This window comes from Melospiza melodia, chromosome 7, assembly GCF_035770615.1.
Source record: "Melospiza melodia melodia isolate bMelMel2 chromosome 7, bMelMel2.pri, whole genome shotgun sequence".
Classification (NCBI taxonomy): Eukaryota; Metazoa; Chordata; class Aves; order Passeriformes; family Passerellidae; genus Melospiza; species Melospiza melodia.
The window spans coordinates 7,711,750-7,855,928 of record NC_086200.1 but is presented as its reverse complement, the minus strand read 5'-3'; positions in this window follow the sequence as shown (position 1 = coordinate 7,855,928).

The following is a 144,179-nucleotide window of genomic DNA, read 5'->3' as shown; positions in this document are numbered from 1 at the left end:
AAATAATTCATATGCCGCTTGCCTATCCATACCTATTAATCAGCGCGCGCTGTTGCAGCTCTCCAGGCTCCGGCGGACACGTATTGGCTTAAGTCACCGTTGTGAACCTCAAGGGTGCTTCAAATTCCGGCACCGTCCTGGCTGCAGGAATCCAAACCCAACTTCCCCGACCGTGGCGTAATCCCTTTTTCTTTTAATCCGAGAAAAAGGGCAGAGATTCGGTTATGCCCGCATTCTCCACCATTTGTTGACGGAAGGGAACCAGGACATCAGTTTGATCATCACAGGCTCGATTTTATTGATCAGTACGGCGGGTTAAATACAGTTAATAAAGAGCTTCATACATATTGCAAAAGTTGAGCTTGGTCAGTTACATATCAGCACCTACGCCTACTTCTACATTCCTATGGTTCTACTTTTGATACTTTCTACATATTCTTAGGATATATTCAGGACTAATCTCAACTCCCTATCCTCATGTTGCAGCAAGGTCACTGCTGACTCTTCCTTTCAGCTTGCTGACTGCTGACTTTTCTCCTTCAGTTTAACCAGTGACATTATATCAGTGTGGCCTTTCTCAGCTAACCAATTATTAATAATGCTCTCCACAGGTGACATTGTGGAACTCTATTGAACCAAGGGTTCATTGTGACACTGCAGGGCTGCATGGAACCAAAGTTCCAGGGTGACACAGAGTGGCCTCCTGTCATCAATGGTCCATTGTGACACAGTGGAACCAAAGAGACCATTGTGACACTGCAAACCCCCAGGGTCCAAAGGTCCTTTGTGACATTGCAAGGCTCATGGAAAAGAAGAGTCACATGACATTGTGGGACCTGAGGAACCACGGAGACCATTGTGACACTGCAAGGGCTGATGGAATCAGTGGCACCATTGTGACACTGTGGGGCCTTCTGGAACCTACTGGCCATTGTGACACTGTGGGACTCCATTGAACCAAGGGTCTATTGTGACACTGCAGGTCTTCTTGTAATCAAGGGACCAATGTGACACTGCTGGACCCCATAGAAACAGGTCAGCATTATGGCACTGTGGGGCCTCATAGATCCAAGGCACCATTGTAACAGTGTGGGACCCCATAAAACCAAAGGAACAAAGAACAGGTCTAGTTGGTTTGGCCTCCCAGGGGCCACCTGACTGGTCCAGCTGACCCTGGCATGTTGAGGATCTCTTCTCATCTGCTGCTGAAGCACAGGGTCTCCATGCTTTCCTTCCTATGGAAAAGAACTCTCCTTCTCCTCCAGGAACCCATGGTCAGATTTGGGATTTCTCCTCCGAATTTCCTTATATCCAGGGATTGTTCCCTTAGGAACATTGCCAGTACAAATCTGGCTGCAGTGGTTTCACAAGGCTCACTTCCCATCAGTCCCCAAAACATTGGGGAAATCTCTGCGCTTTCCTTCCTATGGGAAAGGATTGTCCTGCTTCTCCAGGTGTCCATGGCCGAGATTGTGTTTTCACCTCCAAAATTCCCTAAATCCAAAGACTGCTCCCAGACAAAATCTACCATTGCTGACAAGTCTGGCTGGCCTTGGACCAGTGAGGCTCTCACCAGCCTTCCAAACACTGGGGCTCTGTGCTTTCCTTCCTATGGAAAAGAACTGCCGTTCTCTTTCAGGCGCCCATGGCCAGAACTGGGGTTCCACCTCCAACATTGCCTGTTGTGACAGACTGGAGGAGATTTTTGGCTCAAAACATTTCAAGTGTGAGGGAGGAAGGGGCAGGTCCAGCCTTGCCCTGCCCTGGAACCCCAATCCCCCCAGAGCCTCTATCCCAGCCCAGCAGTGTCTGCCAGTCCCTGGCACAGCACAGGCAATGCTCCACAGCCACCTCTGCAGCCCCAGCCCAGCTCCTGAGGGACCAAATGAGCCCAAGGCCCACCTGGAGGAAGGGCCCAGGAAGACCAAGTGGTATTGAAGACTGACCACAAGGCAAGGACACATCTTGACCCTACCTCTTCTTGGAATTTCCACCTGAACAGTGCTGGAATCCAGGGGTTGGTAACTGTGTGTGTGCTTCTCTGCATCTTTTTGCCTTGCTCTCTTTCTGTGTCTTCTTCTGTTTCTGTGCTCCTGCAAATTTTGATTAATTTGAAATGGAACAGGCTTAGAATTTTTGAAGTTGAATGGCTCAAGTCAATGCTTTGAGAAGTGTTTTATGTTGACTTAATGTCTGTTGTGATTTGAGATGAGAAGAATTTTAAAAAGTAAAACTTTTTCGTGTAAGTGACAATCTGTTAAACCACTAAGATACTGAACACATCTCTGTGAAACACAAATGTTAAAGATGAAAAAGTCCAGGAACATCCTCTTTCTTTTCCAGTCAACAAAGAAGCCCTGGCCCTGGCCCTGGCCCCCATCTCAACCAAACCAAACCAAACCAAACCAAACCAAACCAAACCAAACCAAACCAAACCAAACCAAACCAAACCAAACCAAACCAAACCAAACCAAACCAAACCAAACCAAACCAAACCAAACCAAACCCAACCCAACCCAACCCAACCAAACCAAGCAACCCTACTGTGGGCTGAGCCCCTGCTCCCCTCCCCAGGCTGCCCCTCTCCACATTGGCCCCATTCTAACCAAACCAAATCCCAACAACTACCAAACAGGAAAACAAGAGGCTACAAAACCCCAACCAGAACAAAGCAAGACACAGCTATTGAAATCTTACCAAGTACCCTCCCCCCAACACAACTAAAACAAAAAACCCCTAGAACCTACAACCCATACAAAATAACCTTACAACTAAAAACTTAAACATAAAAAAAGCCAAAAACCAACCATAAAACCAATCCTAACACAACCCAACCACAACTTCCACTACAAGTTACTGGCAGGTCAGGTGTTAGTCCTTTCAGTGCTTCAATCCTCCTTCAAGTAAAAGAAAAAAAAAAAAAACAACAAAATACATGCATATTAAAAAAAAAAAAACAATAAAAAATCATCCAAGTCAGTAATGAAGAAATTAAATCCCAAATAAAAAAGGAGAAAAAAATACCTTAATCATAAAACTAAAATCCTTTTATAAACTATAAAGAAAAACAACTTTTTTTTCTAGTACAAAAAACCATTAAAAAAATTTAATATCAATCAGAAACCTGCATGCTAAAATTAAACAAATGTTAAAATAGCAGTATTTTCATAGTACATTTAAACAGGGGGGAAAACAAAAAAAAAGTTATCCAGTATCCCCAAGAGAAGATCTCTATTTGCAGAGATAAAAATAATTTAAAAAGTAAAAAATAAAAACTTTTACACTTAAAGAACTCATCTTTAAAAAAATACCCCATAAGTCAACATGGCCCATCTATAAGCTGTAAAAAGGCTTGTAGCAAGAAAAACTTCACAATAACAGAGTTCCTCAGACAAATGTTATCCATGTCAGAATTAAGAATCAAAAAAAAAAAAATTTTTTTTCTTCTTGTAAAAAAATCTCAATAACATTTGCAAGAAAAACTTCTCTCCCAAAGTAAATTTAAAAAAGACTATTCTAGAAATAGTAAATACCTAGAAATTTTAAGTTTACTTTACATTGGCAGTAAAAAGAAAACTTTAAAAAGAAAAAACAGTGTTCTAAAGAATTTATTTAAATTTTTACTACTTATTTCTTTTTGAATTTACTTTTAAGAAAAATTTCTTGATAGCCTTTTAAAATGTTAGGCCTACTTTACCTTTCTCCTAATCCTATCTCACAACAAAATAAATACATAAATAACAAACTGACACTAAAACCCATTACATTCATCAGTACATTAATTAAGAAATCTCAAGATTAGAAAAATGTTAAAATAACCAAACCAAAACCACTACAATGTCATAATAAACCATTTGCCAAATCTTCTCTCATTGTCTAAAGTTCTCAGTAAAGGCTGTTTTTTTGTTTTGAGCCCCTGAGAATCACTTGCTGGTATTTCTCCAGTGAGTTTAACTCAGAGGACACAAACAATTGTAATTCCTTTTAAATGTCTCTTTGAGTGAGCTTTTTGGGGGGAGTCAGGGCTTGTGTGTCCTGCTTGGCCCAGCCCAGGCAGGGCTTTCCCAGCCACATTCCACACTCCATTTCCCAGCTGGAGCCGCTGCTGCCTCTGAGTTGTGCTGCCCCAGCCCCAGGGACGCTCTACTTGTCTGCCCATTCCCCCACGGTCTCTGGGCAGGGATGGCCTCAGTGGGGGCTGCTGACATCCTCAGCACCTTGGAGGCTGCTGCTGAATTTGCCTGCTCCAGAGGCTTGTTCAGCCTTCAGCTCTTGAGTGCAGCAATTCAGTGTCCCAGGGCTCAATAACACTCCAACACATTACAAGCCAAGCCTCTGCAAAATAATTTTATTTCAGTTTCCAAATAATTTGTAGTTACGTAGATCCCAGTAGTGTATTCAAAGTGAATACATGATATTTAAAAAGACAGTGAGAAAACATTTTTTAGGTCCTGTTTAGTTTTGTTTTCCTGTTAATTCATTGATATGTGCAATCTCCAATTGACATTGAATCCAAGTACCTCCTCATGCAGTTTGAATGGATATGAAAATCAAGACCCTTCTCGGCTGACAATCAATCAGACTCTGTCCCTACCCCCACCCCACCATTTCCCCCATCCCAGCCCTGGCACTCAGAGCAGCCTTGTGCAAATCTGAGCTCCCTCCAGCCCATGCTGTACCTGCAGCTTTCAGCTCCTTGGCTCCAGCTCCCACCTGCTTTCCTTGGAGAAGGAGCTGCCCGAGACACAGAGGGATGTTCATTTATTGCCAGCCAACAAAGCCAAGGGAAGGCACAGCTCCATCAAATGCAAAAGTCATTACTCTGTGGGATATTGAATCCACTTTCCACAGCAGACAGTCTCAGAGCAATGGAAAACCTTCTGAACCCAGCACAGATCCCAAGGTCCCCCCAAACCCTCCCTGCCCCGATTCTGCCCAGATTCGCTCTTTGCACACACGAGTCACACACTGAAGCCAGGAGCTCCCTCCATGCCCAGAGGGAGGAAAAGAGAGAAAGGGGATGAAGAGCTCTCCTGTGCAGAGCCAAGGTCCACGTGCAGCCCCTGCAGTGGGAACCACAACTCATCAGGTTTGTGTCCTTTGGGCTCAGGGAGTGGTGGCACTCAGAGGCACAGAAAGGTTTCTTGCCAACAAACACACGTTGAACGCAGTCTCACTTCCACAGCCACTGGAGCTGACCGGCTGGCTAGCCGCTCCTGGAGTGACCGGTGGAGACTATGAATCCCACCACTCCCAGGTTCTCGGCAAGAACCCCTGAGTAGTGACTCTGTCTGCGGTGTGGTGATGCAGGCGAGAGCAGGACTGCGAAGAACTGAGGTAATGGAAGGAAGGAGTGGACAAGTGTGTGGATGCCAAGGCGCTTTTTTAGCCCGGGTGGGGCCAGTGACAGTGTCAGGTAAAAACTATTAGGGAGGCACTTAAAAAGGGGATGGGGGCAACAGAAGAGACACGAGGGGCCAATGAGCAAAACCCAGGGGAGCAGCAAGGGACACAACTGAACCAATAGGAAGGGCCCAGGGGAGAGAAAAGGCTGAAGGGAAAAATCATATTCTAGGTGAGGGATGATTGACATAGAAGATTCTCGACATGAGAGGTGACGGTTACAATGATTGACAGGCAACAGGTGGGAGGAACAAACCATTAGGAGGGAGAACATGGAGGGAACAGAGGGTCAAATCAAATTATTAACTTATAAAAAAGAACCAACTTTACAATAAACCCATATAAAACACACACAATGCTACAGTCGAACATTTGAACAGTTTAATATTCCTCACAGCTCTTTCCTCAGCTCTCTGTGATGTACCAGCAGCATCTGAAATGTCCCCCATCCCCAAGGGATTTCTGTACATAACAGTTTTAGGCAAAGACATAGGAAAAATTAAGTGATAGATATAAACACAATTAAGATGTTGACTAACATGATATTTATTTGAACTTCAGAAATATGGGGCAACTCTCTGCACCTAAAAGCATGAAACCAGTCATTTGACAGGCACTTGAAAGACCAGAGAGCATCTGGAGGAGGAAATCAAAAAACAACAAGGTGGACATCGGTCCAGCTGCTCTAGTGAAGGGACATCCTTGGACATGGCCATCTAACCAGGAGAGCTGGAAACACATGAAGGAAGATTGAGAGGAAGTAATACACTGGATATTGGTGACACAAGTCCACAGGAAGATCAGTACTTGTTCTTCTGCCATCATTGCACTTCCAGGAAGTTCCTGTTCCTGGTGGGAAAAATTTGTCATGGCTTAAAAGTACTCAAATGACCCAAGTAACAAAGATCCATTTGTATATTAGGAAACTAACAGGTATTAAAACCTGCGCCACTTTCCAGGCAGACATCAGCTGTGTGCCCATGAACAGGCAGTGCCACTTGTGCCCTGAGGTGCCCAGCTGGAACTGGATCTCTCTGAGAGCACCTGAGGGAGAGCAGAGCACCTTGCAGGCTGCGGGTCCCTGACAGCCACACAGGGCTCCTGGCCCATCAACATCTGCTCTGCTCCAGTCTGAAACAGGGCCCAGCATGGTGCCGGGATCATCAGAGAGCTGAGGTGTGTGCTGGAATTCAATGCCCTCGCCATCCCGCAGCAGCCCTGCATTTCCCTCCTGCAGCCTTGGTCTCCAGCACAGCCATGGAGGCTCTTTGGGCTCTGGACTGTTGCTGCAGCCCCAAGGGCAGCTGAGCTCTGCCTCTGGCACAGTCAGGCCTGGCCAGTGCAGGCCATGCTCAGCAATTGCTTGTGTGTGCCTGGCCTTGCTGTCAGCCTCGGCAGCAGCTGCGTGGCCGCTTTGTGGCCCTGTGCTGGCCCAGCCATGGTGGCCCAGCCCCTGTGCAGGCCCAGCCCAGGCCAGGAGCATTGCGGCTGGAAACGGCCCCTGTGCCGTGGTGCCCACAGCAGCCTTGGGGCTCTGTGCCCCATGGCCTCCCTGCTGGGCAGCCTCTGCCAGCTCCTGCAGAGCCCCTGGCACCTGTGGGGCTGCACAGACAGCCCTGCCCTGGGCTCTGCTGGCCTCTGGGCCAGCAGAGAGGCAGCCAGGGCTGGCCATGGCCGGGAACAGGCCCTGAGCCCCGCAGGAGGATGGAGCTGGGCCACAGCCAAACTCAGCCTAGGCCAAAGCTGGGCTCAGCAGCCAGGCCTGCCAATGCATGGGCACAGAGGCTGGTGCTGACAAATATCCTGGGCCCCCTCCCTGCTCTCTCCATGCCACCAAGGGCACAGAGCAGCCTCCTCTCTGGGCCACTTGCCTGTTTGCAATGCCTTGCACAGGCGCTGGCCCTGCCCCACAAGGCCTGGCCTGAGTCCTGCCCCTGCACGCTCAGCCAGGCTGAGATGGACACTGATGGTTTCTGGGCCAGGCTCTCTGAGCCCAGCCCAGCTCCCTGCAAGCTCTGCCAGCTGCCCTGAGCTCTGGGCAGCATCAAGGGCCTCTCCCCAGCCCAGCCCAGCCGGCTCTGGCCCCACAGCTCTGCTCAGGCCAGGCTGCTCTGGGCACTGCCCCACGGCCTCAGGCCCTGGCAAGGGCACAGCAGCAGCTGCAGCTGCCACAGGACTCAGCCCCAGCCATGGGGGAAGGTGCTTGGCCAAGGCCAAAGGAGGCTCCCTGGCTGCCCTGCTCCCCTCGGGCTGAGGTGCTGAGAGCTCTGCAGCCCCTGCTGCCATCCCATCTGCCCAAGGCAGCACAAGAGCCCCGGCCTTGGGGCCCTCAGGAGCTGCTCCTGCTCCAGGCCCAGGGGCCATGCCAAAGCTGGGGCAGCCACAAAGCTGTGCCCATTTCTTTTCATTGCTGCTCTGATGGGGATTGGTTCTCAGCTTCTTGGCGTTTGATGATGAATTTTCCTACTGCAGAGGCCTCTTCTTTCTTGAGCTCTTCAGTTCAGGAATTCACTGGAAAAGGCTCATAAACATTTTTTCACAATGCCTGAAAAAGAAAAGCCACAGGGAATACTCTAGGTTTTCAATTCTTTCGTGGTTAATTAGACACATTTCTAAAGTGTATTCAAACTGAACATACTGTATTGAAAACAATGAAGAGAGAATTGATTTATCCTGTTAAGTTTTCTTTTCCTGTTTATGGACTGATATCAGCAATGTCCAATTGATATTGACCCCAGCACCTTCTAATGCAGTCTGAAAAAATATTAAAATCAAGAGCTTTAAAGCTGACGATCAGTAACGCTTTGTCCCTACCACTTACCCACCATTTCCCTCATCCAAACCCTGGGAACCCTATGGATCAGGAACAGGTAAGACACCATCCCTCGAAGTGTTTAAGGAAAGACTGGATGTGGCACTCAGTGCCATGGTCTGGGTGACAAGATGATGTTGGGTTCCAGGTTGGACTTGATGCTCTCCAAGGTCTTTTGCAGCCTGGTTTATTCTCTGATGATTGTGACGCTGCAAGGCCCTGGGGAAGCAAGGGGCCATTGTGACACTAAGCAAGGGGCCTGGTAGCACCAAGGGAACAATGGTGACACTGTGTGTGACATGGCAGCACAGAGCCAAGGGGCCACTGTGACACTGTGGGGCTGAATGGAAGCAAGGAGTCCATGGTGACAGACAGTCTGGGTCCTGCTGGAACCACAGAGACCACTGTGATCTGCGGGGCCTTGTGGAACCAAGGGGCCATTGTGCCACTGTGGAACCAAGGAGACCCTTGGGAGAGCGTGGGGACAATGGAATCAAGTGGGCATTGCAGCATTGCAAGGACTCTGGGAACTGAGGGAACAATTGTGACACTGTGGTGCCCCGTGGAACGAAAGCGTCCCTGGTGACACGGCAGGATCTTCTGTCAGTAGGGCTCCATCTCGACACTGCAGCACTAAGGAATTCACTGTGGCACTCTGAGGCCTCATGGAACCAAGAGGCCACTGTGACCCTGCAGGGCCTTGTGGAACCATGCAGAGCTTTGTGACAGAGCAGGACCTGGTGTCATGATGGGGCCATTGTGACACTGCAGGGCCCCATGGAACCAAGGGGCCAGTGCAGCTCCTCAGGGACTCCTGCAATGAAGGAAACATGTTAGACACCTTAGTGGCCCTTGGGACCAAGAGGCCATTGTGAGACTGTGGAACCAAGGAGAGCATTGCTGCACTGCCAGACGTCGTGGAACCAAGGGTCCATTGTGACACTGCAGGGCCTTGGGGGACATGGTGAGATTGTGACACCAAGGGATTCGAGGGAACCAAAAGGAACATTGTGACACTGGGAGGCCTCATGGAATCATGGAGAGCATTGGGACACTCTCGGGCCTCATGGAACCGTGGTGACACCAAGTTGGCTGGGAATGTGGATCTGCTGGAGGGTAGGAGGGCTCTGCGCAGGGGCCTGGACAGGCTGGATCCAGGGCCCAAATCCAACAAGGTGAGGTTTAACAAGTGCAAGTGCTGGGTCCTGCACTTTGGCCACAACAACCCCCGTAGCACTACAGGCTGGGGACAGAGTCGCTGGACAGCAGCCAGGCAGAAAGGGACCTGCAGGGACTGATGGACAGCAGGCTGGACATGAGGCAGCAATGTGCCTAGGTGGGCAAGAAGGCCAATGGCTCCTGGCCTGGTTCAGGAATGGTGTGGCCAGATGAGCAGGGCAGGAATTCTTCCCCTGCACTCAGCACTGCTTGGGCAGCACCTTGAGTGCTGTGTCCAGTTCTGGGCTCCCCAATTTAGGAAGGACATGGAGGGGCTGCAGCATTTCCAGGGAAGGGCAACAAGGTTGTGGAGGGGTCTGGAACACAAGAGCTTTGAGGAGTGGCTGAGGGAGCTGGGGTTGTTTTTCCTGGAGAAGAAGAGGCTCAGGGAAGACAAGCAGTGTCGGGACACAGGTTGGACTTGATGATCTCCAAGGCCTTTTCCAGCCTTGCTGATTCTGGGATTCTCTGAAACCACCCTAAGAGCAGTTGCAGGATGAGCCCTGGGCCTCCTCTTCAGAAGCTCCAGCAGCCCAGGTCCCTCAGCTTCTCCTGCCAGCCCCAAAGCCCATCCTGTCCGTCCTGCAGAGCCTCTGCAGCTCCTCCTCACTGCCCAGAACAGGGAGCCCCAGAGGCAGACCAGCAGCCCAGATGTGCCCCCCTGGCCTGGGGTGCGTCTGGCAAGGGAGCACCAGGAGGCACGACAGGAGCCTGCAGACAATTCCTGCAGCATTTGTAGGATGATCCTGCTGCCCAAGGGACGTTCCCATGGGGCCAAGTAAGGAACTGCAATGGGGAGTGGGGCCAGAGAGGAAAGGGCAAACAGGGAGGGGCAAGAGGAAGAAATGTGGAACAAGAAAGAGGAAATAAAGCAAAGATGAAGCCAAGGAGATGTTTGGGGCTGTTTGGGGGTGGCTGCCAGGCAGCCCTGGTTCTGAGCAACAGCGTCTGCAGTGGGACAGGAAGTTCCCTGCTGATGGGAACAAACTTTCTGGCTGAGTGCAGAGGCCAGGACAAAGCTGAGCAGTTTCCCTGGTGTCCCCCAGCCCTTGCTGGCCCCAGGGGCTGATGGCATTTGTGCTCCCTCAGGTTCATCTCCCTACACCAACAGCATGGGGGTGCTCCCCCTGCTGTGTGCAATGCAAACAGGGGCTGCTGAGCCAGTGCTGCTGTGTCTGTGCCTGCAAGGATGGGGCACCTGTGTGAGCTGGGGGAGAGGCCAGGGCTGCAGAGGAGGGATGTTGTTGGCAGCTCCATGAGGACGCTCTGGGACACTGCCCTGGGCTGTGCAGCACACTGGGGATGGATCAGCCCCTGCTCTGCTGCTCTTTTTCATCTGCCCCAGGGCCCTTGCAGAGCCCCAGCCATGCTGTTTGCCCCCAGCCTGCCCACAGCCAGCCTGGGACTGCTCACGGGGCTTTTCTGTGCTGAGCGTTGGCCTGGGTGTGTTCTTGAGAGAGCCTGGGCAAGGAGCCTGGAGCCCCCAGGCCCTGGCCTGAGGCGTCAGCGCTGCCCCAGCAGTGCCCATGGCCTGTCCCTGCTGCAGACCCAGCACTGCCACCCCCAGGACTGTGCCCGGCCCCGAGAGCACTCAGGCCCTGCAGCAACACCAGGGCCACCAGGGCAGCGGGGCAGGGCCATGGCAGCAGCACTGGCAACACCAAGTGCTGCTGCTGCTGGGCACAGCTGCTGTGCCAGCCCTGATCTGCCCCCAGCTCTGCACACAGACATTGCTGCTGCAGCTCCAGAGAAGGCAACAAAAGGGCATCTCTGCAGAAAACTCTTCTGGGTGATCCTTTAGTTCCTTTAATGCCACCAAGTGCGCAGCCCCTCATTGACAGAGTCTGTGGTCATAAGGAAGGTAGAGAGAATCAAAATGAGAAATGGCTCAAACAATGACATTTCTTTGTGGAAAATATGAACAATGTAAAACAAAGGCATAAAACCTCATCAATGAAACCAGGAATAAGTAATAAAGATTATTTTTATTACAATAAATTTTTAGGAAGTGGCCATCAGTTTAATGTTCCTGGAAGCATCCAGTTGTCAGTCTCCAAACTGCAGCCTTGAGCTCCTGGTTCCTCAGGCTGTAGATGAGGGGGTTCAGGGCTGGAGGCACCACCGAGTACAGAATTGAAACTGCGAGATCAAGGGATGGGGAGGACATGGAGGAGGGCTTCAGGTAGGCAAAAAACCCAGTGCTGACAAACAGGGAGAGCACGGCCAGGTGAGGGAGGCAGGTGGAAAAGGCTTTGTGCCGTCCCTGCTCAGAGGGGATCCTCAGCACGGCCCTGAAGATCTGCACATAGGAGAAAACAATGAACACAAAACAGCCAAATGCTAAAAAGGCACTAATAACAATAAGCCCAAGTTCCCTGAGGTTTAAGTGTGAGCAGGAGAGCTTGAGGATCTGGGGCACCTCACAGAAGAACTGGCCCAGGGCATTGCCATGGCACAGGGGCAGGGAAAATGTATTGGCCGTGTGCATGAGAGCATGGAGAAAGGCACTGGCCCAGGCAGCTGCTGCCATGTGGGCACAAGCTCTGCTGCCCAGGAGGGTCCCGTAGTGCAGGGGTTTGCAGATGGACACGTAGCGGTCGTAGCACATGATGGTCAGGAGATAAATCTCTGTTGTAAGAAAGAAGAAAATCAGAAAGACTTGGGCTGCACATCCTGAGTAGGAGATGGTTCTGGTGTCCCAGAGGGAATTGTGCATGGCTTTGGGGACAGTGGTGCAGATGGAGCCCAGGTCAGTGAGGGCCAGGTTGAGCAGGAAGAAGAACATGGGCGTGTGCAGGGGGTGGCTGCAGGCTACGGCACTGATGATGAGACCGTTGCCCAGGAGGGCAGCCAGGGAGATGCCCAGCAAGAGGCAGAAGTGCAGGAGCTGCAGCTGCCGCGTGTCTGCCAATGCCAGCAGGAGGAAGTGGCTGATGGAGCTGCTGTTGGACATTTGCTGCATCTGGGCATGGGGCCCTGTTCATCGAGGAAAGGACAGTGAAGTGTTAGACCTGTAACCGAAAACATTTCCCATACACCCTCCTCTGTAACACACAGACATGGTACATGGTCTTCAGTTTTTTTGGGTTTTGAGGTTTTCTTTATAAAGTCCCCTCGTATCTCAACTGTTGCTGCTGGATATCAGAAACCCACAGAATTTTTCTTGCCCTCTGGTAGAATTTAGTGAGTTCCCTGAGGCAAGATGATGAGTGGTGACTGACGGGAGTTGGTTTTTCCCTTCATTCGGTTTGGAGTTTCTCTGGGCTTTCTCTTTTCTCAAATGTAGGATGTTCACCCTCCCATGTTTTCCTTAGAAAGCCCCAGGTACTGAGAGCAGATGGATCCACCACAGCCCACCTCTACATCTGTAGCCAAAGACTCACTTTGCTCATTTCACCAACCCAGCAACATTTTCACTGTCAGAGCACCTCTGCCTTTCCCCATCAATCTTATAACTCAGAGATGCTCTAGGATAGGTTTTCACCCAGGATTGAATCTCCCGGCTTGGACTGAAATCTCAGGGAGACTCCCAAGTGTCCTTATGATGGCATTGGATGAAGGGAGATGCAGGTCCTTCCCTGGCTGCACTGACAGCATTGCTCAGAGCCGGGCCTTTGGGGCAGCGTCACCCTGAGCCAACTGTGCCCCCTGCCAGAGCCCCCAGGGCTGAGCAGCTGCTCCCAGCCCTGTGCTCTGCAGAGGGAACTGGGCCTGGGGCTGCAGAGCTGCCCCACAGTTCTGCTGCAGCTCTGCCTGCACAAGAGGGGCTGCACGCCTTGGAGCCCCGGCCCTGAGGGCAGAGGCTGGGCTGAGGGCACAGGAGGGAGGGGGCTTGTTCAGAGGGAGGGGCTGCACTGGAGGGGATCCTGTGGGCATCTCTAAACTCTCCCTGCCACAGCATCTCTGGGCTTTCTTTTGCCTCCCTCATTGCCTGATCGTCTCTCTGCCTCCTGCAGATTTTCCTCCTGCAGGTGTTTCCCAGTGCCTGACCTCTCCATGCCAGCACTCACAGACCCCAAATATCTGTGCCCTCTCCTTGGCCGTACAGAACCCTGCCTGTTTGCAGGGCACTGCCTGGGCAGGTTCTGTTTGCAGCTTGGAGAAAGGATAGCTCAGACTGAGCCTGATGACTCCATCAAAGGTGATGCTGGTGCTGTCCACGGGCACAGTGGCTGAAAGCACATTAGGGATCTCCTGTGAACCTATTGATCACTAAAAGTAACACTTCAGATGTTTCTGACACTTTTCAAAATTAATAATAATAATTCATAAGCAAGCCTTAATATTTATCTTCTCTTGGCTGCCATTCTCCAATAATAGGAAACTGAATACATACTTAGTTATTGTAAATGTCCTCCTTTTTATAAAATTCATTATTTTGGAAATATTCTATGACTGATGAGAACCCCTCAGCATATCAGACCTTAATGAGCATTTCACCTCCGCTGCACCAGACATACTCAGAGTTGTACTCACAGCGTCTGTAGGCGTTGGGATATTCCAGCTTTAGGAGATCATTCCAGGAGCTGCAGCTGCATTGTCCTGCAGCCAGAGGTTCCTGTGCCAAGGGCTGGCAGTGACTGTGCCCGAGGCATTTCTCAGCACCTTCCCAGCCCTGACTGATTGAAGCTCTCTGTGCCTCTGTGCTGTGCCCCGGGTGGCTGCAGGCAGTGCCCCAGCCCTGCTGGGCTGGCAGAAGAGCTGTTCATCAAAAGAAATGTGCTTTTGAAGCTCTTCTTGGTTAGCAGGAGCTGCCTCTGTGCCAGGAACCCAGCCTAGCTCAGCAGCACAGACACAGCACAACGGCCTTTAATGAGCCTCTGGGGCTTTGTGCTATGGCCCTGAATATCAGTCCCTGAGAGGAAGCTGAAGAAACTTCTCCAGAACTCCAAGTCAGAATCCAACTCCAAAGTTTCTTGGACTTTTAATGGGTCCCACTGAGGAGCACAACTGAGAAAGTGTCCCCAGGCCCCAGGCAGAGCAGAGATCTGCAGGCAGTGATGACAGGTGGGGACAAAGAGAAGCCAAGTCTTGGTGCCCTGGGGCACAGCAGGGTCTGTGCCACTAAGGGCTGTGAGGAGACACCTTGTCCTGAGGCCCTGGGGCCTCCTGGCACAGCCCCAGCCAGGCTGGGCACTGTCAGCCCCTTGTCCTGCCCTCAGCATCCCCCCCTAACCCACATCCCAGTGGCCTCAAGGATCTGCTGGAAGGAGTCCCTGGGGAACCTTGCTCAGGAATGGCCCTGGGGGCTCCTTCATTCTCCCAGGGACTGCGGTTTTTCAAAGGACTTTGGGTTTGGCTTTGGCCTTGGAGTCTCTGAGAGGTTTGTGCAATCATGGCCTCCAATTATCTGCTTTAATTAGTCCCTGGAGAGGCTTTGTCAGTAACAACACTCAGTAGGGCTCATTACTACTTCAAGGTACTTCAGTTATTTTAAGGTACTTCGTATTTCCCTTTTGATAGAGACTCTGTGAGAAGTTTGTGCAATCATTGCCCGAATTATCTGCTTTAATGAATCCCTGGAGAACTTTGTACTGACACTCAGTAGGGCTCATTAACACCATGAGCTACTCAAGGTTTTCAAGGTACTTTATGGATTTAAGAATACTTTTAGGTACTTTTAAGGATTTTCCTTCCCACACTGAGTCTCTGAGAGGATTTTATGCCATCCCAGCCTCCAATTCTCTCCTCCAAGGAGTCAATGAGGATCCTGTTGGGTGTCTTCCCCCTTCTGTTTTACAACAAAGATGGAACTGAAAGAATTTTGTAAGATTTTCTAAAAGCATCCAAACAAACATGGAAATATTAACAATACAACAACAACCAGTAAGGGAATTCATAGTCCTGTTTTAGCTCAACATCATCCAACCCTTTAGTCCCTTAGATTGGAAGAGTTTATTGAACCAGTCTTTGTTTTCCACTTGAAGCTTCTTGAAACCTTCCTTCAGTACGTGAATGTTCTTGTGGATTGACTTTCTGTGGCTGGAGAGGTTCATGCAACACATGCCCTCAGAGTCTACACAGCCATGCCCATGTACCCAGAGTAAAAACTCTATCGCTGTTCTGCAAGGTGGCATGTCTGATGGTCTCTATATCTGGGAGCAGGCCACTCAATGTGAGGGAGGTAGCATTGGTTTGCTTACTTAACAGGCACCCAAGATGGTCTAATTTTCCTAAAGCTTTAGCTGCAGGCACTCAGGGTAGTACAAATTGGGGGTGCTACCATCCGATACCTGGATTAAAGCTTGCCAAGCCATCTCTTTGATATCATCTGATACTTCTCTGGGCATACCTGCTGCTTGATCATCTGGTAGGCTATGTTGTCCTTCTCCAGCTGTGTTGCCTTCAAGGCGTGGCGACCTGGTTTTAAGTCCGGCATGGTGGCCCAAAGCCCAGGGTCACTCGGTCCATATGCTCCTGACACCAATGTGGTGGACAGCAAATGGCGTTTATTGAGGGGTCACAAGGGTTTTTATAGCTTGGGCAGTCAGTGTCATTTCCTTCTGCTCACGTCCAGCTGGGTGCGGCCAGGTACGGAGCAAGGGTCTGACTTCAGGGTGGGGTGTGTCCTATCTAACCGTACAGCCCGAATTCTTCTGCACGCTTGTCCCTGACTCTCCACATTTCCCCCCCCACCCCCCCATGATTAGTAAAAATCGTATAAAGTTATTAAATATAGAGGCTACAAAATGTGTTAGTAGAATTAGTGTAAATTTGCAAGTGTGTTAGTAACTGGCACACCTTAAAGTAATTGTCAGTGCTCGAGAAACAAAATGTTAGCCGTTTCTAAATGCCTTTTAATGAATAGCACCAGTTTGTTTAATATGCAAGACCCGAAGATTAGGGTTAGTAAGATTATAGTGAGTGGGCCTAGTAGGGTAGAAATCAGGGTGGTGAGCCATGGGGACCAGTTGAACCACGACTCGAACCGGCCCTGTTGAGCTTCTCTATCCACTTTTCTTAGGTTTAGCCGATTTCTCAGTTCGGCCATGGAGTCTTCAACGACTCCCGTGTGGTCCGCATAAAAGCAGCATTCCTCTTTCAAGGCGGCACACAGGCCCCCTTGCTGCATGAACAGGAGGTCCAGTCCTCGCCGGTTCTGCAAGACCACTTCTGAGAGTGAGGAGACTGACTTCTCTAGAAAGGAAATGGATTTCTCAATCCTTTGCAGGTCCTCATCGATGGTCATTTGCAGCTGGGACAGTCCTTGGTGTTGGGTCGCTAGGGCTGAGACACCCGTGGCCATTCCGGCTGCTCCTAGGCCGAGTAGCATTGCGATAGTTATACCTGTTATTATTTCTCTTTTGTGGAGCCAGCTGGGTTCCTCAAAAAGGTGGTACACTTCTTCGTCTGAGTGGTACAGGACCCTAGGAACAATTAGAACTTGGACACAAAAGTCGTTAGAGTCACTGAATTTGGGAAGGAACACACAGGGACTCACTCCAGATCGCTGGCAAACCCACATCCCAGATGCGGATGGGACTACCCACTTATTGTTTTTCCTGTCAGGCTGGACAACTTTGGTGAAGATGTTGCCTTACCTCCTAGCTAGGGTTGCATTGCCAAAGCATCTGCCCTGGCCCGTAACCTGACTTAGGGTAATGCCTCTCTGGGGGGTGTCCCATCTGCATTGGTGTGGATTGATTGACCTGAAATCTGGGGTTCCCTGTCGGCTGTAACAGTTTCTTTGATGGCCCCCTCACCTGAAAGATGGCGTAGGACCCACCTGAAAGGCCGGTGAGGGTAATATTTTGAGTCTGCCTGTCCTCCGCCTACTAACCCTAGAAACAAGATCACACAGAGATACCGTTACTGCTTTGATTTTGATGGTGCGTGCTTCTCAGGGGATGTCTGGTCGCTCGATGGCCTCTCTCTCTTTCCCGGTAGTGGGGCGGGGCATATGGGTTGCGGGGGCGTCCAAAGATCCAGTCCTGCAAACAAAGTCTCACAATTCTCATGAGTTTCTCTTTGAAGGTTTGGTTTAATAGATTTGAGCGGACACCATTTAACGTCCACATCCTTTTTAACGGCCGCATACCCCCGTCCTGTGAGCACTAGTCTCCAGCCCTGTTCCCACTCCCCTAGTTTGTTTTTGATCACAACCCGTGGGCCTTTCTCTAGTGCTCAAGTGGCCCAGTGTCTCTGGGGCTGGACTGTTTGTTTCATCCCCCCTAGGGAATTGATTTACCGCTAGCAGCGCGGTTGCTAGTATGCGCACCTGGTCACTCGGGGGAATGGCACTGGTGAAGCCTTCTGTCTTTGCTAGTACTTCCAGCTTAGTTTTCAGAGTCTGGTTTGCTCTTTCGACGATGGCTTGTCCGGTGCTGTTGTATGGGATGCCATGTACCAAGGCAATGTTCCATTTTGAGACGAATGCTTGGACCGTCTTTGAGACGAAGTTTGTGCCGTTGTCTGTTTTGATTTGTTTTGGAACTCCAAGCCATGACATGGCTGTTAGCCAATGTTGGATGGTCGCTTTGGAATCAGTCTTGAGATGCTGTGTGGCCACAATCATGCCGCTGTACCTATCTACAGTAACTGCAAGCCACGCTCGGGGTTTCAACAGCTGGCATTGTGTAAAGTCTGTTTGCCATATTTCTGAGGCTTTGAGGCCTCTGGGGTTGACGCCACTCGACCACAGTGGCAACTTCTGGCAGTGAGGGCACTTGGCGATGACGTGCTTTGCGTCCGTGGTAGAAATCCCGCACCTTTTCTCAAGTGCGTTAGCTTCGATGTGAAGGGATTCGTGCAACTGACGAGCTTCTTTCAGTGTCCATACACCCTTTGCGGCGGCGGCAGCCTTGTCATTGCCTATTTTGTAGAATCCTTTGATTAGGTCATGGCTGTTGACGTGGATGACTTATATGGTGCCTTTCCGTGAATAGAGTGCTTCCTCCAGCATCGTTGCCACTGTAGACACTGACACACCTGGTCCGGACATGGCTAGGCAGAGCTTGGCCACAAATATGGAGTCAGTCACAATGTTAAGGTGTTCTTCTGGGAACAGTCCGCACGCTAGCACTATGGCTGCTGCTTCAAGCTGTTGGACTGAAAGCGTGGGGTCGGTTGCCTTGACACATTGCCGCTGTTCTCCTGACTGCCATACTGCCGCTGCGGTGCAGGTCTGCTCCCATTACCAAAGCTAGCTGCTTTATACAGTTGTCCTCCCATTCCTGTTTAAAAACAATCATCCCTGCCCCATCGAAAATCATCCTGCAAGTCTGCTTAATATCAAAAGGTAGCATGTCATCCCCTCCAAAAAACGCTGTCAATGAGTGTGGAAACCATGGCAGAATTGATTCCCCTGTCTGCAATCACTTTAATAATTGCCTGTACGTCTTTCGGGTTTACCAGGGAATAGGTCCCTTGGTTTCCGCCTGCTCCCCCCACCCAGACCGGGAACACCATTGTCACCGACAGAGCCCATTCTGCACACGCTATTTTTGTTTTCCACCAGTCTGTAAGCGGGGTTCGGTCTTTCTCTGATAACCCCTTCACCCATGTGGGAGCGCTGCGGCTAGTGACCTTATATGCCGCTGCTCTCTTTCTGTTAAAACTAGAATCCGAGTCGGTACCCCCCGATCCCCTCTCGAGCTCGGAACTCGAGTCCGAGTCCGAGCCGGAAGTCGACTGGCCGGACGTTTCCGGGCTGCTCTGCCGTTTTCTCGGGCTCCGACCCCGCCCCTTCTTGCGGGGGTCTGGCCGTTCCCTCCCCCTGGGGTCCCACCACCTCCTGCTGGGGGAGGTCCTTGCCCTAAAAGCACCTAACGTGAACTGAGCGCTCTGATTGGTCTTACGCTCCTCTGCGAGGGCCGCCCCTTCTCCCTGCTCGCCCACGCATGCGTTGTTAAGCAGGCTGTCTGCATTTCCGCCCTCCGCGTCTTCCTTTCCGCCCTGAACACGTGGTTCGGTGCCATTTTCAAACGCATGGGGTGGGGGGGCTTTTTTATCGATCCTTACGGGGTCCAACAGTCTGGACTCTTCTCGCGCCTCCTCCATGAGCCCCTGCCAAAATGCCCGCGCGTGTCCCCCCCCCTCTGATGGTAAGTCGGTCTGCTCGGGGGAATCCGGCGTTCACGGTTCCGCGCCGCCGATCTGATCAAAATCCTCCGCGGTCTGCGTTGCCACACCTACCCCCAGCTGCGGCATGGCTAATAAAAAAGTTTGCGCAGCTTTCCAGGTTTCTTGCTCTTGTTGAGCTTTTTGCAGAGCCTGGATAACTCTGCCCCACGATTTTAGGGCTTTCCCTGAGCCTGAGGACATGGTTTCCTCGGCCAGAGCCTTTGTACAATTATCCCAAGCCTCTGGATGGAGGATGTCTATTGGGCTTTCTGTGGCCCCAAGCTTAATCAGTCTCGGTAATGCAAGACATAGATCTTTAAGCTGACACTCAATACCCCATTGCGCATGCATCTGGCTTACGACCTTCGCTATGGCTTCCATGGCCCACACGGGTCCAGGGGCGTCCCCCCCACTGCAGACGGTCCCGGCGCTGCAGCCGCTGTCTCTCGTCCAGGCGAATCCCATTACCCGAGCTGCCTCCCAGGTTGCGGCACCAGTTGTTGCCTTCTGATATAAAGCAAAGCGACCTGGTTTCAAGGAGCAGCACGGTGACCCAAACTCACCAGGGTTGCTCGGGCCAAAGAGCATGCAGATACCAATATGGTAGATGTTCAAGGGGCTTCTCTACGTCAGAGGGGTTCTGCAGTACTATCGATGGTTAGTAAGGAGTGGAAAGTTACCAGCATTACTATCGTTAGGGGGGCTACATTCCTAGTTACATTCCTAGGGTGATCTCTTATCTCAGGGGATTAGGGGAAAAGGAATCCTGCCGCTGTCTCTCACATCGCGTGATCTTCCGATCGCCTGTCCCTATCTACCACACTGTTCCCAATGGATTTATTCTCCACTGTTCCCTCCATGTGCCGTCCTGCTCCCGTCCCAGCGGTAGATTATAAAAGAGCCCTGAGTTAACCAAAGACTTTGAGACTCTCCCCGACGTGACCAGACGGATCTATTGGCCAGACCACGAGGATTTCATCTCTCTGTTGGCAGCTATTCCCCCTCTCCTTTTCTCTGTCTCTCTATCCTTTATCTCCTTTCTAATCCTTGTGTTGCATCTGCTGTGGGCACTCAATAAATGGTGCATTTGTTTTGGTAATACTGAAAGTCCCCTGCTGTGTGTCTTTGCACCCTGAGATCAGTGAAATGAACCATCGTGACCCCCCTTGTACCAGGGGATGGTGGCACGGCCTGATGGGGTTGCTGCCCACAGCATGTGAACGTGATCTTCTTGGTGGCGACTGCGCTGGTTCATCTGCTCTTGCTTTCCGGTCTCCCTATCCCAGAATTACCTGTGCCACCTGCCTTTCTTATATTGTGGTTCTCTGTAGTTCCCTAAATAGTCAGCCCTTCTTAAGTTCACTCTTGGAATAGGGGATCATCACCTCCCCATCATAGCGAGTGCATTCGAATGCACTTGAATGCATTTTGCCTGCATTCAAAATATGGTCCCTGTTTTTAATTTACTGTGGGATCTCTGTTTGTATTTTCTACCACTGTTGAGGCTGGGATTGAAGGTACTTGAGATGATATTTGGTGTTCAGATTCACGTGGTTTTTGTTTCTTATCAGTGACACAGCCTCACAACCATGGGTTCTGCAGCCTTTCATCTAAGGAAAAAAATGGCTCACTGTCTCTTGTTACAAGGCCTGCATGGTGCCAAGGAGACCATGGTGATACTGGGGATCCAAGGAGACCGTGGTGACACCTTGGACACTCATGGAACCATGGACATTGTGACACAGGAGGGATTCATGGAACCAAGGAGTCAATTGGGACTCTACCAAACCTCATGGAACCAAGGGCACATTGTGACCCTGAAGAACGTCAGGGAACCAAGAGTCTCTTGTGACACAGGGGTTACTCATGAAACCATGGAGACCATTTTGAAACTTCAAGGCCTGATGGAACCAAAGGGTCCTTCTGGCACTTCTGAGCCTTGGAGGCAAAGGGACCACAGTGACACAGTGGGGCTCTGTGGAACCAAGGGGCTGTGGTGACATTGTGGAGTGTCACTGAACCAACTGCCCATGGTGGCACTGCAGGGCCTGATGGAATCATGGACACCATTGTGACACTACAGGGTGTCATGGAAGCAAGGGGCCATAGTCACACTCTGGGGCCTCTTGGGATCCAAGGGCACTTGGGATACCATCGAAATTATGGCAACTGTGGCACCATGAAACCAAGGAGACCATTGTGACCCTACAGACCCCATGGACCTAAGGATTCATGGAACAGTGCAGGACACATGGAACCGAGGGGCCATTGTGAAATTGTGGAACCAAAAGAGCCCATTGTGACACTGTGGGCCCCTGTGGATCCAAAGGTCCATTTTGACATTGCAGGGCCCCATGGAATCCTGGAGACCACTGTGAAACTTTGGGGCCTTGTTGAATTAAGTGTCCCTGCAGGGCCTGATGGAACCAATGAGACCCCATAGAGCCAAGGGTCCATTGTGACCCTGTGGTACCAACGTGTCGTGGGTTGACCCAGGCATCCATGTGGGCTGCTCACTCACTCCCCTCTGCAGCTGGACAAAGAAAATTTAATAAAGGGTTTGTGGGTTGAGATAAGGACTGGGTGAGATCACTCATCAAATTCTGTCCTGGAAAAATCGGCTTAGCTTAGAGATGTGAAATTCATTTATTACTAACGAAGTCAGAGCAGGAAAAGGGGAAATAAAATAAGCTCCTCACCTCTCTCCAGCTCTGCCTCCTACCCCAGCAGTGCAGGGAGACAGGGAACGGGGGTTATGGTCAGTTCATCACCCATGGCTTCTGCCCCTGCTCAGGGAGAGGAGTGGCTCCCCTGCTGCACCGTGGGTCCCTCCCAAGGGAGACAGTTCTGCAGGAGGTTCTCCCATGTGAGTCCATTTCAGGGGCAGCAGCCCTCTGCAAACTGCTGCAGTGTGAGTCCATGCCAGGGACAACAGTCCTTCCCAAACTGCTGCAGCATGGGTCACTCTTCCAGGGGGTGCATTCCTCCAGGGACAGGCTGCTCCAGCCTGGGAGCAGGGCCCCTCTCTCCATGGCTCTCCTGCAGGGTGCCTGGGTCTCCAGTGCCTGGAGCACCTCCTGCCCCTCCTTCTGCACTGACCTGGATGCCTGCAGAGTTGTTCTTCTCACAGGTTCTCCCTCTGCTCTCCTCTGACTGGAATTAAAACTGCGCCACAATCTCTATTTTGATTTCTTTTTAAATCTGTTATCACAGATGCATTGCCACCATTTGTAACTGGCCCAGCCTTTGCCAGCAGCAACTCCATCTTTGAAGCCATCAGGAATTGGCTGTGCCAGAAACGGTGGAAGCTTCCAGCAGCTTCTCACAGGACCCATCCCTGTGCCCCCTGTGAAATACAAAGCTGTGTTTCGTGTCAGGTACATACAGGCAAAATGGTATTTGTGATTGTAATATGGGTGGAAACCGACCATGGGACAGTTATAAAGACAAATTCTAATAATTACTGAGGAAAATAAAGCATGGAAGAAGGCCTTTGAGCCTATCTTTTGTTCGTAATTACCCTTTATAAGTCTTAAGTTGATTTAGGAGCGTTTGAATTAAAGTGTTAAGGATGTTGCTTTTTGACAGGAACTTTCTGCTTGTAGCTAAGGCTTTAAGAGTTTTACAATAATAACCTTTTGAAGTATAATTTTAGAATATTGCTTGTAGTAAGGGTCTTTGAAACTATAGCTTTAGAATATATGAAAGGAAACATGCTTATCTCACATCTTAACAAAACAGTGAAAAGCAGCTTGAGAAAGGAAGATGAACATCAACTCAAGGAATAATAGTTTCGACCAAAGGTACCTGGACATCACTGTTTTGAGATTTATAGTCTCTGCAATTGATAGGTGGGCCCACATCTGGAGAGCTGGACCTCACCATTTGGGAGATTTGTTCCTTCTTTCAGAAATCGAACCACCACCATCTGCGGATACTCCTTTCTGGGATACATCCTGAGAAAAAATACATCACAATAGGTATAGAATTGTGACATAAAAATGGGGAATAGAAACTACTGAGAAAGCTGAGTACGCTGAGTACCCCTATAAATACCTGTTTGCCTCAACTATCGGTGTGTAGTTGGAGGGAAAACATCCCCCACTGTACCCAGCGCTGTATCGCTCTTACTTTACCATATTAATTAATTAATTAATTAATTGCTGCTTGAATATTGGCCTAGTCAAGCTTCTCATAACACCCCTGTGGTGGGAGCTGGGAGAGAAGAAGGGGACGCTGGCCTGTCCCTCAGGGGAGGCGTGGCTCATTTGCTCACTGCCCGTGCCTCCTAGCTGAAAACTTTCAAACTCAGTGTTTTTCTGGGACACAACATTTTTCACAGGCTGATCCACATTTGGTCAGGGGCTTCTCGCTGGGATTTGGGGTGCCTGACTCCCCTCATGTGCACCAGTGGCGTGGGGGATGTGGCTCCCAGAGGTGCTGCCTCTGTCCAAAAGCCCGGAGGGGATGGGGGTGGTGCTGAGGAGCAGAAAGTGGGAACACTGGAATTTGAATCACGGGGTGGGGTGGGGGTGTTGGAGAGCGAGCACTGCTGACTTTTTCTGGGGAAAGAAGACCTGCAGATCTGGGATGGAGATCCCTGGGAAAGCTTCTCCTACCCAGCTGCCGGCGTGCACTGGTGGTTCTGCGGGGAGAGGGGAAAAAGCGTTCGGTCACTCCTGCTGCCGAAGCACTGGCAGCACGGTGAGGGTGGGCTGTGAGAACAAAGACCCTGCCCTGCAGGCCAGGTCTGGGCTGTTTGGCCTGCCCACCGCCAGGTTTTGAGGCTGTGATCCCACTACCCGGGCCCGGGGCACCGTTCTGTGGGTCAGGTCTGGGGTCCTTGGTCCGCCCACTCGGACTGGGGCCAGGGACTCTGTCCCACCCAGTGGTGCAGGTCCAAAAAACCCTCTCCTGCTGCTACTGCTGATCTTTCTGGGGAAAAATAAAAAAAAAAAAAAAGGTGAACAGAGCTACCAGCTCAAAGTACTGGAAAGCCACGAGTCAGAGTCAGCCCAAGTGATTCAATTAAGGACCCTGGCCAGAGCATTCCAGAAATTTTCTCAATATTGTTTGATAATTATCAATGGATTTTTTAAAATAGTTATTAGTGATTTTTCTTTAGCAGTTCTTTGTTTCAGGATTCTGCAAGACTGTTTCAGGACCAAAAGGGATCATTCAAGGATGTCAAAGATCAACATCTGCAATGACTGGGACTGTACTGGGATACTATGGGGATCATACTGGGAGCAGCTGAGCCCATGCTGGGGCAGACTGCGATCACACTGAGGGAGACTGGGATCATACTGGGATCATACTGGGATGGAGTTGAAGCCTGCAGGGGGCAATTGAGACCATATTGGGGACAGATGGGATATACTGGGAGTGACTGGGATCATTCTGAGGGTGACCAGGAGCAGCTCTGAGCAACTGGGATCATGCAAGGAGCAACTGGGAGGAACTGGTAGAGACTGGGTGCGTGCTGGGGTGATTGGAAGCCACTGGGTTTATACTGGGATGAACTGGGGTCATGCTGGAGGTGACTGGGATCATACTGGCAGTGAGTGCCACTAAACTGAGGCTGACTGGGAGTGGTTGTGAGCAAATGGGATCATGCTGGAAGGAACTGGGAGTGACTGGGAATGTGCTGGAAGGAACCGGAGTACACTGGGAGAGACTGGGAGTGACTGGAACAAAAGTGAGGCTGAAAGGGAACAACTGGAACCATGTAGGGCACAACTGGTTCATACTGGCAGGGACTGGGAGCACACTGGGATCATCCCTGGATCCTACTGGGAGGGACTGGACTAATACTGGAAGCGTCTGAGAGTGACTGGGAACACACCCTGCACATCATCCCCCATACTGGGGTTGACTGGGAGCAACTGGGAGCACGCTGGCAGCAAATGGCATCATACCGGGACTGACTGGGTTGATCTAGCTGGAGGCAACTGGGACCATACTGGGAGAGATTGAAAGTTACTGGGATTATACCAGGACCATACTGGGAGTGCTGGCATGCGACAAGGATCATACTGGAGCTTCCTAGGCTCCTATTGGTATTGAAAGGGAGCAACTGGGATCACACTTTGGGCCACTGAGAGCAACTGAGAGAAACTGGGGTCATGCTGCAAGCAAACTGGAGGAACTGGGAATTACTGGATGCATGATGGAGGCAACTGGGATATGCTGGGCATGACAGAGAACATACTGGGATAACAAGCACCTTACTGGGATCACTGTGAGTGTCTGGGAAGAACCATGGACATGCTGAGGGAAATTGGGATGTACTGGGAGTGTTTGTAATCATACTGGGAATGACTGGGAACAAGAGGGACCATGCTAGGGAGAGCTGGGACCATGGTAGAGGCAACTGGGAGTGAGTGAGAGTGACTGGGTCTACACTGGGGGCAACTGGGCATGACTGGGATCATGTTGGCAGGGACTGTGTCACATGGGGAGTGACTGGGACTATAGAAGGGACAACAGGGTTCAACTGGGATCACACTGGGAGGAACAGGGAGCAACTGGAACCATGCTGGGGGCAACTGGGATCATACTGGATCATACTTGGAGCAACTGGGACTGCACTGAGGGTGACTGGGAGTGGCTGTGAGCAACTGGGATCAGGCTGGAAGCAACTGAGGACAACTGGGACTAACTGGGAACCTGCTGGGAGTAATTGGAATATGCTGGGAGCGATTGAAACCACAGTGGGGGTAAATGGGAGCAACTGGAACCCCGCTGGATGATAATGGGAGCAGCTGTGCCCATGCTGGGGTCATACTGGAACTGGTTGGCATCATACTGGGATTGATAGGAATAGTACTGGGAGTATCTGAGAGTGACTGGGATCCTACTGGAACCAGACTGGGAGTTACTGGAAAGGTGCTGGCTCTGACTGGAACCATGCTGGAGGTGACTGGGAGCAACAGGGCCCACACTGGGAGTGACAGGGAGTCACTCTGAGCATGACTGGAATCATACTGGGAGGATCTGGGAGTGACTGGGATCATACTGGGGGTGGTTGTAACCATACTGGGAGTGACTGGGTGCAACTGGGATCATCCTGGGAGCCACTGGGATTACAGCAGATGAGAATGGATCCTGACTGGGGGTTACTGGGAGCTACTGGGCCCATGCTGGGAGGAAAATGTGGACACATTGGGAGCAACTGGGATCAACTGGAGGATACTGCAACCATGCTAAGGGGACTAAGGACACAACTGGGGTAACTGGGACCACACTTTGGGCAACTGCCAGAAATTGGGATCATGCTAGAGGCAAGTGGGAGTAAGTGGGAAAGACTGGGATCATTTTCAGGAAACCAGAACCTCACTGGGGCAACTCGGATATGCTGGGAGTGTCTGTGACCATACTGGGGGCACTGGAACCACACTGCAAACAGCTGGGACCATGCTGGGGCCAACTGGAAGTGAGTGGGACCATGCTGAGAGGGACTGGGACTATTCTAGGGACAACTGGGATCATACTGGGAGGAACTGGGAACAACTGGAACTATTCTGGCAGCAGCTGGGGTCATACTGGGATCACAGTGGGAGCAGCTGGGTCCATGCTGGCTGAGACTGGGATCACACTGTGGGTGACTGGAATCATACTGGGATTGACTGGGAGGGGCTGTGGGCAACTGGAATCAGGCTGAAGGCAACTGGGAGGAAGTGGGAGTGACTGGGAGCATGCTGGGGGCAACTGGGATATACTGGGAGAGACTGGGAGGCATGAGGATCATACTGGACACTACTGGGGTCCTGCTGGCATTGACAGGGAGCAACTGGGATCCCACTGGGGGCCACTGGCATCATACTGGGAGTGACTGGGATCCTACTGGGACTATAGTGGGTGTCAATAGACCCTGACTGGGGTTACTGGGACCTACCAGGCCCATGTTGGGAGCTGCCTGCGCACACATGGGGAGGAACTGGGAACAACTGGGAATGACAGGATGCATGCTGCTGACAACTGGGATTTCCTGGCAGTGACTGGGATAAAACTGGGGGCAGCTGAACCACACTGAGGTAACTGGGAGTGCCTGGCAATGAGAACGAGTATGTTCAGGGCAACTGGGATATGCTGGGAATGCCTGAGACCATGCAGGTGGTGACTGGAACCACACTAGGAGCCACTGGGAATGTGCTGGGGGAACTGGGACCATGCTGGGGGCAACTGGGGGCAAGTGTGAGTGACTGGGGCCCTGCTGGGAGAGACTGGCATCATACTGGGAGGTACTGGGACTATACTATGGGCAACTGGTGGAACTGGGAACACACTGGATGAAAGTGGGAGCAACTGGGAGCAACTGGGACCATGTTGGGGACAAATTGCATAAAGGGGAATGACTGTGGATGCCTGGGCTCATACTGGGAAGAGGAGGGATCCTGCCAGGAGTGAGGGGAAGTGACCAGGATCATCCTGGGAGTGACAAGAAACTGGAAGGACACAGGGGCAGCAACTGGGCTCATGCTGGGAGCAGGGCTCCTGGACATGATAGATGCAGGGGCCAAACCCAACAAGGTGAGGTTTAACAACTCCAAGTGCCAGGTCCTGCACTTTGGCCACAACAACCCCTGCAGCACTACAGGCTGGGGACAGAGTGGCTGGACAGCAGCCAGGCAGAAAGGGACCTGCAGGGACTGATGGACAGCAGGCTGGACATGAGGCAGCAGAGTGCCCAGGTGGGCAAGAATGCCAATGGCTCCTGGCCTGGATCAGGAATGGTGTGGCCAGCAGGAGCAGGGCAGGGATTCTTCCCCTGCACTCAGCACTGCTTGGGCAGCACCTCAAGTGCTCTTTGCAGTTCGGGGGCCCCCAATTTAGGAAGGGCATGGAGGGGCTGGAGCGTGTCCAGAGAAGGATAACAGGGCTGGGGAGAGGTCTGGAACACAACTCCTGTGAGGAGTAGCTGAGGGAGGTGTGGTTGTTTATCCTGGAGAAGAGGAGGATCAGAGGACACAAGGCAGTGTCAGGGCACAGCGTGGACTTGATGATCTCCAAGGACTTATCCAACCTTGATGATTCTGGGATTCTCTGAAAGCACCCTTGGAGCAGTTGCAGGAGGAGCCCTGGGCCTCCTCTTCAGAAGCTCCAGCAGCCCAGGTCCCTCAGCTTCTCCTGGCAGCCCCAAAGCCCATCCTGTCAGTCCTGCAGAGCCTCTGCAGCTCCTCCTCACTGCCCAGAACAGGGAGCCCCAGAGGCAGACACAGCAGCCCAGATGTGCCCCCCTGGCCTGGGGTGCCGCTGGCAAGGGAGCAGCACCAGGCACTGCAGGAGCCTGCAGACAATTCCTGCAGCACTTGTAGGATGATCCTGCTCCCCAAGGGATGTTCCCATGGTCCCAAGTAAGGAACTGCAATGGGGAGTAGGGCCAGAGAGGAAAGGGCAAACAGGGATTGGCTGTTTGCAGGGCAGGGAACAAGGCTGAGTAATAGGAAGAGATTTGTAGTAGGAAGAGTAAAGAAAGCAAAGGTGAAGCCAAGGAAATGCTGAGTGCAGTTTGGGGGTGGCTGCCAGGCAGCCCTGGCTCTGAGCAACAGCGTCTGCAGTGGCACAGGAAACTCCCAGCTGATGGGAACAAACTTTCTGGCTGACTGCAGAGGCCAGGACAAAGCTGAGTGGTTTCCCTGGTGTCCCCCAGCCCTTACTGGCCCCAGGGGCTGATAGCATTTGTGCTCCCTCAGGTTCATGTCCCCACACCAACAGCATGGGGGTGCTCCCCTGCTGTGTGCAATGCAAACAGGGGCTGCTGAGCCAGTGCTGCCGTGTCTGTGCCTGCAAGGATGGGGCACCTGTGTGAGCGGGGGGAGAGGCCAGGGCTGCAGAGGGGGGATGTTGTTGGCAGCTCCATGAGGACGCTCTGGGACGCTGCCCTGGGTTTTGCAGCACACTGGAGATGGATCAACCCCTGCTCTGCTGCTCCTTCCCGTCTCCCCCAGGGCCCTTGCAGAGCCCCAGCCATGCTGTTTGCCCCCAGCCTGCCCACGGCCAGCCCGGGGCTGCTCACGGGGGTTTTCTATGCTGAGCATTGGCCTGGGTGTGTTCTTGAGAGAGCCTGGGCAAGGAGCCTGGAGGCCCCAGGCTCTGGGCTGAGGCGTCAGCGCTGGCCCAGCAGTGCCCATGGCCTGTCCCTGCTGCAGCCCCGGCACTGCCACCCCCAGGGCTGTGCCCGGCCCCGAGAACACTCAGGCCCTGCAGCAACACCAGGGCCACCAGGGCAGCGGGGCAGGGCCACGGCAGCAGCACTGGCAACACCAAGTGCTGCTGCTGCTGGGCACAGCTGCTGTGCCAGCACTGATCTGCCCCCATCTCTGCACACAGACATTGCTGCTGCAGCTCCTGCAAAGGCAACAAACTGGCATCTCTGCAGAAAACTCTGCTGGGAGATCCTTTAGTTCATTTAAAGCCACCAACAGTGCAGCCCCTCATTGACACAGTCTGTGGCCACAGGGAAAGTGGAGAAAAACAAAATGAGAAATGGCACAAGGAATGGCTTTACTTTGTTGACAATATTAAATGAAAATATTAAAACAAAGGTAACAAATCTCCAAAATGAAACCAACAAGAAGTATCAAAAATGAGTTTTATTAAAAGTGATTTGCAGAAATTGACCAACAGTTAAATATTTCTGAAAGCATCCAGTCATCAGTGTCCACACTGCAGCCTTCAGCTCCTGGTTCCTCAGGCTGTAGATGAGTGGGTTCAGGGCAGGAGGCATCACTGAGTACAGAACTGACAGGGCCAGATCCAGGGATGGGGAGGACATGGAGGGGGGCTTCAGGTAAGCAAATGCTGAAGTGCTGACAAAGAGGGAAACAACAGCCAAGTGAGGGAGGCAGGTGGAAAAAGCTTTGTACTGTCCCTGCTTCGAGGGGATCCTCAGCACAGCCCTGAAGATCTGCACATAGGAGAAAACAATGAACACAAAACAACCAAATACCAAACAGACACTAAATGCAATGAGCCCAAGTTCCCTGAGGTAGGATTTGGAGCAGGAAATCTTGAGGATCTGTGGGATTTCACAGAAGAACTGGCCCAGGGCATTGCCATGGCACAGGGGCAGAGAAAATGAATTGGCTGTGTGTATCAGTGAATAGAGGAAGGCACTGGCCCAGGCAGCTGCTGCCATGTGGGCACAAGCTCTGCTGCCCAGGAGGGTCCCGTAGTGCAGGGGTTTACAGATGGACACGTAGCGGTCATAGCACATGATGGTCAGAAGGGAAAGCTCTGCTGAGATGAAGAACACAAAGAAAAAGACCTGTGCAGCACACCCTGAGTAGGAGATGTTCCTGGTGTCCCAGAGGGAATTGTGCATGGCTTTGGGGACAGTGGTGCAGATGGAGGCCAGGTCGCTGAGGGCCAGGTTGAGCAGGAAGAAGAACATGGGCGTGTGCAGGTGGTGGCCGCAGGCTACGGCGCTGATGATGAGGCCATTGCCCAGGAGGGCAGCCAGGGAGATGCCCAGCAAGAGGCAGAAGTGCAGGAGCTGCAGCTGCCGTGTGTCTGCCAATGCCAGCAGGAGGAAGTGACTGATGGAGCCGCTGTTGGACATTTTCTGTGTCTTGGCATGGGGATCTGTAAGAAAAGTAATCATGGAATACTTGGGTTTGGAGAGGACTTTAAATATCCCAGCACAGCCTGTGGGCACTTTTCCTCCACTGCCTGCCCAGGGCTTTTCTGCCTGGAGCTGTCCCTGCCAGCAGCTGCTTCCCTGTGCCCAGGGCTGGGCCCTGCCAGTGCTGCCAGAGCCAAGCCCAGCCCTGGGGGCTCAGCTCTGCCCTGCAGAACCCTCCCAGCTCAGGCACTGCCCAGGGGCAGCTCTGGCTCTGCAGACTCTGATGGCAAAGTCAGAGGAACCCTGAGGAGGCTGAAAAAGCAAAACTGATGCAGCTTCTAGGGGGCCCTGTGCAGGTTTCTGTCACTGCCTGGCTTAGTAAGATCTGAGAAAAAGCTATTTTCTTTTTCTCAACCTTAACTGAGAGATTAATATCAATGTGCAATTTTTCATCCTGGCAACAGAAAGCAGTAGATTAAAAAAGCAAGATTTTCCAATTTATGCAGCCCCAGCCTTTCTGTGCTCCCTGTATAACCTACTTGGAAATATTCTGCAGTTAAATGTCATGCTGGGAGCAGTCCTGAACTATGCAGCATCCTCAACAGACAAAGAAAACACTTCCAAGCCTGACCAGCTGTCTCCTCCCACCCAGACCTTGTCCCCCCATGCTGGGAGCAGCTGCCAGGGCTGACTGAGAGCTGTCCCTGGCAGGCAGCAGAGTCCCTGCCCCAGCACAGCGCCCTGGGCTGCAGGACCCTGCTCTGCAGGACAGCCCTGGGCACCCCTGGCTGCTCTGTACAAGAGACAATCAGAGAATGTACTCACAGATTCTGTAGGCATTGGGATGTTCCAGCTTTAGGAGATCACTCCAGGAGCTGCATCTGCATTGTCCTGCAGCCCGAGGTTCCTGTGCCAAGGGCTGGCAGTGATTCTGCCCCAGGCACTTCTCAGCACCTTCCCAGCCCTGACTAATTGAAGCTCTCTGTGCCTTTGTGCTGTGCCCAGGCTGGCTGCAGGCAGTGCCCCAGCCCTGCTGGGCTGGAGAAAAGCTGCTCATCAAGAGAAATGTGCTTTTGAAGCTCTTCTTGGTTACCAGGAGCTGCCTCTGTGCCAGGAGCCCAGCCCAGCTCAGCAGCACAGACACAGCACAAGAACTTTAATGAGCCTCTGGGGCTTTGTGCTCAGGCCCTGAACATCATTCCCTGAGAGGGAGTTGAAAAAACCTCTCCAGAACGCCAAGTCAGAATCCAACTTCAAAGTTTCTTGGACTTTTAATGGGTCCCACTGAGGGACACAACTGAGAAAGTGTCTCCAGGCCCCAAGCAGAGCAGAGAACTGCAGGCAGTGATGACAGGTGGGGACAAAGAGAAGGCAAGTCTTGGTGCCCTGGGGAACAGCAGTGTCTGTGCCACTAAGGGCTGTGAGGAGACACCTTGTGCTGAGGCCCTGGGGCCTCCTGGCATAGCCTCAGCTAGGCTGGCCACTGTCAATGCCTTGTCCTGCCCTCAGCATCCCCCCCTAACCAAAATCCCAGTGGCCTCAAGGATCTGCTGGAAGGAGTCTTTGGGGAGCCTTGCTCAGCAATGGCCCTGGGGAATCCTTAATGCTCCCTGTAGGGACTGCAGATTGGGTTTGGGTTTGGCTTTTGCCTTGGAGTCTCTGAGAGGTTTGTGCAATGATGGCCTCCAATTATCTGCTGTAATTAGTCCCTGGAGAGGCTTTGTCAGTAACAACACTCAGTGGGGCTCATTAGTACTTCAGCTTACTTCAGTTATTTTAAGGTACTTGCTGTTTCCCTTTTGATACTGACTCTGTCAGAGGTTTTTGCAATCATGGCCCCAATACCTGTTTTAACGAGTCCCAGGAGAGCTTTGTACTGACACGCAGTGGGGCTCATTAATGGTTAAGGTTTTTAATGTACTTTATGGATTTAAGAATACTTTTAGGTAATTTTAAGGATTTTCTTGCCCACACTGAGTCTCTGAGAGGTTTTTGTGCCATCCGGACCTCCAGTTCTCTCCTCCAAGGAGTCCATGAGGAGCCTGTGTTGAGTATCTTCCCGCTTTCTGATTTACAACCAAGATGGAACTGAAAGAATTTTGTAAGACTTTCTAAAAGCATCCAAACAAACATGAGACGTTTAACAATACAACAGCAGCTAAGAAAATTAAATGTCCTGTTTTAGATAGACATCATCCAACCCTTTAGTCCCTTGGATTGGAAGAGTTCATTGACCCAGTCTTTGTTTTCCACTTGAAGCTTCTTGAACTCTTCATTCAGTACTTGAATGCTCTTGTGGATTAACTCGCTGTGGCTGGAGAGGTTCATGCAACACATGCCCTCAGAGTCTACACAGCCATGCCCATTTGCCCAGAATAAAAATTCTATCGCTGTTCTACAAGGTAGCATGTCTGATCGTCTCTATGTCTGAGAGCAGGCCACTCAATGTGAGGGAGTAGCATTGGTTTGCTTACTTAACAGGCACCCAAGATGGTCTGATTGTCCTAAAGCTTTAGCTGCAGCCACCCAAGGTAGTCCAAATTGGGGATACCTGCTACTTGATCATCTAGTCGGCTTTGCTGTCCTCCTCCAGCTAGATGGTTGATGGTCAATTCCACCCTTGCCTCATTATTAGCATAGTCTGCTATTAATTGATTTAGTAAACACTTCCATCCCCCTTCCCACAGGTTGTATTCTGTAGGAGACAACAACATGGTCATAATACATTTTAAATCATAGGGAGTTTTGATGTGCTGTAAACATGGCCCTCATTAGGCCATTAAAACAAAGTAAGTCCTTCCTATGGTCTTTAGTTGCCCTACACAGATCCTTGATTTCCCTGTAAACCAATGGCTGATACCTGGGATTATGCCCCCTTCTTTCATAGAGGGGGCAATGAGGGGTTTCGAGACAATTTGCCAGTGTCCTTCCTTAACTGCTTCCTTCCGAATCCTTTCCTAGGAACCTTCTAGGGTTGAGGGGGAAGGTGGCTCTGGGGAGTCCAAACTGTCTTCTGGAGAGGAAGAATAACTTGGAGGAGAAACATTTGGATTAGAAATAGTGTGACAGTTGGGCTTAGTATCTGTGACCATGGGGTTATATTATTGCTGGAGGGTGAGGCAAAGGGCACTGCCATTTTGTCAGGTGTTGGGGAGGAAGGGTCTTGATTTACGATGGCAGACTTCCGGGGTAGAGTTCTGGAGGCATGGCCCAGGGTGAAAGTGGAATGACTGAAAGTAGGGACATGACCCACAGTTGTGGTGATGGAGTCTGGAGGTTTGTTTAGGGCGGAAGAGAAGGTTGTGGTAGCAGGAAGTGGAGGACACAAGATGGAGGGAGGATGATCCGGCTCCCAAGTCACATTCAGGCTCCTTTTATCTTGAGTCTCCAGGGCATGATATTCCAAGACCACGAGGCCATTGCCATATTTGACCATTGTAGAAGGTCTGAGAAAGGCATGTTGGCGGGGATGTCCTGAGTCAGGAGCGACCAACGGATTGAGTTTTTGAGACATTGCTTGCTGGTGAAGGGTCTCAAAGATGGTATGGAAGATGGGGAGCATATGGGCTGCAATGGGCTTCCTTTTGATAGAAAGGTTGTACAGTTTAAGTCCCACTGAGTCCTAAAATTCAGTGGTATGGATTTCATCAGCAGAGGCATCTGGGAAATTTTTAATGATCCACCTCATGATTGATTTTAATTTGTTCTTTAAAAATATTTTGTCACGATCTGTTAGAATTAACTTAAAGACACCATATATGCTCCTTTCTACTTTGGACATCTAGCTGCCCATTTTTCTCCTTCTCCACCTTAGGGGCAAGAGCCACCAGAGTAGACCAAATAAATAATGGGACTTGGGTGCATATTGTAAAAACACAGTGGCAAAATGGGCAATAAATGTCTTGCATTTCCCGAAACCCACCTGAAATCCTATGCGGGTGAAACCGTTTTTGCCCCTGCCGATCCTGGGCCGAGGTCCCTCGAAGCAACAATGAATCCGCCAGGCCTGCACAATCCAAAATCCCGGGGAGCACTGACCTATCCATCAGCTAACCCCAGCTGACGTGACTGACACAGGGAGGCCTGAATGTCATGGTGCCTGTTTGGGTGCCAAATGTCACAGTGAGGGTGGCTGCGCCAAACCTCTCTGAGTCCCTGACTTCAGCAGGGTGAGGGTGGCAAAAATGAAAAGGAGTGGATTCGATGGAGTTTCCCAAAAAGAACTTTAATTACAGGGTGAAAAATAATAAACATGGAGAAGTTGAGCAGGGTACGAGGGGCAGTATCCTAAAACCTGAGACAAAGACGAAGTCACAACATAGACACTTGGGGCTAGAAAACTAGAATAATAACCATAGAGAAGAAACAAGTAACCAATAAACCAATACAGGAGTAGAACTTGGAGAACTTAGCATAACAACAATAAAGGCTTATGGGAAAAGTCTCAAGCTCACCCTAAGTAAATGGAATGACTCCTAGAACTTGAAATTCACGTCCAATTCTTCCAGGGTAAAATCTGTCAGACTCTGAGTTACAGCTGGGCTAACTCCCAAACTGCTGCTTTGTACTGGCCCCTTGGGACCCTGCGGCCAAACAGAGCCACAATGCTGTCCTTGTTTCCACAAGGCTCTGCAGTGTCACAATGGCCCCTTCATTTCACAAGGCTCTCAAATGTCACATTGGTCTCCATAGGAAGGAAACCACAGAGCCCCAATGTTTCAGGAGCTGATGAACGGAAGCCATCAGCAGCCAAGGCAAGCCTGACCTGTCTGTCCTGGGAGGTTTGCTTGGAGCAACCCTTGGATATTTGAAATTACGAATGCGGAGTCCTAATTTAGAACATTTGTGCCTGGAAAAGAGGGAATTTTTTTTCCATACAAAGAAAAGCAGGGAGCCCTTTCCAGTGTTTGGAAAATAGATGATTGCTGCCACTCAGGAGTCAATGACCAGCCAGAATTGTCTGTCCTGGCAACTTTAGTCTGGCAGCAATCCTTGAATACACAGATATATGGAGGTGGAATAGGAATTTTGGCCATGGATGCCTGGAAAAAATGGACAGTTCTTTTCCATAAAAAGAAAAGCCCAGAGCCCCAATGTTTCAGGGGCAGATGGGAATGGCCTTCACCATTCCAATGTCAGCCAGACCTGTCAGATGACCCCTGGGAAGTCAAGGCAGCCGGGCCTATTTCATGTTCCCTTGGTTCCACAGGGCCCTGCAGTGTCACAATGGCTCCTTGCTTCCATGGTGCCCTCAGGTGTCATAACGGTCACTTGATTACACAAGTCCTTAAGGATCTTAATGGTCTCCATGGTTCCACAAGGCCCCACAGTGCCATAATGGTCTATTGGTTCCATGAAGTCCCACTTTGTCCAATGGCCCCTTGGTTCCATTGGGGCCCAGTAGTGCAACAATGATTCCCTTGGTTCCACAACTTCCCATAGTGTCACAATGGCCCCTTCCTTCCATGAGACCCTGCAGGGTCACAATGGTCTCCCTGATTCCATGGGGCCTTGCAATGCCACAATGCTCTCCATGAATCCAAAGTGCCCTGCAGGATCACAATGGCCCTTTGTCTCCAAAAGGCCCTGAAATGCAGCAATGGCCTCTTGGTTCCACAAAGCTCTGCTGCTTCACACTGGCCCCTTGGGACTGTGAGGCCTAACTGGGTCACATGTTCTTGGTTCGAAGAGAACAGAAAGATGTTCTTGGTTCCATGAGGACCCAGAGTTTCACAGTGGCCCCTGGGATCCATGGTACCCTGCGGGGTCACAATGTTCCTCTTGGTTCCACAAGTCCCTAAATGTCACCATGGCCCATTGGTTCCACAATGCTCCACAGTGTCACAATGGTCTCCATAGGAAGGAAACAAGTGAGCCCCAGTGGTGCAGGTGCAGTCACCAGAGAAGCAGTCACCAGAGGTCAAGTTTAGCCCAACTTGTGTCATCTTGGTTGTTTAACATTTTCTAAGCCTTCTGATGTTGACATTCTTGTAGTGAACTTTCTCACACACTTTCTGTAAATAACTCATTGTTTCGCATTCCTATTATGGAGGAGGAGAGAGTTGAAGGGCTGTTGGTTTGATCAGTGTCATTGGAGAGGTGGCACTGTCACTCTCCAATACGCTGTCACTTTTGGAAAACTATAAATGTTGGAGTCAGAATATAAACTTCACATTTTTTCTTCACCTTGAGAACAGCCATGTGTGCTTCTGTTCTTTCCTGTCCTCTAGTGACATCAGGTGACTGCCAAGTGTACTGCAGCCTAGGCTGAGACAGAGTCCGGATTGCCAGTGAGGTTTTCTTGTCATCCCTCTTTGGTGCTTTGCCTGCTGTTCTTGGGGTAATGGCAACTGCTGTGGGTTTCAAGGAGGATTCCCTCATTTTGGATCTCTGGAGGGGGGGTCCTGGAGTGGAAACAGGTTTCTATTTCCTGGAATGATTTTGACCGATTGCTTCTGTGGGCCCGAGAGCGAGGGCGCTTTTCGGACTCTGCAAAGCCGTTCTCCAAGGAGGAGTGGTCACTTGTGGGGGTACACCTCATGGAGGCCCTCTTTGATGATTGCACCGTAGACGTGGGATCACTGCTGGTGCAGTGGAAAAAGTGTGAGGATCTTTGGCGGGGGTCTGGTCCCTCGGAGTTCCCAGTGGAGCCCTTCTGTCTCGGACACGGACGAGGGGAAGTTTGAGTTTCTGTGCGATGTGGAGCTCTCTCCTCACCCTGGGACGGTGTGCTGGGGGATGGGTCCAACACAGGGGATGGCGATGGTTCCCCTGGGGTGGATTTGGCTGTGCCAGGCTCCCTTGAGCCACTCTGCAGTGATGCGGCTCCACAGGCTGCACCTCTGTCGGCACCCCTCCCCTCCTCCATGTCGGGGACAGGGCCCCACGCCAGTCTCGTCGTGTCGCAGGCATCTTTTCATTAAAATCCTTTCATTAGGAGTTTTCCTCCCGAAGCTGAGACCTTTCAGCAACAAAGTGTAAGCAATGGTTATCTGCTGCTGTGCAATGCAACAGGTGCATCCGTGATTAGTCTCCTGTGGATGTTTGGATTTACTGACCACTTACGGCAGAGCTGCTCTTGCTCTCTGATGAGACACAGATCTTTGTTAGTCATTCCTTTCGATTCTATTCTTAGCTTAGCCTTCTGATAAACCTTTTCCTTTATATTACATTTAATACAGTTAAAATGTAGTATATATATATAATAAAATAATAAATCAAACCTTCTGATCATGGAGTCAACATTCTTGTCTCTCTCTCATCCTGAAAACCCTTGTGACCACCATCACATCGTCCCAGTCCACACTGGGTTTGCAGGCCGTGCTGGTACCTGTGCCTGCCAAGGCGGCCTCTGCCAGGGCTGTGGCACAACAGGGCGCTGAGGTATTTACCTTTAGTGTGAATGCCGACACGGCAGGCAGGAGGCCGGTGGGTGCCTGGGGCCGTGGCGCTTCCTCACAGAATTTGTGGACACTTTCCTCGTGCCAAGTGACCGCGCGTCCGAGGAACCCCGAATGTTTCTGGCAAGAAGCCAAAATCAAGTCCGATGAGATGTCTGAGCCTGCCTCCTCACGGCATCTGCAGGGTCATGGAGGGGGCTCCTCTGGCTGCAAGGGGTGCAGGGGCAAGTGGTGTTGACCTGGCTCCCAGTCAATCATCTCCTCTTGTCCCTGTGGGGCTGAAGGACTGGGACACAGCAGGTGCTGTGGCTTTGTCGGAAGGTCCCCAGGCTTTCCCTATGCTCAGGGGTGTTACTCATAACACCCATGAACCGCTTTTGTATAAGCTGGAGAGGGAAGTCCATGATGTGGTTGCTCAGCATGGTTTGAAGTCTGCTGAGGTTATGCAGACTCTCGGGAGGGTTGTTATGGATGTGCTGACACCTCATTACCTCTGTCGTGTAGCACATTCACTTTTTGACTTTGTGCAGTTTGACGTTTTTGAGACCAAGTGGGCTCGCTTGGTGGCCCAAGCGGTGGTGCTGAATCCTGTCCTGGCGCCGCAGAACCCCAGGCGTGTGGATGTCACTGACATGCTGCTGGGCACAGGGCTTTATGAAAATGCTCAGGGGCACGTTGGCTTCGATCCCCTTGTGCTTGACCAGTGCCCCACACTGGGCACAGCAGCGATTGTTCAGACCCTGGAAATGGCTGCTCCGAGGCAGCCGTTTGCGACCATTGTCCAGGGGGATGATGAGCCTCTCATGGCATTTGCGGCAAGGCTGACTGCGTCTGTGGAGAGACAGGTTTCTGATCCTGTGGCAAAGAGGATTGTGATTGCAAACCATGTGAGGTGTAATTGGAATGATGCTTGTAGGAGGGTTATAGTGGCTCTGCCTGGTTTTCCTACTGTCTCTCAGATGGCGGAGGCCTGTGCAGACGTCATCCCCTCGGGTCAGAAGTTGGCTGCCGTGGCTGCCACTGTGCAGCCAGTCTGGGCAGCACCGCAGGGCGGGCAGCCACAGCAGGGGGCTGCGCAGGCTGGCAAGAAGCAGGGGAAGAAAGCACAGAAGTTCAGATTTCCTATGTTCTTATGTGGTTGGTGTGGTAGGTCGAGTCACATGTCCAATATCTGCAAGGGGACTGTTCACGTTAATGGCCAGGCTTTACCAGGCTCGGCAAATGTGAAGCAGAGCGCGCAGCAGGCACGTGCCCAGACACAAGCTTCTCTCCAGACCCCGAAGATGATGGAGGTCTCCTTTGCCGGCTTGTAGCCAGCACCCATGGATCAGCAGGTCTGGATGTCTGCACCACAGCAACAGTTGTCTTAGAATCTTGTAAAATACACAAGGTTCCCCTGGATTCCTTTGATCCCTTGGGTGGGGGCATGAGTGCTCTCCTGATGGGGAGATCTGGTGCCACCCTTCAGGGCATCATTGTGCCCCTGGGGCTCATTGATGCAGATTTCACAGGGCAGATTTGTGCCATGGTCTCCACACCCACCCCCTCCCGTCACGATCCCGAAAGGGATGCGACTTGCTCAACTTGTGCCTTTTAGGTCCTCTGTTGGCAGGACAGCTCACCGGTTGCGTGTAGATGGTGGGTTTGGATACACTGGGCTGCCTCAAGTTCGCTGGACTGCTGTCCTGACCAAGGACCGTCCCGAGATGCTGTGTACCCTGTCTGTTCCTGGTGCGACGCCATCAGAAATCCACCTCTGCCGGCTTCTCGACAGCGGTGCTGACGTCATGGTTCTCTTCCTTTGCTGCCTGGCCTCCAGAGTGGCCCCTGGATCCGGTGGGGACGTCTGTCGCGGGTCTGGGAGGGACAGCGCAATGCTACGTGAGCCTGCGGCCCATGCTGGTGGCGAACCCAGAGGGACAGACAGCCTGGGTTAGGCCTCATGTTACTTCAACTCCTCCCAACCTCTGGGGGAGGGATCTTCTTCTGTCTGGGGGTGTCATAGGAAGGGGAGCAGGACACCAGGTGGTTCATCACTGGTCCAGTTTATTGAAGAAAGCATCAAGCACTTATACAGCAAATAATAAGCTTATGAATATTCTGTAAGCCAAGCAATCTATTGGTTAAACTATACCATGAACTCTTCCTCATTCCTTAGGAGTTACATCTCTCTTTTCTCAAGTCTCTTTTACTATTTGTTATCCTACTACAGCTAGGCCCAAGGACACACTATCTCACAGGTGCAGGACTTGGAATTAGCCACAGCTTTGTAATTTTCCAATCTCTAGCAGCTAAATTCCCAACATCTCCCCTGTTTTTATTTTTTTAGAAAAGCAAAATTCTATGGGCTAACTGTGTCACACTCTTTGCAACACAAAAATAGGCAATTCTAACAACTAAACAATATTCTCAGCTAGCAAGGTTTCTCCCTTACAAGGGATCTAAGCCAGGGAAACAAACAGAAAAGGCTACCACTATTTATAAGATATGCTATAGAACAGATACAAAAAGGATTCTATGTGCTACAAGGCTCAAACCAAACTCAGGTGTGCTAATACAACCTACAAAAATAATCTAAAGGAGTAACATGTGCGCAGGTTTTACCTGCATTGATTGTCTCGTAAGTTTGCTTTCTATTCTCAAACAGCAGATATAGTTCAAACAGGAACAGCTTTACTCACAAATGCTTCTGATTGTCTCTTTTAACTAAAGTTTCTCTGATGTTAACACAAGAACACTTTCCACACAAGTCATAAAATAAACGTCTATCATAAAAGCATAAATCTATCTAACATGACTTAATAGTACCTAGAATTAAAATACTTAAAACATTTAAACTTAACAAAACTAAACCTTAACAATATTTAACATTTAGCGGCACTTAATAGATAATTTAATTTAACTACTTAGTAACAAATAAAACTTACTATAGAAAGAGAATATAGCATTTACTATAACTTACTTACAGGCCTGATTCTAAAATACTAAATTAAACAAGTTTCTTCACGTATTTGCTGCAGCATTTTTATACTTAAATGCACTTAATCATAAGAAGTTTTTTTCAAGGTATACCTGTGGAGAAATTCTTTGGAATTCAGTGCTTGCTTTTACCTTTATCACATCTAAACAAAGCTTAAAAAATACAAAAGCACACTCATTACATCTTACTTCTACAACCACTTTAACACATTTTTAACATTTTTAAATTTTTCAAAATATAATTTCAGAGTTTGATGTTCCACCGATTAAAGTCTGTGATTCTGATGTTTAAAGTCTCTGTTAATACAGGTGATTTTAAGACAGCATAACGAATGCTGAGCCAATTCGGCCCAAATTTGACTCCTGCATTCACTTCGCTGATTTGTCTTTCACAGTCTGTGCTAGGAAAAACAAAAGGGTTTTTCTAACTTAGGTGAGAAACGCTGGCGCAATGGTCCTTGGTGTCGTTTGTTTATTATCACTGGTCTCTTAAATGTAGTAGGAATCTTTCTTTTGTTGACAAGAGACAGATTCATTACGGCTGTTAGATCTCAAACTGTAGCTTTTGCCCGCTGCGGGGCGGAGGGAGAAGGGCTCCCACTTGAAAAAGTGCTCCAGTCCCGCGGCGCGTGTGTCGGAGTGGGCGAAGCCCCCTGCGCTGGGCTCTTTGTTTACTCGCCGGCAGGCTGACTCCGCTGCAGCCTCCGCTAATTGGGTCATTCCCCCCGCGCCTGCCGCCGCTACCGCCGCTGCGCCCATGCCGAGTTCGGAGCGGCACAGCCCTGCAGCCGCCCTGAGCCGCAGCTGCTGCTTTGCAATCAGAAACCTGCTGAAGTGTATTGTATATCACCCGCCATGGCTTGCTCGGTTTCTTTGCTGACTTATCATCTTCTAACACTGCTTCCCATAGTATATCCCCAAATTTTCTCCATTCTGAGAGTTCATAGACCGTATGTGGGTTAAGGAAAATTTCTTCAGCGTATCCGTAGGCTAATAACAAATCTATCCCCTTTACCCCTCGCCATTCTACATACCCGGCGAATAACTTATATACTGCTTGCCTTTTCATACATCTTTCGTGAGCGCTCTTGCAGCTTTCCAGGCTCCGGCAGCACATAAATGGCTTGAGTCACCGATGTGAACCCCAAGGGTGCTTCAAAATTCTGGCACCATCCTGGCTGCAAACAGGACCCAGCTCCAACTTCCTCGACCGTGGCGTGTTCTCCCCCTTTTTCTTTTAGTTGAGACGAGGGGTCAGTGTTCGGGGTCAACCATTTGTCACAGGAAGGAGACCAGGACACCAGATAGTTCATCACAGGTCCAGTTTATTGAAGAAAGTATCAAACACTTATACAGCAAATAATAAGCTTATGAATATTCTGTAAGCCAAGCAATCTATTGGTTAAACTATACCATGAACTCTTCCTCATTCCTTAGGGGTTACATCTCTCTTTTCTCATGTCTCTTTCACTATTTGTTATCCTACTACAGCTAGGCCCAAGGACACGCTATCTCACAGGTGCAGGACTTGGAATTAGCCACAGCTTTGTAATTTTCCAATCTCTAGCAGCTAAATTCCCAACACACCCAAAAATTACCCCCAAAAAATCCGAACTTCACCCCAAAATTTACCCCAAAATTATCTCCAAAAATCCCAAATTTACCCCAAAATTCACCCCAAAAATCCCAAATTCACCTCCCAGCACTGACCCTGCTGTAAGTGACCCAAAACCCCCAAAATTCACCCCAAAAACCCCCAAATTCACCCAAAAATGTCCCAAATTCACCCCCATAAAACCCCAAAATTTACCCAAAAATTCACCCCAAAAATGTCATAAAACATCCCAAAATTCACCCCAAAATATCTTAAAATTCACCCCAAAATTTACCCCAAAATATCCCAAATACACCCCAAAATATCCGAAAATTCACCCCAAAATTTACCCCAAAATATCCCAAATTCACCCCAAAATATCTGAAAATTCACCCCAAAATTTACCCCAAAATATCCCAAATTCACCCCAAAATATCTGAAAATTCACCCCAAAATTTACCCCAAAATATCCCAAATTCACCCCAAATTCACCCCCTGATGCTGAACCTGCAGGGAGTGACCCAAAAATGTCCCCAAATGACCCCCAAAGCCCCAAGATTTACCCCAAAAGTCCCAGAAATTCCCCCAAAATCCCAAATTGAACTCCTGGCACTGACCCTGCTGTGAGTGAACCCAAAAAATCCCAAAATTCCCCCAAAAATCCCAAATGTCCCAAAATGTCCCAAACTCACCCGAATTCCTCCAAATGACCCCGAAATGCCCCCAAGTTTCCCCAAAATTGACCCCAAAATGTCCCCAATGGACCCCAAAATATCCCAAAATTGCCCCTCAAATGTCTTCAATTGTCCCCAAAATGTCCCCAAATGTCCCCAAATTTTCCCCGTCATTGACCCCAAAACTGGTCCCAAAATGTCCCCAAATGTCCCCAAAGTGTCCCCAAATGTCCCCAAATTTGCCCCAAAGTTTCACTCCCGAATGCCCAAAATTGTCCCCAAAATTGTCCCCAAAATGTCCCAAAATTGTCCCAAATTGTCGCTAAATTGTCCCCAAAATTGTCCTTAAAATGTCCCCAAAATGTCCCAAAATTTTCCCCAAAATATCCCCAAAATTGTCCCAAATTTTCCCTAAAATGTCCCAAACTTGTCCCCAAAATTGTCCCCAAATTTACCCCAAATTCTGCTCCAAAATTGTCCCTAAAATGTCCCCAAATATCCTGAAAATGTCCCCAAATCCCCCAAATTTCCCCCAAATTTTACCCCAAAATGTCCCAAAATTGTCCCCAAAATGTCCCCAAATGTCCCCGGATTGTCCTCAAATCCCCCAAATTACCCCAATTTGTCCCCAAAATTGTCCCTAAAATGTCCCAAAATTGTCCCCAAATTTTCCTCAAATTCCCCCAATTTGTCCCCAAAATGTCCCCAAATTTTCCCCATCATTGACCCCAAAATTGGTCCTGAAATGTCCCCAAATGTCCCCAAAGTGTCCGAAATTGTCCCCAAATTTGCCCCAAAGTTTCACTCCCGAATGTCCCAAAATTTGCCTCAAATTGACCCCAAAATGTCCCAAAATTGTCCCAAAATGTCCCAAAATTGTCCCAAATTTACCCTATAATGTCCCAAAATTGTCCCTAAAATGTCCCAAAAATGTCCCAAAATTGTCCCCAAAATGTCCCAAAATTGTCCCAAAAATTCCCAAAATTGTTCCCAAAATGTCCCAAAATTGTCCCTAAAATGTCCCCAAAATTGTCCCAAATTGTCCCTAAAATGTCCCAAACTGTCCCCAAATCTTCCCCAAATTGTCCCCAAAATGTCCCAAAATTGTCCCTAAAATGTCCCCAAATTTTCCCCGTCATTGACCCCAAAATTGGTCCTGAAATGTCCCCAAAATGTCCCAAAATTGTCCCAAAATTGTCCCCAAAATGTCCCAAAATTGTCCCAAGCTGTCCCCAAATTGTCCCTAAAGTGTCCCAAGATGTCCCAAAATGTCCCCAAATTTTCCCCAAATTGTCCCAAAATGTCCCAAAATGCCCCAAAATTGTCCCTAAAATGTCCCAAACTGTCCCCAAATTTTCCCCAAAATAACCAAGAATTGTCCCTAAAATGCCCCAAATCCTGCTCCAAAATTGTCCCCAAAATGTCCCCAAATATCCTGAAAATGTCCCCAAATTGTCCCCAAAATTGTCCCTAAAATTTGGTGGCCATTTGGGGACATTTGGGGACACTTTGGGGACATTGGGGACATTGGGGGGACATTGGGGACATTGGGGGGGGGTTGGTGCCACTTTGGTGCCACTTGGTGCCATTTTTGTCCCTTTAGTGCCACTCAGCGCCACTTGGTGTTACTTGGTGCCACCTGGTGCCACTTTTTGTCACTTTGGTGCCCCTCTGGTGCCATTCAGTGCCCCTCTTTTCTAATTTGCTGCAATTTGGTGCCACCTGGTGCCATCTGGTGCCATTTTTTGTCTCTTTGGTGCCATCTGGTTCCATTTGATGTCCCTTTAGTGCCACTCTGGTGCCACTTGGTGCCACCTGGTGCCAATTTGATGCCACTTGGTGCCACTGTAATGCCACTTGGTGCCACCTGGTGCCACTTTTTGTCACTTTTATGCCACTTGGTGCCACTTAGTGCCAATTCGGTGCCATTTGGTGCCATTTTTTGCCACTCTGATGCCATTTGGTGCCACTTTGATGCCACCTGGCACCCCCCGGGTGACACTTTGGTGACATTTGGTGCCACTTGATGTCCCTTTAGTGCCACTCTGTGCCATTCAGTGCCACCTGGTGCCACCTGGGTGCCATCTGATGTCCCTTTGATGCCGCTGATGCCACTTTGGTGCCACTTTAATGCCACTTTTTGTCACTTTGGTGCCACTCAGTGCCACTCTGGTGCCATTTGGTGCCACCTGGTGCCACTTGACGCCCGTTCAGTGCCACTTTCGGCCACTTCGGTGCCACTTTGGTGCCACTTTTTGCTGATTTGATGCCAATCGGTGCCACTTTTTGTGACTTTTTGCCACTTTGGTGCCACCTGGCGCCCCCTGGTGCCATTTCGTGCCACTTTGGCGCCATTTCGGTGCCATTTGATGCCACTCAGTGCTGCTCTAATGCTACTTTGGTGCCACCTGCTGCCACTTGATGTCCCTTTAGTGCCACTTTTGGCCACTTTGGTGCCACTCGGTGCCACTCTGGTGCCATTCAGTGCCACCCGGTGCCACCTGGGTGCCATTTGATGTCACTTTGGTGCCACTTGGTGCCACTTTTTGTCACTCTGGTGCCACTCAGTGCCACTTTAATGCCCTACAGTGACACCTGGTGCCACTCTGGTGCCATCTGCTGCCATTTTTTGTCACTTTGGTGCCACTTTGGTGCCACCTGGTGCCATTTTTTGTCACTTTGATGCCATTTCGTGCCATTTTGGTGCCACCTGGTGCCATTTGATGTCTCTTTAGTGCCACTTTGGTGCCACTTTTTGTCACTTTGGCGCCATCTGGCGCCACTCTGGTGCCACTTGGTGCCATTTGGTGCCACTCTGGTGCCATTTTTTGTCACTTAGTGCCACTTTGGTGCCATTTGGTGCCATTTCGGTGCCATTTGGTGCCATTTCGCCCCCGTTTGGTGCCCCTCCCCCAGCTGGGCGTGGCCCTGGCGAGGCCCCGCCCCCCGCGGCTCCAGTGCGCAGGCGCAGGGACTGGGAGGGACTGGGACAAACTGGGACAAACTGGGAGAGACTGGGGGGAAAAATCCGGGGATTTTTGGAAAAAAAAAAAGGGAATTTCAGGGTTAAAAGTGGTGATTTTTTCAGGGTTAAAAATGGCGATTTTTTTTTTTTAGGGTTAATAACGTGGATTTAGGGGTTAAAAACGGGACTGGTTTGGACTGGGAGGCACTGGAAGGGACTGGGTTATACTGGTTTGTACTGGAGGGGGGGGAACTCCAGGGATTGGAGGGTAAAAATGGGGATTGAAGGGTTAAAATTGGGATTTTAGGGGGAAAATGGGACTGGGAGGGACTGGGTTGTACTGGTTTGTACTGGGGGGGATTGGGAGGGACGGGAGGGAGAAAATCCGGGGATTTTAGGGTTAAAAATGGTGATTTTAGGGTTAAAATGGGGATTTTAGGGTTAAAATGGGGATTTTGGGGTTAATAATTGGGGCCTTAGAGGGGAAAGTGGGACTGGGTTATACTGGTTTATACTGGGAGGGACTGGGACAAACTGGGAGGGACTAAAGGGAAAAAAATCCGGGGATTTTAAGGTTAAAATTTGGGGATTTTACGGGGAAAAAATGGGGATTTTCGGGTTAAAAATGGGGATTTTATAGGGGAAAATGGGACTGGGTTATACTGGTTTGTACTGGGAGGGACTGGGGGAAAAAATACGGGGATTTAAGGGTTAAAAAATGGGGATTTAGGGGTTAATAATGGAGATTTAAGGGTTAAAAATTGGGGTTTTAGAGGGGAAAACGGGACTGGGTTATACTGGGAGGGACTGGGACAAACTGGGAGGGACTGGGAGGGAAAAAATCGAGGGATTTTGGGGTTAAAAACTGGGCATTTTAGGGTTAAAAATGGGGATTTTACAGGGGAAAAATGGGGATTGAAGGGTTAAAAATGGGGATTTTATAGGGGAAAATAGGACTGGGTTATACTGGTTTGTACTGGGAGGGACTGGGGGGAAAATTCCGGGGATTTTAGGGTTACTAAATGGAGATTTAAGGGTTAAAAATTGAGACTTCAGAGGGGAAATGGGAGGAAAAAATGTGGGACAAATGGGGAAAAAATAGGAAAAAAACAGGGGAAAATGGGAGGAAAAATAGGAAAAAAAACAGGAAAAAATGTGGGAAAAATGGGGGGAAATGGGGAAAAAATAGGAAAAAACCAGGGAAAAGTGGGGAAAAAACAGGAAAGAAAACAGGGAAAAATGTGGGGAAAATGGGGAAAAAGAGGAAAAACCCAGGGAAAAAATGGAGGGAAATTGGAAAAAATGGTGAAGAAATGGAAAGAACTGCAGAAAAATGGGGAAATTGGGGGAAAACAGGGAAAAATGGGGGAAACCAGGGAAAATCGGGGGGAAATGGAAAAATTGGGGAAATGGGAAGAAATAGGGAAAAATGAGAAAAAAAATTAGGGGAAAGAATGGGGGAAAAAGGGAGGGGAAAAGAGGGAAAAATAGGAAAAAATGGTGAAAATGGAAAAATAGTGAAAAAATGGGGAAAACTGGGTGGAAAGTGGTGAAAATATTGGGGGGAAATGGTGAAAAATGGGTTAAAAATGGTGAATATTTGGTGGAAAATGGTGAAAAATGGGCGGGAAATGGTGAAAATGGGTGAAAAATGGATTAAAATGGGTTAAAATGGTGAAAATTGGGTGAAAAATGGTGAAAAATGGGTGAAAATGGGTTAAAATGGTGAAAAATGGGTGAGGGACATCAAGATGGAGCCCGAGGACACCGAGGGTGACAATGCCACCCCAGGAACGGCCTTGGGGACACCGAGGGTGACAATGCCCCCCCAGGAACGGCCTTGGGGACACCAGGATGGGCTGAGGGACACCAAAGTGGCCTCGGGGAGAACGATGGCCCCGAGGTCTCCTCAGATGTCCCCAAGGTCTGCAAGGTCCCCAATGTCCTCAGATGTCCCCAAGGTCCCCAAGGTCCTCAGATGTCCCCAAGGTCCCATCACCCCAACATCTCCAATGTCCCCAATGTCCCCAAGGTGCCCTCACCCCAACATCTCCAATGTCCCCAGTGTCCAATCACCCCAACATCTCCAGGGTCCCCAATGTCCCCAATGTCCAAACATCTCCAATGTCCCCCAGGTTTTCCAATGCCCCCAGTGTCCCATCACCCCAACATCTCCAATGTCCCCAACGGCCCCATCACCCCAACATCTCCAAGGTCCCCAAGGTTTCCAATGTCCCCAAGGTCCCCATCACCCCAACATCTCCAATGACCCCAATGTCCCCAACGGCCCCAACACCCTCCATATTCGCAAGGTCCCCAAGGTCTCCAAGGTCCCAAACATCTCCAGTGTCCCCAAGGTCCCCATCATCCCAATGTCCCCAGGGTCCTCAAGGTCCCCATTGCTCCAACATCCCCAATGTCCCCAGTGTCCTCCATACTCCCAAGGTCCTCAAGGTCCCCAACATCTCCAGTGTCCCCAAGGTCTCCAATGTCCTCAGTATCCCCAAGGTCCCATCACCCCAACATCTCCAGTGTCCCCAACGCTCTCCAATGTCCCCAAGGTCCCCAAGGCCCCATCACCCCAGTGCACCTGATGTCCCCAGTGCCCCCAATGTCCCCAAGGTCCCAAAGGTCTCCAACATCTCCGATGTCCCCAAGGTCCCCAAGGTCCCCATTGCCCCAACATCTCCAATGTCCCCAGTGTTTTCCAATGTCTCCAATGTCCCATCACCCCAACATCTCCAGTATGCCCAAGGTCCCCATCACCCCAATGTCCCCAAAGTCTCCAATGTCCCCATCACCCCAACATCTCCAATGTCCCCAACATCTCCATTGTCCCCAAGGTCCCAAAGGTCCCCAAAGTCTCCAATATCCCCATCACCCCAACATCTCCAATGTCCCCAACATCTCCATTGTCCCCAAGGTCCCAAAGGTCCCCAACATCTCCAATGTGCCCAACAACCTCCATATTCCCAAAGTCCCCAACGTCCTCAAGATTCCCAAGGTCTCCAACATCTCCAAGGTCCCCAGTGTCCCCAAGCTCCCCAAGGTCCCCAAGATCCCCATCACCCCAACATCTCCAACATCTCCAAGGTCCCCAAGGTCTCCAAGGTCTCCTCACTCGTGTCCCCTCTCCCCCAGGCTCGTCCCCGGTGTCCTGCCACCCCATCCTGGCGGGTGACGCGATGCTCCTGGTGGTGGCCCAGCTGCCCCGGGTGTTCCTGTGGGGGGCAGGTGGCTTCGCACCGCACGCAGACATCCCGCACAGGGACATCCCACACGGGGACATCCCGCACGGGGACATCCTGCACGTGGACATCCCGCACAGGGACATCCCGCTCGTGGACATCCTGCACATGGACATCCCGCACAGGGACATGTGGTTATGGGGGTCCATCAGGGTTATGGGGCCATGTGGTTATGGGGGTCCATCATGGTTATGAGGTTATGGAGGACCATCAAGGTCATGGGGCCATGTGGTTATGGGGGTCCATCATGGTTATGTGGTTATGGAGGACCATCAAGGTCATGGGGCCATGTGGTTATGGGGGTCCATCATGGTTATGTGGTTATGGGGGTCCATCATGGTTATGTGGTTATGGAGGTCCATCAGGGTCATGGGGCTCCATCAGGGTCATGAGGGTCCATCAAGGTCATGGTGGCTCAGGAGGATCATGGGGTTATGGAGTTCCATCAGGGTCATGGGGTTATGGGGATCCATCAAGGTTATGTGGTTATGGGGGTCAATCAGGGTCATGGGGGTCCATCAAGGTCCTCGGGGTCCATCAAGGTCATGGGGTCATGGAGGTCCATCAAGGCCATGTGGTTATGGGGGTCCATCAGGGTGATGTGGTTATGGAGGTCCATCAAGGTTATGGGGTTATGGAGGTCCATCACGGTCATGTGGTTATGGGTTTCGGTCGTAGGAAGGAGACCAGGACACCAGGTGGTTCATCACTGGTCCAGTTTATTGAAGAAAGCATCAAGCACTTATACAGCAAATAATAAACTCATGAATATTCTGTAAGCCAAGCAATCTATTGGTTAAACTATACCATGAACTCTTCCTCATTCCTTAGGGGTTACATCTCTCTTTTCTCATGTCTCTTTCACTATTTGTTATCCTACTGCAGCCAGGCCCAAGGACACACTATCTCACAGGTGCAGGACTTGGAATTAGCCACGGCTTTGTAATTTTCCAATCTCCAGCCTCCTAAATCTCCCAACACTTCCCCTGTTTTTATTTTTTATGAAAAGCAAAATTCTATGGGCTAACTGTGTCACACTCTTTGCAACACAAAAATAGGCAATTCTAACAACTAAACAGTATTTCAAACAGTATTCTCAGCTAGCAAGGTTTCTCTCTTACAAGTGATCTAAGCCAGGGAAACAAACCAAAAAGGCTGTCACTTTTTTTAGGATATGCTATATAACAGATACAAAAAGAATTCTATGTGCTACAAGGCTCAAACGAAACTCAGGTGTGCTAATACAACCTACAAAAATAAGCTAAAGGAGTAACATGTGCGCAGGTTTCACCCATGTCAATTGTCTGGTACGTTTGCTTTCTATTCTCAAACAGCAGATATACTTCAAACAGGAATGGCTCTACTCACAAATGCTTCTGATTGTCCTTTTTTAACTAGAGTTTCTCTGATGTTCACAACAACACTTTACACACAAGTCATAAAAATAAACGCCTATCGTAAAAGGATAAATCTATCTAACATCACTTAATAGTACCTAGACTTAAAATACTTAAACTTAAAATATTTAAATTTAATAGAATTTAACATTACTTAAACTTATCTTTACTTAAACTTAACAGATTTTTAAATCAACAGAACTTACATGTAAAATCACTTAAATCTAACAAAACTTTAACAAAACTTAACTGACTTTAAATTCTACATAACTTAAACCTAATATAATTTAAACAGAATCTAGATCTACTTAAACTTAATAACACTTAAACTTAACAGGAGATAAACTTAACAAAACTAAACCTTAACAGTATTTAACATTTAATGGCACTTAATAGATAATTCAACTTAAACTACTTAGCAACGGATAATACTTACTATAGAAATAAAATATAGCATTTACTATAACTTACAGGCCTGATTCTAAAATACTAAACTAAAACAAGTTTCTTCATGTATTTGCTGCAGCATTTTTATACTTGAATGCACTTAAACACAAGAAGTTTGTTCAAGGTACACCTGTGGAAAAATGCTTTTAAATTCAGTGCTTGCTTTTATTTTTACCACATCTAAACAAAGCTTAAAATATACAAAAACCACACTCATTACATCTTACTTCTACAACCACTTTTACACATTTTTAACATTTTTAAATTTTTTCAAAATATAATTCCAGAGTTTAATGTTCTACTGACTGAGTTAGTTGGGCTTCTGATATTTAAAGTCTCTGCTTGGAAAAACAAAATGTCCTTTTAACTTAGGTGAAAAACATCTTGACCGTAATCTCCTCGGTGTCCTTTGTTTATTATCACTGGCTTCTTAATTGCAGTAGAAATCCTTCTTTTGTTGACAAGAGTCATATTTATTAAGCTGTTAGGTCTCACACTGAAGCTTTTGTCGGCTGCGGGGCAGAGGGAGAGCGCTCCCGCTGGAAGAAGCGCTCCGGTCCCGCGGCGCTTGTGTCGGAGGGAGCGCCCATGCTGAGTTCAGAGCAGCACAGCCTCGCAGGCGTCCCGAGCCGCAGCTGCTGCTGTGCACTCCGAGACATGCTGAAGTGTATTGTATATCACCCGCCATGGCTTGCTCGGTTTCTTTGCTGACTTATCATCTTCTAACACTGCTTCCCACAGTATATCCCCAGATTTTCTCCATTCTGAAAGTTCATGTGGGTTAAGGAAAGTTTCTTCAGCGTATCCGTAGGCTAATAACAAATCTATCCCCTTTATCCCTCGCCATTCTAGATACGCGGCGGATAACTTATATGCTGCTTGCCTTTTCATACCTCTTTCGTGCGCACTCTTGCAGCTTTCCAGGCTCCGTCAGCACGTAAATGGCTTGAGTCACCGATGTGAACCCCAAGGGTGCTTCAAAATTCTGGCACCATCCTGGCTGCAAACAGGACCCAGCTCCAACTTCCTCGACCGTGGCGTGTTCTCCCCCTTTTTCTTTTAGTTGAGACGAGGGGTCAGTGTTCGGGGTCAACCATTTGTCACAGGAAGGAGACCAGGACACCAGATAGTTCATCACAGGTCCAGTTTATTGAAGAAAGTATCAAACACTTATACAGCAAATAATAAGCTTATGAATATTCTGTAAGCCAAGCAATCTATTGGTTAAACTATACCATGAACTCTTCCTCATTCCTTAGGGGTTACATCTCTCTTTTCTCATGTCTCTTTCACTATTTGTTATCCTACTACAGCTAGGCCCAAGGACACTTTATCTCACAGGTTCAGGACTTGGAATTAGCCACGGTTTTGTATTTTCCATTCTCTAGTCTCCTAAATTTCCCAACAGTATCCGCCAAGTGGAGTTGGAACTCTGGCCAAGTTCTGACTCTACTTAGATGGAATACCAGTCAACCCAGAACTTTTCCTGCGCCAAGGGGTCCAAAGGGTGTTTTGGGGAGAACATGAGTCCAGACATGGGCTCTCCAAAACAGCCTAGTTTTAAAGTCAAACAGATTACAGATTCTGGGAGGACAATTTGGTGCTATGATGACAACACATAAGCTGAGCAAGTCCTGCAAGAATGCCCGAAGTCACAGTTCAATCAGCCCCCTGACAGATCGCCCTGTGTTTTAAATAAGTTCATATTTTTTTTTCGTAGAAAACCAGTTAGAGGTAATTAGATTTTGTGTGCGTTACATTGTTTAACTTTTCATTTGTTAAATATTTACACTCACAAGTTTGTTAAAAGTTGCTACAGTTGTTTGTTTTGTTGCAATTACAAGTTTGTTACTGTCCCATGAGGCAGTTTTAACATTACCATTTCCTATGTTTTTAATAGGTCATGAAGGGGGGGGGGAATGTGGGTTTAATATATCGTGTTATCTGGGAGATCTCGCGATATTATACCTAACCCCTCTCCCTTTACTGTTGCCCTGCCGTTACCCCCGTTATAAATTACCCCTGTTGGCAGTTAATAAACGCCATTTCACTGTCCACCACATTGGTGTCAGCGTGTCTTGGTCCATGTGGCACGGGTGCTGCCAGAGAGCCGTGCTCGACCCGGGACACCACACCATAGCCCCTGTAGTGGCGGCAACGCTCTGTGATGTCACAGCCTGCTCTGTCATGTCACAGCCTTCTCTGTGATGTCACAGCCCATTCTCTAATGTCACACAGATGGTCTCTGATGTCACAGATGGAAACCACACAATGCCCATTGTGTGAGAAGAGGAACTAAAAGTTTACCAGCCTCCTGCCAGCTCAGCCTGCCCCACTGGAACATTGTGGTCCACGACCACCAGGGACCACCAGAGGGACACCAGGACAGAAGAATACATAGGAAAAGGGGAGGGGAAATATGTTAATGATTTTGGGGAAATTATTATCATATTTATGTTTAGTCTGGGAAAATCAATGAATATGTGTGCAATATACAGAATATAAACAGAAACTTTCCTGCACTCAGCCTGCAGGGCTTTGGGAGGAGCTATCCCCCATGCATCCAGCTGAATAAAGAATGCTGCTTCTTAATGCTATACTGGGGTTAAGGAGTTTTCTGTTTTGCTGAATTTTTGGTAACACTCCCACTGCCAAGGAAAGCTCTGTCTGCTACTGCTGTTCACAAACAGAGAAGGGCTGGTGGCAGATGTGGGGCTTTGAGGTTGCCTGGGGCACAGTGACCATGAAATAATCAAGTGTTCAATGTTCTGTGAAAGAACGAGGGACAGGAAAAAAAACTTCTACACTGGAATTAGGAAGGGCAGACTTTGGCCTATTTAGGATGCTGATTTGGGGAGTACTGAATCATGCACTGATTTTTTTTAAGGAAAACATCCGTTAAAAACAAAGGGGTCCAGGAAGGATGGACACATTTCAAGGAAGTAATCTTAAGGGGGAAGGAGCAGCCTGTCCCAGTGTGGCAGAAGATGAGCTGGTGAGGAAAATGACTGGCCTGGCTGTCCATGGAGCTTTTGTGGGAACTCAGGGGCAAAAAGAGAGAGCATCAACTTTGGATGAAAGGTCAGGCAACTTAGGAAATGTTTAAGGATCTTGCTAGGTCATGCAGAAAGAAAAGCTGAGAGGTGAAAGATCAATTAGAGCTTAACCTGGCCACTTCTGTGAAAAATAGTAGAATGTTTCTAGAAATAAATTTTTAGCAAAATATGGGATAAGGAGAACCTCTACTCTTTTTTTTTGACACAGTGTAGAATATAGTAACTAAAGATAAGGAAAGGCTGAGCTGCTTAATACCTTGTATGTCTCAATGTTCAATATTAGGACAGGCTGTCCTCAGGACAAGTGCTCTCCTGAGCTGGTAGGTGGGCACAGGGAGCAGAACAGACCCCTGTACTCCAGGAGGAAGCAGCTGCTGACCTGCTGAGCCAATCAGATGCTCCCAGGTGTATGGGATCGGATGGAATCCATCCTAGGTGGATGAACGAGCTGGTGGATGAGCTCCCCAGGCTGCTCTCCAACATTTACCATCAGTCCTGGCTCAGTGGGGAGGTTCCAGAGCACTGGAGGTGCCAGTGTGAGCCCATCCCCAAGAAGGGCTGGAAGAAGGATCTGGGGAACTCCAGGCCTGTCAGCCTGACCTGGGTGCCCAGCAAGGTTATGGAACAGATCACCTTGAGTGCCATCACAGGGCACCCACAGGATGGCCGAGGGGTCAGAGCCAGCCAGCGTGGATTTAGGGGTGGCAAGTCATGCCTGGCCAACCTGATCTCCTTTTATGACCAGGTGACCCACCTATGGATGCAGGAAAGGCTGTGGATGTTGTGTGCCTGGACTTCAAAGCCTTTAAAACCATGAGCCACAGAATTCCCTGGAAAAGCTGCAGCCCATGGCTTGGACATGTTCACCCCTCCTAGGGTAAAGAGCTGGCTGGAGGCTGGGCCCAGAGAGTGGTGGGGATGGTGCTGCACCCAGCTGGTGTCCAGGCACTGGTGGTGTCCCCCAGGGATCTAGGCTGGGCCCAGAGGGTGGTGGGGATGGTGCTGCACCCAGCTGGTGTCCAGGCACTGGTGGTGTCCCCCAGGGATCTGTGCTGGGCCCAGTCCTGTTTAATATCTTCACTGATGATCTGGGTGAGGGGATCGAGTCCACCATTCACAAATTGCAGATGGCACCAAGCTGGGTGTGAGTGTGGATCTGCTGGAGGGCAGGTAAAGAAGACACAGCCTTAACCTGTACCAGGCGAGGTTCAGGCTGGACAATAGGAAGAAGTTCTTCACAGAAAGGGTGAGTGGGCATTGGAATGGGCTGGCCAGGGGGGGAAGTGGCAGAGTCACTGTCCCTCTCCAGTGGCACTTAGTGCCATGATCTGGGTGACAAGGCAGTATTAGGGTATTGGTTGGGCCTGATGATCCCAAAGGTCTTTTCCAGCCTATTTGATTCTGTCATTTTGTGATAATTGGGACGCGCTGGGGCCATCGTGACACTGAAGGGCCTCATGGAACTAAGAGGACCATGGTGACACCGTGCAGGCCCACAGAACCATGGGTCCACTGTGGTGCTCTGGGGCCAAATGGAGCCAGGGAGTGCATCGTGAATCTCTGGGTCCTCGTGGAACCACAGAGGCCATTGTGACACTGCATGGCCTTGTGTAACCAAGGGGTTTCACCATTTTGACACTGCAAAATCAAGGAGATCATAGGGACACTCCACGGCCTTTCTGACACTGCGGGGGCCCATGGAACCAAGGAGCTCCTGTGAAACTGCAGCACCAACGAGAACATTGTGACAGTGTGTAGCCCCATGGAACCAAGGAGACCATTGTCATAGTTTGGGGCCCCATGGAACCAAGGACACCAATTGCTCTGCATGGTCACATGGATCTAAGGAGACCAGTGTGACAGTGTAGGGCCTGGTGTGACCAAGAGGCCTTTGTGACACTGTGGGGCCCCATGGAACCAAGGACATCTTTGCAGATGTCACCAAACTGGGTGTGAGTGTTGATCTGCTGGAGGGTAGGAGGGCTCTGCACAGTGCCTGGAACAGCTGGATCCAGGGCCCAAATCCAAAAAGGTGAGGTTTAGGAAGACCGAGTGCTGGGTTCTGCACTTTGGCCGCAACAACCCCTGGAGTGCTACAGGCTGGGGACAGAGTGGCTGGACAGCAGCCAGGCAGTAAGGGACCTGCAGGGACTGATGGACAGCAGGCTGGACATGAGGCAGCAGTGTGCCCAGGTGGGCAAGAAGGCCAATGGCTCCTGGCCTGGATCAGGAATGGTGTGGCCAGCAGGATCAGGGCAGGGATTCTTCCCCTGTGCTGGGCACTAGTTGGGCAGCACCTCGAGTGCTGTGTCCAGTTGTGGACCCCCTGGGGTGAGCAATAGGAAGAAATGTGAACCAGGGGGTATAAAGAAAGCAAATGCAAAGCAGAGGAAATGCTCAGGGCAGTTTGGGGGTGGCTGCCAGGCAGCCCTGGCTCTGAGCAACAGCATCTGCAGTGGGACAGGAAACTCCCAGCTGATGGGAACAAACTTTCTGGCTGACTGCAGATGCCAGGACAAAGCTGAGTGGTTTCCCTGGTGTCCCCCAGCCCTTGCTGGCACCAGGGGCTGATGGCATTTGTGCTCCCTCAGGTTCATGTCCCAACAGCAACAGCATGGGGGTGCTCCCCTGCTCTGTGCAATGCAAACAGGGGCTGCTGAGCCAGTGCTGCCGTGTGAGTGCCTGCAAGGATGGGGCACCTGTGTGAGCTGGGGGAGAGGCCAGGGCTTCAGAGGGGGGATGTTGTTGGCAGCTCCATGAGGACACCCTGGGACACTGCCCTGAGCTGTGCAGCGCACTGGGGATGGATCAGCCCCTGCTCTGCTGCTCCTTCCCGTCTGCCCCAGGGCCCTTGCAGAGCCCCAGCCATGCTGTTTGCCCCCAGCCTGCCCACGGCCAGGTGCTCACAGGGCTTTTCTGTGCTGAGCATTGGTCTGAGCATGTTCTTGAGAGAGCCTGGGCAAGGAGCCTGGAGCCCCCAGGCCCTAGGCTAAGGCGTCAGCGCTGCCCCAGCAGTGCCCATGGCCTGTCCCTGCTGCAGCCCCGGCACTGCCATCCCCAGGGCTGTGCCCGGCCCCGAGAGCACTCAGGACCTGCAGCAACACCAGGGCCACCAGGGCAGCGGGGCAGGGCCACGGCAGCAGCACTGGCAACACCAAGTGCTGCTGCTGCTGCTGGGCACAGCTGCTGTGCCAGCACTGATCTGCCCCCAGCTCTGCACACAGACTTGCTGCTGCAGCTCCAGAGAAGGCAACAAAAGGGCATCTCTGCAGAAAACTTGGCTGGGAGATTCTTTAGTTCCTTTAAAGCCACCAAGATTGCAGCTCCTCCTTGACAATGTATGTGGCCACAGGAACGCTTGAGCTACACAAAATGTGAAATGGAACGAACTGTGGCTTTTCTTTTGGAAAATATGAAAAAGCTATAATCAAGGGAAAAAAACACCAGCAAGAAAACCAACAAGAGCTATCTAAGATGACTTTTATTGCAAGTGCTTTACAAAAACTGTCATCTAATTTAGTCTTTCTGAATGCATCCAGCCATCAGTCTCCACACGGCAGCCTTGAGCTCCTGGTTCCTCAGGCTGTAGATGAAGGGGTTCAGGGCTGGAAGCACCACCGAGTACAGAACTGACAGGGCCAGATCCAGGGATGAGGAGGACATGGATGGGGGCTTCAGATAGGCGAGCAATGCTGTGCTTACAAACAGAGAGACAGTGGCCAGGTGAGGGAGGCAGGTGGAAAAGGCTTTGTGCCGTCCCTGCTCAGAGGAGATCCTCAGCACAGCCCTGAAGATCTGCACATAGGAGAAAACAATGAACACAAAACAACCAAATGCTAAAGAGGTACTAACAGCAATGAGTCCCAGCTTTCTTAGGTCGTTGGTGTGTGAGCAGGAGAGTTTGAGGATCGGGGGCACATCACAGAAGAACTGGCCCAGGGCATTGCCATGGCACAGGGGCAGGGAAAATGTATTGGCCGTGTGCATGAGAGCATAGAGAAAGGCACTGGCCCAGGCAGCTGCTGCCATGTGGACACAAGCTCTGCTGCCCAGGAGGGTCCCGTAGTGCAGGGGTTTGCAGATGGACACATAGCAGTCGTAGCACATGATGGTCAGGAGGAAAAGCTCTGCTGAGATGAAGAACAGAAAGAAAAACACCTGTGCAGCACATCCTGAGTAGGAGATGGTGCTGGTGTCCCAGAGGGAATTGTGCATGGCTTTGGGGACAGTGGTGCAAATGGAGCCCAGGTCAGTGTGGGCCAGGTTGAGCAGGAAGAAGAACATGGGCGTGTGCAGGTGGTGGCCGCAGGCTATGGCGCTGATGATGAGGCCGTTGCCCAGGAGGGCAACCAGGGTGATACCCAGCAAGAGGCAGAAGTGCAGGAGCTGCAGCTGCCACGTGTCTGCCAATGCCAGCAGGAAGAATTGTCTGATGGAGCTGCTGTTGGACATTTGCTGATCCTTGGCATGGGGACCTGTTCATGGAGAAAAACACAGTGTAGAGATAGAGGAGACACCCGTAAGCAAAAACAAAGGAATTTCCCATACACTGTCCCCTGTAACTGACACAGACGTCCTTTTGTGTTCAAGAGTTCTGCAGTTTTCTTTTAAAGCTCCCTCCATGTCTGTCCTGGTATTCTTGGATATCATAAACCATAAATCATAAATCATTTTTGCTGCCCCCAGGGAGAATAGAGTGATTTCTCTGAGACAAACTGATGAGTGAAGACTAAGGGAAGGTGGTCTGTCATTCTAAACTGTTCACATTTTCTCAGGGGTCTAAACTTTAGCAGGTGGAGGGTGATCAACTTCCCATGTTTTTTGCCAAAAATGCCTTAGGTACTGCTGAGTGCAGATGGATCCCCCACAGCCCAGCTCCACATTTGTGGCCAAGGGCTCTCTTTGCTCATTTCACCAACCCAACAGCATTTTCAGTGTCACAACACCTCTGCCTTTCCCCACCAATCTTATAACTCAGAGATGCTCCAGGACAGGTTTGCGCCCTGGATTGAAGCTCCCAGCTTGGACGGAAATCTCAGGGACACTTGCAAGTGTCCTTATGATGGCATTGGATGGAGGAAGATGCAGCTCCTTCCCTGGCTGCACTGACAGCATTGCCCAGAGCCGGGCACTGGGGATAGCGTCACCCTGAGCCAGCTGTGCCCCCTGCCAGAGCCCCCAGGGCCGGGCAGCTGCTCCCAGCCCTGTGCTCTGCAGAGGGAACTGGGCCCGGGGCTGCAGAGCTGCCCCACGGCTCTGCTGCAGCTCTGCCTGCACTGGAGGGGCTGCACGCCTTGGAGCCCCAGCCCTGAGAGCAGAGGCTTGGCTGGGGGGACAGGAGGGAGGGGGCTTGTTCAGAGGGAGGGGCTGCACTGGAGGGGATCCTGTGGACATCTCTAAACTCTCCCTGCCACAGCATCTCGGGGTATTGTTTTCTCTCATTGCCTGATCTTCTCTCTGCTTCCTGCAGATTTTCTTCCTGCAGGTGTTTCCCTGTGCCTGATCTCTCCCTGCCAGCACTCACAGACCCCAAATATCTGTGCACTCTCCTTGGCCTGACAGAATCCTGCCTGTTTGCAGGGCACTGGCTGGGGCAGGTTCTATTTGCAGCTTGGAGAAAGGACAGCTCAGACTGAGCCTGATGGCTCCATCAAAGGTGGTGCTGGTGCTGTCCATGGGCAGAGTGGCTGCAAGCACATTAGGGATCTCCTGTGAACCTATTGATCACTAAAAGTAACACTTCAGATGTTTCTGGCGTTTGTCAGAATTAATAGTAATTCATAAGCAAGCTTTAATATTTATCTCCTCTTGGCTACCATTCTCCAATAGTAGGAAACTGAATGCCTACTTAGTTATTGTATAAATCCACATTTTTGTTAAATTCATTATTTTGGAAATATTCTATGACTGATCAGAACCCCTCAGCATGCCAGACCTTAATAAGCATTTCACCTCCCCTGCACCAGAAATGCTCAGAGTTGTACTCACAGAGTCTGTAGGCATTGGGTTGTAGCAGCTTCAGGAGATGGCTCCAGGAGCTGCAGCTGCATTGTCCTGCAGCCAGAGGTTACTGTGCCAAGGGCTGGCAGTGATTCTGCCCCAAGCACTTCTCAGCACATTCCCAGCCCGAACTGATTGAAGCTCTCTGTGCCTCTGTGCTGTGCCCCGAGTGGCTTCAGGCAGTGCCGCAGCCCTGCTGGGCTGGCAGAAGAGCTGCTCATCAAGAGAAATGTGCTTTTGAAGCTCTTCTGGGTTACCAGGAGCTGCCTCTGTGCCAGGAGCCCAGCCCAGCTCAGCAGCACAGACACAGCACAATGACTTTAATGAGCCTCTGGGGCTTTGTGCTCAGGCTCTGAACATCAGTCCCTGAGAGAGAGCTGAAGAAACGTCTCCAGAACTCCAAGTCAGAATCCAACTCCAAAGTTTCTTGGACTTTTAATGGGTCCCACTGAGGGACACGACTGAGAAAGTGTCCCCAGGCCCCAGGCAGAGCAGAGAATTGGAGGCAGTGATGACAGGTGGGGACAAAGAGAAGCAAAGTCTTGGTGCCCTGGGGCACAGCAGGCTCTGTGCCACCAAGGGCTGTGAGGAGACACCTTGTGCTGAGGCCCTGGGGCCTCCTGGCACAGCCTCAGCCAGGCTGGGCACTGTCAGCCCCTTGTCCTGCCTTCAGTATCCCCCCCAGCCCACATCCCAGTGGCCTCAAGGATCTGCTGGAAGGAGTCCCTGGGGAGCTTTGCTCAGGAATGGCCCTGGGGGCTCCTTCATGCTCCCTGCAGGGACTGCAGGTTTTTCAAAGGACTTTGGGTTTGGCTTTTGCCTTGGAGTCTCTGAGAGGTCTGGGCAATCATGGCCTCCAATTCTCTGCTGTAATTAGTCCCTGGAGAGGCTTTGTCAGTAACAACACACAATGGGGCTCATTAATACTTCAGGGTACTTCATTTACTTTAAGGTACTCGGTGTTTCCCTTTTGATACAGACTCTGTGTGAAGTTTGTGCAATCATGGCCCCAATTTTCTGCTTTAACGAGTCCCTTGAGAGCTTTGTACTGACACTCAGTGGGGCCCATTAATGGCTTTAGATACTTAAGGTTTTTAATTTACTTTATGGATTTAAGAATACTTTTAGGGACTTTTAAGGATTTCCTTGCCCACACTGAGTCTCTGAGAAGTTTTTGTGCCATCCTGTCCTCCGATTCTCTTGTCCAAGGAGTCCATGAGGAGCCTGTGTTGGGTATCTTTCCCCTTTCTGTTTTAAAACAAAGATGGAACTGAAAGAATTTTGTAAGACTTTCTAAAAGCATTCAGACAATCAGGGGAAAATTAACAATACAAAAACAACCACTAAGAAAATTAGTAGTCCTGTTTTAGCTAGACATTATCTAACCCTTTAGCCCTTTAGTCCGTTGGACTGGAAAAGTTTATTGAACCAGTCTTTTTTTTCCACTTGAAGCTTCTTGAACTCTTCATTCAGTACTTGAATGCTTTTGTGGATTGACTCGCTGTGGCTGGAGAGTTTCATGCAACACATGCCCTCAGAGTCTACACAGCCATGCCCATGTGCCCAGAGTAAAAACTCTATCGCTGTTCTGGAAGGTGGCATATCTGATGGTCTCTATGTCTGAGAGCAGGCCACTCAGTGTGAGGGAGGTAGCACTGGTTTGCTTACTTAACAGGCACCCAAGATGGTCTGATTGTCCTAAAGCTTTAGCTGCAGCCACCCAAGGATGTCCAAATTGGGGGTACTACAATGCGATACCTGGATTAAAGCTTTCAAAGCCATCTCTTTGATATCATCCAATACTTCTCTGGGGACACCTGCTGCTTGATCATCTGGTCGGCTTTGCTGTCCTTCTCCAGCTAGATGGTTGATTGTCAATTCCGCCCTTGCCTCATTATTAGCATAGTCTGCTATTAATTGATTTAGTAAACACTTCCATACCCCTTCCCACAGGTTGTATTCTGTAGGAGACAACAATATGGTCATAATACATTTTAAATCATAGGGAGTCATGATGTGCTGTAAACATGGCCCTCATTAGGCCATTAAAACAAAGTAAGTCCTTCCTATGGACTTTAGTTGCCCTACACAGATCCTTGATTTCCCCGTAAACCAACGGCTGATACCTGGGATTCTGCCTCCTTCTTTCATAACATACAGGTGCAATGAGGGGTTTCGAGACTCTTTGCCAGTCTTCTTCCTTAACTGCTTCCTTCCGAATCCTTTCCTAGGGACCTTCTGGGGTTGAGGGGAAAGGTGGCTCTGGGGAATCTAAACTGTCTTCTGGAGAGGAAGAATAACTTGTAGGAGAAACATTTGGATTAGAAATAGTGTGACAGTTGGGCTTAGTATCTGTGACCATGGGGTTATATAATTGCTGGAGGGTGAGGCAAAGGGCACTGCCATTTTGTCATGTGTTGGGGAGGAAGGGCCTAGATTTACGATGGCAGACTTTCAGGGAAGAGTTCTGGAGGCATTGCCCAGGGTGAAAGTGGAATGATTGACAGTAGGGACATGACCCACAGTTGTGGGGAAGGAGTCTGGAGGTTTGTTCAGGGCGGAAGAGAAGGTTGTGGTAGCAGGAAGTGGAGGAGCCAAGATGGAGGGAGGATGATCCGGTTCCCAGGCCACATTCAGACTCCTTCCATCTTGAGTCTCCAGGGCATGATATTCCAAGACCGTGTGGCCATTGCCAACTTGGACCATTGTGGAAGGTCTGAGAAAGGCATGTTTGAGGGGAGGTCCTGAGTTAGGAGTTACCAACGTATTGAGTTTTTGAGACATTGCTTGCTGGTGAAGGGTCTCAAAGATGGTATGGAAGATGGGAAGCATGTGGGCTGCAATGGGCTCCCTTTTGATCGAAAGGTTGTACAGTTTAAATCCCACTGAGTCCTAAAATTCAGTGGTATGGATTTTGTCAGCAGAGGCATCTGGAAAATTTTTAATGATCCACCTCATGATTGATTTAATTTGTTCTTTGAAAACATTTTGTCATGATCTGTTAGAATTAACTTAAAGCATCCATATATGCTCCTTTCTACTTTGGACATCTGGCTGCCCATTTTTCTCCTTCTCCACCTTAGGGGCAACAGCCACCAGAGCACACCAAATCAATAATGGGACTTGGGTGCATATTGTAAAAACACAGTGGCAAAATGGGCAATAAGTGTCTTGCATTTCCCCAAACCCACCTGCAATCCTATGCAGGTGAAACAGTTTTTGCCCCTACCGATCCCGGGCCGAGGTCCCTCGAAGCAACAATGAATCCACCAGGCCTGCAAATTCCAAAATCCCGGGGAGCACTGACCTGTCCATCAGCTAACCTCAGCTGACGTGACTGACACAGGGAGGCCTGAATGTCATGGTGCCTGTTCGGGTGCCAAATGTCACAATGAGGATGGCTGCAACAAACCTCTCTGAGTCCCTGACTTCAGCAGGGTGAGGGTGGCAAAAATGAAAAGGAGTGGGTTCGATGGAGTTTCCCAAAAAGAACTTTAATTACAGGGTGAAAAACAATAAACATGGAGAAGTTGAGCACGGTATGAAGGGCAGTATCCTAAAACCTGAGACAAAGAGGAAGACACAACATAGACACTTGGGGGTAGAAAACTAGAACAATAACCATATAGAAGAAACAAGTAACCAATAAACCAATACAGGAGTAGAACTTGGACAACTTAGCATAACAACAATAAAGGCTTATGGGAAAAGTCTCAAGCTCACCCTAAGTAAATGGAAAGATTCCTAGAACTTGAAACTCATGCCCAGATCTTCCAGGGTAAAATCTTTCTGACTCTGAGTTACAGCTGGGCTAACTCCCACACCGCTGCTTTGCACTGGCCCCTTGGGACCATGTGGCCAAACAGAGCCACAATGCTGTCCTTGGTTCCACAAGGCTCTGCAGTGTCACAATGGCCCTTCCTTTCACAAGGCTCTCAAATGTCACATTGGTCTCCATAGTGGAGCCCTAAAGCTGATAGCCTTCCAGAATTAATGGGTTAAAACATGGAATGTGAGGCATGTAAAGCAGGGCCTAGCACTAGAACACACAGAGAAAGCACAGCACTAGGAAAACAGAGCAATAAATTAGATAAGAGGTAGAGCATCATGACAGGGGAAGAGATAAGTATAGGAGAAACTAATGGGCTAAGCAGGTTTAGGGCCAGCAATGTCAAAACGACCCTAAGGGTTTTGCCAAGCCACGGGATCTAAGCCAAGTACACCGGGAATTGACCAGATTAGGAAAGGAGTTCAAAAGTTTAAAAAGGAAGACTCATCGGAAAGACCCCGTCTATGATGAAGGCAACAGGAACGACCACCTGAAAATCCCCCAAAAGAGATGCCTCCACCTACGCTCCGCCCACGCTCCGCCTACACCACGCCCCATATGAATATGCATGATTATGTATCTGATCTGATGTAATCCTATACCCAAAATTGTATATAAGGCTTGCTTTTGCTATGTGAACTCAGAAATCCATTTTGTGATTTCTCCGACGCGTCGTAATAAATACCTCCTGCTTATCTGACCTAGACTGAGTCTCTTAAGCAGTTATTCTCGCCTTTTGGAGCAAAATTCGGCATCATTTCTGGTGACCCAGATGGGACCAGACAGGAGATCCAGGACTTGAGGGGTCCTCCCCGAGCCGGGTCCGGGGTCGGGACCCTCGGGCGCCCCTGACTAACTTTTGTCAGAAGAGACTCCCCCCCGGACCAGTGCTTTCGGTGGACGAAGAGTACCCTGCATCTCCTGCTCCAATTAAGAGGTATTTAAATTCTTTATTGGTTTTGGAATAAAGCGCTTTTATTGGGAAACGGGGGTCACACGTGACCGCCCGAAGGGAAAGCTGGGGGACGCCCCAGTAAAGAATCCCAGCTGGGTTGAAATCCTAGCATTGGTTTGCTAGCATTGGTTAGCTAGCATTGGTTTGCTAGCATTGGTTTGCTAGCATTGGTTTGCTAGCATTGGTTAGCTAGCATTAGTTTGCTAGCATTGGTTTGCTAGCATTGGTTAGCTAGCATTGGTTTGCTAGCATTGGTTTGCTAGCATTGGTTAGCTAGCATTGGTTTGCTAGCATTGGTTTTGCTGGGGTTAAAAATCCCAGCTTCGGTTAAAATTGATTGGGAAAAAAAACACAGGTTAAAGTCCTGCTGGAGGAAGTATTTATTTATCTTGGTATCTTCGATCTGTTTTTACTGTGTGGGAACTGTTTTAGACATTGTGCACTGTGTTATAACACTGTAGATTGCTTTCTGAGAGGTCTGTCAGCCGGAGATCCTTTTGTGTCTGTTCTATGTGCTTGTTGCAAAATCTTACAGGAAATATCTTGTCGCTCTCTCTGTAATCTTTTAGAAAAGACTAAGTTGATAGACGTCCGGCAAGAAATTTGTCACCCCCTGCAATTGTTATACTGTCTACAGTTGTGATTGCATGAGTCTGGCAAACCGGTATCTCGCGGTCAGTAGGCGACCTCTCGTGACCAAACCTGGTAAAACAGTCCGTTCTGATATAGACTATAAGGTAGGAACTATTTCGTAAAGGTGTGGGTATGAGTGAGAGTGCATGAGACGAAGCGTTTGCAGATTGTGTGTATAAAGTGTTAAAATAAATTAGTAATAGTACATACGAGACAACAGAGACTGATCTGGTTAGACAAACACAGGGAATAGCAATGGGAGGCCAACAGAGTAAGGACATAAATATGAAAACCCCCTTAGGATGTATCCTAAAGCACTGGAAGGACTTGGGAGGGATCCCGGGGGGAAACATAAGTAAAAAGGCACTCCTTAAATATTGTACACAGTGGTGGCCACTGTATAAGTTAGATGACAATGAGAAATGGCCGCTGGAGGGAACAACTAATTATAACACTATTTTGCAATTGATGCTTTTCCTCCGCCGACTTAATAAATGGGACGAAGTGATGTATGCTGACATGTTCTTTACCCTAAGAAATAAACCGGAGTGGCAAAAAGAGTGCGGGGTAAACGTAGCACCTCAGGACCCCTTAGTACTAGCCCTGGAAAAAGATAAAGGTTCAAAGCCTAAAGAACATTGCTGTGATGCATGTAGCATTGGGCAACAATGTCTTAAATTAACAAGAAGGGATAGTGGAAAGGAGAGCGAAATAAGCCTATGGGAATACCATCCATTCGCCCCAGGACGGGAAGGGCCTCTTCCCAGGCCAAAGGAGGAACAAGGGGACCCTAGCCCATTAAAGGAGCTGGAACGATGGTGGAAATATAAGTTTGGGCACAGCCCTCAGAAACTAGACAACACTTGGGAGGAGGATAGCCCATTAAAATCGGGGATTGACAAGAGGGAAAGCAGTCCACAGGGACCAGATAGTCCACAGGGGTTGGGGACCTATAGGGATGCTGACAGCCCACCTAGACTAGAAGTGGGAAGGGAAGAAGACAGTCCACACGAAGCAGAGAGTCGAGGGGAGACACGCAGCCTGCCCGAACTAAGTCCATATGGGGATAGTAGCACACCCAGAAATGGGGGTTTTAGGAAATCAGGTACCTGTAGAATAGAAACCAGCACACCGAGGACTGGGGATAAAAGTAACTCAATAGGTGGCGACGTCTCTAAGTTGAAGTATAGTGAGAAGAATGACAATGAAATATGCGAAAGGGAGGCAGAGGGTAACTCACAAAAGCTGAATATAGTAATTCAGATAGAGGATAAGAGAGATGGAAGGGGAATAGAAGATGAGGACAGTAGCCCGGAACAGGATAGGCGCCGGCAAATGCGGGAAGAGAGGCGACAGATACAGAGTGAGAGGCGGTTGGACTGTGTAAACCATGTTAGGGGAGTAGTAGAAAAAGAATTAACAGAAATAGAAGGTGAAGATGAAGAACAGGGAAAGGGAAAGAGAAAGAAGAAGAGAAAGAATAAAGAAGACATTGAGGCACAGGAGGAAGATCCCGGGGAAGGGACCAGTCATTCATATTATACCAGATCTGTGGCACAGAGGGAAGCAAAGCAAAAAGAAGGGAATCATACAATAGCTCCTCTCCGACAACTTATGCCAATGGTAGGAGAAAGGACTAGGGTAAAGGTGCCGTTCTCCACGAGTGATCTGAACAATTGGAGGGACGAGGCAAGGAACTTCAGGAGGAATCCAGAGGGAGTAGCGAAGAGGTTTGAGTTAATGGCGAAGAATTTAGATATTGATTGGGAAGATATAGAGGTGATGCTGTCAGAACTGACAGATACAGAAAGGGAACTCGTATTGGAAACAGAAAAACGACATGCCCAAGTATTGTCAGGGATACTAGAGGATAATTTCCCCAGCAGTAAACCAGAATGGGACCCGGGTAACGAAGAACACTATCGACGACTGGTGCAGTATAGAAATCTGATCGCGATGGGCTTGCGTAATGCGATCCCTAAGGCTATCAATTGGTCGATGCTATATGACATTAGGCAGGGAAAGGATGAGACCCCGTCAGAGTTTTTGGATAGGCTTAGGGCAGCCATGAGACAATACACACCCCTGGACCCAGCAACGGAAGAAGGAAAACAACACCTGTTGGGATTAATGATGGGACAGAGTAACCCAGACATTAGGAAGAAATTGCAAAAACTTGAACATCCAGAAAATAAAAACCTGGAGGCCTTGCTGAATGAGGCATGGAAGGTATATAATAACAGAGAAGTTGAGGAGAAGAAAAGAGAGGACAGGAGGATAGCTCGAGTAGTGGCTGTGGCAGTAGCAGCTCAGAAGACGGGTTACCCGGAACCTGGAGCCAGGGGTAGGGGTAGAGGTTACCCAGTGAGAGGGGGAGGGAGGTTCCAACCCCACCCAGCTAGAATAGGGCCAGATCAATGTGCATACTGCCTACAGACTGGGCACTGGAAACAAGAATGCCCCCAGTTAAAGAAAAGGCTAATGGCACTACTACCACCACACAGCAAGAAAGTGAATGAGGGGGACCGGTGGGCCGTACCCTAGCAGACCCACTGGTTAAAATGGAGCTAGGGGAAGGTAAACAGGAATTGGACTTTTTGATTGATACGGGAGCAACTTTTTTGGTTTTAAATCAACAACTGGTACCTAAAAGTGATGAATTTGTACAAGTTGTGGGAGCAACAGGCCAACCAGAAAAGGCTTACTTTTTGAAACCTATCAAATACAAAATTGGGAAACAAATGGGAATTCACCAGTTCCTGTATTTGCCAAATTCACCAAAGCCTCTATTAGGGAGAGATTTATTGGAAAACTTGGGAGCCACAATAAAATTCAATAAGGACAGATTGGAATTTCAAGTAAAAGAAGAACAACTGATTACAGCCTTAAGCCTAACAATCAGTTGTGTGGAACCTAAATTTGAGAATCACAATTCTGAGCGAATCATGAGCGAGACATACCCATTAGTATGGGCTACTGATGTACCTGGAAAATCAAAACAAGCAGCACCGATTGTTGTGGAACTCAAGAGCGGGGCAAGACCAGTGGTAAGAAAACAATACCCTTTGAGAACAGAAGATAGGAAGGGCATTGAGCCCATAATCAAAAGGTTTCTGGAACTGGGGTTATTGGTAGAATGTGAATCAGATTTTAATACACCAATCCTGCCAGTAAAGAAACCTAATGGAACATATAGGCTAGTCCAGGATCTGAGAGCAGTAAACGAAATAACCAAGACATTACATCCTTTAGTTGCTAATCCATACACGCTTTTAACTAGACTCAAAGATAATTTGGCCTGGTTCACCGTATTAGATTTGAAAGACGCATTCTTCTGCCTTCCCTTAGCTCCCGAGAGTCAAAAGATTTTTGCCTTTGAATGGGAATCTGTAGATAGAGGGAGAAAGACCCAACTTACCTGGATGGTACTCCCCCAAGGATGGACAAATTCTCCTACAATATTTGGGAATCAGTTAGCCAAAGAATTAGAACAGTGGGAAAGGCCGCTGGGAGATGGCACCCTTCTGCAATACGTGGAGGACCTCCTAATAGCAACAGTGACAGAGGAAGAATGCATTGAATGGACTATTTCCTTGTTAAATTTTCTGGGTTTAAGTGGATATCGAGTCTCTCAACAGAAGGCACAGCTGGTGCAGAAAGAAGTGGTGTACCTGGGATACGAAGTCTCCAGAGGACAGCGTTCCCTGGGAGCAGCTAGAAAAGAGGCCATCTGTCAGATGCCTAAACCAGAGACAGTGAGAGATCTGCGCGCCTTTCTGGGGATGACAGGTTGGTGTCGGCTATGGATCTATCAGTACGGGATACTCGCTAAACCACTGTATGATTTGTTGAAAGAAACTAAGGACATTCTAGTTTGGACCCCCGAGGCAGAAGGGCCCTTCAAAAAGTTGAAGCTGGAGCTAATGAAAGCACCGGCCTTAGGTCTTCCAGATGTATCAAAACCATTCTGGCTGTTCTCCCATGAACGACAAGGGATGGCCCTGGGAGTCCTAGCACAGCAGTTGGGACCACACAAGAGAGCTGTGGCCTACTTCTCCAAGCGATTGGATGAAGTAAGTAAAGGATGGCCAGGCTGTCTGAGGGCAGTGGCTGCAGTGATAATTAACATAGAAGAGGCCAGAAAGCTCACGCTGGGCCAAAAGATGACTGTGTTAGTATCTCACACTGTATCGGCCGTGCTGGAACAGAAAGGCAACCACTGGTTGTCGCCTTCCAGATTCTTAAAATACCAGGCCATCCTGGCCGAATCAGATGACGTAACCATTCAAGTAACTAACATTGTGAACCCAGCTTCATTTTTAGAAGGGAGAGCCCCGTCAGAACCCATCGAACACGACTGCCTGGAAACAATTGAAGCCGTCTACTCCAGTCGCCCAGATCTCAAAGAAGAGCCACTCGAAGGTGCGGACAACTGGTTTTCAGATGGCAGTAGCTTCGTGAAGCAAGGAGTAAGAATGGCTGGCTATGCAGTCACTACTACAGAAAGGGTAATCGAGTCAAACCCCTTGCCTGCAGGGACTTCAGCCCAAAAGGCAGAGCTGATAGCTCTGACCCGAGCCCTGGAATTGGAGGAGAACATGCAAATTAATATATGGACAGACTCTAAATATGCCTTCTCCATTGTTCATGCTCATGGGGCCATCTGGAAAGAAAGAGGACTATTGACTACACAAGGAAAAACAGTCAAAAATGCAGAGGAGGTTCTGCGACTGCTAGAGGCGGTCCAACTCCCAGCACAAGTGGCCATAATGCATTGTAAAGGACATCTGAAAGGTAACACTATCCCAGAAATAGGGAACAGGAAGGCAGATACGGAAGCTAAATTGGCTGCCACTAGGACTAGAGAAGTAGAAATAGTAGCCCTAATACCGGGAGAGCTGGATACTGATATCAAGCCAGAATACCAGGAATCAGATCACAGATGGATCCAAAGGAATAAAGGTAAACTGTTAGACAGTGGATGGGGACAATTAGAGACAGGACAATTGATAATACCAGGGAACCTAATGTGGCAGATTGTGAAAACAGAGCATGAAAAGGCCATTGGGGCCTAGATCCACTTTACCAACATTTGCGAGCTAGGATAGCAGGACCAAAATTATTTACTACTGTAAAACACGTTACATCCCAGTGCGAGCGGTGTCTGAAAAATAACCCGAATACGGGAACCAAGGTACACCAAGGAGCCATAAATCGAGGTAAATTTCCAGGTGAAGTATGGCAAATTGATTTTTCTGAACTCCCAAGAAAAGGGGGGTTTCGGTATTTGTTGGTATTAACTGATACATTTTCTGGGTGGCCTGAAGCATTCCCCTATAGGACAAATAAGGAAAGAGAGGTGACTAAAATACTGTTGAATGAAATTATTCCACGGTTTGGGGTACCGAAAAGCATTTCTTCGGATAGAGGTACACATTTTTGTGCAAAAGTGGTGAGAGCAATAAGCAAAGCATTACAAATCAAATGGCAACTACACACACCTTATCGTCCACAGGCCAGTGGGCAAGTGGAAAAGATGAATCATCTCATCAAACAGCAAATTGCCAAAATATGCCAGGAGACTAATTTGCAGTGGTATCAGGCTTTGCCTATTGCTCTGCTCAGACTGAGAGTCAAACCAAGATCAAAAGAAAAGTTAAGTCCATTTGAAATTCTGTATGGTAGACCCTATGCCATGCAAGTTGTAAATGGGGATGCAATAGACCAAATCGGTAATCAGTACATTTATGATTATATAATTACGGTGGGGAAACAGTTCGATAAGAATGCTACTGTGGTGATAGGGCACCAACCTAAACAACCTGATTGTAAGTTGCATCCGTTTAATCCCGGTGATTGGGTGTATGTTAAGAATCTCTTAGGAAAACCCCTACAAGAAAAGTGGGAGGGACCTTTCCAAGTGCTGCTGACTACCTTCACCGCGGTTTGGATCAAGGAACGACCTACGTGGATCCACTATTCACGGGTCAAGAAAGTTCCGGAAAACAAACAAGAGGAGCTTAAACCTGCTCTAGATGTACAGACTTCTGAGCCAGCTGTCTCCGCAGGATCACGTGAGAATCCAACATAAACTAACATTGACTTTGCCAAAACCTTTATCTCTCATAGCAGAATTTAATGCCGAAGCTAGAGCTGCATTGCGTAGCACGCCAATAGAGTGGATAGGGTGGGTTGAAACGTACAGTCAACAAGGACCTGACCCACAGGACCCTATTCACGATCAGCCGTGTTTTGGGTGTGGGAAAAGAAATTGTGTGGGACTAATTGGATTTCTTTGTGGAGGTTGTGATAGAAAATTTTGGAACGTACAAAGTTGTTTACAGGACCTCCAATGCTATGAGTGTAGCTGCGAAGAAGTAAGGGAAAACGACCACTATTTGGCCTTAGAAAAATTCGCCAACAGACCCATTTTAGAGGCTAGGGAATTGTTTGAAGCTCCCGAACAAATTGTATTAGGGTGGTGCTATTGGAAAATACACTGCTGGTTACAATATTTTTTGAAACTTAGTCGTTCTAAGGTTTTATCGACCCGTTGCCATTCCTCTGTCCCTCGACATCCACTAACAAATGACCAAATTGGACCCTTTAAAAAACAAAGAGATTTAGACACTGACCTAGAAAGAGTTATTTTACGGGTAAAACAAATTCACATCAAGCAACGAGAGCGCCAAAAGAAACAAAATTGACAGCCAGACATCATGACCCCGACTCCACCTCAAACCTTTACAACTCTGATCATTGGACTCTCGATAAGTATAACTCTTCCCCAAGATTCTGCCCCAATCGACCCATGGTCTCATGCACACCAGTGTATCCACCCGGAGTTGGGAATGAGCGGACCCTATTTCGAGGTTTATGCCTTACGTAATAATCAGCCATACGCAAGTGAAGTATGGGATCAGCCCTCCATGATAGCATACAAGGGAGACCAAATCCAAATTGGGTGTCGAGAGCTTGACCCAGTAGAGGGAAGAAAAGAAAAAACAAGGCGGCTGGTATTAACAATTCAACCCTCGATGCCAGCCTCTGAACATAACCTAATTACCTTTAGTCTAGTGAAAATGGGCAAGCCCACTGCCTGGACTCAGCAAAAGGGCCCAATTTCATGTCAGTGGAGTGACTTCAGGGAAGATCCACCTGGATCACAACCCCGAAACTCGGTGATTTATAGAGAAGATTCACTTGGGGAGCTACACCCTCAAAACATAACCTATAACCCTCACCCCCTTCTCTACCCTGTGGGAAAGATCGTAGCATCTAGTGGTCCTGAGGAAGGAAAAGCACAGTGTGAGATGGCATTTAGATTGGATCAGTCAATGACGTTCACATGTGAAAGGGAGTTGAAAACACTGATACGGGGTTTTAGCTTCCCCGGGCGTGCTGTCGAATATAGGATAGAATTACTAGGAGACGTGATCCCATTGTATCCAGATCTAGACTTGCCCCAAGAAACCACCCTACCAGTGGAATGTAAAGCGGTACATAACCTAACCTTTATAGGGCCTCAGGTGATAAGAAAATCTAACGAACTAAAATTATTGTTAGACCCCACTTATTCCCTGAAAAAGGTGCAAATGAACATTCACACCGATATTACTTATTTGCAAAAGGATTGCCGACCATTTATACAGCAAAGCCTTAAGGGATGGAATGCATGGCTAGCGACAAGGTCTCATCACAGAAGAACAAGAAGAGATCTAAGTGGGTGGATTGGCACCGGATTTGGCATAGTAAACACAATAGATCAAGAGGTATTAGTAAACAAATTAAGTACCGTCACGTCGAGCTTAGGAAAGCTTAAGATGCCCCTCAGTTCATCCATGCTTACATTAGCTGAAACACAATCGCTAGTGGTGAAATTACTAACCATGGTAGCAAACCATACTGCAGAGGATTTTGTAAAACTAACTGACTACACAGGGGAACTTAGCAGAGACATTGCACTCGCTATCCAATGCTCTCAGACGCAACAATGGGTACAATCAGTAGCGGCAGGAATAATGAGAGAAGGAACGTCAGGTATATTACCTCAAGAAATAAGGGAAACAATATTAAAGGACAATCATACTACACAATTTGAGAAGGACCATCAGGCTTGGTGGCACTTAGTGAACTTCACTTATGAGCCTCAACAAGAACACATTGAAGCTTATGTCCTCACCATTAGTGCGGCTGAGGAAAGAGCTATCTTTCCCATCCTCACTCTAGGGACAATACACCAAGATGTCATTGTCAGGCCAATAAACCATAACGTCTGGGCCAGTTATGATTACACCAAAAATAGGTGGCAATTGGTTAGCACAGAAGCATGTATCCCTAGAGGACAATTAGGCTATGGTTGTGAAAATGCTGTAGTAGAAGCCGAAGATTTATGCTTAGATGCTGAAAATAGTGTATGTACCTTAGAAATGCTTCCGCATGATAGAACACAATCACAAGTTTACTATATAGGAAATGGGTGTGCTTGCGTAAGGACAGCTTGTGACAACGTCACTATAGATAATTGCCAAGAAGAGACTAACAATACTAACTTTTGTGTATGTAACTTTACCAAGATCGTAGGTTGTGATTTTTATTACACTGTCCCAATAACTATCCAACAGCTAATTAACGCAAATTTCAACCTATATCAAGAAATACCGAAATTACAAATAGAGATGGACAAATAGGGATGGACGTCAAGATTCTCAAAGCAATGCTTGCACACCCTGAATAAAGAAATTGGTGCAAAAGGTGAATCAAACAACTAAACGAATGGTATGGCAGATAGAACACAATTCAGAAAGAATAAAGAATGTCCTGACCGAAGTAGAACAAGTAGGCCAGCATCACTGGTGGGACATCTTTACAGGATATTCCCCAACAGCTACACAGGTCTTCCATTACCTGGTGCACCCAATGCTAGTAGTAATTGTAGCTTTGTTATTACTAACTCTTACAAACATTTGTTTGTGGTGGAGACTAAGGAGCATAATGAAAAGGACCCAAATGATTTGGGCAATGGTACGAGCCTATCAGCGTCCTGTGGGACCAGAACTTGACGAAAGAATTCGTAAGTTACAAGAAAAGGGGGGAAATGAAGCCCTAAAGCAGATAGCCTTCCAGAAGTAATGGGTTAAAACATGGAATGTGAGGCATGTAAAGCAGGGCCTAGCACTAGAACACACAGAGAAAGCACAGCACTAGGAAAACAGAGCAATAAATTAGATAAGAGGTAGAGCATCATGACAGGGGAAGAGATAAGTATAGGAGAAACTAATGGGCTAAGCAGGTTTAGGGCCAGCAATGTCAAAACGACCCTAAGGGTTTTGCCAAGCCACGGGATCTAAGCCAAGTACACCGGGAATTGACCAGATTAGGAAAGGAGTTCAAAAGTTTAAAAAGGAAGACTCATCGGAAAGACCCCGTCTATGATGAAGGCAACAGGAACGACCACCTGAAAATCCCCCAAAAGAGATGCCTCCACCTACGCTCCGCCCACGCTCCGCCTACACCACGCCCCATATGAATATGCATGATTATGTATCTGATCTGATGTAATCCTATACCCAAAATTGTATATAAGGCTTGCTTTTGCTATGTGAACTCAGAAATCCATTTTGTGATTTCTCCGACGCGTCGTAATAAATACCTCCTGCTTATCTGACCTAGACTGAGTCTCTTAAGCAGTTATTCTCGCCTTTTGGGGCAAAATTCGGCATCAATAGGAAGGAAACCACAGAGCCCCCGTGTTTCAGGAGCTGATGAACGGAAGCCATCAGAGGCCAAGGTAAGCCAGACCTGTCTGTTCTGTCAGGTTTCCTTGGAGCAACCCTTGGATATTTGAAATTACAAATGCGGAGTCCTAATTTAGCACATTTGTGCCTGGAAAAGAGGGATTTTTTTTTCCATACAAAGAAAAGCAGCGAGCCCTTTCCAGTGTTTGGAAAATAGATGAGTGCTGCCACTCAGGAGTCAATGACCAGCCAGACTTGTCTGTCCTGGCAACTTTAGTCTGGCAGCAATCCTTGAATACACAGATATTTGGAGGTGGAATCGGAATTTTGGCCATGGATGCCTGGAAAAAATGGACAGTTCTTTTCCATAAAAAGAAAAGCCCAGAGTCCCAATGTTTCAGGGGCAGATGGGAATGGCCTTCAGCATTCCAAGGTCAGGCAGACCTGTCAGGTGACCCCTGGGAAGCCAAGGCAGCCGGGCCTATTTCATGTTCCCTTGGTTCCGCAGGGCCCTGCAGTGTCACAATGGCTCCTTGCTTCCATGAGGCCCCCAGGTGTCATAACAGTCACTTGATTACACAAGTCCTTAAGGATCTTAATGGTCTCCATGGTTCCACAAGGCCCCACAGTGCCATAATGGTCTATTGGTTCCATGAAGTCCCGCTGTGTCCAATGGCCCCTTGTTTCCATTGGGGCCCAGTAGTGCAACAATGATTCCCTTGGTTACACAACTTCCCATAGTGTCACAATGGCCCCTTCCTTCCATGAGACCCTGCAGGGTCACAATGGTCTCCCTGATTCCATGGGGCCTTGCAATGCCACAATGTTCTCCATGGATCCACAGTGCCCTGCAGGATCACAATGGCCCTTTGGCTCCAAAAGGTCCTGAAATGTAGCAATGGCCTCTTGGCTCCACAAAGCCCTGCTGCTTCACACTGGCCCCTTGGGACTGTGAGGCCTAACTGGGCCACATGTTCTTGGTTCGAAGAGAACAGAAAAATATTCTTGGTTCCACGAGGCCCCAGAGTTTCACAGTGGCCCCTGGGATCCATGGCACCCTGCGGGGTCACAATGTTCCTCTTGGTTCCACAAGTCCCTAAGTGTCACCATGGCCCATTGGTTCCACAATGCTCTGCAGTTTCAAAATGGTCTCCATAGGAAGGACACAAGTGAGCCCCAGTTGTGCAGGGGCAGTCACCAGAGAAGCAGTCACCAGAGGTCAAGTTTAGCCCAACTTGTTTCATCCTGGTTTTTTAAGATTTTCTAAGCCTTCTGATATTGACATTCTTGTAGTGAACTTTATCACACACTTTCTGTAAGTAACTCATTGTTTCGCATTCCTTTATGGAGGAGGAGAGAGTTGAAGGGCTGTTGGTTTGATCAGTGTCATTGGAGAGGTGGCACTGTCACCCTCCAATCCGCTGTCACTTTTGGAAAACTATAAATGTTGGAGTCAGAAAATAAACTTCACATTTTTTCTTCACCTTGAGAACAGCCATGTGTGCTTCTGTTCTTTCCTGTCCTCTAGTGACATCAGGGGAGTGCCAAAGTGTACTGCAGCCTAGGCTGAGACAGAGTCCGGATTGACGGTGAGGTTTTATTGTCACCCCTCTTTGGTGCTTTGCCTGCTGTTCTTGGGGTAATGGCAACTGCTGTGGGTTTCAAGGAGGATTCCCTCATTTTGGATCTCTGGAGGGGGGGCCCTGGAGTGGAAACAGGTTTCTATTTCCTGGAATGAATTTGAATGATTGCTTCTGTGGGCCCGAGAGCGAGGGCTGTTTTCAGACTCTGCAAAGCCGTTCTCCAAGGATGAGTGGTCTCTTGTGGGGGTCTGCCTCATGGAGGCCCTCTTTGATGATTGCACCATAGACGTGGGATCACTGCTGGTGCAGTGGAAAAAGTGTGAGGATCTTTGGCGGGGGTCTGGTTCTTGTACCCCTTGGAGTTCCCAGTGGAACCTGTCTGTCTCGGACATGGTCAAGGGGAAGTTTGAGTTTCTGTGCAATGTGGAGCTCTCTCCTCACCCTGGGACGGTGTGCTGAGGGACGGGTCCAACCCGGCGGATGGCGATGTTTCCCACGGGGTGGATTTGGCTGTGCCAGGCTCCCTTGTGCTGCTCTGCAGTGATGCGGCTCCACAGGCTGCACCTCTCTCGGCACCCCTCCCCTCCTCCATGTCGGGGACAGGGCCCCACGCTGGTCTCGTCCTGTCACAGGCATCTTTTCATTAAAATCCTTTCATTAGGAGTTTTCCTCCCGAAGCTGAGACCTTTCAGCAACAAATTGTAAACAATGGTTATCTGCTGCTGTGGAATGCAACAGGTGGATCCATGATTAGTCTCCTGTGGATGTTTGGATTTACTGACCACTCACGGCAGAGCTGCTCTTGCTCTCTGATGAGACACAGATCTTTGTTATTCATTCTTTTCGATTCTATTCTTAGCATAGCCTTCCGAGAAACCTTTTCCTTTATATTACATTTTAGTACAGTTAAAATGTAGTATATATATAATAAAATAATAAATCAAACCTTCTGATCATGGAGTCAACAATCTTGTCTCTCTCTCATCCTGAAAACCCTTGTGACCACCATCACATTGTCCCAGTCCACACTGGGTTTGCAGGTCATCCTGGCACCTGTGCCCACCAAGGCGCCCCCTGCCAGGGCTGTGGCACGACAGGGCGCTGAGGTATTTACCTTTAGTGTGAATGCCAACACGGCCAGCGGGAGGCCGGTTGGTGCCCGTGGCCGTGGTGCTTCCTCACTGAATTTGTGGACCTTTTCCTCGTTCCAGGTGACCGTGTGTCCGAGAAACCCCGAATGTTTCTGGCAAGAAGCCAAAACCAAGTCTGATGAGATGTCTGAGCCTGCCTCCTCACAGCATCTGCAGGGTCATGGAGGGGGCTCCTCTGTCTGCAAGGGGTGCAGGGGCGAGTGGTGTTGAGTTGGCTCCCAGTCAATCATCTCCTTTTGTCCCTGTGGGGCTCAAGGACTGGGACACAGCAGGTGCTGTGGCTTTGTCGGAAGGTCCCCAGGCTTTCCCTATGCTCAGGGGTGTTACTCATAACACCCATGAACTGCTTTTGTATAAGCTGGAGAGGGAAGTCCATGATGCGGTCGCTCAGCATGGTTTGGGGTCTGCTGAGGTTATGCAGACTCTCGGGAGGGTTGTTATGCATGTGCTGACACCTCGTGACCTCTGTCGTGTAGCACATTCGCTTTTTGACTCTGTGTAGTTTGATGGTTTTGAGACCAAGTGGGCTCGTTTGGTGGCGCAAGCGGTGCTGCCGAATGCTGCATTGGCGCCACAGGACCCCAGGCGTGTGGATGTCACTGACATGCTGCTGGGCACAGGGCTTTATGAAAATGCTCAGGGGCACATTGGCTTCGATCCCCTTGTGCTTGACCAGTGCCCCACACTGGGCATGGCAGCGATTGTTCAGACCCTGGAAATGGCTGCTCCGAGGCAGCCGTTTGCGACCATTGTCCAAGGGGATGATGAGCCTTTCATGGCATTTGCAGCAAGGCTGACTGCATCTTTGGAGAGGCAGGTTCCTGATCCTGTGGCAAAGAGGATTGTGTTTGCAAACCATGTGAGGTGTAATTGGAATGAAGCTTGTAGGAGGGTCATAGTGGCTCTGCCTGGTTTTCCTACTGTCTCTCAGATGGCGGAGGCCTGTGCGGACATCATCCCCTCGGGTCAGAAGTTTGCTGCCGTGGCTGCCACTGTGCAGCCAGTCTGGGCAGCACCGCAGGGCAGGCGGCCACAGCAGGGGACTGCGCAGGCTGGCAAGAAGCAGGGGAAGAAAGCACAGAAGTTCAGATTTCCCATGTTCTTATGTGGTCGGTGTGGTAGGTCGAATCACATGTCCAATATCTGCAAGGGGACTGTTCACGTTAATGGCCAGGCTTTACCAGGCTCGGCAAATGTGAAGCAGAGCGCGCAGCAGGCACGTGCCCAGACACAAGCTTCTCTCCAGACCCCGAAGATGATGGAGGTCTCCTTTGCCGGCTTGTAGCCAGCACCCATGGATCAGCAGGTCTGGATGTCTGCACCACAGCAACAGTTGTCTTAGAATCTTGTAAAATACACAAGGTTCCCCTGGATTCCTTTGATCCCTTGGGTGGGGCCATGAGTGCTCTCCTGATGGGGAGATCTGGTGCCACCCTTCAGGGCATCATTGTGCCCCTGGGGCTCATTGATGCAGATTTCACAGGGTAGATTTGTGCCATGGTCTCCACACCCACCCCCTCCCGTCACGATCCCGAAAGGGACGCAACTTGCTCAACTTGTGCCTTTTAAGTTCTCTGTTCGCAGAACAGCTGACCGGTTGCATGTAGCTGGTGGGTTTGGATACACTGGGCTGCCTCAAGTTCGCTGGACTGCTGTCCTGACCAAGGACCATCCCGAGATGCTGTGTACCCTGTCTGTTCCTGGTGCGACACCATCGGAAATCCACCTCTGCCGGCTTCTCGACAGCGGTGCTGACGTCATGGTTCTCTCCCTTGCTGCCTGGCCTCCAGAGTGGCCCCTGGATCCGGTGGGGACGTCTGTCACGGGCCTGGGAGGTACAGCGCAATGCTACGTGAGCCTGCGGCCCATGCTGGTGGCGAACCCAGAGGGACAGACAGCCTGGGTTAGGCCTCATGTTACTTCAACTCCTCCCAACCTCTGGGGGAGGGATCTTCTTCTGTCTGGGGGTGTCATAGGAAGGGGAGCAGGACACCAGGTGGTTCATCAATGGTCCAGTTTATTGAAGAAAGCATCAAGCACTTATACAGCAAATAATAAGCTTATGAATATTCTGTAAGCCAAGCAATCTATTGGTTAAACTATACCATGAACTCTTCCTCATTCCTTAGGGGTTGCATCTCTCTTTTCTCAAGTCTCTTTTACTATTTGTTATCCTACTACAGCTAGGCCCAAGGACACACTATCTCACAGGTGCAGGACTTGGAATTAGCCACAGCTTTGAAATTTTCCAATCTCTAGCAGCTAAATTCCCAACATCTCCCCTGTTTTTATTTTTTTAGAAAAGCAAAATTCTATGGGCTAACTGTGTCACACTCTTTGCAACACAAAAATAGGCAATTCTAACAACTAAACAATATTCTCAGCTAGCAAGGTTTCTCCCTTACAAGGGATCTAAGCCAGGGAAACAAACAGAAAAGGCTACCACTATTTATAAGATATGCTATAGAACAGATACAAAAAGGATTCTATGTGCTACAAGGCTCAAACCAAACTCAGGTGTGCTAATACAACCTACAAAAATAAGCTAAAGGAGTAACATGTGCGCAGGTTTCACCTGCATTGATTGTCTCGTAAGTTTGCTTTCTATTCTCAAACAGCAGATATAGTTCAAACAGGAACAGCTTTACTCACAAATGCTTCTGATTGTCTCTTTTAACTAAAGTTTCTCTGATGTTAACACAAGAACACTTTCCACACAAGTCATAAAATAAACGTCTATCATAAAAGCATAAATCTATCTAACATGACTTAATAGTACCTAGAATTAAAATACTTAAAACATTTAAACTTAACAAAACTAAACCTTAACAATATTTAACATTTAGCGGCACTTAATAGATAATTTAACTTAACTACTTAGTAACAAATAAAACTTACTATAGAAAGAGAATATAGCATTTACTATAACTTACTTACAGGCCTGATTCTAAAATACTAAATTAAACAAGTTTCTTCACGTATTTGCTGCAGCATTTTTATACTTAAATGCACTTAATCATAAGAAGTTTTTTTTCAAGGTATACCTGTGGAGAAATTCTTTGGAATTCAGTGCTTGCTTTTACCTTTATCACATCTAAACAAAGCTTAAAAAATACAAAAGCACACTCATTACATCTTACTTCTACAACCACTTTAACACATTTTTAACATTTTTAAATTTTTCAAAATATAATTTCAGAGTTTGATGTTCCACCGATTAAAGTCTGTGATTCTGATGTTTAAAGTCTCTGTTAATACAGGTGATTTTAAGACAGCATAACGAATGCTGAGCCAATTCGGCCCAAATTTGACTCCTGCATTCACTTCGCTGATTTGTCTTTCACAGTCTGTGCTAGGAAAAACAAAAGGGTTTTTCTAACTTAGGTGAGAAACGCTGGCGCAATGGTCCTTGGTGTCGTTTGTTTATTATCAGTGGTCTCTTAATTGTAGTAGGAATCTTTCTTTTGTTGACGAGAGACAGATTCATTACGGCTGTTAGATCTCAAACTGTAGCTTTTGCCCGCTGCGGGGCGGAGGGAGAAGCGCTCCCGCTTGAAAAAGCGCTCCAGTCCCGCGGCGGGTGTGTCGGAGCGGGCGAACCCCCCCCGCGCTGGGCTCTTTGTTTACTCGCCGGCAGGCTGACTCCGCTGCAGCCACCACTGGTCGGGTCGTTCCCCCTGCAGCTGGCGCCGCTACCGCCGCTGCGCCCATGCTGAGTTCGGAGTAGCACAGCCCTGCAGCCGCCCTGAGCCACAGCTGCTGCTTTGCAATCAGAAACCTGCTGAAGTGTATTGTATATCACCCGCCATGGCTTGCTCGGTTTCTTTGCTGACTTATCATCTTCTAACACAGCTTCCCATAGTATATCCCCAAATTTTCTCAATTCTGAGAGTTCATAGACCGTATGCGGGTTAAGGAAAATTCCTTCAGCGTATCCATAGGTTAATAACAAATCTATCCCCTTTACCCCTCGCCATTCTAGATACCCGGTGAATAGCTTATATGCTGCTTGCCTTTTCATACCTCTTTCGTGAGCGCTCTTGCAGCTTTCCAGGCTCCGGCAGCACGAAAATGGCTTGAGTCACCGATGTGAACCCCAAGGGTGCTTCAAAATTCCAGCACCGTCCCGGCTGCAAACAGGACCCAGCTCCAACTTCCTCGACCGTGGGACATTCTTTCCCCCTTTTTCTTTTAGTCGAGACGAGGGGTCAGCGTTAGGGGTCACCATGTGTCGTAGGAAGGAGACCAGGACACCAGGTGGTTCATCACAGGTCCAGTTTATTGAAGAAAGCATCAAACACTTATACAGCAAATAATAAGCTTACGAATATTTTGTAAGCCAAGCAATCTATTGATTAAACTATACCATGAACTCTTCCTCATTCCTTAGGGGTTGCATCTCTCTTTTCTCATGTCTCTTTTACTATTTGTTATCCTACTACAGCTAGGCCCAAGGACACACTATCTCACAGGTGCAGGACTTGGAATTAGCCACGGCTTTGTACTTTTCCAGTCTCCAGCCTCCTAAATTTCCCAACACTTCCCTTGTTTTTATTTTTTATGAAAACCAAAATTCTATGGGCTAACTGTGTCACACTCTTTGCAACAAAAAATAGGAAATTCTAACAACTAAACAGTATTTCAAACAGTATTCTCAGCTAGCAAAGTTTCTCCCTTGCAAGAGATCTAAGCCAGGGAAACAAACCAAAAAGGCTGTCACTTTTTGTAGGATATGCTATATAACAGATACAAAAAGGATTCTATGTGCTACAAGGCTCAAACAGAACTCAGGTGTGCTAATACAACCTACAAAACTATGCCAAAGAGTAACATGTGTGCAGGTTTCACCCATGTCAACTGTCTGGTCAGTTTGCTTTCTATTCTCAAACAGCAGATATACTTCAAACAGGAATGGCTCTACTTACAAATGCTTCTGATTGTCCTTTTTTAACTAGAGTTTTTCTGATGTTCACAACAACACTTTGCACACAAGTCATAAAAATAAACGCCTATCGTAAAAGGATAAATCTATCTAACATCACTTAAACTGAATAGTACCTAGACTTAAAATACTTAAACTTAAAATATTTAAACTTAATAGAACTTAACATTACTTAAACTTATCTTTACTTAAACTTAACAGATTTTTAAATCAACAGAACTTACATGTAAAATCACTTAAATCTAACAAAACTTTAACAAAACTTAACTGACTTTAAATTCTACATAACTTAAACCTAATATAATTTAAACAGAATCTAGATCTACTTAAACTTAATAACACTTAAACTTAACAGGAGATAAACTTAACAAAACTAAACCTTAACAGTATTTAACATTTAATGGCACTTAATAGATAATTTAACTTAAACTACTTAGCAACCGATAATACTTACTATAGAAATAAAATATAGCATTTACTATAACTTACTTACAGGCCTGATGTTAAAATACTAAATTAAACAAGTTTCTTCACATATTTGCTGCAGCATTTTTATACTTGAATGCACTTAGACATAAGAAGTTTGTTCAAGGTATACCTGTGGAAAAATGCTTTTAAATTCAGTGCTTGCTTTTACTTTTATTACATCTAAACAAAGCATGAAAAATACAAAAACCACACTCATTACATCTTACTTCTACAACCACTTTAACACATTTTTAATATTTTTAAATTTTTTCAAAATATAATTTCAGAGTTTAATGTTCTACTGACTGAGTTAGTTGGGCTTCTGATATTTAAAGTCTCTTTCACAGTCTCTGCTAGGAAAAACAAAAAGTCCTTTTAACTTAGGTGAAAAACGTCTTGACCGTAATGGTCTTCGGTGTCCTTTGTTTATTATCACTGGCTTCTTAATTGCAGTAGAAATCTTTCTTTTGTTGACAAGAGTCACATTTATTATGCTGTTAGGTCTCACACTGAAGCTTTTGCCGGCTGCAGGGCGGAGGGAGAGCGCTCCCGCTGGAAGAAGCGCTCCGGTCCCGCGGCGCTTGTGTTGGAGGGGGCGAACCCCCCGCGGCTGCTGCTGCTGCCGCCGCTACAGCGCAGCATTTCAGGCGGCCGCTCGCCACGGCTGCTCCCCATGGCGTAGCGTCCATGCTGAGTTCGGAGCAGCACAGCCTCGCAGGCGTCCCGAGCCGCAGCTGCTGCTGTGCACTCAGAGACATGCTAAAGTGTATTGTGTATCACCCGCCATGGCTTGCTCGGTTTCTTTGCTGACTTATCATCTTCTAACACTGCTTCCCACAGTATATCCCCAGTTTCTCCATTCTGAGAGTTCATGTGGGTTAAGGAAATTTCTTCAGCGAATCCGTAGGCTAATAACAAATCTATCCCCTTTACCCCTCGCCATTCTAGATGCGCGGTGGATAACTTATATGCTGCTTGCCTTTTCATACCTCTTTCGTGAGCGCTCTTGCAGCTTTCCAGGCTTCCGGCAGCACGTATGGCTCAGGTCACCGACGTGAACCCCGAGGGTGCTTCAAAATTCTGAAACCTATGATTTAAAATATATTATGTTGTTGTCATTTACAGAATACACCCTGTGGGAAGAGGGATGGAAGTGTTTATTATGCTAATAGCAATGAGTATGCTAATAATGAGGCAAGGGCGGAATTGACAATCAACCATCTAGCTGGAGAAGGACAACACAGCCTACCAGATGACCAAGTAGCAGGAATCCCCAGAGAAGTATTGGATGATATCAAAGAGATGGCTTTGTAAGCTTTAATCCAGGTATTCGATGGCAGCACCCCCAATTTGGACTACCTTGGGTGCCTGCAGCTAAAGCTTTAGGACACTCAGACCTTCCTGGGTGCCTGTTAAGTAAGCAAACCAATGCTAACTCCCTCACACTGAGTGGCCTGCTCTCAGACATAGAGACCATCAGACATGCCATCCTGCAGAACAGTGATAGAGTTTTAACTCTGGGCACATGGGCATGGCTGTGTAGACTCTGAGGGCATGTGTTGCATGAACCTCTCCAGCTACAGCGAGTCAATCCACAAGAGCATTCAAGTACTGAATGAAGAGTTCAAGAAGCTTCAAGTGGAAAACAAAGACTGGTTCAATAAACTCTTCCAATCTAAGGGATAAAAGGGTTGGATGATGTCTATCTAAAACAGGACATTTAATTTTCCCAGTTGTTGTTGTATTGTTAATTGTCTCATGTTTGTTTAGATGCTTTTAGAAAGTCTTACAAAATTCTTTCAGTTTTGTCATTGTTGTAAAACAGAAAGAGGGAAGATACCCAACAGGCTCCTCATGGACTCTTTGGAGGAGAGAACTGGAGGTCAGGATGGCACAAAAACCTCTCAGACACTCAATTTTGGAAGGAAATTCCTTAAAATTACCTAAAAGCATACTTAAATCCATAAAGTACCTTAAAAACCTTGAGTATCTCAAGCCATTAATGAGCCCCACTGAGTGTCAGTACAAAGGTCCCCAGGGACTCAATAAACCAGATAATTGGGGCCATGATTGTAAAACCTCTGACACAGTGTGTATCAAAAGGGAAACACCAAGTACCTTAAAATAACTGAAGTACCCTGTAGTATTAATGAGCCCCACTGAGTGTTGTTACTGACAAAGCCTCTACAGGGAATAATTACTGCAGATAATTGGAGGCCATGATTGCACAAACCTCTCAGAGACTCCAAGGCAAAAGCCAAACCCAAACTTCTTTAAAAAACCTGCAGTCTCTTGGAGCATGAAGGAGCCCCCAGGGCCATTCCTGAGCAAGGCTCCCCAGGGAGCCTTGGGACTCCTTCAAGCCCATCCTTGAGGCCACTGGGATGTGGGCTAGGGGGGGATGCTGAGGGCAAGACAAGGGGCTGACAGTGCCCAGCCTGGCTGGGGCTGTGCCGGGAGGCCCCAGGGCCTCGGGACAAGGTGTCTCCTCACAGCCCTTGGTGGCACAGATCCTGCTGCTGTGCCCCAGGGCACCAAGACTTTGCTTCTCTTTGTCCCCACCTGTCATCACTGCCTGCAGTTCTCTGCTCTGCCTGGGGCCTGGGGACACTTTCCCAGCTGTGCTCCTCAGTGGGACTCATTAAAAGTCCAAGAAACTTTGGAATTGGATTCTGGCTTGGAGTTCTGGAGAGGTTTCTTCAGCTCCCTCTCAGGGACTGATGTTCAGGGCCTGAGCACAAAGCCCCAGAGGCTCATTAAAGTCCTTGTGCTGTGTGTGTGCTGCTGAGCTGGGCTGGGCTCCTGGCACAGAGGCAGCTCCTGGTAACCAAGAAGAGCTTCAAAAGCACATTTCTCTTGATGAGCAGCTCTTCTACCAGCCCAGGAGGGCTGGGGCACTGCCTGCAGCCACCCCGGGCACAGCACAGAGGCACAGAGAGCTTCAATCAGTCAGGGCTGGGAAGGTGCTGAGAAGTGACTGGGACAGAATCACTGCCAGCCCTTGGCACAGGAACCTCTGGCTGCAGGACAATGCAGTGGCAGCCCCTGGAGCCATCTCCTAAAGCTGGAACATCCCAATGCCTACAGACTCTGTGAGTACATTCTCTGATTGTCTCTTGTGCAGAGCAGCCAGGGGTGCCCAGGGCTGTCCTGCAGAGCAGGGTCCTGCAGCCCAGGGTGCTGTGCTGGGGCAGGGACTCTGCTGCCTGCCAGGGACAGCTCTCAGCCAGCCCTGGCAGATGCTCCCAGCACTGGGGGACAAGATCTGGGTGGGAGGAGACAGCTGGTGCAGCTTGGAAGTGTTCTCCTTGTGTGGTGAGGTTGATGCTCCCAGCCTGACATTTAACTGCAGAACATTTCCAAGTAGACTATACAGGGAGCACAGCAAGGCAAGGGCTGCATAAAAGGGAAAATCCTGCTTTTATATTCTACTACTCTGGGTGGCCATTATAGGAAATTGCCCATAGGTATTCATCTCTCATTTCATGCGGAGAAGAATCAAAATATTTTCACTCAGATCTTAATAAACCAGGCAATGCAGAAATAATCACAGGAGCCCTTAGAGGCAGCATCAGTGTCACTTTTCCAGCCTCCTCAGGGTTGCTGTGATGTTGCCATCAGAGCCTGCAGAGCAGAGCTGTCCCACGCTGTGCTGGGATATTTCAAGTCCTCTCCAAACCCAACTATTCCATGGTTCCTTTTTTTACAGATCCCCATGCCAAGACACAGAAAATGTCCAACAGCAGCTCTATCAGCCACTTCCTCCTGCTGGCATTGGCAGACACGCGGCAGCTGCAGCTCCTGCACTTCTGCCTCTTGCTGGGCATCTCCCTGGCTGCCCTCCTGGGCAACGGCCTCATCATCAGCGCTTTAGCCTGCGGCCACCACCTGCACACGCCCATGTTCTTCTTCCTGCTCAACCTGGCCCTCACTGAGCTGGGCTCCATCTGCACCACTGTCCCCAAAGCCATGCACAATTCCCTCTGGGACACCAGGAACATCTCCTACACTGGATGTGCTGCTCAGCTCTTTTTCTTTGTGTTCTTCATTGGAGCAGAGTTTTATCTGCTGACCGTCATGTGCTATGACCGCTACGTGTCCATCTGCAAACCCCTGCACTACGGGACCCTCCTGGGCAGCAGAGCTTGTGCCCACATGGCAGCAGCTGCCTGGGCCAGTGGCTTTCTCTATTCACTGTTGCACACAGCCAATACATTTTCCCTGCCTCTGTGCCATGGCAATGCCCTGCACCAATTCTTCTGTGAAATCCCACATGTCCTCAAGCTCTCCTGCTCCAAATCCTATCTCAGGGAACTTGGGCTCATTACTGTAAGTTCCTGTTTGGTATTTGGCTGTTTTGTGTTCATTGTTTTCTCCTACGTGCAGATCTTCAGGGCTGTACTGAGGATCCCCTCTGAGCAGGGACGGCACAAAACCTTTTCCACCTGCCTCCCTCACCTTGCCGTGGTCTCCCTGTTCATCAGCACTGGCATATTTGCAAACCTAAAGTCCTCATCCATCTCGTCGCCATCCCTGGATGTGGCCCTGTCATTTCTGTACTCGGTGGTGCCCCCAGCCCTGAACCCCCTCATCTACAGCCTGAGGAACCAGGAGCTCAAAGCTGCAGTGTGGAGACTGATAACTGGATGGTTTCAGGAACATTAAACTGCTAACAAATTTTTGCAAACCATTTGTAATACAATTTATCTTTGATTGTTCTTCTTGGTATCATTTTGAGGGTTATTTCTTTTTGTTTTACTTTTTAAGTATTGTCCACAAATAAACGTCATTTTTTGTGCCATTTCTCCTTTTGTTTCTTTGCACCCTCCCTGTGACCACAGACTCTGTCAATGAGGGGCTGTGCTCTCAGTGGCTTTAAATGAAGTAAAGGATCTGCGAGCAGAGTTTTCTGCAGAGATGCCCTTTTGTTGCCTTCTTTGGAGCTGCAGCAGCAATGTCTGTGTGCAGAGCTGGGGGCAGATCAGTGCTGGCTCTGCCCCGCTGCCCTGGTGGCCCTGGTGTTGCTGCAGGGCCTGAGTGGTCTCGGGGCCGGGCACAGTCCTGGGAGTGGCAGTGCCGGGGCTGCAGCAGGGACAGGCCATGGGCACTGCTGGGGCAGTGCTGACGCCTCAGCTGAGGGCCTGGGGGCTCCAGGCTCCTTGCCCAGGCTCTCTCAAGAACACACCCAGGCCAATGGTCAGCACAGAAACCCCTGTGAGCAGCCCCAGGCTGGCCGTGGGCAGGCTGGAGGCAAACAGCATGGCTGGGTCTCTGCAAGGGCCCTGGGGCAGAAGGGAAGGAGCAGCAGAGCAGGGGCTGATCCATCCCCAGTGTGCTGGACAGCCCAGGGCAGCGTCCCAGATCATCCTGATGGAGCTGCCAACAACATCCCCCCTCTGCAGCCCTGGCCTCTCCTCCAGCTCACACAGGTGCCCCATCCTTACAGGGACAGACATGGCAGCACTGGCTCAGCAGCCCCTGTTTGCATTGCACAGAGCAGGGGGAGCACCCCCAAGCTGTTGGTGTGGGGACATGAACCTGAGGGAGCAAAAATGCCATCAGCCCCTGGGGCCAGCAAGGGCTGGGGGACACCAGGGAAACCACTCAGCTTTGTCCTGGCCTCCGCAGTCAGCCAGAAAGTTTGTTCCCATCATCCGGGAGTTTCCTGTGCCACTGCAGACACTGTTGCTCAGAGCCAGGGCTGCCTGGCAGCCACCCTCAGACTGCCCTGAGCATTTCCTTTGCTTTACTTTTGCTTTCTTTACTCTTCCTGATACAAATTTCTTCTAATTCACCACCCCAGGGGACGCAGAACTAGACACAGCACTCGAGGTGCTGCCCAACCAGTGCCCAGCACAGGGGAAGAATCACTGCACTGCTCCTGCTAGCCACGCCATTCCTAATCCAGGCCAGGAGCCATTGGCCTTCTTGGCCACCTGGGCACACTGCAGGCTCATGTCCAGCCTGCTGTCCATCAGTCCCTGCAGGTCCCTTTCTGCCTGGCTGCTGTCCAGCCACTCTGTCACCAGCCTGTACTGCTGCAGGGGTTGTTGTTTCCCCTCCCCTTCACCCAAGTGTTGTTCTGTCTTGGGGTCTCTCTGGTGCTCCCTGGTGGTCATGGACCCCAATGTTCCAGAGGGCCTGGCTGAGCTGGGGGGACACTGAGGCTGCTGAACTTCCAGTTCCCTTTCTCACACAATGGGCATTGTGTGGCTTCCATAGGCCTGGGGTTTTGGAGAACAAGGTCTAGGTGTCAGCTCACCTGGTAGAGACAATTTATCATCTGTAACATGAGGTCACAGAGTGGGCTTTGACATCACAGAGCGGGTTATGTGAGGTGTTTGTGCAGCTCTGACATCATATACTGCCCCTGTGACATCACAGAGCCATCTGTGACATCAGAGGGCAGAGGTCTGACATCACAGAGCAGACTGTGACATCACAGAGTTGGCTGTGACCACTGTGACCAACCATCAGAGATCAGCTGTGTGACATTGGAGAATGGGCTGTGCCATCACAGAGCAGGCTGTGATATCAGAGACCAGCTGTGTGACATCCCAGCAGGGCTGTGTCAGGTCACTGGGTTGGTCACTCTGCCCCAGTTTCCCCTCACAGTTTCTCCCAACAAGTCCAATGCTGTCCATGCCCAGCAGGGTCCCTGTCCCCCGGGATCCCCCCAGCCCACCTGGGGCCACAGCCTCCACCAAAGGATGTTCCACAGGATCCACCCCAGAGCCTGACATGGGGACAAGGGGCCAGGACTGTGTGACCAGGACATCAAGGACGTGGGTTCTCCAGTCACTGTGGCCTGGATTGGGTTGCCCAGGGCAGGAAAGATGTCTGGCAGCTGGAGCAGGGTCTGGGAAGGGCCTCCAAGGTGGGGCTGGAGCCCTTGGGCTGTGAGTGGAGGCTGAGGGAGCTGGGCTTGTCCAGCCTGGAGCAGGGAAGGCTGAGGGGCTCCTCATCCCAGCCTGGCAGTGCCAGCAAGGAGGGGATGGAGAACACAGAGCCAGGCTCTTCACCGGGGGCTGGTGGGAAACAAAAGCCAATGGGTGGAAGGGGAAAGAGGACACCCACCTGGGACAGGAGGAGATGAAATGAGTCAGGCTGGTTTCAGCATTTCCTCAAGACCAAAATCAGCCTGACCTCCCTTCTCCATCCACCACTGACAGCTTTGCAAATCAGGAATCATTCGAGCTGTTTTACACCCACTCCAGGATGAGCATCCTGATCCAAGAACTTGATTGTGTTTGCATTGATCATAGAACCATGTTTGTCTAAATAATTTTAGTATGGAAATGACTTGTGAATGGTGGACTCATCAGATACTGCTGGGAGGTTGCACATAGCTGTGATTGTTATTAAATTGTATCCTGTTCAACTATGATCTGTTGGCCATGAAGAGAAACTTTCTGTGCCTCTGAGTCTCATCAGTTCCTGACCCCCAAAGGGCACAAACCCTGATGAGCTGTGCTTCCCACTCCAGTGGTGGCACTTCCACCTCCCTCTGTAGCCAGAGCAGAGCTCCCTTGTCCCAGAAAGTCCCTGGCAATGGAGGGATGATGGAAACAGGACAGGCTGTGGGGATCAGGGGCAGGGTAGAGCCAGGGAGAAGAATGGCTTTTGCACTTGATGGAGCTGTGCCTTCCCCTGGCTTTGTTGGCTGGCAACAAATGAACATCCCTCTGTGTCTCGGGCAGCTCCTTCTCCAAGGAAAGCAGGTGGGAGTTGGAGCCAAGGAGCTGAAAGCTGCAGGTGCAGCCTGGGCTGGAGGGAGCTCAGATTTGCACAAGGCTGCTCTGAGTGCCAGGGCTGGGATGGGGGAAATGGTGGGGTGGGGGTAGGGACAGAGTCTGATTGATTGTCAGCCATGAATAGTGTTGATTTTTATATCTTTGAACTGCATGAGGAGGTACTTGGTTTCAATGTCAAGTGGAGATTGCTACTAACAGGGAAAAAAAAATAAACAGGTCCTAAAAAATGTTTTCTCACAGTATTTTTAAATAGAACATATTCAGTTGAATGCACTTCTGAAATCTCTCTTTTTAACCACACAAGATTTGGAAACTGAAATAAAATTATTCCCAGAGGCTTGGCTTGTTAAGGTGTTCTGGATGTTAATGAGCCCTGGGACACTGAATTCCTGCACTCAAGAGCTGAAGGCTGAACAAGCCTCTGGAGCAGGAAAATTCAGCAGCAGCCTCCAAGTTGCTGAGGATGTCAGCAGCCCCCACTGAGGCCATCCCTGCCCAGAGACCGTGGGGGAATGGGCAGACAAGGAGAGCGTCCCTGGGGCTGGGGCAGCACAACTCAGAGGCAGCAGCGGCTCCAGCTGGGAAATGGAGTGTGGAATGTGGCTGGGAAAGCCCTGCCTGGGCTGTGCCAATCAGGACACACAAGCCCTGACTCCCATCCACTAAAAAACTTTCTCAATGAGAGATTTAAAAGGAATTGCAATTGTTTGTTTCCTCTGAGTTGGACGCAGGGCAGAAATTCTGACAAGAGATCATCAGGAGCTCAAAAGAACAAGACAGCTTTTACTAGTTATATTAGAAAATTATGGAAACTTGGCAAATGGTTTAATACGACATTCAATGAAAAAAAAAAAAAACACTTATCAAAGCTTTAAATTGGACCATTCACCTTCACAAACTCTAAGCCTGTGCAGTTTTAAGTTACTCAAGATTTGCAAGAGAACAGAAATAGAAGAAATATACACAGAAAGAGAAAAACAAAAAACATATACAGAAGCACCCACACTGCTACCAACTCCTGGATTCCGGGAGTGTTCAGATGGAAATTCCAAGAGGAGGTAGGGTCAAGATGTGTGCTTGCCTTGTGGTCAGCCTTCAATACCCCTTGGTTTCCCTGCGCCCTTCCCCCTGGTGGGACTTGGGCTCATTTGGTCCCTCTGGGCTGGGGCTGCAGAGGTGGCTGTGGAGCATTGCCCGTGCTGTGCCAGGGACTGGCAGACACTGCTGGGCTGGGATGGAGGCTCTGGGGCGATTGGGGTTCCAGGGCACAGCAGCATTGGAGTTCCAGGTCAGGGCAAGGCTGGATCTGCCCCTTCCTCCCCTGTGCAAAAATATTTTGAGCCAACAGTCTCCTCCAGTCTCTCACAACAGGGAATGTTGGAGGTGAAATCCCAATTCTGTCCTTGGGTGCCTGGAGGAGAAGGACAGTTCTATTCCACAGGAAGGAAAACACAGGGCTCCAGTGTTTGGAAGGCAGCTGAGAGCCTCACAAGGCCAAGGCCTGGCAGACTTGTCAATAAGGGCAGATTTTGTCTGGGAGCAGTCTTTGAATTGAAGGAATTTTGGAGGTGGAAGGCCAGTCTTGGCCATGGGCACCTGGAGAAGCAGGACAGTTCTTTCCACAGGAAGGAAAGCATGGAGCCTTCCCCAGTATTTTGGGGACAGATGGGAAGTGACCCTTATGAAATCACTGGCAGCTAGACTTGTCCTGGCAATATTCCTTATTGGAACAATCTCTGGATATAGGGAAATTTGAAGGTGAAATCCCAATTCTGGCCATGGGTGCCTGGCGGAAAAGAACAGTTCGTTTCCATTGGGAAGGAAAGCACGGAGTACCAGTGTTTCAGAAGCAGATGACAAGAGAGTCTTAATGTTCCAAGGTCAGTTGGACCAGTCAGGTGGCCCCTGGGAGGCCAAACCAGCAAGACCTGTTCCATCTTCCCTTGGTTTTGTGGGGCCCCATAGTGTCACAATGGTGCCTTGGATCCATGAGGCCTCACAGTGCCATAATGCTGTTACATGGCTTTGCAAGGGTTCCTCAGGGGTGAAGAGATGGACGAGAATCTTGGCTTCATGATCAGAAGGCTGGATTTATTAATTCATGATATATAGTACATTATGACTATACTAAAAGGAATAGAGAGAAAAGTTGAGAAGCTGCTAAGCTAAGAAAAGAATAGGAATAGCAATAAACAAGAGAGCTCTCTGTGAATCTGTCCCAGAGAGCTTGGTCCTGATTGGCCCTTAATTGTAAACATGGAACATGGGCCAATCACAGGTGCACCTGCTACATTCCACACCAGCAGATAACAATTGTTTACATTCTTCTTCTGGGGCCTCAGCTTCCCAGAAGAGGAAAAATCCCAAAGAAAGGATTTTTATGAAAAAATGTCAGTGACATATTGGTGTCTTGTTTCCATGGGGTCCAGCAGTGTCACAATGTCCCCTCGGCTCCACAAGGCCCTGAAGTCTCCCAATGGTCCCACTGATTCCATGACGACTTGCAGTGTCACAGTGGTCTCCATGGTTCCCCAGGCCCCACAATGTCGTGTGACTCCTCTGTTCCACGAGGCCTGCAATGTCACAATGGACCATTGATGACATGAGGGCCTGCAATGTCACACTGGACCTTTGGTTCCAGGCAGCCCTGCAATGTCACAAAGACCTCTTGGTTTCACGAGGCCCCACAGTATCACAATGGTCCTCTTCGTTCTGTGGCGACCACCAGGGTCACAATGGTCTCACTGGTTCCATGAGGCCTCACAGTGACACAATGTTTTGGTTAGTCCATGGGGCCTCAAAGTGTCATAATGGTCTCCATGATTCCATGGTGCCCCTCAGTGTCACAATGGTCTCCTTCATTCCATGAGGCTGTGAAGTGTCCTAATGGTATCTCCACGGTTTCATGAGGCCCTGCAATGTCACAGTTTGGACCCTTGGCTCCATGGAGTCTTGCAGTGTCACAATGGTCCCTTGGTTCCATGACACCCCAAAGTGTCATAATGGTCTCCACAGTTTGAGGACTCCCCGCAGTGCCACAATGGACCCTTGGTTTGATGGCGCCTCTCAGTGTCACAATGAACCCTACATTTCATGGAGCCACACAATGTCAGGACAGTCCCCTTGGTTCCATGAGGCTCAGCAATGTCACAGTGCTCTCCATGATTCCATGAGGTCCCACAGTGTCACAGCGGTCCCGTGGTCTCAGAGGGCGCCACAGTGTCAAAATGGTCCCTTGGTCTCACAGGGTCCCACAGTGTCAAAATGGTCCCTTGGTTCCATGGGCCCTGTACTGCTGCATTCCCCCCTCCCCTTCTCAGGCCGCTCTGCCAGCTGAGAAATGCTCCTTGGGCCTCGGCCTTGGCCAGCAGCCCCTGGGCTCAGCTCCTCTGCAGCTCATCACAAACACTGTCTGCTCCAGCGACTGCTGCTGCCCAACCAGCTACTGGTTCCTTTAGCAGCAGCCCTGGGAACTGTTTTTGTTCCCTCAGTGGCACAACACACCCTGTTCTTACCCTGCCAAAGAAAGCTGTTGGTGCCAAGTGTGGCCAGGATGAGCCATTGCTGGGACTGAAGCCCCTCTCTTGGGGCCCTGCAAACAGCGCTCCAAAAGGAGCCCTTGGAGCTCTCCTGGGCCAGCGACTCCCTCTGAGTGGGGCCTCTCCCAGCCGGGAACTCTCCCGTTTGCTGCACTTGGGGATTCCCAACAACGATGGAGCCTGGGCCGATCTCCCCACTCCTCCAGGCTCGGCCCTTTGCCCGCTGGGGAGATACCAAAGATCCACAGGGAGCATTCCCTGCCCTCAGGGGAATTTCTCACAGGTGCCTGGAACTGACTCTTTGTGTCTGTGTGCACACAGGAGTGCCTGTGATGGGGAAATGTGGCAGAAATGCTGCTCTCTGAGGGGTTGGAGTGCCTTGGATAGCTGAGTTAGTCAGTGCTATAAGTGAGGTTAAGTCATAAGTGGCAAGCTAAGTTAAATGTTCCAAAGAGTTGTTCTTTTGCTAAGTTGTTAAATTTAATATAAATTATAAAAGAAATTGAATAATTTTTAGTGTTATTCCACTCTTACATCATTAAGTAATTGATTATAAGTTAGGTTAAATAGTGTTAAGTGCTGTTCTTTTGCTTAATGCTGAAGTCTAAGGTATCAGTTAAGTCCTGTTAAGCTATTAGGCCATATTCCATTTATCCTTGCCCTCACCGTCCTTGTGGTCTCACACACACACACAGGGACAGTTCTGGGTTAATTTCTGGCTTGATTGCCTGGGTTTTGTTTGGTTTTGTTGTTGCTTTGTTTCCTTGGTGTACCTGAAGTGTCCAGTCAGGAGCAGAGTGACTCTTGCCAAGGAACTTTGTGCTGCTGTGCCTTAATATTAAATCCGGTTTTTGCTGATCCCTTGCTGGGGATTTTTTCAGCGCTCTCAAGGCCTCGTTCCTAACAGGGTGAAGGAGCCCTGGCCCAGGCTCTGGCCCTGGGGGACACAGGGACACTGCCGGAGGGTCCCTATCCCCCTGTCCCACCCCCAGGGCCCCAGCCCCCCATCCCCGTGTCAGGCTCTGAGGTCGATCTCATGGAACATCCTCTGGGGGAGGCTGAGGGGCTGGGGGTGGGGGAACCCAGGGGGACAGGGGACCCCGCTGTGCACGAGCAGGGCTGGACTGCTCTGGGGGGAACTGTGAGGGGGGCGGGGCAGAGTGACCTCCCCAGTGACCTCACACAGCCTCTGTGATGTCACACAGCCCCTGTGATGTCACACAGCATCCTGCGACGACACAGAAGATGCTGATGTCAAAAAATCACAATGTGATGTCACTGTCTGTTCTGTGATGTCACAGCCTGTTCTATGATTTTACACAGCTACCCAGTAATGTCACAACCCACTCTCTGACATCACAGAGGCACCCTCCATAATGGTAGGATCTGCTCTGTGGCCTCACACCCTACTCTATGATGTCACAGCCAACTTTGCTATGTCACAACCCTCTCAGTGATGCCACAAAAGCCTCTCTGTGATGTCATTCTGCCACTCTGTAATGTCACAGCACACACTTTGGCCTCAAAGCCCACTCTTTAATGCCACACAGTCATACCATGATCTCACAGCCTACTCTGCGCTGTCACACAGCCCCTTGCTGACATCCCAGCTGCTCTGTGCCTCTATGACACAGCCACAGAGGTGCTGCTGTGACACAGCCCCCTCTGGGCCATCCCACAGCCCCTGCCAGGGCTGAGCCCCTGTGAGCTCTGTCTGTGCCCTGCTGGTGTCCCTGAGGGGCCCTGACAGTGCCCCAGCCCTGCTGGGCTGTGCACAGGAGCTGCTCCTGGCCAGAGCTTTCTCTGCAGCGCTGCCCTTGCCAGAAGCTGCCTCTGGGCCAGGAGCCCGGCCCAGCTCAGTAGCACAGACACAGCACATGGACTTTAATGACCCTCTGGGGCTTTGGTGCTCTTTGCATCAGACCCAGTCCCTCAGAGAGGGCTCTAAAATTTTTTCAAGAACTCAAAGTGAGATTGAAACACTGAAGATTCTTGTGCTTTAAATAGATCCCTGTGAGGCACAAGACTGACAAAGTGTCCCCATGTTCCAGTTAGAGCAGAACACTGGAGGCAGTGATGACAGCTGGGGACAAAGAAGGCAAAGGTGTCTCTGGTACTGAGCACACCTGGATGTGTTTCAGGAATGCAAAGGGGCCAAGGCCTGAGCCCCGGCCCCTGGCCAGGCAGATCCTGTCCCGCCCTCCTTGCTCAGGGCTCGTTCCAGGATGGGCACTGGCATGTGGGGATGGGCAATGGCAAGGGCAGGAGCATGGGGCGGCCCTTGCCAGGCTGCTGAGGAGGGACAAGGAGGCAATGAGGCCCCAGCCCTGCAAGGGTCACTTGTGCCCTCGTGGCCTCAGGCCCAGGCCCAGCAGCCATGGCCAAAGTGCTGCCCAAGTTGGCTCTGGCAGGGCTGTCTTGCAGCTGCTGCCCATCCCTGTGCCCTGTGCAGCCCAGGCTGTCCCACGGTGTCCCTGCCCTGCGCCGCTGTCCCTGCAGATTGTCGGCATCCCCCGGCTGCCCCACCTGGCTGGGCCCTTCCTGTGCTGACAGCTCTGCCTCCTGCTTGCCTCTGCCTCGTCACACAAAGCCTTGGCCTTGATATCAAAAGGATTAGTTCAATTTTTACTGTGCCTGTGAACTTTTAGCACAGGAACAAGGCATGCAGGGGCTGCTTTCACAGCAAGGATGGTTGGAAGAGAAGACATCTCTGTCAAAAATGTAGCAACAGAAAATCGAAGGACTGAGTCTGGGAACTTGGGGTGGGTTTTATGGAAGTGAGTAAATTGTAATACACACTTACTGATGCTGGTAGAATCACATGTCCACATAAGGTTTGAAGTTATCCCTCACTAGACCTCAGGCCTGAAAAAATGATCCCCTCTTAAAAAGCAAATTAGTGTTAACGGGTCTTATTCTGATATTTTGGAGATTTGGTGATGGCGAGGCCTCACAGAACAAGGAGTCAACTGTGACACTGTGCAAACTCATGGAACAAAAGGTTCATTGTGACACAGCAGAACCCCATGGAACCAAAATCCATTTTGCCACATTGGTGCCACATGGAAGCAATGGTCCATTGTGATACTGCAGATCCAAGGAGAACATTGTGACCCTGAGAAACCTCTTGGAACCAAGGAGCCATTGTGACACAGCACGGCCTGGTGGAACCACGGGTCCGTTGTTAAATTGCAGAACCTCACGGAACCAAGGTGACTGTGTTCTACGGCGGAACCTCATGGAACAAAGGGTCCATGGTGACACTGCAGAACCAAGGAGACTGCTGCTAGCAGTGTGAGAGCTCATGCGGATCCAAGGAGACCATTGGGACTGAGGAACCTCATGGAACGAAGAATCCATTGTTCCACTGTAGGGCCCTGTGGAAACAAGGGGAGCATAGGGACATTGTGGGGCCTTATGGAATAATGGAGACTGTTCTGACACTGGGACCCACATGGAACCAAGGGGCCTGTAGAGCATGGCAGGGCCTGGTGGAATCAAGGGGACTGCAGGGAACACTGTGGGTGTCCATGGGATGAAGGGTCCATTCTGACACCGTGGGACCAAGGATACCATTGTGACACTCTTGGGCATCATGGAACCAAAGGTCTATTGTGACACAGCAGGGTCTCATGGAACCATGGAGGCCATTTTATACTTGGAGGCCTTGTGGAACCAAAGGGCCATTGTGGCACTTCAGAGCCTTGTGAAGCCAAGAGGACTATAGTGACATCGTGGGGCTCCATGAAACCAATGGTCTGTTGTGACACTGCAAGGCCTTATGGGATCATGGAGACCATTCTGACACTACAAGGCCTCATGGAAGCAAGGAACCATAGTGACACTGTGGGGTCTTGGCAGGCCAAGGGGCAGTTGTCACACTGTGTGGCACCATGGAACCAAGGAGGCCATTGTGACACTCCAGGGCCCCATGGAAAGAAGGATTCATGGAACAGTGCAGGAACCCATGGAACCAAAGGTCCGTTGGGACATTGCGGAGCCTCATGGAATCCTGGAGGCCATGATGACACTTTGAGGCCTTGTTGAATCAAGGGGCTCTCCAGGGCCTCATGGAACCAAGGAGACCCTTCTGACATTGTGAGGCCCCATGGAACCAAGGGTCCATTGTGATACTGCAGCACCAAGGAGACCCCTGTGACACTGCCAGGCCTCATGGAAGCCAGGGAGCATGGTGACACAGGGGACCTCATGGAACCAAAGGAGCATTGTGACACAGCAAAGCCTCATTGAACCAAGGGCACAATAGTGACACTGTGGGGCTCCATGAGACCAAGGGGAGATTCTTAAAGTGCAGAATCAAGGAGACCATTGTGACACTCTGGGGCATCATGGAACCACAGGTCCATTGTGACACAGCATGGCTGCAGGAAACCATGGAGGCCATTTCTACACCTTGAGGCCTTGTGAAACCAAAGGGCCATTGTGGCACTTTGTGTCTCCATGGAACCAAGGAGTCCATTGCGACACTATGAGGCCCTGTTGGGCAAATGTGGCACTGTGTGGCACCATGGAACCAAGGAACCATTGTGACACTACAGGAACTAAGGATGTTACGTCCCCATGGAACTAAGGATTCATGGAACAATGTAAGACTCATGGAACCAGAGGTCCATTGTGACTTTGCAAGGCCTCATGGAACTAAGGGGAGGGACAATTATGACACTGTGGGGCCCAATGAAAGCAAGGGCCAGTGTGACACAGTTGGGCCTCATGCAGCCAAGGGGCCACTGGAATCCTGAGGAACCCAAAAGAACCAAGGGGCCATTTTGACACTCTGCAGCTGTGGAGACCCTGAGAGGCATTCCCTGGGTTAGGGAGACACAAGAAGCTTCCCTCGAAAGCTGTTTGACCCCATTGGCTCCATCACCTTGTTCTCTGTCCCTCAGCCACTCCCTCCCTATTCTCCCACTGGCCCCATCTTTGTACTGCCCCCATGGCACTGATCAGCCCCTTCCTCTCGAGATACAGAAACCTGGATTCCCCTCAGGAGTCCTGCCTTGTGACCCTGAACATCTCACTGCACGGCTGAATTAAACATTTTTGGATACCATGCAAATGCCCTTTTTGCTTCCCTACCCTGGGCTTTATTAGCAGCTATTCCAGCTGAAACAATGGTCCATTATTGCTGTGTGGATCCAAGGAGACCATGGAGACACTGTGGCATCTCATGGATCCAAGGGGCCATTGTGACACTGAAGAACTTCATGGAACCCAGGGTCCATTGTGACACACCAAGGCCTGGTGGAACCAAGGAGAGCATTGTGGCAGTGCAGAAACAAGGAGGCCATTTTGACAGTTTGGAACCCAATGGAACCAAGGGTCCATTCTTCTACAGCAGGGCCTCCTGGAACCAAGGGACAATTGTGTGGGGCATAATGGAGTCAAGGACACCACTGATACTGAAATCCACTGGATAGACACTTCTGAACACAGTTTTGAGTATTTGAAAGCAGGTATTCTTTACTACAGCATGGTGATCACTTGGGCCATCCCTCCTCCATTGGAGTGCATTAAGCATTGAATGAACAGAGTTTTTATCTCACACACTGATTATGTATTCATTAGCTATCCCCACTTCCTTTGCGTTTATTTGACATAGTTGCACCCCTTATCACAAATCCTTTTATGGTTCTTTGGGTTTTGTCTTCAACATCTGGAGTCATTTTTAGATGGCTGTTCCTTGATCCCCTTTTGAGTAAGGGCAATATTATTGTTTTGCATAACTTCTGTTTTGTCAGCCTTGCAGAGCTGAGCTGGCATTGTGCTTGCATTTCTTGGGACTTCTGTTGGCCAGAGGTACATCCTTAATCAGTTTCTCCAAGGCTGGGCTGTTCTGTTCTACTGTCCTTGGCAAGAGTAAATGTTGTTCTGTTCTCCTGTCCCTGTCTCAGTGCTCGCCCTGCATGAGGTGTCTGCAACTCCCCGAACCTATGGGCCTGGGGTGGACAAGTGTTCCTGGGGAACAGGGATGGGACAGCTGGGCTGGACGGACCCAAGGGATGTTCCATTCCATGTCACATCATGATCAGCAATCAACTGAGAGAAGCAGGGGGACAAGGGAAATAGGGGATTAATTTTTTTTTTCAGACATTTTTCTTTCAAAACAGCACCTACACTTACAGAACCCTGTCCTGCCACAAGGTGGTTAAACAGCCTTTCTGCTGATAGGAGATTTCCTGTGAATTTGCTTTTCTTTTCTTTGTGGCCTTTTTCTTTTAGTGGTTGGTTTGTTTGTAAGGTTTTTGTGTTGTTGTGGTTGGATCTTGCATTGGGTTTTTTGATTAGGTTTGGGGGTTTTAGTTTTTGGTGTGATTTGGGTTTTTCCCTATTGAATTGCCTTTCTTCTGATGCATGAGTTTTTTCTGCCATTTCTTGTGGCTTGCTTGGCACCTGATGGCAAGATAAAATTACCCAACTCAGTCAGCTTGCCCAATTACATTTTGCTGTCACCATTTACTAGATGACTTCAGTCACAGACTCCCTGCAATTTCACAGCATCCACAAAGGAATTGAAAGTACATTTCATGGCATTGTAGAGACAATAGAAATATTCCACAGTGGCGGCCAAGGGCTGGTCACTGAGGGATGTCACCAGGGCATGGCTGCCAAGAGGACTCTGTACCATGGATGATATTTGACCCTCATTTTTCAGCCAAACTCCCACTCAGCCCATGTTCCACTCCTTCAGCCCAGCTCTCTCCAGTCTGGCTCTGAGGAGACCACAGCAGACCGTGTCCCAAGACTGGCTGAAGTCTGGGCACACAACATCCCCTCCTTTTCCCTCCCACGTGGGTTCTGCCGTCCCTGCCCTGTCCTGCCAGTGCCTGGAATGGCTGCAGGAGGATTTGCCACATCCCCTTCCCTGCTGAGCCTGCCCAGGCTGTGACTCTCCCAGTGCCCCTCCCTGCCCTGTGTGCAGACTGGTTCAATGTCTCCCTTTCCCAAGTGCTCAGGAACCTCTGGGATGGCTCTGGCCTTTCCAAGGGGTTTGAGAGAGGTCCCACAGTGACGCTGCCCAGCCTCCTCAACAGCCCTGACACCAAAGGCCTTTTCCACATCCCTCAGTTCCAGCTCAGTGCCCATAAAACAGCACAGCCCTGTCAGGTCCTCGGGCTGGTTCAGAAGGGAGGCAGCTCTGATTTCTCCCCACAGACCCTCACTCTATCCAATGTCCCTTTGTGCACTCCATGGCTGCCCTGAGCATTTTTTTCCCGGGAGCCTCCCTGCCTGGGATATTTCTCTCTGTGCAGTCCTCACCACAACCCAGCAAAGAATTCAGGTGGTTTCCGTTACTCTCAGAGTGAAGTGGCCTCAAGGCCCTGTTTGTGCCATGGGAACTGTGCCACTCCCGGGTGCTCCTGATGGTGTTTGTGCTCACTGGGGTTCATCTCCCCACACACACACACGATGCACTGCTGAGATCTCCTCAGCACAGAGCAAACATGGCCTGCTGGCCTGGTCACTTGGTGTCCCTCCATGCAGGGACAAACAACCTCCTGCAGGTGGGGAGAGGCCAGTGCTGGCAATGGTGGTTGCAGGGGCTGGTGTGGGACAATTGCCCTGGGCCACCTTCCCAGGCTGCCCCAGAACAAAGACACAGCCCAGGCCCTGCTCTGCTGCTGCCTCAGGTCCATGCCAGGAGCTCTGGCTGTGCCAGGACACTGCTGTGAGCCCCCCTGCACACTCCCCCCCTGCCCCAGGCACTGGGCTCTGCTGTGCCAGGGCATTCCTGGAGCACATTGCTGACAGCAGCTTTGGAGGGCAGTGAAGCCTCCCTGCCCTGCCCTCAGGAGATGCCCTTTGCTGCTGGAGCTGCCTGTGCTGGAGCCCAGCTGTGTCCCAGCAGTGCCCACGACCTGGCCCTGCCTGTGGCCACAGCAGGGACAGGCATCAGGACAGTGTCCAAGCTGCTAGAGCACTCCGGCCTTACAGCCACAGCAGGGCTGGCAAGGACAGGCTGGAGTTGGGCACAGCAGATGTGGGAAGAGCCAGGGCCATTGTCCCTGGCTGTGCTGCTGTGCTGGGAGTCTCTACCCTCCACCTCTGCTCACAGGCACTGCCCCTGCAGGGAAAGAGAAGGGCTCAGGAAGAATTCCGGGCACACAGGTCAGGGCAAGCACTTGTTTTTATTTAAATCTCAAGGGAAAAAGCCTCTTGCAAGTCTTCATATTTCAAAAGAAGGTAGATATTAATGTAGAAATGCTAAGTGCAATACTGCAGTATTTTGTAAAAAACATACCAACAATAGAAAATAGTTACAAAATAAAAACAGAGACATAGGGGAAAAAAGGATGAGATTCTAAAGAGTTACATTCTGAAGGCTCTGCATCAGAAAATGGTTCTGAAATGCTTCTGAAAATACAGTACAATCAATTTTCTCAGGGCCTCCTTGAGCTCCTGGTTCCTCAGGCTGTAGATGAGTGGGTTCAGGGCCGGAGGCACCACTGAGTACAGAACTGACAGGGCCAGATCCAGAGATGGGGAGGAGATGGAGGGGGGCTTCAGGTAGGCAAAAAACCCAGTGCTAAGAAACAGGGAGACCACAGCCAGGTGAGGGAGGCAGGTGGAAAAGGCTTTGTGCCGTCCCTGCTCAGAGGGGATCCTCAGCACGGCCCTGAAGATCTGCACATAGGAGAAAACAATGAAAACAAAACAAGCAAAGAATAGAAGAGCACTTAGCACAAGGAGCCCAAGTTCCCTGAGGTAGGATTTGCAGCAGGAGAGTGTGAGAATCTGTGGGATTTCACAGAACTGGCCCAGGGAATTGCCACGGCACAGGGGCAGGGAAAATGTATTGGCTGTGTGCACCAGAGCATTGAGGAAGGCACTGGCCCAGGCAGCTGCTGCCATGTGGGCACAAGCTCTGCTGCCCAGGAGGGTCCCGTAGTGCAGGGGTTTGCAGATGGACACATAGCGGTCGTAGCACATGATGGTCAGGAGGGAAACCTCTGCTGAGAAGAAAAACAAAAACAGAAACAGCTGTGCAGCACATCCAGTGTAGGAGATGTCCCTGGTGTCCCAGAGGGAATTGTGCATGGTTTTGGGGACAGTGGTGAAGATGGAGCCCAGGTCAGTGAGGGCCAGGTTGAGCAGGAAGAAGAACATGGGCGTGTGCAGGTGGTGGCCGCAGGCTACGGCGCTGATGATGAGACCGTTGCCCAGGAGGGCAGCCAGGGAGATGCCCAGCAAGAGACAGAAGTGCAGGAGCTGCAGCTGCCACGTGTCTGCCAATGCCAGCAGGAGGAAGTGCCTGACGGAGCTGCTGTTGCACATTTCTTGATTCTGGACATTTTGAGCTGTTCAAAGACAACATTGACAATTTGGACACAATACCTTGAGTCAATGCTATGCTATTTTCTTACACAGGAACTCAAAATTGCTTCTCTCTCTTTGGGGAAATTTCATTTACCTTTTTTTTTTTCTGTGTAGCTTTGGGCTACAAAGTAACTGTGTGTTTTTTAGAAGGGACAGAAGTCCTGTTCTTAGCATTGCTCTCAGGCTGAACACTGGGGAGCCCCGAGGGAAAACAAGGCTCCCAGTGCCCCACTGCACTCAAAACTGCTGGGCCAACACTATTGCCCTTTGCTCATTTCCCCTCACTCTACTACAGGATGTACAATTTTAAATTGCACTTAACAAAAAGTGGCTTTTTTTGAAGACTCCAGTTTCAAAATCAATCTTTCCAACTCTTCTCTCTCTACCTATGCAGCTGGACATGGAGGGAGACCAAGGGCTGGCCTGGCTCTCTGCTGCCTCGAGTTGTGCCTACTGGGAGCTGTTTCTCTCTATCCAAGCCCTGTCCCTGCCAGTGCTGCCAGAGCCCAGCCCTGCCCTGGGGGCTCAGCTCTGCCCTGCAGACACCTCCCAGCACAGGGCACTGCCCAGGGGCATCTCCCTGGCTGCAGGGCCTTAAGGGCAGGGCAGACAAACAGAGATGCTGCAAGCCAAGGTGCTGCTGCTGCTGTCTGTAGGGAGAGGAGGCTGAGGAGGCACTTTCTGAGGGAGATCTGAGGCCCATCTGCTGATGCCCAGGGTGACAGTGCAGGAGTCTCAGTGACACAGCCAAAGCTGACAGCCCCTTTCCCTTCCCTTTAGGAGAAAGCTGAGAGCAACCCTGGCCATGCAGCACCATCTCCACAGCAGGAGGAATCTGCCCTCATGGGGGTGGCTCCTTCCACCTCCAACTTCTCCCCTGCAGTGTCCATGGGGAGCTGCCAGGCAGGCTGAGAGCTGCCCTTGGAAGGTGGCACATGCCCTGGGCTGGCCAAGAGCCCGGAGGGCTGCAGGAGCTACCAGGCAGGACAGCCCTGGGCAGCCCTGGCTGCAGCCCCAACTTCACCCCCTGCAGCTGTCCCTGGCAGCAGGAGCCGTCCTGCCCTGTCCCTCTGATGGTACCCAGGGCAGCCCCGTCCTGCAGCACATCCTCCTCCTCCTGCTCCTGTGGCACAAAGATACTGGGAGAGTCCTCCTGACACATCCCCCAGGCTGTGGGATGTGCTGCCTTCAGGAGATCACTCCAGGAGCACAGGGGACATTGCCCTGCACCCACACACTCACCATGCACAGGGCTCTGAAGATCTTTCCCCAAGTGAAGTCTTAGCTCAATGTCTTCCCAATCCTGATTGCCTTCAGCCTGTCTCTGCCTGGCTCCTGTTCCCTCAGTGCCTGCAGGCAGAGCCCTCAGCCCTGCTGGGCTGGGAGAGGAGCTGGTGCTGGGAAGAGCTGTTCCTTTAAAGCTCAGCAGCACAGACACAGCACAAGGACTTTAATGAGCCTCTTGGGACTATGGTGTTGTTTACATCAGACTCAGTCCCTGAGAGAGTGTTTAAAAAATTTCTCAAGAACTCAAACTTAAATTGGAACTCTGAAGTTTCTTGAAGTTTTAATGATTCCCACAGATGGACACAACTGAGAAAGTGTCCCCAGGTTCCAGTTAGAGCAGAACACTGAAAGCAGTGATGACAGCTGGGGACAAGCAATGCAAAGGTGTCTCTGGTGCTGAGCAAAGCTGGATGTGTTTGAGGAATGCAAAGGGCCAAGGCCTGAGCCCCAGCCCCTGGGCAGGCAGATCCTGTCCCTCCCTCCTTGCTCAGGGCTCTTCCCAGGATGGGCACTGGCATGTGGGGATGTGCAATGGCAAGGGCAGGAGCATGGGGCGGCCCCTGCCGGGCTGCTGAGCAAGGACAAGGAGGCAATGAGGCCCCAGGCCTGCAAGGGTCACTTGTCTCCTGCTCCTGCCTCAGGCCCAGGGCCAGCAGCCATGGCCAAAGTGCTGCCCAAGTTGGCTCTGGCAGGGCTGTCTTGCAGCTGCTGCCCATCCCTGTGCAGCCCAGGCTGTGCTACAGTGTCCATGCCCTGCTCCTCTTATAAATAGGAAGTTTGACTAGGCCAATATTTAAGCAGCAATCAATTTATTATTTAATATGGTAATGTATGAGCAATACAGCACTGGGTACAATGGGGGAAGTTTTCCCTCCAACTGCACACCAACAGTTGAGGGTTACAGGTATTTATAGGGGTCCTTATAAGCTTTCTCAGCAGTTTCTATTCCAATTTTTACTCATTAGCAGTTTCTATTCCCAATTTTTTACATCACAATTCTATACACTATTGTGATTTAGTTTTTCTCAGGATGTATCCCTAAAGGAGTATCCCCAGGCAGTGGTGGTCCGGTTTCCAAAAGAAGAAAGACGAATCCCATCTGGTGAAATCCAGCTCCCCAGATGTGTGTCCACCTTTTAATTGCAAGGACTATAAATTTCATAACAATGATGTCCAGCTGCCCTTGGTTGAAAATATAAATCCTTGAGTTGATGTTCATCTTCCTTTCTCAAGCTCCTTTTCTCTGTTTTGTGAAGGTGTGGGATAAGCATGTTTCCTTTATCTATATTCCAAAGCTATAGTTTCAAGGATACAAGCAATATTGTAAAATTATACTTCAAAAGGTTATTATTCCAGAACTCTTTATGGATTAACTACAAGCAAAGAGTAACATCCATAACGCTTTAATTCAAATGCTCCTCAATATACCAAGGTTAATTGCATACAAAAGATAGGTTCAAAGGCCTTCTTCAATGCTTTACTTTCCCCAGTTATTATTAGAATTCCCAAGTGTCCCATTGTTGGTCTCTACACATATCGCAGTCATAAATACACACGTTGCCTGTTTGTACCTGATAGGAAACACAGCTTTCTATTTGACACATGTCACAGCTGGTACTTGAAACACTGCATGTCCTATGGGCAATACCGTGTGGGTGATATTCCATCTTCCGGAGGTTGCAAGATCAGCTCCGCAGGGCATGGAGGACAATGGCCTTGTCTGTCGAGGATCGGCCAGCTGTGCTGCTGGAGGTCTGCAAAGAGCTGATCCTGCAGGCTCTGTCTGCTGGGGACACCTGAGACAGATGGGAATTTGCCTTTTCCTTAAGATGTTTCTTTTCTTTTTTCAATTTTTTATCTCTATTGTAAATAAATAAATTACAGCGTATACATAATTCTATCAATTAATATATATTGTAGACTACTGTAAATAAATAAATTCTAGAATGCGTTATGATACACACACTGCCAGCAGCTTTCCTTTGCTGCCCAGGGTCTTCAGGGCAAGAGGCAGGAAAGGGTGAAAAGGGAGCTTGTGCTCAGCAGCACAGCAGGCTGAGAGGAGGTGAGGCCCTGAAGGGGGAGAAGGGTGCTTGTGCTCAGCCAGCTGCCCACTGTGCAGTGGGCAAGGGAAAATGGCCCCTTGGCCTTTGGTGGTTCTGCTGAAGCCTTTGTGCTTGTGACAGAGCGAGTGGGCAGGGGCCAGGGCTGCGGGGATCCCTGCCAGAGCGGTGCCTGGAGATGGCCACAAGCCCTGTGCCAGGCAGGAAGCGCCATCCGTGTCCTCCTGCCCATGTGCTGCTGGCTGCCTTGCTGAGGGCTCCCAGCTGCCTCTGGATGGGGCTGCTCTGGAGCTGCTCTGAGGCTGCGGTGCTGGTGCTGAGCAGCTTGGCCGGGCTGGGGCAGCCCCTGAGGGGCTGGGGCACTGGCAAGCCCTGGGCAATGGGCTGTCCGAGGCCACAAGCAGCCCACTGGCAGCCGCCTTGTTCCGACCAGAGTTGACTTGCAAGACGGACCCTGGGCACTGTGGAACTAACAGCATCGGTGTTGTGGGAAACACAAATGTAGGGAAATCTCAGAGCTTTGGTCTTGTCAGCAAAGCTTAGAATTAAACACAGGATTTGATCGGAAACCTTGGAAAGGGCTTCCAAACTTAAGTGCTAGAAACGAGAATGTGGATTTCTAGTTCATTATAGCAGAGACACGGGGAGGAAGGTTGAAGTGGAGGAAAGTTTAGAGTTATAGGGCTCAAGATCTAGAAAATATAAAAGTAGTTACAATGGTAAACAAGAAGTTTAGGATGCAGTGCTGTAGGTTTGTGTGTCACAACATGATTGGCTAAGGAAGCTTACACTGTAGCATGAGTCCATAAGACGAAATATTGAAGGACTCCCTGCAAAATATCAATATCCTTGTTGGCAGTGTCTTCTTGGTCAAGAAATCCTTCAAAACTCTTCTAACTACAAGTCTTGTGTGCCTTGTGAGCCATGCAGTGGAGATGTGAGCCAAACTCACCCTTCCTGTCTGTGTAGAAGAGAAGAAAAAGCAATGGCATCATCTAAAATACTCAGAGGTCTGCTCTCTAGCTCAGCCATGCTCAGCATTTGCTTGTGTGTGTCTGGCCTTGCTGTCAGCCCCGGCAGTGGCTGCGTGGCCCCTTTGTGGCCCTGTGCTGGCCCAGCCATGGTGGCCCAGTCCCTGTGCAGGCCCAGCCCATGCCAGGAGCATTGCGGCTGGGAACGGCCCCTGTACCGTGGTGCCCACAGCAGCCTTGGGGGTCTGTGCCCCATGGCCTCCCTGCTGGGCAGCCTCTGCCAGCTCCTGCAGAGCCCGTGGCACCTGTGGAGCTGCACAGACAGCCCTGCCCCGGGCTCTGCCACCATCTGGGCCAGCAGAGAGGCAGCCAGGGCTGGCCATGGCCAGGAACAGGCCCTGAGCCCTGCAGGAGGATGGAACTGGGCCACAGCCAAACTCAGCCCAGGCCAAAGCCTGGCTCAGCAACCAGGCCTGCCAATGCATGGGCACAGAGGTTTGTTCTGACAAAAGCCCTGGGCCCCCTCCCTGCTCTGTCCATGCCACCAAGGGCACAGAGTAGCCTCCTCTCTGGGCCACTTGCCTGTTTGCAATGCCTTGCACAGGCGCTGGCCCTGCCCCACAAGGCCTGGCCTGAGTCCTGCCCCTGCACGCTCAGCCAGGCTGAGATGGACACTGATGGTTTCTGGGCCAGGCTCTCTGAGCCCAGCCCAGCTCCCTGCAAGCTCTGCCAGCTGCCCTGAGCTCTGGGCAGCACCAAGGGCTTCTCCCCAGCCCAGCCGGCTCTGCCCCACAGTTCTGCTCAGGCCAGTCTGCTCTGGGCACTGCCCCACGACCTCAGGCCCTGGCAAGGGCACAGCAGCAGCTGCAGCTGCCACAGGACTCAGCCCCAGCCATGGGGGAAGGTGCTTGGCCAAGGCCAAAGGAGGCTCCCTGGCTGCCCTGCTCCCCTCGGGCTGAGGTGCTGAGAGCTCTGCAGCCCCTGCTGTCATCCCATCTGCCCAGGGCAGCACAAGAGCCCCGGCCTTGGGGCCCTCAAGAGCTGCTCCTGCCGCAGGCCCAGGGCCCATGCCAAAGCTGGGGCAGCTACAAAGCTGTGCCCATTTCTGTTCATTGCTGCTCTGATGGGGATTGGTTCTCAGCCACTCAGAGTTTGTTGATGAATTTTCCTCCTGCAGAGGCCTCTTCTTTCTTGAGCTCCTCAGTTCAAGGGAAAAGGCTCATAAACATTTGTTCAAAACACCTGAACAAGAAAAGCCACAGGGAATACTCCAGGTTTTCAATTCTTTCGTGGTTAATTAGACACATTTCTGAAGTGTATTCAAACTGAATATACTGTATTGAAAACAATGAAGAGAGAACTGATTTATCCTGTTAAATTTTCTTTTCCTGTTTATAGAGTGATTTCAGCAATGTCCAATTGATATTGACCCCAGCACCTTCTAATGCAGTCTGAATAAATATTAAAATCAAGAGCTTTAAAGCTGATGATCAGTAACACTTTGTCCCCGCCACTTATCCACAATTTCCCTCATCCAAACCCTGAGAATCCTATGGATCAGGAACAGGTAAGACACCATCCCTGGAAGTGTTTAAGGAAAGACTGGATGTGGCACTCAGTGCCATGGTCTGGGTGACAAGGTGATGTTGGATTCCAGGTTGGACTTGATGCTCTCCAAGGTCTTTCGCAGCCTGGTTTATTCTCTGATGATTGTGACACTGCAGGGCCCTGGGGAAGCAAGGGGCCATTGTGACCCTAAGCAAGGGGCTTGATACCACTAAGGGGACAATGGTGACACTGTGTGTGACATGGCAGCACAGAGCCAAGGGGCTACTGTGACACTGTGGGGCTGAATGGAAGCAAGGAGTCCATGGTGACAGTCTGGGTCCTGCTGGAACCACAGACACCACTGTGATCCTGCAGGGCCTTGTGGAACCAAGGGGCCATTGTGCCACTGTGGAACCAAGGAGACCCTTGGGAGAGTGTGGGGACAATGGAATCAAGTAGACATTGCAGCATTGCAAGGACTCTGGGAACTGAGGGAACAATTGTGACACTGTGATGCCCCATGGACCAAGGGTCCCTGGTGACACTGCAGGATCTTGTGTCGCCAGGGCTCCACTGTGACACTGCAGCACCAAGGAATTCATTGTGGCAATCGGAGGCCTCGTAAAACCAAGAGGCCACTGTGACCCTGCAGGGCCTTGTGGAACCATGCAGAGCATTGTGACGGAGCTGGACCTGGTGTCATGATGGGGCCATTGTGACACTGCAGGGCCCCATGGAAGCAAGGGGCCAGTGCAGCTCCTCAGGGACTCCTGCAATGAAGGAAACATGTTTGACACCGTGGTGGCCCTTGGGACCAAGAGGCCATTGTGACACTATGGAACCAAGGAGAGCATTGCTGCACTGCCAGATCTCGTGGAACCAAGGATCCACTGTGACACTGCAGGGCCTTGGGGGACCAAGGGCAATTGTGACACTGTGGGGCTCAAGGATCCAAGGGACTTTGTGACACCATGGGGTCCCATGGAACCAAAGGGACATTGTGACACTGGGAGGCCTTATGAAATCGTGGAGACAATTGGGACACTCTGGGGCCCAATGCAACCGTGGTGACACCAAGATATCTGGGAGTGTGGATCAGCTGGAGGGTAGGAGTGCTCTGTAAAGGGCCCTGGACAGGCTGGATCCAGGGCCCAAATCCAACAAGGTGAGGTTTAACAAATCCAGGTGTCAGGTCCTGCACTTTGGCAACAACAACCCCTGCAGTGCTACAGGCTGGGGACAGAGTGGCTGGAGAGCAGCCAGGCAGAAAGGGACCTGCAGGGACTGATGGACAGCAGGTTGGGCATGAGCCAGCAGAGTGCCCAGGTGGGCAAGAAGGCCAAGGGCTGCTGGCCTGGCTCAGGAATGGTGTGGCCAGCAGGAGCAGGGCAGGGATTCTTCCCCTGTGCTGTGCACTGGTTGGGCAGCACCCTGAGTGCTGTGTCCAGTTGTGGGCCCCCTGGGGTGAGCAATTAGAAGAAATGTGAAGCAGGGGGTATAAAGCAAGCAAATGTGAAGCAGAGGAAATGCTCAGGGCAGTTTGGGGGTGGCTGCCAGGCAGCCCTGGCTCTGAGCAACAGCGTCTGCAGTGGCACAGGAAACTCCCAGCTGATGGGAACAAACTTTCTGGCTCACTGCAGAGGCCCGGACAAAGCTGAGTGGTTTCCCTGGTGTCCCCCAGCCCTTGCTGGCCCCAGGGGCTGATGGCATTTGTGCTCCCTCAGCTTCATGTCCCCACACCAACAGCATGGGGGTGCTCCCCCTGCTCTGTGCAATGCAAACAGGGGCTGCTGAGCCAGTGCTGCAGTGTCTGTGCCTGCAAGGATGGGGCACCTGTGTGAGCTGGGGGAGAGGCCAGGGCTTCAGAGGGGGGATGTTGTTGGCCGCTCCATCAGGATGCTCTGGGACGCTGCCCTGGGCTGTGCAGTGCACTGGGGATGGATCAGACCCTGCTCTGCTGCTCCTTCCCGTCTGCCCCAGGGCCCTTGCAGAGCCCCAGCCATGCTGTTTGCCCCCAGCCTGCACACGGCCAGCCTGGGGCTGCTCACGGGGGTTTTTCTGTGCTGAGCATTGGCCTGGGTGTGTTCTTGAGAGAGCCTGGGCAAGGAGCCTGGAGCCCCCAGGGCCTGGCCTGAGGCGTCAGCGCTGCCCCAGCAGTGCCCATGGCCTGTCCCTGCTGCAGCCCCGGCACTGCCATCCCCAGGGCTGTGCCCGGCCCCGAGAGCACTCAGGCCCTGCAGCAACACCAGGGCCACCAGGGCAGCGGGGCAGGGCCACGGCAGCAGCACTGGCAACACCAAGTTCTGCTGCTGCTGCTGGGCACAGCTGCTGGGCCAGCACTGATCTGCCCCCAGCTCTGCACACAGACATTGCTGCTGCAGCTCCAGAGAGGGCAACAAAAGGGCATCTCTGCAGAAAACTTGGCTGGGAGATCCTTTAGTTCCTTTAAAGCTACTGAGAGCGCAGCCCTTTATTGTGGCGCAGCCCTTTATTGACAGTCTTTGAGAACAAGGATGGTGAGAGACACAAAATGAGAAATGGCACAAGGAATGACATTTTTTGGTTGACAATATTAAAACTCTAAAAAAAAATAAAATGACCTCCAAAATGAAACCAACACGAAGGATCAAAGATGATTTTATTAGAAGTGATTTGCAGAAATTTGCCAGCAGTTTAATGCTTCTGAAACCATGCAGTCATCAGTGTCCACACTGCAGCCTTCAGCTCCTGGTTCCTCAGGCTGTAGATGAGGGGGTTCAGGGCTGGAGGCACCACCGAGTACAGAACTGACAGGGCCAGATCCAGCAATGGGGAGGACAGGGAGGGGGGCTTCAAGTACAAAGAAGTACCAGTGCTGATGAACACGGTGACCATGGCCAGGTGAGGGAGGCAGGTGGAAAAGGCTTTGTGCCGTCCCTGTTCAGAGGGGATCCTCAGCACGGCCCTGAAAATCTGCACATAGGAGAAAACAATGAACACAAAACCGCCAAATGATAAGCAGGCACTAATAACAATGAGCCCATATTCCCTGAGGAAGGATTGGGAGCAGGAGAGTTTGAGGATCTGAGGGATTTCACAGAAGAACTGGCCCAGGGCATTGCCATGGCAAAGGGGCAGGGAAAAATGTATTGGCTGTGAGCAGAAGAGCAGAGAAAAAGCCACTGGCCCAGGCAGCTGCTGCCATGTGGGCACAAGCTCTGCTGCCCAGGAGGGTCCCGTAGTGCAGGGGTTTGCAGATGGACACGTAGCGGTCATAGCACATGACGGTCAGCAGATAAAACTCTGCTCCAATGAAGAACATAAAGAAAAAGAGCTGAGCAGCACATCCTGAGTAGGAGATGTTCCTGGTGTCCCAGAGGGAATTGTGCATGGCTTTGGGGACAGTGGTGAAGATGGAGCCCAGGTCAGTGAGGGCCAGGTTGAGCAGGAAGAAGAACATGGGCGTGTGCAGGTGGTGGCCACAGGCTACGGCGCTGATGATGAGGCCGTTGGCCAGGAGGGCAGCCAGGGAGATACCCAGCAAGAGGCAGAAGTGCAGGAGCTGCAGCTGCCGCGTGTCTGCCAATGCCAGCAGGAGGAAGTGGCTGATGGAGCTGCTGTTGGACATTTTCTGTGTCTTGGCATGGAGATATTTAAAAATAGTAACCATGGAATAGTTTGGTTTGGAGAGGACTTTTAATATCCCAGCACAGCCTGGGGGAACTTTCCCCCTCTGCCTGCTCAGGGCGCTGCTGTCTGGAGCAGTCCCTGCCAGGGCCCTGTGCCCAGGGCTGGGCCCTGCCAGTGCTGCCAAAGCCCAGCCCAGCCCTGGGGGCTCAGTTCTGCCCTGCAGACCCCTGCCAGCTTTGGCACTGCCCAGGGGCAGCTCTGGCTCTGCAGGCTCTGATGGCATCGTCAGAGGAACCCTGAGGAGGCTGGAGAAGTGATATTGACACTGCCTGTGAGGGGTCCTGTGCTGATTTCTGTCACTGCTTGCTTTATTCAGAGCTGAGGTCAAATTATTTATTTTTTCTAAACATGAACCAAGAGATGACTATCTACGTGCAATTTTCCATCCCAGCAACCCAAAGCAGTAGATTAATAAATTTTTCCCTTTTATGCAGCCCCTGCCTTGCTGTGCTCCCTGTATAATCGACTTGGAAATGTTCTGCAGTTAAATGCCGGGATGGGAGCAGTCCTGAACAATGCAGCAACCTCCACACACAAGGAGAACACTTCCAAGCCTTACCAGTTGTCTCCTCCCACCCAGATCTTGTCCCCCAGTGCTGGGAGCAGCTGCCAGGGCTGGCTGAGAGCTGTCCCTGGCAGGCAGCAGAGTCCCTGCCCCAGCACAGCACCCTGGGCTGCAGGACCCTGCTCTGCAGGACCCAGCTCTGGGCACCCTGGCTGCTCTGCACAAAAGGCAATCAGAGAATGGACTCACAGAGTCTGCAGGGATTGGGATGTTCCAGCTGCAGGAGATGGCTCCAGGAGCTGCAGCTGCATTGTCCTGCAGCCAGAGGTTCCTGTGCCAAGGGCTGGCAGTGATTCTGCCCCAGGAAGCTCTCGGCACCTTCCCAGCCCTGACTGATTGAAGCTCTCTGTGCCTCTGTGCTGTGCCCCGGGTGGCTGCAGGCAGTGCCCCAGCCCTGCTGGGCTGGCAGAAGAGCTGCTCATCAAGAGAAATGTGCTTTTGAAGCTCTTCTTGGTTACCAGGTGCCAGGAGCCCAGCCCAGCTCAGCAGCACAGATACAGTACCAGGACTTTAATGAGCCTCTGGGGCTTTGTGCTCAGGTCCTAAACATCAGTCCCTGAGAGGGAGCTGAAGAAACCTCACCAGAACTCCAAGTCAGAATCCAACTCCAAAGTTCCATGGACTTTTAATGGGTCCCACTGAGGGACACAACTGAGAAAGTGTCCCCAGGCCCCAGGCAGAGCACTGGAGGCAGTGATGACAGGTGGGGACAAGGAGAAGCCAAGTCTTTGTGTCCTGGGGCACAGCAGGGTCTGTGCCACCAAGGGCTGGGAGGAGACACCCTGTGCTGAGGCACTGGGGTCTCCTAGCACTGCCCCAGCCAGGCTGGGCACTGTCAGCGCCTTGTCCTGCCCTCAGCATCCCCCCCTAGCCCACATCCCAGTGGCCTCAAGGATCTGCTGGAAGGAGTCCCTGGGGAGCCTTGCTCAGCAATTGCTCTGGGGGCTCCTGAATGCTCCCTGTAGGGACTGCAGGTTTTTGAAAGGACTTTGGGTTTGGCTTTTGTCTTGCTGTCTCTGAGAGGTTTGTGCAATCATGGCCTCCAATTATCTGCTGTAATTAGTCCCTGGAGAGGCTTTATGAGTAACAACACTCAGTGGGGCTCATTAATGCTTCAAGGTACTTCAGTTTTTTTAAGGTACTTGGTGTTTCCCTTTTGATACAGACTCTGTGAGAGGTTTGTGCAATCATGGCCCCAATTATCTGCTTTAACCAGTCCCTTGAGGGCTTTGTACTGACACTCAGTGGGGCTCATTAATGCTTTGAGATAATCAAGGTTTTTAAGGTAGTATGGATTTTTCCTTTCTACACTGAATTTCTCAGAGAATTTTTTTGCCATCCTGGCCTCCAATTCTCTCCTCCAATGAGTCCATGAGGAGCCTGTGTTGGGGATGGACCTCAATGAGACCTATTCATGCTTTGAGACACTTTGGGGTTTTTCTCTGACTTTGACTCCTGGAAAGGTTCGTGCAATCTCCTCTCAAGCCCTGATGTTCAAGGGCTCAGCTCCAAATGCACCACGGGGCTCATTAGGATCGAACCTGTGCTGACAAACCATGGCTCTGCCTTGATTTTTTCCTGGTCTGGAGCAGTTCTTTAGGAAGTATTCCTTTTACAGTTATGGAGAATTATTTTAAACAGCTTCTAAGAAATATGTATTCCTGTCTTAAAGGGTGTCTTTTATTGCTGTTCTTACTATACAAGAGGTGATTGCAGCATTCTGTGATTGATATTGATCCAGGGTGCCTCCTAAGTTGGTCTGGCCAGATCAGGGAAGTTGTACCTTGGAGCTGACCGAGTGTGGACAACCTTGCCCCACATTCCCCAACCCCATGTGAGAAACAATTTTTAATTTCAAATATTTTAAATGGTTTATCAAGGCCATATCAAAATACAACAGAAGACTGAATAAAGAAAAGAATACAGCACCAGGAGCAAAGGATTCAGTCACTGTGTGCTCATCTACAAAATCTATGTTCTGTCTTTTACACCCCTAGCCCCTCCCAAGGTCTTTTTATCGACTCCTTCTTCACTGTCCAGTGGTGGAGATCACTGTCTAACATCTTGATTGGAGGTCAGGGGCTGCCATAGTAACAAGCCAACCTTCCCAAATGCCCCGACTACTGAGGCCATCCTGTGATAACAATGCAAGGGGGAGGGGAAGGATAACTATACATCTAAAAAACTTTTCTTAACATATATTTAATATTCACCCCTTAATTGTGATAGTCAACCATAGAATTACTCATCTATAACAAGCTCCCCTTTTCTTTTTCTGTAAGTCCTTTTGCTTGAACAATTAGGTAAAAACTTTCTCTCTCTCTTGAATGAGTCATACCGGCATCTGTTGATGTGGGCAAGGACAGTGGGACAGGAGAAAAAATCTCAGGTTTTCCTTAGACACACTTATTTGGAATGGACAAAAGGGCATCACAGAGGTCCAGTATGGCTTTGACTCCCATCTACCGTGCCTATGTGGCTGCTACCCATAGTTGGTGTATCTTAGGGGTGAGTACAGAGGCCAACTCGGTCCTGCCCTCCAGTCCCTGTTGAATTAAAAGGCAACTGAGCAATGATAGAGGTCTGGTATGGCCTTTAGTCCCTTCCTTACCATGCCTTAGGGGTTGCTACCCACAGCAGGGCTATGGAGCCTTCTTGGTAGTGAACAAAGGGGCCAACCTGATCTTGCCCTCTATTCCTTGTCTTACTTCTTAAGGATGCTGCCCCATTATGTTTTACAGTCCTTTGTGTACTTCTCAACAGATGCTGGTAATTCTCACCCACTAAAACAGGAAGACAGTTCTTGAGCTGTTTGGTGGAAGCTTAACTCTACTTTTTGGGCATCTTGGTGTTTTTTTCTGGTTGTCTTTCAGTCTCTGCTTGAAAGTCAATCTTGTTTCACCCAGCCTGGATGTTATACTCCATTCTTTGAGTTCTTCTACTGGGCCTTTGACTCTGTTGGCATGAGTCCATCCCCACTCTGCAGTTCATACGGCCAATTCGGTGGTGAGCAGTACCTGAAAGGGACCTTCCCACTGAGGAGTTAGAGGCTGATCTCTCCATGGCTTAATCATCACCCAGTCCCAGGATTAATATTATGGATTCTGAAATCCAGGGTGGTAATTTGAGGAATTGTCCCTTTATGTCTTAGCCCTTCTAAGGTTTGTGCTATAGACATCACTTATTTCTTGGCGTTGGCTTCCCTTTCCTCATAGGTGGCAACCTTCTGGGGTGAGGTCAGGAAGGGAAACCCAAACATCATTTCATAGGGTGACACCCCCAGATCTGACTGGGGTTGGGTTCTAATTCTTAATAAGGCCAAAGGGAGACATTTTATCCATGACATTTGGGTTTCAATCTTTGGCTTAACTAGAGCTCTTTTAAGAGTTTGATTCATTCTCTCAACCCAACCAGAGCTCTGTGGATGCCGTGGAGTGTGTAATTCCTAATTTTCTTCCAAGGCCTGAATAACTTTTTGAAATATCGTAGATATGAAATTAGTTCCCCGGTCTGAATCAATCCTGTTTGCCATCCCATATTGGGGAATGATTGATTCTAGAAGTGTTTTACTCACAACACTGGCATTGGCTTTCACAGTGGCTGCCACCTCTACCCAATGAGTCGCGTGATCTACTATCACTGGCAAAAACTTTCCCCGTTGTACCTGGGGAAGCTCAGTAAAGTCTACTTGGATGTTTTGAAAGGGCTGTAAGGCAGTTCTCACCCTCCTCTGGGTGTTTTCCTCATGATTTTCTTATTCTCTTGTTGATTATCACACACTGATCAGTTACTTGCTTAGCTATTCTGAAAATTCCTATGCATCCCCAGTCTCTCAGAAACCAATCACTTAGCACTTCTGTACTCCAATGTGTTGTTCCATGTATGCCTTCTAGCATTTTCCTGGCAAAGGGTTTATTCAACATTTGCTCCCATCTGCTAATCTCCACTTCCCTTCATTATCTTTCTTCTCTCCTGTTTTGAGGAGCTCTTCCTCTTCTGTCCCACTCAAGACTTTTTGCATATCTCTCATTGGTGTTAATACTAATCTTAGTTTTTCTGTCTCTTAAAACTGGTGGCAGACCCAGAACTGCCCCAAATGGGCCCCAGAAATGTCACCAGGGACCCCAAAGTGGCCTCTTTTACCCTGTCTGTTCAAATGATATAAAAGATAACAAAAGGGTTTAATATAGGACTGATTAGCATAAAGAAGGAAAAATCAATAGCCACACTGCTCAATTAATTAATGAAGGGAATCGTGTTACTTAGAAACAATGACCAATAAATTTTTTGCTTGCTATAAAGGTATGGACTTTATAAATTAATTATAAAATTTGGTATTACAAATAGAGGTGCTGCATGGAACAAAGGGACCATGGTGACACCGTGGTGCTCCTTGGAACCAAGGGGCTTCATGGAACCAAGGGGCCATTCTGATTCTGCTTTGCCTCATGGAATCAAGGGGCCACTACGACACTGCAGGGCCTCATTGAACTAAGGCAGCCTTGTGACACTGCAGAGCCTTTGAAACCAAGGGTCCATTGGGATATTGCAGGGCCTCATGGAACTACAGAGACCATTATGAGCCTTCAGACCCCATTGGAACGAAGGGGCCATTGTAGCACAGCAGGGCCTCATGGAACCAAGGGGAACACAGTGACACTGTGGGGTTCCATGGAACAAAGGGACCATTCTGACACCATGGAACCAAGGAGACCATTGCTATGCTTCAGGGCCTCATGGAACCAAGGAGGCCATTGTGACACATGGGGCCTTGTGAACCAAAGGACCATTGTGACACATGGGGCCATGTGGAACCAAAGAACCATTCTGGCACTGCAGGGCCTCATGGAATGAAGGGCACAACAGTGACACTGTGGGGCTCCAAGGGACCAAAGGAGCATTCTTAAAGTGCAGAACCAAGGAGACCGTTGTGACACTCTGGGGCATCATGGAGTCAAGGGTCCATTTTGACACAGCACAGCCCCGTGAAACCATGCAGGCCATTTTTACACTTTGAGGCTTTGTGAAACCAAAGGGGCATTGCGGCACTTTGTGTCCCCAAGGAACCAAGGAGTCCATTGGGGCAGTGCAAGGCCTCATGGAACCAAGGAGATCCTTGTGACACTATGCGGCCCGGTTGGGCTAAAGGGCAATTGTGGCACTGTGTGGCACCCTGGAACCAAGGAGAAAATTGTGACACTACAGGGCTCCATGGAACTAAGGATTGATGGAACAATGTGGGGCTCAAGGAACAAAAGGATCATGGTGACATTGCAAGGCCTCATGGAATACTGGAGCCCATTGTGACATTTCAAAGCCTCATTGAACCAAGGGGCTCTGCAGGACCTTGTGGAACCAAGGAGACCATTTTGACACTGCAAAATACACTATGGAAAACAATACAGAGAGAATTGTCTTGTCCTGTATTCTTTTCTAGTTTATAGACTGATGCCAGCAATGTCCAATTGATATTGACCTCCAGAACCTCCTAAAGCAGTCTGAATAGACATGAAAATCAAAACCCTTCATGGCTGACAATGAATCACACTTTATGCCTAACCCCTCCATACCATTTCCCTCGTCCAAGCTCTGGGACTTCTATGGATCAGGAATGGTGTGGCCAGCAGGAGGAGGACAGGGATTCTTTCCCTGTGCTCAGCACTGCTGGGGCAGCACCTCGAGTGCTGTGTCCAGTTCTAGGTCCCCAATTTAGGAAGGACATGGAGGGGCTGGATTGTGTCCAGAGAAGGGCAACAAGGCTGGTGAGGGGTCTGGAACACAAGTCCTGTGAGTAGCAACTGAGGGAACTGGGGTTGTTTATCCTGGTGTCCTGGTTTGAAAAGGAAGTGAGATTTTGGGATGCTGTGGTCAAACTAATAGGAGCTTAGATTTGAATATTGGCACGTGGTGTGGCCACTGAGGGCATGGATACGCCTCTGAGAACACAGGGGGTTAAAAGCAGAGAACTGCCAAGAAAACTTTCTTTTGGTTCCGGTGGGTGAAAGAGGTCAGAGCTCCCCTGCCCAGCTGCAGGCTGGGTGGGGAAGGGGAAGCCATGGGGCCGGGTGAGGTAGGCCGAGGCCTTGGACAGAGAAAGGAGGTGAATGCTCCTGCAGGATGGAAGGGTGGAGGAGGACTGAGAGGCAGCAGGCAGCCCCCTGGCCCCCGAGACAGAGAAAGAGCGAGCCTGTGCCTGTGCTTGTGCCACCTTGAAATTTGATATCATGTGCTGGCAGTGAGGCTGAAGGAGAAGGGGAGCAAGGGTGCAGGGAGCAGGTGCCCGGCAGGGCCAGCGTGGGAGTCCTGGACAGGCAGAGCCTGAGATTTGAACCCTTTTCTTGGATGATGAAACCTTACAAATACAGATCCTTCTGGATCTGAATGATGAGAGATTGAGATGAAATAGAAGGAAATGGACAAGTGTGATGAAAGTCCATGCAAGTGAAAGATATCAGGAAAGTTGAGAAGAATCCTAGGTGGGAGGAGATGATGGAATGGCCTTTGGCTGGACTTCTCTTGTATAGCCATGGACAGAACCATTTTTCTTGTGACACAGAGACTGCATTTAGGGGGAGGGAATGCCTTGGAGCCAAGAGAGTATGGTGGTGTTATGTGAAGGAGTGTGTGAACAGAGGCAACGGGTGAGGAGGGTGGTGGTGCCCTCCGTCTTCAGGGAAGAGATCTCTGTTCTCAAGACCCCTCAGCCCCGGGGGGTGAATTTGGGGATGGGGGGGGGCAGGTGTCCCAAAGTGAGAGACTGTGCTTTTTCTGGAACTGGGCAAAGCATCCTTAAAAGAGGAGCCCTAGAAGCAGCTCTGGTCCATGTGCAGTGGTGAGAGCACTGGGCATGGAAAGAAGATGTCACCATGGCAAATGATCTCTGGGTGGTGCTACATGTGACATGGAAACACAAGAGGTCTCAACTGTGTTTCCAGGGGAAGCCTATGGCACAAGAGGGACTCCTCTCCTCTTGATGAACTGAGAATTGATTATCTAAAGGGTGGTGATGGACTGAGAGTTGGCGATCTGAGGGGTGGTAACTGAATTGAGAGTCCAAGGTGTTGCTTACTGTGATGTATTGGGAATTTGGTCAGGGGAGGAGGAATGTTTGGAAGGTTTTAATCCTGAGTTCTGTGTGTTTCTTTTATATATTCCAAGTTAATAAAGTGGTTTTTTTCCCCTTTTATTCCTAAGCTGGAGCCTGCTTTGCCCTATTCCTGGTCACGTCTCACAGCAGACACCAGGGAGAATGTATTTTCATGGGGGCACTGGCATTGTGTCAGCGTCAAACCGGGACACCTTTTTAGCAGACGCCTGGCCCGTCTATAACTCAGAGCTCCTCTGCACCACAGGTAAGAGAGCCAACCTGGCAGATACTTGGGACAGGTGGACAAAAATACTGCCCAATGCTGTAGAGGAATCCGAAGAATTGGACCTGTTGGGGTCCTCCAAGGCCACATCCTATGTCAAATTTTACTTTAGACATCTGAAAAACAATTGGCCAGAAATTGACCGGACACAAAACACATACCAAAAAGACATATCAGCAATTAACAAAGCCTGTAACTATCCCTATGGATAACTATCAACTATACTGAAAAGCGGTAAATGCAATGCCTCATTACCTATCAAATTTTAACATGGTCTGATTTCTTTAACAAGAATGCTAACAAGTTTGCCATATAAAATGATGCCAGATGCAGTCACAAAAAGCTGTTGGGCTGTTAAGCAATATGCTAAATTGCATGTTATTATGTTTATTTTCCAGTAAACCTGCACTTTAAAAAGTCTTACTGAATTTCTCTTTCCATGGAATTTGCAGTTACCATGGGTTTTTCTCATAAATGATTTACTTATAATTCTAATATGCTTGTTACAACTTGAATCCCTCCAGTACATCATCATGCGGTTATTTCACTTTGTGCTCATTCACCTTCAAGTAGTCTTTTTGTGTTAATAACCTTGGACAAAATTACATCATGTCATAATCTATAACTTTTAAGGATGTTTATTTTAATTCTGTTAAATTAAAGCCCAATATTTTGATGCTCAGTTACCTTCTGTTAAATTAAATAAGGCAAAGTTTTATTTGGTTAATTTTGGTAGATTTTATTTCTGTTAAGTTTCAGTATTACTAAGTTTGAACAATGTTCTATTCCAGTTTTTATGCATCCAGGTATGTTTGGTATTAAATAGGAATTAACTTTGAGTTCTCTTGAGTGTGTTTTTTGTACTACCAAGGTGATTATGAAATTATGTTTATTAATTTGAAATCCTTTTAGGGCTGAGTTTAAGTTCCTCTTGTTAAGCTCTAGCGCTGTCCAAATAAATTTCTATCAGGTTTGAGTGTTATTTAATCTGAAGTATCATCAATTTTACTAGTGAGCTGTTCAGTGGTTTCCTTTGATGCATTTATTCTGTCATAAATACATAAATGTTTGTATTACTGTTTTTATAGCCGGCTTTTCATATGCCTTACCACCTTTTGGTGTAATTATCTACAAGACACGTGTCATTTCAGAATCCTCCTTTTGTTCACTAGCTGCTTATGTATCTCTCAGACCAGACTACCCCTCTAGCTGGGCTTCACACTGTGGCTTTATGCTTTGATCCAGTGCTGTCTCATCATTTTTAAGTATTTTTCAGAGTTCCAAGAAATAAGATCTCAGCTTTGTCGAAAGCCTCCTCTAAACTGATGGTATTGTGACATCTACTCTCAGTAATCAGATGCAGCCCCAATTATTATTACAGAACCACTCCAACAGTTTTCTGGGTTTAAAGCATCTCTGTGCTGAGGAAATTTTGGAGGAGACAGCTCTTGGATGGTTCATTAGTCTGTCACCCCTAGACCTTTACTCCTAAGTGCTATTCCCAAGATCCTTGTTTTAAATTACGTTTAAGGAATTCTCTCCCACTTAGAGCTTGGGTGGTGGCCAGACCTTAGCTCTACCTGGATGGGAATTTGCCAACAGACCCAGATGTTTTCTGCATCAAAGCTAGATTTGAGTTGCTTTGACTTGGCAATTTGACCCTCTAGACATGACAGTTGAACTGTTTTGAAAGGGAGTTTGGGAATTATTATCTGGAAATAATGATCCAAGTCTCCACTGAATCGAGGTTTGTCAGCTGTTTGCAGACTCTGGGATGTTGTTACGTTATTGCAGAGATTGCTATTTACCTAATTCTACCTATGTTGTTAGCTTTGTTTGCTACTTGAAATATTCCTGATTGTTGTATCCAAATTATTCCTAATTGCTGTAAGTTTCTTGTTCACTGCATGTATTATTTTGCTATGATGTTTCATCATACTTGTAACAAAAGACATGCATCTCATTCTTAAAAAACAAAAAAGAAGAGGAATGATCGCCATAAGAACGTTCAAGTAATTCAATATGTACAAGAGAAGTTTGGACAAATAATCATTTTGAATAATGCAATATTTACATTAGAAATTTGGAAAAAAGATCATCACATCTAAATCCCAATTGGCTGTACCACAGTGAAGCCTAATTGATTCATTAACTTCAGGAGAAGATGTGCCTGTGTTTTATCATCAGCAGCTCAAAGCAGTCACCTGTTCATTCCATCAGATACTGATCAGCTCTGAAAAATTGAGGCCCAGTGAAAGGAGAAATAACCTCATCACCTTGCAGCCTTTGTGGCCAGAGCAGGAGCAGAAGGAGGACTGCCAAGACATGGCTGTGGCTGCAAACTGACAGAGGCAATTTGCCAACAAAAACCTCATGGCATCCTCATGGTACAGTGCTCCTATGAACCTTCTGCAGTTATTCCCTGTTCCAGCTCCCAGGAGGACATTCAGTGATGTCAAAGATTAACATTTCCAGCTCACAGACTTTCTCATCCTTCTCAACTCATTGGAAACAATGGTCATTTCTTTCCATTTCCCTAAGAGACATTGGACATTATTCTTTTGTTTTCTCATGCTGCAAAACCCTGTGTCAATGACTTGATAGAATTTGGTAGGTTTTGTTGATTGTAATTGGTCTTTTATCTGTCTCATCCCATATCTAACAGATAACCAATGATAACCTTGATGAGATAATACCCTCACAAGAGTGAGCTGTTTCAACATCAGAACATAGGAGCCTTTTTTAAATGAACGAAAAGGGGGAGATGTCATAGACAGGTAGAATAATGATAAAAGAAAGGCCTTTTGAAATCAGGCCTTGTTCTGCCATATTAATAGGTGGCCTGTCATCTCTTCTGAGTGCAGCTAAGCAGTTACAAGTTCCCGTGTGAAGCTATTTTGAGAATGAGACTTTGTGAACAATCTATTCTGAGGGTGAAAAACAAATGCACCTGCAACAACAAGGGATTTGTCCCATGAGAATCAGTGAAGAGGTAAAAAATACAATAGAGAGATTTGATGCACAAGTAAAATCTATTTTATTAACCAATAATAAAATAACTGGAAAGAAATCTATGAACTAACTAAAGTTGCATACAAGGTCTGTCAAACTGTGTAAAATTAGTTGTGTGAATAAAAACCAAAGAGTTCTCCAGCTCAGGTGGTTCCTCTTGGATTTCAGTCCCCCCCTTCTTTGAGGCTTTAGGTTCCGCCTTCTTTGGGGCTTTGGTTTCCTTCTTCTCTGGGATTGTGGTTTGCTTTTCTGGGATTTTGGTTTCCTTCCTCTCTGATGCTTTGGTGTCCTTCTTCTCTGATGCTTTGGTTTCTTTCTTCTCTGGGATTTTGGTTTTCTTCCTCTCTGATGCTTTGGTGTCCTTCTTCTCTGATGCTTTGGTTTCTTTCTTCTCTGGGATTTTGGTTTTCTTCCTCTCTGATGCTTTGGCTTCTTTCTTCTCTGGGGATTTGGTTTCCTTTTTGGGGATTTTGGTTTCCTTATTCTCTCGAGTCTTGATTTTCCCCTTTGCTGGTTTTGGAGGTTGCTTCCCAACAGAGACACCCTTCTTTTCCTTCTTCTGCCTCTCTTCCTCCTCTAAGGCTTTTGCCTCCTGCTCAAGCTTTTGAGCTTGCTGCTTCAGCTCCCTTCTGCAGACAAAACAGAAAACATGGCTGAGAGTCCCACCAGAACCTTGGGCTCCCTAGTCCTGGCTGGCCCTGCACTTTATTCCTTGACCCTGAAGCCATTTCTGTGAATTCTCCTCAACTCACAGAGGCTGGGAACATCCCAAGTGACGACATTGGTTCAAGGCGACCTCCAGGACCAGCCAAACCTGAGCTTTGCCATCATAAGCTCTTGACGGTGCCAGCTCTCTCTGAAGGCACAGCCAGACCCCTCCAGCCCCTGCCAAAGGCTGATCCAGCAGCTCTCTGCACTGGTGCCTGGAAACACCCTTTGTCTCTTGGCTTCCCAGTTTAAAGCAGAGCACAGATTGCTGACATCTGCTTAGCTCTCCTACAGTTCTTACTCAGCTCATTCAGCCCCCTTCTCCCTGTGCATAGCTGAAGCATGATTTTAAAGAGTTCAGATTTCAGCTGAGGCTTAGAAGCAATTGCCATTGATCAGGATGTAGATTAGATAGGCAGACCATAGGTTAATGATCATGAGATGCTTAAGCTGGAGCTGATTGTTCTATTGTTTACCATTAGGAGCTTCTTTCTAGAAGGAAGTGGAGAAAGTGAACTGTCATAAGAACATCTTGAAACCAGTAGAACAATGCTTTGGCACTTGGGCTTGATGTCAATCAATCACTAAGCAGGGGACCTTGGATGGTGCCAGAGGGTCACAGAGACCTGATGAAGACATTCCTGACTTCATCCCCTAAGACCACTGACCCAATTTGAGACCATTGACCCAATTCAAGGGAAGAATTGCACAGGAGTGAAGGACCAATGACCTCATTTGAATACAGAGCAGGGATGGGAGGTGCTGGGGTTGTGCAGATGTATTGTATGTAAGAACTTGGGCAATAAAGAGAGGGCAAAGCACCTTGGACAGCACGGTCATGCCTTTTAGGGATGACTCTGGTGCCGCCCGCCAGAGTTAATAAACATCCCACTGTCTAACTTTAATTAGTTAGAGACTCTCTGCCCGTGATCTTTGGGTTTAATGACTCCTAGCCTGCTCCTTCATGAGAACAATCCCATCAGTCAGAAAGCAAAGGCTGCAGGAACTCCTCTCCTGCAAGACAGGCTCTTGTCAGGCAGATTTCCTGCTGGAACCCAGCTGGGACCAAGAAACCAGTGCTGGCTGCCATGGAAACCATTGGAAGCAGCCTCATCCGTCTCCTCCCCATGAAACCAACTTCAGCCTGGCCTGAAGAAATCCTGATGCACAGGCTTGCTTTAAGCACCTCCACTCCCAGCTCCACACTTGGCCTGTGTGTCCTGAGCTGGGCTGCCTTGCTGGAGCTGAGCTTCCCCTGTGCTTGCCTCCTGCTGCAGCTGCAGGGGAGCCTAAAGGACATGAGCTTTTCTGGCTGCTGTCCCACCATAAGGAGAACCCTGGCAGATCAGCAGTGCAAAGACTTCATCTGTGGCAGGAGCAGGACCCAAAGCAAGGTTTGCTCTGTGCCCCACTGGTGCCCACACTACAATCCCACTGTTCTGGTGGAGAAGGCAGATGATGAAGAAGAGGCCACTTAACATCACGGATTTCAAGACACCTCTAGAGGCGGTGCCAAGCCCAGAGCCCAGCTCCCTGAAGGCAGCAGCTAAGCCAGCAGGGCTCAGCACTCAAATAGAGAAGAAGATGTTCTGTCTCAACAGAAGAAGGTCCTTCCTCTCTTGGCAGCCAGGGAGCTCAGAGTGGCCATCCCTGTGTTGCTGCTGGCCTTTGCTCTGCAGCTCCTCTGAGCTCAGAGGCCTTGGAGCAGGGAAGCCCTGCAGGGACAATAACCCATGGCAGAGCAGGAATCCATGGAAGGCTGACTCACCTGTCCCTGAGAGGGGCCTGAGAGCCACAGTTGATCTCCTGGGGGCTCAGGGAGGAGCTGACACGTGAGGCTGCCCTGGGCACCAGCACCTCGGAGGTGGAGCCTCCCTCCATGTGGCACAGCTCCGGGACATTGCAGGTGGTGTTGAGGTGGCCAGAGAAGGTGGAGGAGACCTGCTGGCTCTCTCCTGGCTGCAGCACACCTGGCAGTGGCAGGATATTGAAAGCCTGGACGGAAGACAGGAGAGATTGAGGTGTTGAGCATGGAAATGGATGAAGAAGAGCATCTTGGAGCAAAGTGCCGCTGTAGCCAGAGGGGCCTATTCCCCAAACACTGCCAGAATCACCCTCACCTCATCCTGCATCCATGCTATTGACCAGTGCAGGGACCACGGGGAAAATCTTCTCCCATACTCACGGGGCAATGCATTAATTAGTACATCACATGAAAGTTAACTGGGATGTCTTCTGGCAGTAGAAATTCTCTCTGATGCACAACTTGCCTTTACAAAGTTTCAAAACTTCCTGCTTTTAGAAAAGGAGGAGACTCAGAGTGAGAGCTCTTGGAGCTGAGGGAAGGAGTCCAGCCCAGCTCATCTGACTCCTGAGGCTCTTCCCCTCTCTCTCTGATTTAAATGCTTCTTTCTCAAGGTGCTACAGCAAAAGCTCCTGCAAAAATTTCCTGTGGAGCACCTGAGGAGTTCCAGGGAGAGCAGTGCCCTCCACAGGTGCTGCACAGCATCCTTGGGCAGCCCTACAACGTGTCCTGCACAGCCTCACCAACAAGCAGCTGCCCCAGGAGCACTTTGTGATGGGCCTGCAGGGATGGGAGACCCCTCCGTGGCCAATGCTGAGGGCCCCCAGTGGCACTGGTAGCTCCAGCCCTGCTTGCCACACTGACAATGGGCAAGGGGGACAGATTATCTCTTGCCTTCTCCCCTCCCAGGGGAGTGTGCGCCACGTCCAGGAAGCACCAGAATCCCTCCAAGCCTTGAGGCAGGTGAGGGTGCTCAGGAGATGTTGCTGGCACCCGAAAAACAAGCCATTTTCTATGCTGGGACGAAGAGACAACCCCTCTGCAAAGTCTCCCTTTGTCAGACAGCTCCAGGGCCAGCAGTGCAATAGCAGCTCTGGGTGAAAGCATAGCCCTGCAAACAGGGAGTCTGGCTGCCTTGGGAAGAGGCTCCATGGAGATCATGATCATCCCAGCTTGCTCTGGGAGGGAAGCTGGAGGTGTTACCATGATGATGCAGAGAAAAGCCTCATTTTACATGGGGAAGGAAACAAGGCAAAAAATCCCACGCTCAGCACAGGCCTGTAGGATCTGAGTCAGCTTCTCCAAAGAAAACTGTGGAGAGCTTTGTTCAAACACAGCTTATAGAAAAAGGCCATGAACATATATAGCTGGTTAAAAAGTAAAAGGCAACTGTAAGCAGCAAGTTCTCAGGCCTTTTCCTTAACAACAATAAACACCATGTCCTTGAGTAAGTGATGAGAAAAACATGGTGGAAAACATGGAGGCCTTGAGAATGTTCAATAACAAGTCAACAACAGGATGAGAAAAAACAAATATTAGCCTCAACAAGAAAACCACAGGTATTGACAACAAAGGCGGGGTTGGTGTGTAATCTGTAACCACTGATGAGCTTGGATTTTGTAATGTGTATGAGCTTAATTAACACTACTATAAAAGTGTGTAAGCTGGATCAATAAATCGGAGTTTGATGCTCATCAATCAGATGGTCGTCTCCCTTCACTTCGTCAGAAAACTCTCCTATTTCTCCCTCCCGTGACCCAGAAGCAGATGCAGGCATGAAAAATCCTGAGTGGTGTGGACAATGGGAAAATATAGGCCAAACCCAGAAGGAATTTTCTGATCCTGTAGACTGGGATTTTCCATGGGAACAAATTCAGAACCCAGCTGAGGTGGGGAACTACCTAAAAGAGAAGTGCCATGACGATTCTAAGTAGAAAAGGCTCATTGCACTAAGCTGGGCCCTGGCCTATGCTTATCGCACTTTGTTAGATAGTGTAGGGCAGCAGACAGAGGCAGGGGGTCAGGGAGATAAATCAGCTATCCCAGTCACTCAAGCTGTAGCCAACAGCCCAGGCTTGAAGCCAGCAGCCAAACCAGACAGTGAGCCTAAGCCAGCATCTAAACCCATGGCTGTTGCTACCAGTACTAGAAGTGGGAAATGCATGGAAAAAACTAATCAACCAGTGGATGATGATGATGATGATACAGGAGAAGAAACCTCAATGCCTCCTGACATAAAATCAGGAGTCAAAGCAGCAGGTGCAAGATCAGATGCAAATATTGAGTCCTTTTCCCAGAAGGACCTTCTGGCTTACGAAAAGATTATGTTTTGCGGAGAAAAGAAGAAACCTCACAACTTTATAAAAGTTGTAAAGCCCGGTATGTTTATTTACGGCGCGCGCCGGACGCAAGTCCCCCAACAAGGCATGCGTACCTCTGAAGACCTCGGGTCTTCTTTTATCCCCCTTCCAAATGCATATGCATACAGTTTCACAATAAGTTCATACATATTCATTCCACGTGACATTTAGCACCAGTTCTTCTTTATCAAAGGAATTTCTAGGTGTGGAGCAGATTGACCTTGTGGTCATTTCTGTTTTACTTTCTCTGTCTCCTTGCTGTCTCTGGAATGCGAGTTCTTCCTTCAGCTTTGGCCTCACAGACTTTTCACCTCTCTTAGACATTTCACCTAATTCAGAATGGATCTTTACTCTGTCTCATTCCCCCCTTTCCTAGGAAATAAGTAAATTCTTTCACTTAATGAAAACCTTCACAACAGTAAGTGTCTTTTAGTGCTTCACCATGTGCTTTTGACAAAGATGTTAGTACAGCTATTCGTTGTAGCATTCTCCAGTTCCAAATTAACAATATAATAGATAATCCTAAGCCTACCCCAACTAATAGTAGTAAAACTACAATGGGGTGGCACAACTTATTAAAGATTCCATTTGCAGTTGGTGACCACCCAAAGATCACATCCAATAATCTTAACAAAATTACATATACAGAGATTAGAATGGTTTCTACTAGACAGAATAACATCATTGCTATCAATTTGTACAGCAGCACAAGCAGTTCTCAAGCATACACCCTTTTCCAGTATATACGAGCACAGTTCTCTGGTCAGTGACTGGATGAATTTCAAAGTGACAAATACTCTGTTCAGTGTCCAAACACACATCCTGAGCATTAATAGTATTGCTTTCACAAATGAATCCCATCTGTTCTCTAGTAATGCAGGATTCCAAGTTTACTGTCTGCCACTTTCCATTCATCTTTCGTGCCCACACTCTAAGTTCTGAAGGATAGAGTATTGTTTTTACATGGTTTAATCCTAGGGCAATGATGGGATGGATAACATAAACAGTGGCATTATGTATGGAAGCACAAAGGCAGTTGCCACATTAGAAACAGGATCACAGGTGAAATTCACCATAGTCCACCAGGACTGAAAGTTCCTTTCAAAATCAATTGCATTATCCAACACAATTTCTTGAATTTCAGCTGGAAAATTACCTTCACCCCTTTCCCATATGATCAGAGCTGCTGTTGCTTGTATCCATAACTGTGCTTGTATACAACTGAAAGCTAAAGACACATTATCTTGAACTATACTAAGTGCTTCTGCTATCAACTTGTGGTCTTGGTCCCCGGCCTTTTCATACTTCCTTACTTTGGCAGTACTTTTGAAATCTGTCACTGGCTAGTTCCTAATGCCAATAGAGATTACTATAAAGGCTGCTTCAATTTTGTTAGGCTACCTGCTGCAGTGGCCAGTTTATTCACCAGTATTTCTGAATCAATTCCATTTAAAACTCCTAATCTTGCCCCTAATATGCCAGTTAGATGTTTGTTATGGGGAACAGGAACTGCTTTCTGTTTATGACCATCCCTCCCTGCCAGAGGGATGTGCTGGGCTCACACTGCAAATTCAGACACACTTCACAAGTGTATCTGACAGAGATTTAGGTCATACTTGAAGCAGATGTTTGTTCTGAAATGTAGAGACCTCAGGAATCTCCTTCCCCCTCCAGAGCACCTGATTTCCCAGATGTGTGGCAAGCAGGAATGTCTCTCCTGGTCTACGAAACCTCACCCACCTTGCCCCTAGCTTCAGGTCCAAGCCCCAAGTAAATAATGAAGGGGAAGACTAAGAGAAGAGCCTAAATTCATTGCAGTGCCTCAGAAGAAACTGGGATCAGGTTTCTGCTACTTGAAACACTCAGCACAGAAGTGATGCTCAAAATCCTACAGCCTGCTGCTGAGCTCTGAGGGGGAGTCTCTCTCTACCTCTTTTAAGCAGAATCCAACTGCCTCAGACTGGGACAATCACTGATCCAAACCTCAGTAGGAAAAAGGATAGTTATAAATAAAGAAAATCACCTTTCTTGCTTGGGTTAATTTACCACCTGCAGTTCAGCACCCTTTACCAGTCATTGCCTGAGTGTTCAGCCAACCAGCTTGGAAAATGACCTAAGGAGCTGTTGTTCAGTCACATTCTTTACTACGTTAGGTTCAAGTTTGGAGTTTGGGTAGGGTCTGAACTAGTATGGGGTGTATAAGGCCTTGCTGTGGTAAAAAGTGCAGAGTCCACTTTGAATTCAAATGAAAGTCTGATAGTAATTCGAGCTCAAAGGCAGGTCACTTCTACAGGCTGTATCAAGGTGAAATTACACCAACAGTCTGATTCACTTAGGTTATCACAGACTTCCTGGTGTTCATATACACCAGGGGAGGTTCAGACACTAATTACATCTGGTCTCTCATAAGCTACCCTATTGATGACCTGGCACCCTACTTTGCTTTCTTCTCCTCTGATTCCTTGAAGAGTCCACAGTTCCTGTTCTTGCCATTCTTGCTCCTCACATACCTGATTCTCGTGGATGACTACAGTAGATATGTTTAAATCTTTTATCTCAGAAGGTTTTCCCATGGATCCAGTATACTGAGTAAATGCCAGGGACCAAGGCCATTTAGCATTACTTTGAACAGAGGTACTCTCCAGTTCTGAAACTTCAGTTATGATTACACACAATACAATTCTACAAACTAAAATATGAGCTACTCCCGACCGCAATATACTCAGTTTGCCCGAGTAAGTTTTAATCTCAGTTCATTGTCTCCTGGCGTCACTCCTTAAGGGGTTTCTGGGCCTTCTTCACCCGAGAGTGATGGATCCAGGCATTCTGCTCCTTGATTTTGATTGCAGTGAAGGTGGTGAGAAGTACTCGCAGTGGTCTGTCCCACTGTGGTTCCGAAGTCTTCTCTATAAGAGACTTAACATATACATCATCCCCAGGCTATCTAACTCCCTGCTCCGAGTTCCAGCCACATGTTTCTCAATTACTCTGAACTGTTTGCTTAATGCCACCATGTAGGTGGACATTCTGGACATTCCCTTTGTATTCTATATGGTCTTCTATAAGGCATTCCAAAAGGACTCAGCATTCCTTTAGCTCAAGTTTTGGTTTGAATTTGCAATAGTGCTAGTGGAAGAGCTTGGGCTAGGGTAGATTAACTTCTTGCCCCAGTCTTATGATTTGCTGCTTAATCAAATGATTCATTCTCTCCACCTGGCCGCTTGATTGGGGGTGGTATGGGGTGTGAAGTTCCTGATCTATGCCCAGATGGCTACTAATCTGTTGCACTATTTTGGAAATGAAATGTGATTCTTTATCTGAGGATATCGTGGCTGGAACTCTGAAGCATGGTATTATTCCTTATAAAAATAATCTGGTCACCTCTTGAGCTTTGACAGTTCTGGTGGAGAATGTTTCTGGCCACCCTGAAAATGTATCTATGAATACCAGTAAATACTGATACCCCCCTTTCCTTGGGAGTTCTGACAAGTTGATTTGCCACTGCTGTACAGGCCCATGGCCTCTCCCAGTCTGACCGAGTTTTGGCCAGGGGGTATTTTGGGGTTAGTCTAGAGGCAAGGATCACACTGTCGGCGCACCTTAGTGATAGTGGCATATAAATTCCTGACAACGATACAACGATTGTTTCAATCAGATGTGTGTTCTAGAAAGCCTGTGGAAATTACTGCTTCAAAGTCAATACTTAATTTCAATGCACTCTGTATCACTCGCAGCCTTGGTCATTTTGAGAAAGGAGCCACTCTCTATAAAAGGCTTTTAAGTAGTTAGGCTCTAGTGTGTTTTCTAGTGCCCTTCCTTCACTAGTAACCACGAAAATGGGAAGGGATTACTAGCTCTCTTTCAATGGTAGCCCACCCCTTGCAGTTGTACGTCTCTTTTGATTAGTATTATTGTATGATGGCTTACCTTTGAGGAAAATCTGTACCTCACCCTTTGCTGCTTTCTTTGCCTCTCCATCCGCCAGCTCATTTCTTTCCTCCAATTTTAAGCTCACTCTCCGGTGGGCCTTAATATGCCTTTTCAGGTAGCTGAACTGCTTCCAGCAGCTGGATTGTCTCTTCTTTCCCTGTGAGGTCAGCAGTCTCCTCTCCTTCCAGATGGCTCCATGTGCATGCATGACTCTGAATGCCTTTTGCTGTTTCTAAGGCATGGGTCAATGCATTTATCTCAGCCTTCTATGCAGAGATACCTGTTGGTAAGGGTACAGACTCTATTACCTCTCTGCAGGTAGTCACTGCGTACTTTGCATGTCGCTTTCCACGGGCAATGTAGCTGCTTCCGTCAGTGAACCAGGCCTCTGCATTGTCCAGAGGAGTGTCCTTTAAGTCTGGGTGGCTGGAGGCTGAAGTAGGTAGCTTCAATGGACTCCAGGCAATCATGGTGTACTGCTTCTCCTTGATTCCACTGAGAAAAAAAGCTGGGTTGACAATATTAGTCACCACTATCTCTACATCATCTTGCTCTGCCATGATGGCCTGGTATTTCAGAAACCTCTGTGGTAAAAGCCAGTGGCCACAAAGTGGCCACCCTTTACTTCCAGTACTGCGGACACTGTGTGGGACACTAGCACACTCATTTTTGTCCTAGGGTAGACTTGGGTGCCTCTTGAATATTCAGAACAACTGCTGCTACAGCTCTGAGGCAACCTGGCCATCCTTTGGCTGTTGCATCTAGTTGCTTAGAGAAGTAAGCAACTGCCCTTCAGTATGGGCCCAAGTCCTGAGCCAATATTCCCCCGGCAATACCTTGCATGGAAAAATAGAAAGAATGGTTTACTATCTGGAAGTCTCAGTGCTGGAGCTAACATGAGGGCACTCTCTAGCTGGTGAAAGGCCCGTGTGGCATCTTTTGTCCACTGGAGATCTCTGTTTCCATTGGCAATAAGAGCATAGAGGGGTCTGATGAGCAGTCCATAATTATAAACCCACAGCTGGCACTACCCTGCCGTGGCTAGGAGGGTTCGGAATTCTTTTATTGTCTGGGGTTTCGGGGTTTGGCATATGGCTTCCCTGCCTTAAAGTGTGCTGCTCAGCACTCACTTCTTACCCCAGGTAGATTACCTTCTGTTTCACTACCTGTGCCTTTTTCTTTTGGACTCTGCATCCTTGGAGTCCTAGGAAACTCAAAAGGCTTACCGTCCAGGCTTCCCTCATCCAAGTGACTACTAGAAGATCATCCACGTACTGCAACATCCTCCTTTCCTCTTGTGGAGCTTCCCAGGACTCTGGGTCTTTGCAAGCTGTTCTCTAATAGGAGTGGGGAATTTTTGAAGCCTTCATGCACATGGACTATGTGAGCTTGAGTTTGAATGCAAAAATTTTCTGGCTGACTTCGTGGATAGGGAGGCAAAAGAAGGCATCTCTTAGGCCTAAAACAGTGAACCAGGTTAGCTCAGGTGTTAAACAAGTTAGTAAAGTATATGGATTTGCTACCATAGGGTATAAATTCTGTGTTATCTTATTGATGGCCCTCAATCCAATACTATAAATTATTGGGCTGATTCCTTTCCTATCTTGCTTTTGAGGGTATTGCTCAATTCTCACTGGTTGTGTTCCTTCCCTAAGCTTGATTACTATGTGGGAGCATTTTTCACCCTCCTTGGTACAGCAGAGGCCCATACCCTCGAAAACACTTATTTACTTACTGTAATATCTCTTTACTAATGTCTTTCTTAATTTCAATGGCTGTTAATGTTAAGCCTAACATCTTTATATCATTCATTTGCCTCCAGAGCAACATTTCTCATTTAAGAATGTTTAGCGAATTGAGCAAATTGTACAAAAGCTTCTAAGCACACATAGTAAACGTTACTTTTAAGGTTTGCAAAACTATGCCTTCTCAGACTGGCCAGTTTTTCCCCACACTACAACATAAATATTCTCCACAGGTACTAAAGCTTTATTTAAAACTGAATATATGGCCCTTGTGTCAACTAAAATTCTACCCTTTGCTTTCTTCTGATCTCACTGCCTCTCACAGAGGGGTTACATCCTAGTTCTGGATGAAATTGAAATGCCAGGAGCGGGATGGGTTCAAGTGGGTATACTTTTGGGGCCTAACTCTTCTTCCCTTTTGGGGAGGTCATCTTTATCCTTCCTCCCTTACCTTAGGAGGAGCCTTTAACAAATCATATGTACTCATTTTGAGAACTGTAATTGCTTTGCATTTCAGCATGATAATCTGTTTGACTTCATACGTTGCTATCTTAGGCTGCAAGATGAACAACACGTTTGATTTGTTTTCTCTTTGCCTTGTTTTCCTCAAGGGCCAAGACCAGAGAGTAGTCTGATCTCCCAGTCTCTTTGCCATTCTTGGTGATTTCTTAAAACAAAAAAACATATCAGCATACAAAACCCCATCCCATTTACCTTCCTATTTTAAAACAGTTTTAACTGCAATTAAGTATTATAAATCTTTTTATTTTCTGAGCTGCTCTTACTGGCAGCCTTCTCCCAGTGAGCCCCTCTTAAAAGGGGCTAATTTAGGAACCTCTTTGCTCTGGTCAGTTCTCATTATCTCTTTTTCCTTGCCCTGTCTCGCTTCCCCCCAAACTTCTCTTTACCAAGCTTCACAGTAGTTTCTCAGTCTTCCTCCCACACCCCCACACAGATCCAGGTGGCAGGTATCAGATGTGATTTCCCACACATGAGCCTTAAGATCTTAGGTTCTGAATCAGCTTGATCAGAAACCTTTAATTTACACTCGGGACATGTGCCCTGATGCTCATTAGAACAGCAATACTAGCGTTTCTCACAAACACCGCACTGCAGTAATACCCAAGCAGCCTGCCAGCCTCTTGATGCACCAAAGGCTCCCCAGAATTGCCCGCAAAGGCAGGCTATTCCGTTTATTACAGAGAACTCTAAATCCCTACCTCAGGCCATTCCCAGTCCAGACTTACTATAGTACCAGCTGAAGTCTCATAAACTCATTCATCTCTTCTATCTAAACTCTGTTTTCCAAAATATCAATCTTTTCTAGTTCTCTTCTTGCACAATCTAATTAGGCACTGTGTCTACTTACACTTGTTTTACTGCCTTGCAGAAAGGCTGTGCATGTCACAGCCGGAACTCTGATATGCCCACAGACACAGACACAGACACACATACCCCCCCCTTTATCTCAAATTCACTAGAGCCAAGGCTTGAATTGCTGAGTGGGGGAGAATTCTTGGAATTCCTTTAATTTGCTTTATCATAGTTAAGCATAAATCACCATACCATAGTTCTTCTGTGTAAAATGTTACTCTTGTTGCAAACAAAATCTTAAAATCTCCACAAACACTACTATACAATCCGAGAATCAAATTACCACAACGCAGTGGAAGAAAATCACCACACAAAATCACTGGGAAAGGGCATATCTCTCAAAGTGCCCACTTTTCTCAACACAACACAGCATACCATAATTCAGCATTTACTCACATCAGTTTTTCCTGGACACAATCAAAATAACAGCACAAAGTCCAGAGATCAAGTCCAAACATCCAGGGCAAAGGAACTCTCTGAGCTCGTACTCACAGTTAAAATGTACCAAATCTACATAAATCACTACATGTAAACACAATAAATACCATCACTGATGTTCCTCCACTCGCTTCTGCGCAGGGCACTTCTCTCCCTGCCCCCACAGCCTGCTGCAGCCGGCACCTCAGGCCTAACTCAGCTGCTTCAAACATGGGAAGTACCCCCACACACTGTAGGGCACTGTAGATCTATTCTCTTTTATACACCATACGCTTAGACACTTGCACGATTAGAAACACAGTGCACTGACCACACAATGAATTAACCATACAGCGACAGTGTTTGACACACACACGCACATAGAGATTCATTCGACCCACCCCTAGTGTCGCTAGCAGCTGCTCTATCAGACAATGAACCCCCATACAGTGTCCTGACACTATACATACACACACACATAGAGATTCATTCGACCCACCCCTAGGGTCACTAGCGGTCTGCCCTGTCAGAACAATGAACCCCCATCTCTACTCCAGCTGCTCCATCAGCTGGACCCAGACATCTCTGAGTGATTTACTCCCTAGGTCTCTTTTCCCCCAGGGGCCCCTCAGTACATACCATAACTTCCTCTGCAGCCAGCAGGTCCTTGTCTGTCCTCACAGGAGGCAAGTTGAGACAAGTGGAGACCCACCAGGAAAAAAAATCCTAGGGCGCGCCTTGGAGGTCCATCTATCCTCCCTGCCCCTGCGGGGACAGAGAACTGCCTGGCTGGCTCGCCATAATGTTTTGCAGAGAAAAGAAGAAACTTCACAACTTTGTGTAAAAGTTGTAAAGCTTGGTATGTTTCTTACAGCGCTGGATGCATGTGGAGATTGCTCTTCTAAAAAAAGGCATGTGTACCTCTGAGAACTTCAGATTTCCTTTTATCTCCCCTTCCAAATACATATGCATACAGTTTCACAATAGGTTCATACAGATTCATTCCGTGTGACATTTATTGCCAGTTCCTCTTTATCAAAAGAATTTCTAGGTCAGGGCAGATCGACCTTGTGGCCATTTCTGGTTATTTTTCTCTGTCTCCTCACTATCTCTGTCCTGCAGTTTTTCCCTTCAGCTTTGGCCTTAAAGACTTTTTACCTCTCCTAGACACTTCACCTAATTCAAAACAGATTTTTACGCTGTCTCATTGGGCTGGCCTCGTGCTCCTGGTTTTAACCCCCTGGGCCTTCATGGGCCCATCCCTGGGGTAGGACTGCTAGTTGTTTACCCAATCAGAGTCAGGGTAGCACCAGCTTCTAGTGTGTGATTGATTGACAGCTGGGCCAATCAGAGCTGGGTTAGCACAGCCCCTACTGTGTGATTGACAGCTCTGCCAGGCCAGGGCTGGGGCAGGGCTCTGTCCCACCACAAACCAAGGCCTGACCCAGCCCTGGCCCCACACGGGCATTACAAGCATCCCAAGGTGTCTCGGGACATCGATCTCATCCAGCCTCTGACAGCGACCACGGTGGCACTACAGAACCTCATGGAACCATGGGTCAGTTGTGACAATGGAGATCCAAAGAAACTATGGTGAGACTGTGGAATCCGGGAATCATGGAATCAAGGAGACCATTTTGCAACTCAGAGGCCCTATGGAAGCAAGGGTCAGTGATCGACCTGTGATGTCCATATAATCATGGAGCCCTTGTAACACAGTGGGGCGGCATGGAGCCAAGAGACTCCTGTGGCTCTGTTGGGACTCATGAAACCAAGAAGGCATTGTGACATTGCAAGACTTCATGGAATCGAGACCATTGTGACAATGTGGGGATCCATGAATTCAAGGGAACATGGAACAGGTCTGTCTGGTTTGGCCTCCTAGGGGCTATCAGGGCCCACTGAATTTGACGTGTCAAGATCCACTTCCCATCTGACTGTGAAGCACTGGGGCTCTGTACTTTTATTCCTATGGAAAAGAACTGTCTTTCTTGTCCAGGCACCCATGGCCAAAATTGGGATTCTGCGCCTTAAATTCTCTATATCCAAGGGTTACTCCCAGACAAAATCTGCCCATGCAGTCAAGTCTGGCTTGACTTGGCCTCTGGTGGCTGCCTCTCATCTGCCCCTGCACCACTGGGGCTCGCTTGTTTCCTCCCTATGGAGACCATTGTGACACTGCGGAGCATTGTGGAACCAATGGGCCATAGTGATACTGAAGGGCCTTGTGGAACCTGTTACACTGTAGGAACTTGTGGAACCAGGGAAACATTGTGACACTGCAGGGTACCATGGATCCAAGGGGCCACTGTGAAACTGTGGGGCCTCGTGGAACCAAGGACATCTTTGTGGGTCTGTTGGGCCGCATGGTCCCAAGGGGCCAGTGTGAAGCAGCAGGGCTTTGTGGAACCAAGAGGGCAGTGCTGCATTTCAGGGCCTCATGGAGCCAAAGGGCCATTGTGATCCTGTGAGGCACCATGGATCCATGGAGACCATTGTGGCATTGCAAGGCCCCATGGAATCATGGAGACCATGTGACACTGTGAGGCCCCACGGAACCAAAAGGCCATTGTGACCCTGCAGGGCCTCATGGAAGCAAGGGGGCCATTGTGACACTATGGGAACTTGTGGAAACAAGGGGATCGTTGTTGCACTACTGGGCTCCAATGGAACCAAGGGGCCATTGGACACAGCACGGCTTCATGGAACCAATAGGCCATTATGACACTATGGGCCTTGTGGAACCATGGAGACCATTAAGATCCTTAAGGACTTGTGTAACCAAGAGGCCATTATGACACCAGAGGGCATCATGGAAGCAAGAGAACCATTGTGACACTGCAGGGCCCTGTGGAAGCAAGGAGCCATTGTGACATTGCAGGGCCCTGTGGAAGCAAGAGAACATGAAATAGATGTGGCAGCCTTGGCCTCCCAGGGGTCATCTGACAGGTCTGTTTGACCTTGGAATGTGGAAGGTCACTCCCATCTGCCAATGAAACACCGGGGTTTTGGGCTTTTCTTTTTCTGGAAAAGAACTCTCCATTTTTTCCAGGCATCCATGGCCAAAATCAGGATTCCACCTCCCAATGTTTGTCTATCCAAGGATTGCTCCCAGACGAAAGCTGCAGGACAGACAAGTCTGGCTTGTCTTTCTCTCCTGAGGGGCAGCATTCACCTGTTTTCCAAACACTTGAAAGGAATCTGTGCTTTTCTTTTTGTGAAAAAAAAAAACAAAAAAACAACTCTTCTCCAGGCACAAGTGTTTTAAATTAGACTCCGCATTAATAATTTCAAATATCCAAGGGTTGCTGCAAGCAAACCTGCCAAGACAGGAAGGTCAGGCTTGCCTTGGCCTCTGGTGGCTGCCATTCATCCGCTCCTGAAACATGGAGGTTTCCTCCGTGGTTTCCTTCCTATGGAGACGAATGTGACTTTTGGGAGCCTTGTGAAATGAAGGGGCCATTGTGGCACCACAGAGCACTATGGATACAAAGGACCAATGTGACACTGTGGAGCCTCATGGAACCAAGGACATCATTGTGGCTCTGCTGGGCTGCATGGTCACAAGGAGCCAGTGCAAACAAGCGGTACGGTAGTTAGGCCAGCTGTAACTCAGAGTCATCCAGATTTTACCCCAAAAGAATTGGGCGTGAGTTTCAAGCCGTAGGAATCATTTGTTTAACTTAAGGTGAGCTTGAGAGTTCCCCCATAAGCCTTTAGTGTTGCTATGCTAAGTTGTCCAAATTCTATTCCCCTATTGGTTACTTGTTTCCCTTATAGAGTTATTGTTCTAGAGTGTTGTACCTCAAAGCATACATGTTTTTGCTTCCTCTTAGTCTTGGATCTTTGGATCCTGCCTCTCATACTGTTCTCAAGTTCTCTATTTTTATTGTTTTTCACCCTGTTAATAAAGTTCCTTTTAAACAACTCCATTGATCCTGCTCCTTTTCCTTTTTGCCACCCTTGCCCTGAAGTCAGGAGAACCAGAGAGATTTGTTGCAGCCACCTTCATTGTGACAACTGGAATCCGAACAGGGACCATGACATTCAGGGCTCCCTGTGTCAGTCATGTCAGCTGGGGTTAGCTGATGGATAGGCCAGTGCTTCCCGGGATTTTGGATTGTGCCAGGCTAGGCAGATTCATCGTTTCTTCAAGGGACCTAGGCCAGGATCAGCAGGGACAATGATGGTTTCACCTGCATAGGATTGCAGGTGGGTTTGGGGAAATGCAAGACATTTATTGCCCATTTTGCCACTTTGTTTTTACAAGATGCACCCACATCCCATTATTGATTTGGGGTGTTCTGGTGGCTCTTCCCCATAAGGGAAAGAAAAGGAAAAATGGGAAGCCAGATGTCCAAAGTAGAAAGGAGCATATATGGATCCTTTCATTCTCACTGATCATGACATCATATTTTCAAAGAATGAATTAAAATCAATTATGAGGTGGATGTTTAAAAGTTTTCCGGCGGCCTCTGCTGACGAAATCCATACCACTGAATTTTGGGACTCAGTGGGAGTTAAACTGTACAATCTTTCAATCAAGAAGGACCCCATTGCACCCCGCATGCTCCCCATTTTCCACACCAAATTTGAGACCCTTTACCAGCAAGAAACATGTTGAAAACTCAATCCGTTGGTCACTCCTAAAGTGGGACCTCCCCTCAAACCTGCCCTTCTCAGATCTTTTATGATGGTCCAAGATGGCAGTCTTGGAGCATCATGCCCTGGAGAGTCAAGATGGAAGGAGCCTGAATGTGGCTTGGGAGCCGGATCATCCTCCCTCCATCTCGGCTCCTCCACTTCCTGCTACCACAACCTTCTCTTCCGCCCTGAACAAACCTCCAGACTCCTTCCCCACAACTGTGGGTCATGTCCCTACTGTCAATCATTCCACTTTCACCCTGGGCAATGCCTCCAGAACTCTACCCCGGAAGTCTGCCATCGTAAATCTAGGCCCTTCCTCCCCAACACATGACAAAATAGCAGTGCCCTTTGCCTCACCCTCCAGCAATAACATAACCCCATGGTCACAGATACTAAGCCCAACTGTCACACTATTTCTAATCCAAATGTTTCTCCTCCAAGTTATTCTTCCTCCCCGGAAGACAGTTTAGATTCCCCAGAGCCACCTTGCCCCTCAACCCCAGAAGGTCCCTAGGAAAGTATTCGGAAGGAAGCAGTTAAGGAAGGACACTGGCAAAGAGTCTCGAAACCCCTCATTGCCCCCGTATGTTATGAAAGAAGGGGGCAGAATCCCAGGTATCAGCCATTGGTTTACAGGGAAATCAAGGATTTGTGTAGGGCAAAAAAAGACCATAGGAAGGACTTACTTTGTTTTAATGGCCTAATGAGGGCCATGTTTACAGCACATCATAACCCCCTATGATTTAAAATGTATTAGGACCATGTTGTTGTCTCCTGCAGAATACACCCTTTGGGAAGGTGGATGGAAGTGTTTACTAAATCAATTAATAGCAGACTATGCTAATAATGAGGCAAGGGCAGAATTGACAATCAACCATCTAGCTGGAGAAGGACAACACAGCCTACCAGATGATCAAGCAGCAGGTGTCCTCAGAGAAGTATTGGATGATATCAAAGAGATGGCTTTGAAAGCTTTAATCCAGGTATCACATCGTAGTACCCCCAATTTGGACTACCTTGGGTGGCTGCAGCTAAAGCTTTAGGACAATCAGATGTGGAGAGCATTATTAATAATTGGTTAGCTGAGAAAGGCCACACTGATATAATGCCACTGGTTAAACTGAAGGAGAAAAGTCAGCAGTCAGCAAGCTAAAAGGAAGAGTCAGCAGCGACCTTGCTGCAACATGAGGATAGGGAGTTGAGATTAGTCCTGAATACATCCTAAGAATATGTAGAAAGTATCAAAAGTAGAACCATAGGAATGTAGAAGTAGGCGTAGGTGCTGATATGTAAGCTGACCAATCCTGAGCTCAACTTTTGCAATATGTATGAAGCTCATTATTAACTGTATTTAACCCGCCGTACTGATCAATAAAATTGAGCCTGTGATGATCAAAATGATGTCCTGGTTCCCTTCCGTCGACAAATGGTGGAGAATGCGGGCATAACCGAATCTCTGCCCTTTTTCTCGGATTAAAAGAAAAAGGGATTACGCCACGGTCGAGGAAGTTGGGTTTGGGTCCCAGCAGCCGGGACGGTGCCGGAATTTGAAGCACCCTTAAGGTTCACAACTGTGACTTAAGCCAATACGTGTCGCGGGAGCCTGGAGAGCTGCAACAGCGCGCGCTGATTAATAGGTATGGATAGGCAAGCGGCATATGATTTATTTACCGCCTATTTAGAGCGGCGTGGGATAAAAGGGATAGATTTAAAAAAGGAGTTACCAGGGTTATTAGCTTATTGCCATGCTAAGGGTATCTTTTCTAATCCTCGTACAGTTCATGAGTTATCAGAGTGGAGAAAGTTTGGGGAAATATTGTGGGATACAGTACTAGACGATGATAAGTCAGCAAAGAAATTCGGGAAGTTATGGCGGGTGGTGTATAACACCTTACTTCAGCAGGTCTCTGAGAGAAAGGCAGCAGAAAGGGCAACAGAAGCTCATAAGAGGAATATAGGGT